Raw genomic sequence first — 113,918 nt, forward strand, 5'->3', positions numbered from 1 at the left:
TTCATTAGGTCCCATTTGTTTATTTTTGGTTTTATTTCCATTACTCTAGGAGGTGGGTCAAAAAAGATCTTGCTGTGATTTATGTCATAGAGTGTTCTTCCTATGTTTTCCTCTAAGAGTTTTACTCTAAGAGAGTAAAGTAAGTGTCCAGTCTTACATTTAGGTCTCTAATCCATTTTGAGCTTATTTTTGTGTATGGTGTTAGGGAGTGTTCTAATTTCATTCTTTTGGATGTAGCTGTCCAGTTTTCCTAGCACCACTTATTGAAGAGACTGTCTTTTCTCCATTGTATATCCTTGCCTCCTTTGTGATAGATTAGTTGACCATAAGTGCATGAGTTTATCTCTGGGTTTTCTATCCTGTTCCATTGATCTATATTTCTGTTTTTGTGCCAGTACCATATTGTCTTGATTACTGTAGATTTGTAGTATAGTCTGAAGTCAGGGAGCCTTATTCCTCCAGCTCCATTTTTCTTTCTTAAGATTGCTTTGGCTATTCGGGGTCTTTTGTGTTTCCATACAAATTGTAAAATTTCTTATTCTAGTTCTGTGAAAAATACCATTGGTAATTTGATACGGAGTGAATTGAATCTGTAGATTGCTTTGGGTAGTATAATCATTTTCACAATATTGACTCTTCCAATCCAGGAGCATGATATATACCTTCATCTGTTTATGTTATCTTTGATTTCCTTCATCAGTGTTTTAGTTTTCTGAGTACAGGTCTTTTGCCTCCTTAGGTAGATTTATTCCTAGGTATTTTATTCTTATTGTTGAGAATGGCAAATGGGATTGTTTCCTTAATTTCTCTTTCTGATCTTTCGTTGTTAGTGTATAGGAATGCAAGAGATTTCTGTGCATTAATTTTGTATCCTGCAACCTTACCAAATTCATTGATTAGTTCTGGTAGTTTTCTGATTTCATTTGTTTCTAGAATCCTAGCATCTTTAAGATTTTCTATGTATAGTATTATGTCATCGGCAAATGGTGACAGTTTTACTTCTTCTTTTCCAATTTGTATTCCTTTTTTTCTTTTTATTCTCTGATTGCTGTGGCTAGGACTTCCAATACTATGTTGAATAACAGTGGCGAGAGTGGACATCCTTGTCTTGTTGTGATCTTAGAGGAAATGCTTTCAGTTTTTCACCATTGAGAATGATGTTTGCTGTGGGTTTGTCATATATGGCTATTATTATGTTGAGGTCGGTTCCCTCTATGTCTATTTTCTGGAGAGTTTTTATCATAAATGGGTGCTGAATTTTGTCAAAAGCTTTTTCTGCACATATTGAGATGATCATATGGTTTTTATTATTCAATTTGTTAATATGGTGTATCACATTGATTGTTTTGCATATACTGAAGAATCCTTGCATCCCTGGGATAAATCCCACTTGATCATAGCGTATGATCCTTTTAATGCATTGTTGGATTCTGGTTGCTAGTATTTTGTTGAGGATTTTTGCGTCTATGTTCATCAGGGATATTGGTCTATAATTTTCTTTTTTTGTGATATCTTTTTCTGGTTTTGCTATCAGGGTGATGGTAGTCTCGTAGAGTGAGTTTGGGAGTGTTCCTCCCTCCACAGTTCTTTGGAAGAGTTTGAGAAGGATAGGTGTTAACCTCTCTCTAAATGTTTGATAGAATTCACCTGTGAAACCATCTGGAACTGGACTTTTGTTTGTTGGAAGGTTTTTAATTACAGTTTCAATTTCATTACCTGCGATTGGTCTGTTTATATTTTCTAATGCTTCCTGGTTCAATCTTGGAAAGTTGTACTTTTCCAAGAATTTGTCCATTTCTTCCAGGTTGTCCAATTTATTGACATACAGTTGCTTATAGTAGTCTCTTATGATCTTTTGTATTTCTGCAGGGTCAATTGTAATCTCTCCTTTTTCATTTCTAATTTTATTGAGTTGAGTCCTCTCCCTTTTTTTCTTGATGAGTCTGGCTAAAGGTTTATCAATTTTGTTTATCTTCTCAAAGAATGAACTTTTAGTTTTATTGATCTTTGCTCTTGTTTTCTTTGTTTCTATTTCATTTATCTCTGCTCTGATCTTTATGATTTCTTTCCTTCTACTAACTTTGGGTTTTCTTTGTTCTTCTTTTTCTAGTTGCTTTAGGCGTAAAGTTTGATTTTTTTTGGAGATTTTTCTTGTTTCTTGATGTGAGCTTGAATTGCTATGAACTTCCCTCTTAGAACTGCTTTTGATGCGTCCCATAGGTTTTGGATCATCATGTTTTCATTGTCATTTGTTTCTAGGTATATTTTTATTTCTTCTTTGATTTCTTCAGTGATCTCTTGGTTATTTAGCAGTGCACTGTTTAGCCTCCATGTATTTGTGTTTTTTACTGTTTTTTTCCTGTAATTGATTTCTAATTTCATAGCTTTGTGGTCAGAAAAGATGCTTGATATGATTTCAGTTTTCTTAAATTTTCCAAGGCTTGATTTGTGACCCAAGATGTGATCTATTCTGGAGAACGTTCTGTGAGCACTTGAGAAGAAAGTGTATTCTTCTGCTTTGCGGTGGAATGTCCTAAAAATACCAATTAAGTCTATCATGTGTCATTTAAAGCCTGTGTTTCCTTATTTATTTTCTCTCTGGATGATCTGTCTATTGGTGTAAGTGGGGTGTTAAAGTCCCCCACTATTATTGTGTTACTGTTAATTTCTCCTTTTATGGCTGTTAGCATTTGCCTTATGTATTGAGGTGCTCCTATGTTGGGTGCATAAATATTTATAATTGTTATGTTTTCTTCTTGGATTGATCCCTTGATCATTATGTAGTGTCCTTCCTTATCTCTTGTAACAGTCTTTATTTTAAAGTCTATTTTATCTGATATGAGTATTGCTGCTCCAGCTTTCTTGTGATTTCCATTTGCATGGAATACCTTTTTCTATCCCCTTACTTTCTGTCTGTATGTGTCCCTAGGTCAGAAGTGGGTCTCTTGTAGACAGCATATATAAGAGTCTTGTTTTGGTATCCATTCAGCCGGTCTGTGTCTTTTGGTTGGAGCATTTAATCGATTTACATTCAAGGTGATGACCGATATGTATGTTCCTATTACCATTTTCTCAATTGATTTGGGTTTGTTTTTGTGGATCTTTTTCTTCTCTTGTGTTTCCCACTTAGGGAAGTTCCTTTAGCATTTGTTGTAAAGGTGGTTTGGTGGTGCTGAATTCTCATAGCTTTCACTTGTCTGTAAATCTTTTGACTTCTCTGTCAAATCTGAATGAGATATTTTCTGGGTAGAATAATCTTGGTTGTACGTTTTTCCCTTTCATCACTTTAAATATGTCCTGCCACTCATTTCTGGCTCACAGAGTTTCTGCTGAAAGATCAGTTGTTAACCTTATGGGGATTCCCTTGTATGTTATTTTTTGCTTTCCCTTGCTGCTTTTAATATTTTTTTCTTTGTATTTAGTTTTTGAAAGTTTGATTAATATGTGTCTCAGTGTGTTTCTCTTTGGGTTTATACTGTATGGGACTCTCTGTGTTTCCTGGACTTGATTGACTATTTACTTTCCCATGTTAAGGAAGTTTTCAACTCTAATCTCCTCAAATATTTTCTCAGACGCTTTCTCTTTCTGTTCTTCTCCTGGACCCCTATAATTCGAATGTTGGTGCAGTTAATGTTGTCCCAGAGGTCTTTGAGACCTCAATTCTTTTCATTCTTTTTTCTTTATTCTGCTCCACGGCAGTTATTTGCATCATTTTATCTTCCAGGTCACTTATCCTTTCTTCTGCCTCAGTTATTCTGCTATTGATTCCTTCTAGAGTATTTTTAATTTCAGTTATTGTGCTGTTCATCACTGTTTGTTTGTTCTTTAGTTCTTCTAGATCCTTGTTAAACGTTTCTTGTATTTTCTCCGTTCTGTTTCTGAGATTTTGGATCATCTTTACTATCATTACTCTGAATTCTTTGTCAGGTAGGCTGCCTATTTTGTCTTCATTTATTTGGTCTTGTAGGTTTTTACCTTGCTCCTTCATTGTAACATATTTTTTTGTTGTTCCTTTTTTTTTTTTTTTTTGATGGGTGGGGCTGTATTTCTGTCTTACTGGTCGTTTGGCCTACCAGTCCACTGGCAGGCAGAGCCAGATCCTGGAATTTCTGGCTGCAGGGCTCTGGGGGTCCTAGGGTTACTGCCTATGCCCTGGTGTGGGGGTCAGGGTCCTGGACCCTCTGGTAGACAGGCCATGTCACAAGGAATGTGTCAGCTCAGGGAGTCTTAAGGCAGCCTGCCTACTGGTGGGTGAGACTGTGTCCCCACCAATTAGTTGCGTGGCCTGAGGCATCACAGTATTGGTGGGTGGGGCAGGTTCCAGTGCTAATAAGCTAGAGAGAGGATTACAAAATGGTGCTTGCCAGCACCAGTGCCCAGGTAGTAGAACAAGTTCCCAAAAATGGCTGCTACTAATGTCTATGTCACCAGGGTTAGCTCCAGTTACCTCTTACCTCTCCAGGAGGCTCCCCAAGATAAGCAGGTGGCTATGAGCTATAAGCTCCTTTCAAATTACTGCTTCTGCCCTGGGTCCTGGAGTGTGTGAGATCCTGTGTGCCCCCTTTAAGAGTGGAGTCTCTGTTTCCCACAGCCCTCTGGCTCTCCCAAAATTAAGCCCTGCCGACCTTCAAAGTCAAACATTCTGGGGGCTCATTGTCCCAGTGCAAGACCCCCAGTCTGGAGAGCCTGATGTGGGGCTCAGAGCACTCACTCCTTGGGAAGAGCTTCTGCAATTGTAATTATGTTCCCATTTATGGGTCTTCCACCCAAGGGTATGGGTCTTGATATATCGAGACTCCACCCCTCCTACCTATCTCCTTGAGATTCCTTCTCTATATCTTTAGTTGTAGAAGATCTTTTCTGCTAGATGCCAATCTTTCTCATCAATAGTTACTCTGTTTTAATTTTGTTGTGCCTATGAGAGGAAGTAGAGCTCAGGCCACAATCTTGGCCCAAGTAAGTCTACACAACAGAATGATAAACACAAATTCAGACAATGGCAATGTAGAGGACCACATGGGTAGGTATAGGTTATTAATAACATTCCAGTTTTGGGGTTGGGTAGCGGTTTATAAGTGTCTAAGTCATTACAAAAAAAAGGAAATGGGGAGGGAGGGGTGGAGGAAAGGAAGGAGAGAGAGGGAAGGAGATACAGAGAGAGGACCGACCTGTGTCCCATGCATCTCTGCTGTTTCTTACAGCCATAAGGAAATGATCACTAATGTCACTTCATCAGGAAAACTTTCAGGTAATCATTAGTGTTGTTCACTCTGATTCAATTCACTTCTTTTTAGAGGCACATGGAAGACTGCACCTCTTATCTGTGAAGTTAAAAAGGGCCATGGGACTTGTTCTAGCCAGGGAATGTAAGCAGAAAAGGTTATTTTCAGGCTGAAGCCTTTACCAGGCAGGGCACAAGTCAACATTGTCCTTTTCCCAGCCTCAGGAAATAACTCAAATATGTAGCCCTGGCTTGTGGCATGTTTATAGCTGGTGAAGAAACTAATCTTGGAGGTTATCAGGATGGACTTCTGTGTTCTGTTGTAGGGGAAATGGTACATGTGTTGCCTGTGGTATCTCAGGAGGTATGTGATGTAACTACTGCACTGGAGCTTTAAGGGAAGACCTCTGGGAAACAACGTGAGCACTGCATGTCAGCTGCCTTGGTTCTATATTACAAATGACAGGATCTCAGGGAGAAAAGGTGGTCTGTTTTGCAAGCAGGAGTAAAAGGAATAACTGATTCTGGGTCTTCAACAGGCAAACAGTATGGAAAAATTTCCTTGAGAAATCATCTTCAATCAGGACACACACACACACAGACACATATGCAGGCACTATATATATATATATATATATATATATATATATATATATATATATATATATATATATATATATATATATATATATATATACACAAAAATACCACTCCCAAAATTTTTGTGTCCATCCACCTCAGTCAAGAGCATGTATTTGCTATGTGGTATCTCATGTGCAATATAGTAACTAGTGACACAGACCCAACCTAGCAGCTGAGGGAGCTGAGAAATATTGTTTCTACATGATATATCAAACTTCTAAAATTTGATTAGTAAAATTTGGGGGAGTAAAACAATACATTTTAAATTACATTTGGATTTAGTAATCTTCCAGATGTTCATTCTTTGGTCATCAACATATGCGTTTATCCTCTGCTGATTACTGTTTCTAACATAGGACTATTGAGAATATGAGGACAAATGTGTATTCAGTGACCTCTACCAGAAAAGTGTGTAACTGCTGGGTAAGACCTCGAGCAGCCTGAAAACCTGGGCCTGGTGGGGAGTTTGTGATTGCAGTACAGGTTTGGCATATGCTGACATTCTGAAATACAGAGCTCTTAAGTTCCAAAATCCCAATATTTGAGGTATAATAAAATATTTTAGTGTTTTTCAAAAATATGAAATCTGAATGTGTATCTTAATATATATCTTGAGGAACACTTTGCATTAAAATTTCAAATTGCATAAAACTACATTCCTCTTAAAAAATGTCACCATATCCATTCCTTGCTTAAAAACCCATCCTGGTTTTACCCCAGTAAGTACACTAACATTTCAATCTTACAGAATATCACAGTGCACAGGAGTACTGAAAGCTTGTTTTGTAGTCACAACATCCTGGTGGCAGACCCTGGTTTTAAGCCTGGTTATAGCCTATTCCTGCAATTTTTTGTTGTTGTTTTTTTAAAAATTTGTAACCCTAGACATCTGAGAACTCATTTCTTGCTTTAATTCATCCAAACCCTTTGAGTAATTCATTTCCTTGATGTTCTCAAAATAGAAAATATTAGCTTAGCAAACATGGGAAATCACCATCTCTCTTAATAATTGCTAAAAGAGGCAAATAAATATTTGAATGCAATGTTATCAGTTACATAATAAAAGCTTGCCTCAGAATTATGAAAATACATAGGAAGAAGTGGTTGATTCTGTCACTGAGAAAGGGAGGTAAATATATTTTCTCAGAGATCTCATTGATCTGGGGTATGAATGATGTCAAAAGTTTTGATCATGAGAGGAGTTTTTACTAAATCAGAGATTCACAAATTGCCCTCTAAAGATTGTGGCAGGTCATGACAATTTCCAGGGGTTGGCATACATCATAAAAAATATAAGAACAAAAATGTGGATTTTCCATGCAATTAGATGTATTCAAGGTAAAGAACTATATTTACTCTGTGATTATGTCCTTTCTATTTTGTTGTTGTTAAAATATCTTTAATGTAAAATGATATTAATAATAGATGTTAATTGAATTTTAAAAACTATATCTTACATTTCTAGCAATTCATTTATTTTTCTTCAAACCTTCTATGTAGACTTATAGTTTCTGGTTGCCTGTACATACTTTTGAGCATATTGTAGAAATAAGTATGATGGTTTTATAATTTGTTTTGATCCAATGAATGGGGTGTAAATCTATGTTGAGACTAATCTTCTCATATATATATGTGGTTTTTTTTTTTTTTCTCTTTCCTTCTCTGTTGAGCAGCAAGGCGGCCTTTTCTACAGCTCCCTGAGGTTGGGAGAAGGGATAGCGATTAGTTCTGATTACTCTTACCTCAGATATTTAGTCAATGTGGAGGGAGTCTCATAACTTTTCCCCACCTTGAAAATCTTGGATTTTTTTTTTTCTTACTGTGCAGTCATTTAGAAAACACAATTTGTCTTGTATCAGTGGCCTCTTGCATCAAGGTAAACCAGATTCTGTCCCTGGCATCAGCTGTTTGAGATGAAGCGGAGACCTTGATATCTTGCATGAAGGGACATTAAGTTTGGTTTTTTTATGTGCTGCCTGAATTGTCATAGAACTCATACTGTATTTGCTTCACTTATTCTTCCTTAGAAACAAGAGCTTTGCAGGCTTAGTGTGGGTTCTGTTGGAGATGCATGTAGGGCTCCAAGTAAATCCTTCAAGTGAAGTGCTGAAGTCCACCCATTTCTGGACCAAAGATTATTTTATATCTTTCTCACAGAAACTGCTCTTGAGGTTTTGTTTTGTTTTGTTTTTAAATATCTGGGAGACTATAGTCTTCAAAGCTTCCTGAAATGTCAAAGCCTGAAATTGTTCCTTTTTTATTAATGTTTTTGATTTTTATATTTAGTAAAATGTGTGCTACAAATATTTGCTCTAAATATTTAAAATATTATATATTTATAGTAAATAATAATAGATGTTAAATTTTTGCTTCTTAATCTTTAATTGGCAAATTTTTAAATTTTGTAACATTATATTTTTCCCATTGAAGTAAATGAACTTTATGACAAGTTCTAAGTCTGTGATTCTCTGCTTAGCCTGAGAAAACCAAAATCCTCGTCTCCATTGGGCAAAGTATGTGGGCAGAGGCAACACTGGGTTTTCCACCTAAAGGACTCAGCAGCAATCCCCAGAAAGTCTGCAAGACAACCACAGGATCCCAACTTCGCAGGAAAATCTCCATTCCAAGCAGCTGGTGGAAGAAGGGAGAGAGTAAGAGAAAGCTCCTCCGCCCCTTGGAAGGAGAATTCAGGGGCTGTTCTTGGTTAGTCATTAAGTCTCCCATCCCTTTCCCTTTGGGGTTTCATGCCTAGAAAAGAGAAAGGGAAATAAAAGTGATCACTAGGACACTTTCTACACCTTGGTTATATTTTTTCAATGCCAATGACCAGAATCTCTTTTCTGTTGTTTTCTTCATAGCCAGGAGAAGGGTCAGTGTCCATGAGTCACTTTCTTAGGAGCAACAATTCCTTCAAGTTAGTGGTTCAGTGGAGTGGAGGTAACAGAGCTGTGCTAAGATGTTCTTGGCAGCAGGGTCTACCCTGCATCAGAGTGGATGCCTCTGAGCTGCAGGGAACCTTCAGCGCACTGTAGACTCCAAAACTGGGGAGATGATTTCTGGGCCTTTGCTGGAGTCTCTTTTTCTTACCCATTTTAAATGGTCTTCCTGCCAGCCCAAAGGAGAACCCAGTTTTGTGAAATTCCCTTACTCCCAGCCTGGATTTCCATGGATAGGACACTCTAAGGACATGAAGATGTGGAGAGAAAATAAGTGGAAAAAGCAAGTGGGCACCAAACCACCCATCGGGAAAGTGCAGAGAAGTGGGGAAAATAACAGTAAATCAATCACAGGGGTGCTGGGACAATGTGAAATCAAAATGGAAAAGAAAATTAAGCAACTCCTACCTCTCAAAAAAGAAAAAATCAGGGCTTCCCTGGTGGTGCAGTGGTTGAGAATCTGCCTGCCAATGCAGGGGACACGGGTTCGTGCCCCGGTCCGGGAAGATCCCACATGCCGCGGAGCAGCTGGGCCCGTGAGCCACAACTACTGAGCCTGCGCATCTGGAGCCTGTGCTCCCCAACAAGAGAGGCCGCGACAGTGAGAGGCCCGCGCACTGCGATGAAGAGTGGCCCCAAGAGGCAAATTTGAGATCTGAGGTTTGTTCCCCTCTCTCTCTCTCCCCTCTCTCTCTCTCCCCTCTCTCTCTCTCCCCTCTCTCTCTCTCCCCTCTCTCTCTCTCTCTCTCTCCCCTCTCTCTCTCCCCTCTCCCCCCCTTCTCTCCCCCCTCCCTCTCTCCCCCCTCTCTCTCTCCCCTCTGTCTCCCCCCTCTCTCTCTCTCCCCTCTCTCTCTCTCTCTCCCCTCTCTCTCTCTCTCTCTCAGCTGGAATAAACCCACTCTTTGCCCCAAACCTTGGCGTCTCAGCGTTTGGCTTGCTGGGCGACGGGTAAGATAAACCTGGTTGGGTAAAGTTTGGCGAGCCAGGCCGGAGGGGAAGTCCAGGTGGACCTTTTGCTTGGGGCTTGTTGGCCCCGTGCCGGTACAGAGAGCGTGTAGGCAGCTCCAAGCAGCTGCCTGGTCCGTTTGTCCCAGGACCGTCCCCGGATTTCCCCTGCCAGGTGCCACCGACGTTTCATTTTGCAGCAGACGGTTTTGGGTTTGGAAGACGTCTTGTGGGTCTGGTCCTTCTCTATAGCGGTTGTTACAGACAGTCCTGAAGTAGCTGGAATATAGCCAGCAAGGGCCCAGGTGGAGCAACAATTCATCTTGAATCTGAATGGAATATGAAGAGAGACGATTGAGATGATGCCTAAGAATAAGGACATGCATTGCTGAACTGTGCCCACTTCTCTGGTGGCTGCGGCTGCGACTACGGCTGCTGGAGCGGAACCTGTGGCGATGGCGTTTCTCCCGGGATTTGGATCGAGTTCTCCTTTTCCGTTCCCGTGACATGGAGCGAGACCTATGTCTGCGATGCTCTCTGGACCTGGATCTACAAAAGATATTTAGATTTTAGCTTTGTTGGCACTACATTTCTCATTTACTAAAGCCTCCTCTTTAAAGAGAAACTATCCCTCAGTAGCCTTACTTAATGCCAATACTATATCAAATCAGCTAAATCTACGCTAAAATGAATTGCTGGTATATTAATAACTACATACTAGAATTTTGAAATAAAAATTAAACATTAAAAAAAAAAAAGAGTGGCCCCCGCTCGCTGCAACTAGAGAAAGCCCTCGCACAGAAACGAAGACCCAACACAGCCAAATAAATAAATAAATAAATAAATAAATAAATAAATAAATAAATAAATAAAAAGACCACTTCTACCTTAAAAATTAAAAAAAAGAAAAAGAAAAAGAAAAAAATCAATTACAGCTCAACTGTAGATTTTTATGTGAAACATAAAACAACAGTGCTTTTAGAATATTACACAGGTAAAGATACCTGTGAAGATACCCCCACAGGTATCTTCATGACCTGGGAATAAGGAAAAATTTATTAAATAAGACACAAAAGGAACAGGAACAGTAAATTGCAATTCATTACAATTAAGAATCTCTGTTTATCAAAAATCCATAAAGTGAAAAGGCAAGGCACAGAATGGGAAAAGAATTTGTGACACACATAATTAATAAAAGGCTGTGTCTAGAGCATATAAAGAATTCCTAAAACTCCCACATGGCATTATCATTGTTATGTGCACTTGAGTCGGTTATCAAAGGAAACAGTTTCAGAAGACTTGGCTATTTTAACTGTGGAGACCATGACAGGTTGTCTCCATGTAACATCTGCCAGTATGCTTTGTTGGCACCTTCGCCCTACTTATTCCAGGACTGAACCATTTTCCTCCTCAAAATATCTCGGTGTTTATAGTTTCGTCATCTAGACCTCACACATTACTAGTTCAATTTATCCCCAAATATTTTATTTTTTATTGTTATTGTATTGATAAATGGGATCTTTTCTTCCATTATGTCTTCTAACTTGTTATTTAAATAAAGGGGAGAGTTATTGGTTTCTGTATATACAGTTTTGTCTCATGGTCCCGCTGTGATGGGTTGTGGTTTGTTCTTAGTGCTGAAGGAGCAGAAATAATGTACAAAGAAGGGAGTATCCCTCCCCTAAAATTCCAAGAGAGTGGAACCAGAAGCCCAACTCTGTTGCAAGCCTAACATATAAAGGAAGACAAAGGCATCCTACAATTAAAAAGCAGCTAAGGCCAGGACAGGATTGCAGAAAAGGAAAGGATAGAATTGCCTATGGTAGGACTTAATGTGCTGCTGAGTGAATTGTTCAGCCATGTGGAGACCAAAATATATAAGGGACCTGTTATGGGTTGAATTGTGTCCCCCCAAAAGATGTTGATGTACCAATCCCCAGTACCTCAGCTTAGGACCTTAATTTGAAATAGGGTCTTTGGAGAAAATCACATTAAGATATGTCATTAGGGTAAGCCCTAATCCAATATGACTGGTGTCCTTATGAAAAAGGAAAATTTGGACACAGAGACAGACACATCACGTGAAGTTGAAGGCAGAATTCTGGTGATGCAGCTACAAGTCAAGGAATGCCAAAGATTGACAGCAAACAACCAAAAGCTAGGGGAGAGGCATGAGACAGATTATCCCTCACAACCTTCAGAAGGAACCAGCCCTTCTGACACCTTGATCTCAGACTTTCAGCCTCCGGAACTATGAAACAATAAATATCTGTTGTTTAAGCCACCCAGTTTGTGGTGTTTTGCTACAGCAGCTCTAACAATCTGATATAGGACCCTAACTAGGGAAAAGAAATTCTAGGACAATGGTTCTCAAAGTGTGGTTCCCAGACCAGCAGCATCAGAGTCACCTAGGAGCTTGATAGAAATGCAAATTCCTGAGTCTTCCTCTATACCTCCTGAATCAGAAACTCCAGGGAGTGTTCTAAGGAGCCTTCTAGATTATTCTGATGCACACTACAGTTTGAGAACCACTGCTCTGAAAAAATTCCACCTTCCTGGACAGTGGAAAGGACTCTGGAAAATGGGAATCTGGAACTGTTGGAATACACGTAACATAAAATTTACCGTCTTAACCATTTTGAGTGTAGTTCAGTGACATTAATTACATTCTTACTGTTGTGCAACCATCACCAGAAGTCTTTTCATCTTGCAACACTGAAACTCTTTACCTGTTAAACAACAACTCTCCATTCTCATCCTTCCCCCCAAGTCCCTGGGAACCACCATTCTACTTTCTGTCTCTATGATTTAAATACCTTTAAGTACCTAAGTGGAATTGTTCAGAATTTGTCTTTTTGTCACTGGCTTACATTACTTAACATAATGTTCTCAAGGTTCATCCATGTTGCAGCATGTCAGAAGTTCCTTCCTTTTAAAGGCCGAGTAATATTCCATTATATGTATATACCACATTTTTGCTTATTCACTTATCAGTCAGTGGACACTTGGTTGTGTCCATGTTTTAGCTATTGTGAAGAATGCTGCTCTGGACAGGGTATACAAGACCCTGCTTTCAATTCTTTGGAGTATATACACAAAAGTGGAATTTCTGAATCATATGGTAATTCTATTTTTAATTTTTTTTTTAAGGTTTGTGGGTTGGCACTCCTGGGACGGCTCCTCGAGGCCATATATTTTTTATTTATTTATTTTTGGCTGTGTTGGGTCTTCGTTTCTGTGCTAGGGCTTTCTCTAGTTGCGGCAAGCGGGGGCCACTCTTCATCGCGGTGCATGGGCCTCTCACTATCGCGGCCTCTCTTGTTGCACAGCACAGGCTCCAGACGCGCAGGCTCAGTAATTGTGGCTCACAGGCCTAGTTGCTCCACAGCATGTGGGATCTTCCCAGACCAGGGCTCGAACCCGTGTCCCCTGCATTAGCAGGCAGATTCTCAACCACTGTGCCACCAGGGAAGCCCCCTATTTTTAATTTTTTGAGGAACTGCCATATTGTGTTCCACAGGGGCCATACCATTTAACATCCTCACCAACAGTACATAAGGGTTCCAATTTTTCCACATCCTTTCCATCACTTGTTATTTTCTGTTTATTATTTTTTTTTATAAAGGCCATCCTAAGGGTGTAAAGTGGTATCTCATTATAGTTTTGATTAGCATTTCCCTAGTGGTTAGTGGTGTAGGACATCTTTTCATGTGCTTGTTGGCTGGTTCTATATCTTCTTTAGAAAAATGTCTACTTAAGTCCTATGCCCATCTTTGAATTGAGTTTCTTGTTGGTTGTTGTTGCTGTTGAGATTTAGGAGTTTTCTGTGTATCCTGGACCTTAATCCTATATCAGATATATGTTTTGCAAATATTTTTTCCATTCTGCTTTTTTACTCTGCTAACTGTGTCTTATCAGGCACAATTTTTTTCAATTTTTCGTGAAATACAATGGGTCTACTTTTTTTGCCTGTGCCTTTGGTGTCATATCCAAGAAATCATTACCAAATTCAACATTGTGAAGATTTTGCCCTATAAATTCCTATACATCTCTCAAGACACAGCTTGGAAGTTACTTTTCCTGCAGTCATCACCCCTGACATCCCAGCAGAGTTAGGTGCTCATGTGGCCCCTCAGTAACATTTCTGTTATACTTCAGATGCTTCAGATTATAATTCTGTGTTGGGGTGGATGTTTGTCCTGCCAGACACTGAGCAAGGCACATGCCATCTGTGTGCTCCCACACCAGCACAGAGTAGCTATTCTCCTCACACTTCTTAAGGTGCATGCCAGCACACGTGCACACCACCTCACACATGCTTTGGACCATGGCTGGACAGAGCCATGGGGGCCAAGCTATCACAAGGAGGAGGAGGAATGCACAGAGACGTGCCCCACACTCATCACTCCCCCATCAGATCCCAGGTCCTCCCTGACAGGGAAACTACCTCATCCTGACCGGGAGAGGGACAAGCTGAAGACTGAGGAGGAAGAAGAGATAGGATCTCAGAGTCACCTGCCAGCAGCTAAGGGCCCTTGTCTCAAACTGTACATTTGGAGAGGGGTGGGTCCCCAGTGAGCATGCTCACTCTTGACAACTCTGACTCCGGGAAGCCCAAGGGCTTCCTCCTCATCCTGCCTCTGCCCATGAGACATCCCACAGAGACTGGAAAAAACAGGAGTCGAATGGTCTCTGGCCCAGAAGAGACATGGGGGCTGCTGCAGGTGAGAGCTGAGTCCACCTGCCCTGGACGTCAATGCTCATGGTGACCGCTGACCAGAGAGACAGCCCATGGTGGGGAGGTGGGTGGCCTGAGTGAGTCCAAGGGATGCCCAAGATTCTTCCAGTAACCCCCCTACACAGTGAGTATCTGTGCAGACACTGGCCAGGGAGAGGGAGGTCGAGTTTTGCTCTGAAAAGCTAAACCATCGGGTTGAGGATGACAACACCTTGTGTTTCTCAAGCAATCTCAGGTCCAAAAGCCTTCCACAGAATGTTTCTGCACACAAGCCTTATCCAACTCAGGCAACTGAGCAGCTTATCCCAAACGCCAAGCATCCAACAATGGTTCTTTTGAAACCCCAGCCCTTGCGGTTCAGTCCTCAAATGTACAGTATGTCTGTACCTGGACAGAGGATCCTATAGCCCTGGCCCCAGAGACTCAGCAAGGAGTAAAAGAAGGTCACATTCCCACATACATATACACACTCACACCATGGTCATACCACACTCACACACACACCTGGCCACACACACACCACACACACACACACACACACACACACACACACACACACTGACAAACGAGTCTAAGCAAGTTCCCCTTGAGCCCCACAAGGACTCACATGTTCCATGTGACGGTCACCTGGTGACTCTCACTCCAGCACACAAGGCTCTGACTTGCTCTCTCATTATTAAATTCCTGAACTGGACAAATCCACAGTGAAGTCCTCTGAAAACAAGAGGCAGAAAACAGTATTAAGGAACGTACTAGAAATAGCCTGTTTAGGTTGCCCCAGAGATTCTCTGTGCCCAATACTCCAGCCAGACTGGTGGAGCCCAGCACCTCTGTGAACAGTCGCTGGTGCATCTGGCCTCAAACTTAGCCAAGAGGGACCTCTTCCCCACCCTGAGATCAAGAGCCGTTCCTCAGAGAGGATCCCTGGTCTGCCAGAGGCTTGAAAGGAGAAACTCACCTATAGAGGAAGATCACCACCAAACACCTCCAAGGGCGCAGTGGCTGTATTGGCAGATTTACTCACTCTGATCTTGTTCACACTTTTCTTGTTCTCCTTTGAAGTCTCAAATTCCCAAACATAAATAATGACTGCTTTGAATTTTATATCAAAGGCTCAGCCTCCATGAAGGATATTACGCTGCCAACTTCAGATTCACTAAAATAAACTAATGGTCACCCATCACAATAGAAATAAAACTGTCTCACTGTTGTGTTGGTTATTCTGCCCCGTGCACATGAATCCAGCCTGGTCCTAACAAGTTACAGAGGGGCTGACAGTGAGGTTGGAGAAGTAAAGAGTCTGGAGCCAAATTTCCTCATTCTGAACCCTGACTCTCCTATGTATACCCTGGGGGACCTTGGGCAAGCTCTTGAACCCACACAGTGCTTCAGTTTCCTAATCTATAAAATGGATCTGGTAATAGCTCTGATGTCACGAGTAGATTCAATGAGACAACACACATAAGCTTTATAGAAGAGAACCAGGCTGTAGTAAGTGAACATAACTGTTACCTAACATAATTGAATGTATCGCCTTTCCTATTACAAGTGCAGAGGAGCGTTAAAGACTCACTCTGGCCAAGGGGTGAGTCATAAGATGCCATTTTCTGGGAATCACCAAAATCACAGACCACAGGTATTGCCAGGCCATTGTCAGTACAACACTATCTTCCGCGTTTCATGGGGAATGTCTACAAGGTACAAGTAAGTCATTGCGTGAGGACAATAGCTTTCACTCTCTCAGAGATGCTGCCATTCTTAGAGGGCAAAGGCGAAACAATGCTTCCTCAGTCACTAAGATTATTTCAAAACGAGTCAAAGATCTTTCGATTTTCCTGATGACAGTGACTCAAGAGATCTGCGTCTCTGACAGCCCAGGCCACCATGCATGCCCTTCCTCGCTCTTGCTCGCTCTCTCTCTCCCTCTGTCCCCCTCCCCGAAACCCACCCCCCCACACCCCCCTGCTGAATCCTCCTCTCCCATAGGTCTCGTCCCTCGCCTGGCTCAGAACTCCTGAGAGAAGCAGGACAGGAGCCATCACAGAATCCTCGTTAGGGGAACATGATGATAGGACAACATGCCCAACCTCAGTCACTTCCTTGTCTCTACACTCGGGAAACCAGCCCCAGCCAGCAGCCCTGTGCACCTGGTAGGATGAAACACTGGAAGAAGCCATTGTTGGTGCGGGACCTCCGCAGGGAGCTGATCCTCCAGTGTTGCAGGGGGGGACTTGTTGGGCACATGCCAGATGTCCAGGTCCCGGGCCTGGAATCATAGTAGCCAGGGTTCAGGAGAGTGACACACACTCAGTCTGACCAGCCCAGGAGGTCCCACCAGCCAATGACCCACACATGCAGCTCTCAGTTGAGCTGAGAGCTCTGGGCTCCAGGGGGCAGGTGCCCAGCAACGCTCATACTCTCCACCCTCTAGCACATGATGAGGCCCCACACACACAAACAGCCTTGGTGGGAGGAAGTCGTGATTCAAGACATGGATTTCTTTCCTTCTTCTTCTCCAGCCCTACCTCCTCATCCCCATCTCCCACCCTCCCTTCCACCTGCTCTGCTCCAGTCACACTCAGCTCCCCACCCTTTCCCAGCTGGGTGGTCAGTGCCACCAACCTTGTAGTCATTGCTAGTGGCTGCCTCTGCAGACCCAAAAGTGTGGTAAATGGTCCAGTTGCCGTCCCCTTCTGGGTAGTCTGCCCTGACGCCCTGCTGACTGGACCAGTGACCACCCGCTGTGCACTTCCTGGACATGTGGTTCTCATGCACACAGGCCAGCAGGGTCCAGTCACCACCCCCAGAGGTCATGGCACAGAACGTCTGGTAGACAACACCATTCTCAGTGTGGAGGAAACACAGGCCATCTGCAGAGGGAACCAGCCCAGAGACACCCTGTCTGAGAGCACAGGGTCCATCTCAGACTCCACAACCAAAATGGTCCTGGGAACTAGAAACATGGCCTAAAGCTCCTCCACTGAATCTTATCACTGAGTGCCCCTACTGGCACTGGAGTCTCCCCGAGTTCAGAAGGCCATGCCCCGTGACTGAGGCAGAGCATAGAATTATCAAAACTTCCAGTGACGTTCCTCAACAATGTAAACATTGAAACCCAGCAATTCCACTCCTAGGTATATACTCAAAGCAACTGAAAACAGAGACTCACATGCTTCTACACCAGTGTTCACTGCAGCATTATTCACAAGAGCCAAAATGAGGTAACAACCCAAGTATCCACGAGCAGATGAATGGATAAACAAAATGTGGTGCATACATACAATGGGTAAGAAGGAATGAGGTTCTGACACATGCTACAACATGGATAAGCCTTGAAAACTTGATGTAAGTAAGCTAAGTGAAACACAAATTGGCAAATACTGCATTATTCCATTTATATGAGGTACCTAAAATAGAAAAGTCATAGAGACATAGAATTTAACAGGGTACCTAAAATAGAAAACTCATAGAGACATAGAATTTAACAGGGGCTGGGGGAGAGGAGGAATATGGAGTTATTGTTGGTGAGTACAGAGTTTCTGTCTGAGGTGATGAAAAAGTTTGGGAAATAGTGGTGATTTTGCACACTAGATGCAAAATAGATGCACAACACTGTGCAGACAATCAATACTACTTAACTGTACACATAAAATGATTAAAATGGTAATTTTTATATTATCTCAATTTTATCACAATTTTTAAAAATCTCCCAGTGGACAGAAATCTAACTGTCCAGATGGGCTTGGTGTCAATGCTTCATCACTTACCACAGGCACCACAGCACCTCTCTTTGATTTCCTTGCAGCTTCTGGGCAGAGATGGACAGAAAAATGACAGGTCCATTTCTCTTTCCATTGCATAACCAAAGTATTGACCACAGAGAATATGCAGAGTTTTATTCTTACTACTGGTTTGACACAAAACCCAGCCTCTCCTTGCTACTAGTCCCAATCCCATTCCGCCACTGGAGCAGAGCCTCACTGCCTGGGATGTAAGGTCCTGAGGTATCCAGCATCCTCTCCATTCAGCCCACCTGACCCAGCGTCCAGCACAGACTTATTGCATCCCTCCCTCCACATGACCTCATGCCTATGCTGGGTCCTGCCCTGGGCACAGGCCTTTCAAAGAAATCAAACATTCCCCCAAGAATTTACCTCAACAGAAAATTATGTTGAGAAGAATAAATAATAAAAGAAAGACAAGCCCAGGAGAGCAAAACAGAGACTCTGAGATGAGACTGGATACTGGAGTGGCCAGTCTGGGGGCAGGGGGTTTGTCTGGGGAAAGGATGCCAGTGGTTACTCAAAGAAGGCCTCCTAGTCCTGGTGACACCTTAGCTTATCTTGAGAGAATAGACCTGACTTTTCATTTGGAAGAAAAGAGAATGCAAAGCAGGAAGTACAGCATGCCCAGAGGCAGGGAAAAAATAATAAAGCATGGTTCACCTGTCGGGAAATGTCAGTAGCTTAATGTGTCTGAAACATGAGGTGTAAGGTAGGAAGTGGTCAGAGCTGGCCAACAGGCCAACAGAGGTGTAGAATGAAGAACCCTGTGTGCTAGTCTAAACTTTGAAGAGTTTGCAGACAATTCAAAAAGTTTGGGAGAACAAAAAATCCCAAGCTTTCAGGTCAGAGGTATTCAATTATAAGAAGCTCAACACTTAGAGCTGAGGACTTGCAATTATACCTAACATATATGAGCCTGTTTCTTCATACCTAAAACGAAGCTAGTAAACAGTGATTTGGTGAAGACCAGGTGAGACAATATTGAAGAACATGCTTTACTTGTTTGAAAAAATGCCTAAATGACAATGAAGAGAAAGACCAATTTTTGTGCCATTGCTAGTCCTGCTGTGGGGAGGAAGACTGGGAAGAGAGCAGTCCTGGGAACAAAACAGACCATTAGGGGCTTCCCTGGTGGCGCAGTGGTTGAGAATCTGCCTGCCAATGTAGGGGACACGGGTTCGAGCCCTGGTCTGGGAAGATCCCACATGCCACAGAGCAGCTAGGCCCGTGAGCCACAACTACTGAGCCTGCGCGTCTGGAGCCTGTGCTCCGCAACAAGAGAGGCCGCGATAGTGAGAGGCCCGCGCACTGCGATGAAGAGTGGCCCCCGCTTGCTGCAACTGGAGAAAGCTCTCGCACAGAAACGAAGATCCAACACAGCCAAGAATGAATAAATAAATAAATAAATAAATGTTAAAAAAACAACAACAGACCATTCGACCCCCTCTGGAAATCCCAAGACCAAGCCCACTGGAGTGAGGAGAGGCTGGGAGGGGACACAGTTCTTACCACAGGCCCCTGAGGGCCACACAGAGGCACAGAGCTGGGACCCAGGACATGCCTCACCCAACACCCGAACTGCTTTCTATAGGCCAGATCCCACCAGATGCCAGAAATCAGCACTCAGCCTACAGGCATCTCAAGTCTGCAGCAGGAAGTGGTCTCTGTGCAGCTCAAAGACATCCCCTCTGCCCCAGAGTCTCCAGGACCCTGAGAACAGCCCAGGCCAGTTCTGTTATTGACATTTAGAGGAGAAGGGGAGGAAGTGCTGCTCCAGGAGACAATCGCCTGCACTGCACCCTCTTGTGGCCACCATGAGAAACAGCAGGAAGCCGGGGTGGATCCTTGTAATCTAAGGAAAAACTAGATGAAGGTTACCTTCCTGACCATCGTTTTCCCCTCAGTCCCAGCTCCCACCCCTGTCCAGTCCTACAAAGACTTGAAGGCTAAGGATCCCTTGTCCTCCACACATCTCTGAGCTGGAATCCGGGCTTCCGCACTCAACAGATCTTGTCTGAGTCTCAGCAGCACAGTGCAGAGTCCCCTATTTCCCTCCACACTGGGGCCAGAAGCCAAGAGCTGACAGCCAGCTGGACCCTAAGAGCTTTCTCTCTAGAAGCTCAACAGACTATAAAAGACACATCTTAAAGATCAACTAGCAGCATAGTGTCCAGATGCAGGGATTTCATGGACCTGTGTTATTTTCAAAAAAAAAAAATACACACATGGGGACAAGACTAATAAGAACTGGTGTTACTTTTGGTTTTTTGCTTGTGTCCTTCCTTCTGGCAAAACATACACAAAAAAATTGTTTTCAATTAAACATCAACCATCATCATCATTTCATAGAAAAAAAGATATTTTAAGAAGAAAATTGGAACTGATCGTCTCAGAATACATATAAATCTTCAGTTGAAATAAATGTAGTTTCACACAGTGACACTACTTTGTCTTTTATTTTCTCATTTTCCCACAAACTGGTGAATATTTACTACAGATGAGCAAATGAAGAGACTACATTTCAGGATAAGTCCGTACAAACCACCTCTGATGCTTCAAGCTTCATCTATCATTTCTGTCCCAATGGCATTCTTCTGTTCTCGGATTCTCCCTTCAGCTATAATAGAATTGATCAGTTCATCCACAGTGATTACCACATACCTAATACATCACTTTATTATATCGCTGATAACATCGCAAGCCTTAGGCTAAGATTGAGCCTTTTGTTGTTGTTGTTGTTAAGCTAACATTTTCTGTCTTTGTAGGTTCAAAGTATTGACTTACACAAAATACTCGGATATATTGATAAAGGAAAATGAAACAGTGCCCAAGAAAAACTCCAAAGAAAACTTATGCTTCTTGGGACTTCCCTGGTGGCACAGTGGTTAAGAATCCACCTGCCAATGCAGGGGACATGGGTTCAAGCTCTGGCCCAGGAAGATCCCACATGCCACGGAGCAGCTAAGCCCGTGCACCACAACTACTGAGCCTATGCTCTAGAGCCCATGAGCCACATCTACTGAGCCCGCATGTCACAACTACTGAGCCTGTGTGCCACAACTACTGAACCCACGTGCCACAACTACTGAAGCCCATGCACCTAGAGCTCATGCTCTGCAACAAGAGAAGCCACCACAATGAGAAGCCCGCACACCACAACAAAGAGTAGCCCCCGCTCACCGCAACTAGAGAAAGCGTGCGTGCAGCAACGAAGACCCAATGCAGCCAAAAATAAATAAATAAATTTATTTTTAAAAAAAAGAAAACTTATGCTTCTTGTAATACATTATTTTATTGATTCTAAGATATAGCTTTTCATATTTTGACATCTTTAATTTCATTGTGCATCTCATCCTTCGTGGGATATAAATTATGGAATGACCTAAAGTTGACGGCACCTAAGCATCTGGGGAAATGGTAGAAGTAAACTTAGGGACAGCACCCCTTCAAACCACCTACATCCAGTCACAATCAATGACTGTGTCCCATTTATTCTACCTCCTACTTCCTCTTAAATCTGTTTCCCACACCACCGCCCTCAAGTCTTACTGCCTCTGACGCTTGATTAGTTCAGGTCTAGATCAGTTACAAGACTTTCATCTGGGACTAATAGAAAACCCACCTCAAAGTGGCTTAAACAAAAAGTAAATACATCACCTTATGAAATAGGAAATTTAGAGGCAGGGCAGTTTCAGGATTGATTGACTCGGCACCAGCTCACTGTCTTCAAGACCCCAGCACTTTCAGCCTCTCTACCCTGGCTCATCCTCTGGCTGAGAGTAAAATGTCTGTCAGTGCTCCAAGCAGCACCTGTGTAATAGTTTTGTAGGTCTACCATAACAAAACACCACAGACTTGTGTGGGAGCAGGGCACTTAAACAACAGTGTATTTTCTCAAATTTCTGGAAGGTAGAGGTCCTAGATCAAATGTTGGCAGGTCTAGGTCCTTGAGAGGCCTCTCTCCTTGGCTTGCAGATTGAGGATGGCCACCTTCTCACTGTGTCCTCAAGGTCTTTCCTCTGTGATGCATCCCTCATGACTCTGTGTCCAAATTGTTTCCTCTTGTAAGGATACCAATAAGAGTGGATTGGACCCAAGCTTAATGGCCTCATTTTAACTTCAAAAACTCTTTAAAGACCCAATCCCCAAATGCACTCACGTTCTGAGGTACTCAGGGTTAGAGTTCTGGTATGAATTTGGGGGAAACACATTTCAACACATCATAATCTAAATTTTTTTAATAATTTTTTAATTGAAGTAGAGTTGATTTACAATGTTGTGCCAATCTCTGCTGTACAGCAAAGTGACTCAATTATACATATATAGACAATTCTTTTTTTATATTCTTTTCCATTATGGTTTATCACAAGATATTAAATATTGTTCCCTGTGTTATATAGTAGGACCTTGTTGTTTATCCATCCTGTATATAATAGTTTACATCTGCTCTTCCCAAACTCCCAGTCCTTCCCTCCCCCATACCCTTCCCCCTTGGCAACCACAAGTCTGTCCTCTATGTCTGTAAGTCTGTTTCTGTTTTGTAGATAGGTTCATTTGTGCCATATTTTAGATTCCATATATAAGTGATACCATATGCTATTAGTCTTTCTCTTTCTGACTTACTTCACTTAGTATGATAATCTCTAGATGCATCCATGTTTCTGCAAATGGCAATATTTCATTCTTTTTTATGACTGAGTAGTATTCCATTGTATATATGTACCACATCTTTTTTATCCATTCATCTGTCGATGGACATTTAAGTTTTTTCCATGTTTTGGATATTGTGAATAGTGCTGCTGTGAACATAGGGATGCGTGTATCCTTTTTAATTATAGTTTTGTCTGGGTATACTCCCAGGAGTGGGATTCTTGGATCATATGGTAATTCTATTTTTAGTTTTCTGAGGAACCTCCCCACTGTTTTCCATAGTGGCTGCACCAACTTACATTCCCACCAACAGTGTAGGAGGACTCCCTTTTCTCCACACCCTCTCCAGCATTTGTTATTTGTAGACTTTTCAATGATGGCCTTTCTGACTGGTATGAGGTGGTACCTCACTGTAGTTTTGATTTGCATTTTTCTAATAATTCGTGATGTTGAGCATTTTTTCATCTGCTTACTGACCATCTGTATGTCTCCTTTGGAGAAATGTCTGTTAAGGTCTTCTGCCCATTCTTCTATTGGACAACCCATAACAATCTATAAGACTAAGAAATATCAAGAGCAAAAAGAGGGATCACTTCCTCTGACTCCTTTTTAGAAGAAATGAAGCTTTTCCCAGAGGCTCCAGCACACTTTTCCTACTGTCTCATTGGGCAGAGATAGGACACATGCCCACTCCAGAATCAGCCTCTGGCCAGAAGGGTGGAATGACTTTGATTGCCTCCAACTAATCATCTGGACATGGAATGATGTTGGTGACCATAGAACAAGGTCCTCCATTCCTGAACTGGCCTCCTGCCCCCTCCTAATCTTCACTGTGTCCAGTGTTGGCCCACTCCAATCCCTTCCCCACACTGCTGCTGCTAGCAAGGGTCCTTATAAACCACAAAGCACTTCCATAATCCCACTGAAAACAGTTATGTCATCAGCTAGACCCCCGGGCTCAAACTGCACACCATGGAGGTTGGATCAGTTATCTACTGTGGTACAACAAGCCACTCCAAACCCAGTGACTTAACACAGCAACAATCATTTCTTTTGCTCATGAGTCTGCAGTTTAAGAACAGCTCAGTGGGGGCTTCCCTGGTGGCGCAGTGGTTGAGAATCTGCCTGCCAATGCAGGGGACACGGGTTCGCGCCCCGGTCTGGGAAGATCCCACATGCTGTGTAGCAACTAAGCCCGTGCACCACAACTACTGAGCCTGCGCGTCTGGAGCCTGTGCTCCGCAACGGGAGAGGCCGTGACAGTGAGAAGCCCGCGCACCGCGATGAAGAGTGGCCCCCGCTCACCGCAACTGGAGAAAGCCCTTGCACAGAAACGAAGACCCAACACAGCCGAAAATAAATAAATAAATTTAAAAAAAAAAAAAAAAAGAACAGCTCAGTGGAGATGGCTTGTTTCTACTGCACATGGTGTCACTGGGACATTTGAATACCTTCTCTCTCCTTCTCTCCTCCCTCAATGATCCTGCCCACCCCCCAGCACCTCGACTTTGCCATCACTCTCCCTACTCTCACTTCTTTTGCGCTTCACGTTCTTTACCTCCTGACCACTTCCTCTCTTTCCCCCCTTCCTCTCTCTGCCCTTACTCGTTCCTGTCCCTCATATGGAATCAGCTGCCGTCAGCCAAGCTCTCTCCCACACTGGACAATCCACCATGGGACCTGTGACAGATTTCTGGTCAGGACTCTGCATCCTCCATGCCTCTTCCAGAATCATTATAAAGAGATAGGCAGAGAGGTCACAAATAACATAGTTTCTAATGTTTTCTTCATCTCTTCCATTTTTTCCTAATCCTTATTTCTGAATTGGCAGCTCCCAACTCAAGTGTCAGCACTTTCATCTTTGCCTCAGGCTTTCACATGTGGAGGATCCAGGCTAAGATAAATAGCACCAGAAATGGTTCTGGAAACAGGCTGTCAGGATGGGCTTTAGAGTCAAATTTCTCATATATCTGAAAGGAAGAGGCACCCATTGCTGCTGGTCAGTGGGATTGCGTGAACACCTGGCACTTGCCCTCTCCACCTTTCTCTTCCCCACTTTGTGCCCGTATGCCCTGTAGATCACTTCCTCTCATCACTGAATTTCCATGTGCACTAGAAGTTAGGAATCAGCAAGAGAAGTTAAGAGGGAAACTGTAGAAACAGCAAGGAATGTTACAGCTTTGGCAGTGAAAAGGAGCTGGGGAAAGTGAGGTAAATGTTAGGAGGTACTGATTGCAGCTAACTGATCTTTCCACTACAGGACAGACTCAACTGGGGAGACAAGGTAGAGTTTGAGTCTGTGTTGTGTGTGGTGACAAGCTGGAAATTGTTGGAAGGTGAAGGAGGGTTGGTAAGAATGTAAAAGAAGAAATAAAAAATTGACTCTGATAGAGTATTGCTTTTTGTGAATTTAGACTCATAACCAATCACCAGTCTTTATCAACATAATTCAAAATGTATTTTAGGCAAAAAAAAAAAAAAAATTGACAGTATGTGTGTGTGTGGAGAGAGAATAGTGTGGGAAATAACCAACCCCCTTCCAACCTCACATCCAGCCCAGCTTCTCCAAGTGACTTGTTTACACTTTACTGTTAAAAAAAAAATTTTTTTTTATTGGAAAAAATTAAAACACATATAGAAAAGGATATAAAACATAAATATACAGTTTCACAAATTACAGAAAAGCAAGTACCTATGAATCTCCATCCTGTTTAAGAAATTAAAGTTTGCCAGTGCTCCAAAAATACTCCTTCCAGATGACAAACGCCTTCTGAGCCATATCCTTGGAGCTGTTTTGCAATTACTAAAACTCTCACCAAGTGGAAGAAGTTAACTATATGCTGACCACAAGCAGGTAGACCCCAGACCATTTGGAACCAGAAGGTTGATGATGTTGATCCCAATGACCTCACCATCAACCCAATCAGAAAAATGTCCACTAGTAGATGCCGCACACTGTAACCCTCTTCCTCGCCCTGTCTTTAAAAACTTTTCCCTGAAAGCCACTGGGAGTTCGGGGGGCTTTTGAACATTAGCTACCCAAACTCCTTGCTGGGCACCTGCAGTAAACACTGCACTTTCCTTCACCACAACCCTGTGTCAGTAGATTGGCTTTACTGCACACAGGCATGTGGACTCAAGTTTGATTTTGTAACACCCTGACATGCGGAGAGAGAAATAAGGCAAGAGGTATCAAAGATGAGTAGAGAAAGAAGGAATAAAAGAGCAGGAAGGAAAATCAGGAATGAGGTAGTAAGGAACAAAGATTTATTAGGGAGGTGAAAAAAAGAGAAGATACTAGAAAAAAGCAAATACAGTTGACACTTGAGCAAAGTGGGTTTGAACTGTGCTGGTCCACTTACACGTGGGTTTTTTTTCAATAGTAAATAACACAGTATTACATAATTCATGGTTCTTTGAATCTGCAGACCACAAACACAGAGGAACCGCAGATATGGTGAAACTATGGGTACAGATGACAAACTATAAGTTATATGTGGATTTTAGACTGTGCAAAGTGTCGGTCTTCACAACCCACACGTTGTTCAGGGATCAACTGTACATTAACAGGAGTTGACCAAGTACCATACAAATCAGGTTTAGCCAAGAACAACCACAAGGCTTTTATTTCACCCTCCAGCCAGGACAGCTGCTGCCCAACCCAGAGCAAGTGCAGTGGCCTCAGCTGTGGCTGCAACTCTCCCCTCAGGAAACACCAGGCCACCTCTTCTCACAGTCTTGCCATGGAGTGTGTGAACAATGTGTATTCCTCTATCATGGGCTCTATCATGGGCTGACCTTGGCAAATCTGCCAGAGATATTTTCAGTGAAGGATTTGGTTTGGGGTTGTCTGGATGTGAAAACAAAATCATGCACTGACACAAAATTCTCAACATCTGGATCATCTAATACGGACACAGGTCAATTTCCTGGGACCTTGGAGACCAAATACATATACTATTTGATCTAGCACAGAACAATGGAACACTGATAACACTCTGGGAGCAGAATTAAATTACAAATGAGGACCAGATTTTTCAAGGTTTGATTATAAGATTTGGTACTACCTTCTCACACTAACATGGTAAAGGAAAATGGTAAAATCAAGTCTTCTTACAAGAGGGAGTGTATAAACCTTGGTTGTGATGTTGACTCGGGTTTTGCTGGACCTGCAATCCATGGTTCAGCTGTCTTTGACTGTGGTGGCTAGCTTGCTGGGTACCAGCCCATGACCTGGGAGAGTGCCAAATCAAAGCTGAAAAGGAATAAATTTTCAGTGCCTTACAGGACTGGGGACTTCCAATTGCATACTATGCCAGTGATTCTGGGGACAGAATTTGGAGGATCAATTTATCAGAAAGGATGTGAAGATCTTGACACTTGGGTGACTCTTGCTTGGATATTAGGTACCAGCTGCACTAATTTGGGCATTGCAGCTAAATATCAGTTGGATCCCACTGCTTCTGTTTCTGCAAAAGTCAACAATTGTAGTTCACTTGGAATGGGCTACATTCAGCCTCTGTGCCTGGTATGAAGCTGACACTGTCTGTACTGGTAAACAGGAAGAACATTACTGCTGGAAGCCATGAACCTGGGCTTTCTCTGGGGTTGGGGGTGAATCCAGCTGTAGAAACTTCTGGGAAGAGATATCAGAAGGTTTGGCCTGAATACATTTCCCCTTTGACAGTAGGCTTCCCTCCCCCTCTCCTGACCCCCAGTGATCAAAACAAAAGACCATCTAAACAAGAACTGTATTTTAAATGTGTAGGCAATTTCATGTTAGCTGGCTTCTAGTTAAATTGGTAATCTGTCTAGTTACCAATGCTGCAGTCATGCAGTCACCTTACATTATTTAAATCTATTTAACTGTTAAATGTACTAACCACCAATAATGAAACTGACCTTTGTGAAAATTGCTTTAAAAAAAATGGTAAAGATGAAATCCTCTATCCAGCTTTTCTCAACCACAGCACTACTGACATTTCAGACCACATCATTCTCCATTTGGGGGAGGAGTCCTGTGCAATGGAAGGTGTTTCACAGCACCCCTCACCTCTATCCAGTAGTACTTCTCCCACCCACACATCACCTCCCAGTCATGAAAATGTCTCCAGATATTCCCAAATGTTCCCTGGGGGTAGGGTCACCAGAAAAATATTTCAGGAGACACATTTATACTAAAAACATTATTCACTGTTTATCTGAAATTAAAATGTAAGTGGGTCTCCTGTGTTTTTATTTGCTAAATCTGGCAGCCCTACCTGAGAAGAGATACCACCCACCTCCCACCCTATTTGAGAACCACTGCCCTAATCCACAGGAGTAATAAAGAAAAAGTATGGTGATGGGAGGTGGGGAATGTTATGATCAGATTTGCATTTTGAGCAAAACTGTAAGAAGATTGATCTGCTCACAGGCCAGGACTGCTGTCATCAGCTTCCTGTTTCCATAGATGAAACACTGAGACCTCACTGGAACCTTTGGCTCCCCTTTTGAATAAGCAACAGAAGATGGGAGCCCAGACCTTGCCATTCACATCCATCCTTGGGGAGCATGATGTTGAGAATCACAATATGAATAATAAATTTGGCCTTCATCCTGTTTCTGGCAAAGAGCTCCTAAAACACTTAACACTACCTAAGGGATCAGAGGGGGAAAAAAGGGGGGTGCCTTCAGTAAAATTAATGAAGTTAGAATCAGACTTGTGATGAGAGGGTTGAAACTCAGTCCCACCTACCCTGACCCTCCTGGAGAGGAGTGGCAGGTTTAACCAATTGCCCTGGGCAATGATTTAATCATTCATGCCTGTGTAATGAACCCTCTATAAAAATCCAAAGGATAAAGCAATTATACTCCAATAAAGATGTTTAAAAAAAAAAAGAATTCAAAGGATAGGGTTTGGAGAGCTTCTGGGTTGGTGAATATGTGGAGACTGGGGGAAAATGCCGTGCTCGGAGTGGGCAAGGAAGCTCTGTGCCCTTCACCCATACTGGCCCCAGGCATCTATTCCATCTGGCTGTTCCTGAGTTATACCCTTTTATAATAAACTGATCATCTAGTAAGTAAAATGTTTATTTGAGTTCTCTGAGCCACTCTAGCAAATTAATTGAACCCAAGGAAGGGTTTATTGGAACCTCCAATCTATAGCCAGTCAGTCAGAAGCACAGGTGACAATCTGGACTTGCAACTGGCATCTGGAGTGGGGGATTCCACGGGCAGACTTGTAGGACTGAGCCCTTCACATGGGGATCTGATATTGTCTCCTGATAGACTGGGTCAAAATTGTGTTGAGTTGTAGGACATCCAGCTAGCCGTCAGTGAATTTCTTGGTGCTGTGAGAACCCTCCCCAACACACACATTGGAATTGCTCTAGAATCATTTTAAGGATACTCTCCCAACTGTCAAAGCAGGAGGAATAAAAGAAATGGACAGCTGTGACCTCGAATTCTTTTTTCCTATGAATCTAAATAATAGTCATCTTGTCTTCCTTAAGACGTTGATGTTGAGGGCTTTATTTCATTAACCAATAACAACAGTATGATAGGAAATTTAACAAGAAAGATTTCCCCCTGCTCTTCAATCTCACTCAGGGTTTCCCTAGAAAGAGGGGCAAACTTGTGTTCTGGGATACCAGAGACTTGAAGTTCCAAACTCAGATCGTCTAAAGTAGAAATCATTAGAATAAGAGGCATTATTTTAAAACATCCCTCCAGGTCTCAGTCAATTTGTAAAAAGAATTCAAAGAAACTTAGGACCACAATGCGATGTAATTTATTCTCTTCCTCTCCTTCTTAACATTCCGTTTTTCCATCTCTGAGTATCAGAGCTTAGGAGCTGGGTTTCACGTCTCATACCACACAGCTCTCAGAGGTAGAACAAGAGCACAACTGCCTCAGTTGTTTCCCGGCTGCAGCTGTAACCACTGTGAGCTCCATATCCATTCCAGTCAAAGGAGGAGAAGTCCCCACACTGCATGGGATTGGCCTCTGGGAAGAATCCTTCTCTGCCGATGCAGTGCTGGGGGGCAGGGGGAAGAGACACAATGAGGGATTGGCTAGGACACCAGTGAGCTCTTAATGGTAGAATCCCCTGGAATCTTTGGTCTTCATCCTACTTGGCCTTGACCACTGCCCCACACAAAACCCTCCCTCCAGTGGACTCTGAAATCATGCTCTTTCCTGAATTCCTTTCTACCTTCCTTCATATTTATTCTCAGGCCCCTCAGCTCACCTCTCTTCCTCAATCGATTCCCCAAATGCTATTCCTCACGGCTCTGTCCACACCTCACTCTCCCGATGATGGCTCATCTCCTCCCATGACTTTAGCTAGTACCAGCATAATCATATATTGTCAAGATACTCCTAAATGTCGGAGGTCAGCCAGATATTTTCTGTGCTTGAAACTCCATATCCAGCCACCACTTGGATGTCTCCACCTAAGTATCTCTAGATCAAAACTCTGCTTGAGCAAAACCAAACGAATTCTCTCTTGCTGCCCTTAAATCTATTCCTCATCTTGTCACCCATCTTAATTGATAGCACCCAGTCACCCAAAACAAAAACCTGAAGTATGTTCAGTCTCCTTCACATGCCATCCCCCATATTCATTTGGTCATCAAGAACAGTTGATTCCACCGTCTATGTATCTGTCCTTTCTCATTCAACTTTATCAAGAACACCCTGGCTCAGGTCCTTATTATTTCACGTCTGCACCTTTACATCTGCCTCATGGCCTCCCTGCCCTTAGTTTCCCTGCTCTTGAATCCATATCCTTCACACTGCTATGTCAAACTTGAGTTTGACACATGTCTGGATTGTCTTCTGAATCACAAACTAGGGGTCCTTCCACGAGGGCACAGATGCCTCATTTTGACTGACAAATGGACAAACTGATAATTCATGGGGGAAGTGAAGATGTTCTTGACTTCAGGGTCACATTTCTCAGACTGACAGGAAGGAAAGCAAGGAAAAGGCCCTACGTGAATGCGCTTATTCTTATAGCTCTGACTCCATCTTCCTCCTGCCCTTCCAGCCACAAAATTTCCCTCAAAGGCAGTCTCCAGTCACCACACCTATGGTGCTCTCTTCTACAAGACTGGAAAAACGACAAAAACATAAAGCTTCTACAAGTTAATAAGAATAGTGGAGAATAGGGAGGGAGGGAGACGCAAGAGGGAAGAGATATGGGAACATATGTATATGTATAACTGATTCACTTTGTTATAAAGCAGAAACTAACACACCATTGTAAAGCAATTATACTCCAATAAAGATGTTAAAAAAAAAAAAAAAAGAATAGTGGAGAATATCTTCATGACCTCAGCATAAGGAAATACTTTTTAAACACAACATAAAAGTACTAATCATACATGAGAATACAGATAAATTGCACTTCAATACAGGAAATTATGTCCAGTGGTCAAAAGGTACAAACTTTCAGTTATAAAATTAGTCCTGTGGATGTAATGTACAGACTGGTGACTATAGTTAATAATACTGTATTGTACATTGAAAAGTTACTAAGAGAGTAGATATTAAAAGTTCTCATCACAAGAAAAAAGAATTTGTAACTATGTGTGGTGGTGGGTGCTGACTAGACTTATTATGGTGATAATTTCACACTATATAAATATAGAGAATCATTATGTTATACACCTGAAACTTATATAATGTTATATGTCGATTAAAAAATAATAGTAACAATTTAAAAATTATGTCCACAAAATACCAGCAAAAAAGTAAAAATGCAAGTCATGGAGAAACACATCAACCTGCTCCATAGGGTGGGTGTGCACACACACACACATACACACACACAAACACGCCAGGCCGTATATCTTCTCAAAAATCACATGCTTGGGACTTCCCTGGTGGCGCAGTGGTTAAGAATCCGCCTGCCAATGCAGGGGACACAGGTTCGAACCCTGGCCCAGGAAGATCCCACATGCCGCGAAGCAACTAAGCCCGTGCGCCACAACTACTGAGCGTGCGCTCTAGAGCCCACGAGCCACAACTGCTGAACCCGTGTGCCACAACTACTGAAGCCCACGCGCCTAGAGCCTGTGCCCCAAAAAAAAGAGAAGCCACCACAATGAGAAGCCCACACACCGCCACAAAGAGTAGCCCCCGCTCGCCGCAACTAGAGAAAGCCCCTGCGTGCAGCAACGAAGCCCCAACGCAGGCAATAAATAAATAAATAAACTCACGTGCTCAGTGTTGCAACCAGTGACTCTCATCCCAGCACACAGGGCATTGGGCTGCTCTATCATTATTAAACACCCTGAACTGGACAAATCCTGCAACAAATTCCCCTGGAAAAGAAGAGGCAGAGGGCTTCCCTGGTGGCGCAGTGGTTGAGAATCTGCCTGCTAATGCAGGGGACACGGGTTCGAGCCCTGGTCTGGGAAGATCCCACATGCCGTGGGGCAACTGGGCCCGTGAGCCACAACTACTGAGCCTGCGCGTCTGGAGCCTCCCCCCCCCGCAACGGGAGGGGTCGCGATAGTGAAAGGCCCGCGCACCGCGATGAAGAGTGGCCCCCGCTTGCCGCAACTAGAGAAAGCCCTCGCACGAAAACGAAGACCCAACACGGCCAAAAATAAACAAATAAATTAAATAAATAAATAAAAGTAGCTATAAAAAAAAAAAAAAAAAAGAAGAGGCAGAGAAGGGCCAAGTATTCAAAGGAAGAACTAGAAACAGCTTCCCTTTCACCAGCACAGGGATTCCCTACACCAACAGGTCAGGTTACAACTCAACACTCCAAGCTATGGGGAGAGAGCCCTGCACCTCTGTGGACAATGGCTGCTACATCCTGACCCTGAACTTGGCTAGAAGAGAACCTCCCTCCATCTGGGGAAAGAGGACCAAGGCATGGGCTCACAAGAGGTCACTTGTCTGCCTAAGGCTCATAGGAGAAATTAGACTCCACTGGAAGATCAGCAAGAAGACCTCCAGAGGTCCAGCAGGAATAAGCAATGATCAGATGTGGCCATCTGTTTATGCTGGCACGCTTCTCATCCAATTACCATGACTTTATTTTCCCTGCCTACCATTACCTGCTCTCACTGAAATAGTAAATGTAAAAAGTAATGGCTCTTGTTTTCCCACCAAAGACTTAAATTCTGTGGCTTTATTATGCTGAAAAAATATCTTCTTTAAAATAATAGCTATCCATCATAACAAAAATAAATTTTTCTCGCCACTTTGTAAGTTGTTCTCACCTGTGAACATTAGCCTAGTTTTTACTATTTTAAGAGCCATACAGGGTATTGGTTAAGAAGCCTGGGTTTATGTCCTATAAATTGGAGAGGATAGTAATTCTAAATTCATAGTTTTCTAATGATGATTAAATGACACAGAACCATGTCAAGTTCCTAGAAAAGAGTTTGGCACATTGTATGCGTTCAACAAATGCTACAATTGTTAATTGTTGTTAGTTACACTTTCCCCAAGAGTGCAGGGAAGGATTGATGACTGGGCTTTGGAAGCAGATACTCACGCTGACCAATTGGTGAGTAATAAGATGCAGTTTTCTCAGCATCAGCAAAGTCATAGACCACAGGAATAGCTGGGCTGTTGTCAGTCTGACAGCTCCCTGATCCGTACTTCACTGGGTATTTCTGCAGGGACCCAAGATGCAGGTTGTGTGAGGACAGTAGAGAAGCTGCCACATTGGGAATTTGGGGATTTAGAGCCTTCAGGTGTCAATATGCAGAAATCAGTCTAAATAATAGTGACTCCTTCCCCCTCCCCCCACCCCATAGCTAGGTTCCTAACTAGCTTCAAGCCCCTTGTCCTTCTCCCTCTCTACCTGCTCTCTCCTCCTCCATAGGCCTCATCCCGTGCTCAGCTCAGATTCCTGAGAGAGGTAGCACATGAGTTCACCTGACCCACAGGTGGAAGAAACAGCCAAGCGCAAGCACCTGTTAGTGATACGGAACCCAGAGCAGACTTACTCCTCACCCCAAACACTTGGCTCTCTGTCCACCAAAAGGAGTGTGAACAGCCAGCAGCCCCATATACCTGGTAGAGTTCAAACAGATTGTGTCCCAGATTCGGGAAGAAGCTAATGTTGGTGTGGTACCTCCGCAGGGAGCTGTTCCTCCAGTGCTGCAGGGGGGACTTGTTGGGCACATGCCACGTGCCCATGTCCTGGGCCTGGATGTCATAGTAACCAGGGTTCTGCAGAGCAACACGGACACTGAGCCTGAACAGCCCAGGAGGTCCCACTAACCAAAGACCCACACATGCCGTTCTCAGTTGAGCTGAGAGCTCTGGGCTCCAGGGGGCAGGTGCCCAGCAGTGCTCAGACACCTGCCACCTCCAGCAGACGATAAGGCCCCACCACCCAAAAAGACCCGGTGGGAGAAAAGTCGTGATTCAAGGCATGGACTTTTTTCCTTCTTCTTCTCCAGCCCTACCTCCTCATCCCCATCTCCCATCCTCCCTTCCACATGCTCTGCTCCAGTCACACTCAGCTCCTCACCCTTTCCCAGCTGGGTGGTCAGTGCCACCAACCCTGTATCACTGGTGGCCGCCTCTGCAGACCCAAACGTGTTGGCCCAGTTGCCATCCCCCTCTGGGCAGTCTGCCCTGCTGCCCTGCTGACTCGACCAGCGATCACCTACCGTGCATTTCCCAGGCATGTGGTTCTCGTGCACACAGGCCACTAGGGTCCAGCTGCCATCTCCAGAGGTCATGTCACAGAAGGTCTGGTAGATGACGCCATTCTCAGTGTGGAGGAAATACAGGCCATCTGCGGAGGGAACCAGCCTAGAGAGCCCGTGTCTGCGAGCACAGGGTCCACCTCAGGCTCCAAAACCAGAAACACCTTGGAAAGTCAGAAATGTATCCTAGAGGCTCCCACACATATCCATTTGTTAGAGTACAATTCTCTATGGGTCATCTATGAACAGGGACACTGACAGCCTTTGTTCCACGCTACATATTCAAAGACTTTGTAGCACTAACATCCTTAGAAGACAGAGATATTAACTCTCAATGGATTGTGCTTCCTTCTGGCCTGGAGAGGCCAGAAATCAGCACCCAACCACATCTCAAGTTTACATCAGGATGTAGCCTCTGGAACTAAGAGTAAAGGGCAGGCATGGTCTCAGCCCTTTATATAAGATTCAGATTCTCTAAGCACAGAGTTCCTCCTCATACTCAGCCCCAAAGAGAATAAACTAGCTTATCTGAAATGGTTTGTACTTGCTTGACAAACCCAATTTACGAGCTGCTTGGCAAACAAACTAAATCTGCAAATGTTTCCTGGCCCTCTTCACATCACCCTGTGGGGATGGGACTCAGGGAACCAGCACAAGAAAATGCTGATACTCTGGCTACTGCTATGAATGTGAATAATAAATTTCTTTGTCTCACTGTCAGGAGTTTCATATTTTCTGCCAGCATCTATGAAACTGTGGCAGGTTAACTCTTTAGCTTACAAGAAGGGGAAAATCTTAGACTCATCACCGCTCTGGCCACCACCTTAAGAGTCACCAGGAACACTGCATTCTCTCTGTGTTCAGAAGATCATGTCTGCTGTGCCTGGGTGAGAGTGAAAAACCTCAAAATTCTCACTGGAAATCTCCTTGGCTGTAGCTGGAGTCAGAGCAGACAGGAGTGATGGGTACACTCCTCTTGCTGTCCATGACTGGGGTCCCTTTAGCTTAAAAGTGACTAAAATGAGAGGATGCTGGGTTGGTTTATAACACACCACTTGCTTCACCACAACTTTCTTTGATTTCCTTGATGCTTCTAGGCAGGAAACACAGGAAAGAAGCACAGGTTTTGCTCTCCCAAAATGTCTCAGGAGAATGGGTCGCTGCTAGAGGATGCGAAGATAATTCTCATTAATAGTCTGGTACTGCTGACAGCAGCCTTCCTGGCCATCAGATCCCAGCCCCTGCCCACTTCACCAGTTCATCACTGCGCTATGCGGCCCCAGAGGTCAGGATCCTCTCTGCTAAGACTAGCTGACCCACTATCTAGTACAGGCTTAACACTTGCATTCTTCTGCTCAATTGATTAAAAATGAAAACTATCATTACACCTGCTGTGAGGATGGAATTGTGAGGATGGGGACTAAAGAAGGATATTCCCTGGACACAGCTCTGACCACCCAGCTCCCTCTGGGAATCCCCGGGCCAAGGCCATAGCAGTAGGAGTAGTTAGAAGGGAGCACAGTCTTTATCATGGTTCCCTGAGCCTCCTAAGCCACACAGAGGCACAGAGTGCGGCCCCAAGTCATGCCTTAGCTTCAGACCAGACCCCAGAGAGGCCAGCAGTCAGCACCCAGGCCACATCTCAAGTCGGCTGCGAAGTGTGGCTTCTCTGCATCTTCATAACTCCGCTCTGGCCCAGGACTTCAGCATCCAGCCCAGCTCTACTCTTTCAGCTCTACTGCACACCTCAGGTGAGCTGAAGAAACTGCGGCTCCTGAGTGACTTACCTGCACTCGGCCCTCTGGTGGCCAAAGAGAGGAACAGCAGGAGGCAGAATCTGGTCCCTGGCCCCTAAGGGGAAAGGAGATGCACAAGGTCATTGGCTTGTCCATCTTTTCCTTCCATCCTTGCTCTTTGAACTTTCTGAGTAAGGAAACCTCAAATGGAAAGTGATGGGCTTATGAGCATTCTGGAACCTCCTGGAATAGCCCCCACCGCTATCCAATGCTACAAATCCTTAAGGGGCCACAGGCTCCTTTCTCTGAAACTCCGCATCTCTGAGACCAAGACCGGACCTGAGCTGGCATCATGGCTCCCCACACACTTGGATCTTGTCTCAGACTCAGAAACACCTTCCTTACAGCACGGAGAGCTCCCTCCTTCCTTCCTCACAGATGCCAGGAGCTGAGAGTTCCCAGCCGAGTGGAGACTCAGAGCTACCGCCTCTGCAGAGAGCCCTGAGGTGGGTGAAGTGCTAAGCCTTTATAGGGAGAGCAAACCATGAGGGCCCCGCCGAGCCCTGCTCACTTCAGGCTGCAGGTCCCTCCCTCGGGAGTCCTTCCCTTGAAGGTCCCTGGGGCCTTGAACCCTGGCAATGAGAAGGAATGTGTGACTGGCTGGAGGGGCAGGTAGCAGTGCTCTTGGTCACACTGGTGACACTCACCATCTGAGGAGGGGGAACCCTGCTGGGTCAGAGCACATACAGTGTTACATTCTGTAACAGACTTTCAGGATGGATGGGACCTTACAATTCTTCCCTGCAACCTCTCCTGCTCCCACCTCAGTCAGAAGCTCCAGTGCCTCACACACCTCTGTCAAGACGGCATCCTTCAAGTCTCTCCTGAAACCTCCGTGAAGCCTTGCCTGACACGCCCACCCACAGGCAAAGCTGTTGGATTTCTCCCCTGTCTTCCTACTGGACTTTGTCCAAACCCAGAGTGTGACATGTTTCGCGCTGTCATGTCATCTTTTAATTACTTTTTGGTTAGAAATAATTGAAAATTTACAGAACATTGCAAAAATTAAAATAACACAAAAACACACATATACCTTTTACCTAGATTCACCTATTGTTAGTATTTTACCCCATTTGCTTTATCATGTATGCTCTCTCTCTCTATGCGTACACAAACACACTTTTTTCTGAACAAGTTGAGGTAAGTTACATACGTGAAGGCCCTTTCCCCTAGAAAAGTGTGTATTTGCCTAATAGGGATATCCTCATATATAACCACATGCAGTTATCAACTTCATATCATTAACTGTTTTTAATGTAACTTGTACTGTCCTAGGGTCCACCAGCCCAGGAGTTCTACTGAGCTGGAATTCACGGTACTGAATCTCTCTGGCTTTCATTCCTTCCCATTATTAGGAGAGTTCCTGCCCACACTGGAGCCCATAATCCCCAGGTGATGGTCTACTCATGCTTACAAACAAGATTTCTCCATTCCACACACACCCCCAGCCCAATTCCTTTCAGCACTGTCCACTGGCCACGCTCTGGCTGACCACTGAGCTTACGACTCCTCATCCCCATCCCCTCTGCTGTTCGGCCGGCTCTCTGGGACCAGATGCTGATGTTCAGGGCACTGCTTCCTCTCACTCCTGGGCCTCCAGCACCCAGGAGCCATTCAACATGCTCAGTGTTGAAGAAAGCAAATGCCTTACACATGTATAAACCACTACCCAACCCCAGAACTGGAATATTATTAATAACTTACACTTACCCATGTGCTTCTATATATCACCCTGTCTGTATTTGCGTTGCAGGGAAGGAGAGAGGGAGGGAGAGATGCAGAGAGGACTGACCTGTCTCCCGTGCATCTCTGCTCTTTGGTACAACCATACGGAAATGACCACTAATATCACTTCATCAGGGAATTTCTCAGGTAATCATTAGGGTTGTTCACTGTGATTAATTCTCTTCTTTTTTGAGGCACGTGGAAGACTGCACCTCTTCTCTGTGAAGTTAGACAAGCCATGGGAATTGTTCTAGCCAAGAAATGTAAGCAGAAGGGGTCACTTTCAGGCTGAAGGCTTTACCAGGCAGGGCACAAGTCAACATCGTCCTTTTTCCAGCCTCAAGAAATAAATCAAATATGTAGCCCTGGCTTGGTGGTATGTTTATAGCTGATGAAGAAACTAATCTTGGAGGTTATCAGGATGGAGTTCTGTGTTCTGTTGTAGGGAAAATGTTACATGTGTTGCCTGTGGTATCTCAGGAGGTATGTGATGTAACTACTGCACTGGAGCTTTAAGGGAAGACCTCTGGGAAACAACGTGAGCACTGCATGTCAGCTGCCTTGGTTCTATATTACAAAGGACAGGACCTCAGGGAGAAAAGGTGGTCTGTTTTGCAAGCAGGAATGAAAGGAATAACTGATTCTGGGTCTTCAACAGGAAAATGGTAGGGAAAATTTTCCTTGAGAAATCATCTTCAGTCAGGACACACACACACACACGCACACGCACAAGCACTCTATATATATATATATATATATATATATATATATATATATATATATCACTCCCAAAATCTTTCTCTCCATCATCTCAGTCAACAGCAAGTATTTACTACTCATATGCATTATAGTAACCAATGACACAGACCCAAGCTAGCAGCTGAGGGAGCCGAGAAATATTGTTCCTACACAATATATCAAACTTCTAAAATTTGACTAGTAAAATTTGGGGAAATAAAGCAATACATTTAAAATTACATTTGGATTGAAAATTCTTTCCGATGTTCATTCTTTGCGCATCAGCACATGGCTTTATCATCTGTTGAATACAGCTTCTAACGTGGGACTATTGAGACTGTGTGGCCAAATGTGTATTCAGTGACCTCTACCAGAAAGGTGTGTAATTGCTGGATGAGACTGAGCAGCCCTAAAACCTGGGCCTGGTTGGGGGGGTGGGGAGTTTGTGATTGCAGTACAGGTTTGGCATGTGCTGACATTCTGAAATACAGAGCCCTTACGTTCCAAAATCCCAATATTTGTGGTATAATAACATATATTAGTGTTTTTCAAAAATATGAAATCTGAATTTGTGTATCTTAATATACATCTTGAGGAACACTTTGCATTAAAATTTCAAATTGAATAAAACTACACTCCTTTAAAAAAATATCACCACATCCATTCCTCACTCAAAAATCCATCCTGGTTTTACCCCAATAAGTACTAGCATTGCAATCTTACAGAATATCAAAGTGTACAGGAGTACTGAAAGATTGTTTTGTAGTCACAACATCCTGGTAGCAGAACCAGGTTTTAGACCTGGTTATGATCTATTCTTGCAATTTTTAAAAATTCTTACTCCTTGGCATCAGAGAACTCTTTACTTATGTTAATTCATCCGGACCTATTGAGTAATTCATTTCCTTGACATCCTCGAAATAGAAAATATTAGCTTAGCAAACGTAGGAAACCACCAACTTTTTCCTAAGAACTGCTATAAAAGATAAATAAATATTTGAAGTGCAACAATATTAGTTATATAGTAAAAGCTTGCCTCAAAATTATGAAAATACATAGGAGGAAGTAGTTGATTCTATCACTGGGAAAGGGGATTTTTTTTAATTTATTTATTTTATTTATTTATTGTTTTGGGCTGCATTGGGTCTTTGTTGCTGCGCATGGGCTTTTCTCTGATTGTGGAGAGCGGGGGCTACTCTTCGTTGCGGTGCACGGGCTTCTCATTGCGGTGGCTTCTCTTGTTGTGGAGCGTGGGCTCTAGGCACGTGGGCTTCAGTAGTTGTGGCATGTGGGCTCAGTAGTTGTGGCTCGCAGGCTCTAGAGCACAGGCTCAGTAGTTGTGGCACACGGGCTTAGTTGCTCCATGGCATGTGGGATCTTCCCAGACCAGGGCTCGAACACGTGTCCCCTGCATTGGCAGGTGGATTCTTAACCACTGTGTCACCAGGGAAGCCCCTGGGAAAGGGATTTAAATGTTTTTTCTCAAAGAAATCATTGGCTCTGGGATATGAATAATGTCAAAGGTTTTGATCATGAGAAAGGTTTGTACTGAATCAAAGAGTCACAAATTGCTGTCTGAAGATGTGGCAGGTCATGACACTTCCAGTGGTTGGCATACAACATACAAAATATAAGAACAAAATTGTGGGACTTCCCTGGTGGTCCAGTGGTAAAGAATCCGCCTTCCAATTCAGAGGACGTGGGTTCGATCCCTGGCCGGGAAAGTAAAATCCCACATGCCACAGGGCAACTATGCCCACTCTCCACAACTACTGCACTCACACACCTCAACTAGAGAGCCTGTGTGCCGCAAACTACAGAGCCCACGCACTCTGGAGCCCTCACGCCACAACTAGAGAAGAGAAAACCCGCATGCCACAATTAGAGAGAAGCATGCCCACCGCAACGAAAAGCCCACGCATCGCAACAAGAGATCCCGCATGCCTCAACTAAGACCTGACACAGCCAGAAAGTAAATAAATAAATAAATATTTTAAAATAATACAACTATTTTTTTAAAAAGAACAAAATTGTGCGTTTTCCATGGAAATAAATATATTCAAGCTAAAGAACTATATTTACTCTGCGATTATGGCCTTTCTATTTTGTTGTTGTTAGAATACCTTTCATTTAAGATGATACTGATAACATGTTCTATTTTTGCTTCTTAATCTTCAATTGGCAATTTTTTTAATTTTGTAACTTTATATTGTTTCCCGTGGAAGTAAATGAACTTCATGATAAATAGTCTATGATTCTGTGCTGAGCCTAGGCTGGCCCTGAGAAAACCAAAGTTCTTGTCTACATTGAGCAAAATATGTAGGCAGTGGCATCACTGGGCTTTCCTCCTAAAGGACTCAGCAGCAATCCCCAGGGAGTTTACAAAACAAGCACAGGATCCCAACTTAGCAGGGAAGTCCTCATTCCAAGAAGCTCATCGAGGGAGGGAGACAGTAAGCAAAAGTTCCTCCACCCCTTGGAAGGAGAACTCAGGGGCTGTTCTGGTCTGATGATTAAGTCTCCCACCCCTTTCCCTTAGGGGTTGCATGGCTATTATAGAACTATCTCTCCTTTCAATCATGTCCATCTTTGCTTTATATATTTTAATGCTCTATTATTAGTTGCATAAATGTTAATAATTGCTATGTCTTCTTGCTGTATTGAAACTTTACTAATATATAATGTCCTTTGTCTCTTGCAACTTTTTAAAATTTAAAGTCTATTTTGTCTGATATTAGTGTACCAACCCTGCCCTCTTTTTGTTAATATTTGCATGGAATATCTTTTCCCCCCTTTCACTTTTATTTACTTTCAACACATTTGTGTCTTCAGATCTAAAGTGAGTTTCTTGGAGACAGTATAAACTTGGATCATGATTTTTTAATCCATTCTGCCAATCTCTATCTTTTGATTGGAGAATTTAATCCATTTACATTTCAAGTAATTACTGATAAGGAGGGACTTACTTCTGTCATTTTGCTTTGTTTTCTATATGTCTTATAGATCTTCATTTCTCATCTCCTGCATTACTGTCTTCTTTTAAGTTTAGTTTATAAATTTTTTTGTAGTGAAACGTTCAAATTCTTTTCTCATTTCCTTCTGTGTATATCCTATGGCTATTTTATTTGTGCTTAACATGGAGATTACATGTAACATACTGAAGTTATAACATCATATTTGAATTTATACCAGCTTAACTTCAATATCATATAAAAACTCTATTCCTTTATAGCTCTCCACCCTTCAGTTGTTGTTGTCACAAAATTACATCTAACATTGTGTGTCCAAAAATATAAACTAATAATGTTTTTAATGCATTAGTCTCTTAAATTATGTAGAAAAAAAGTGTACTCATAGTGTTTGAATTATTTGCTTACATGGATGTCTCTCCCTGCCATTCCCCTGACTTTGCCCTCTTTCCCACTGCACTCTACAACTCAATGAACATGTCTTTGTTTTCTTTGCATCTGTTTCAGAGTTTACCACAATGCATGGCACAGTGATTCTTCAGCAGCAGAAAGGCCCAAAAATGTCTTTTTAATGAGTGACTGAAATTGAATTGAAGTAGACTTTTCAAAACTCTCAAGAACACAATAAAATAACAGCTAGTATGTATCAAGCAGTTACCATAAGCCGGGCACTCTTATAAGGGGTGTAATGTTATTCCATTTAATTTTTAAAAAACGATATTGAAGACTTTACCATTATTATCTGTATTTTATTATTATCTGTGTCATCTGTATTCAGTTAAAAGAAACTGAGACTCAGATATATGAATAACTTTCTGGGGACCAGGTGAATTTAGTGCACCAAGATTTAGACTAAAGACATCTATAAACATTTTTGAAGTTATCTATATTGTCTGCCTGATAACTTTGTATCAATTTTTATTTCTACCAGTAGAGATTTAAAGGGTCCATTTCTTTCTTTTTCTTTTTTTTTGTTGAGGTGTAATTGACATACAATATTATATTAGTATGTCAACATATTGATTCAGCATTTATGTATATTGCAAAATGTTCACCACAATAAGTCTAGTTACCATGTTAGCTTACAAAGTTAATACAACATTATTGACTATATAACCCATGCAGTACATTACAACCCCATGACTTGCTTTTTTTATAACTGGAAATTTGTACTTAATCTTCTTCACCTACTTTGCTCCCCCAAGCCCCCTCCCCTCTGGCAACCACTAATCTGTCCTAAAAGAGTCCGTTTCTTGAACCCCTAGCCAAGGATTATATTTGGCTGCAAATAATAGAAAAACTTATAGCAGCTTAAATAGTTCAGGGGGTTATTGATCACAAAACAAAATTTCCAGGGGTAGGCAATGGAGGACTGATATGAGACACAACTGTCTCAAGAGGGTACTTCACTTCTTTGATGTTCCTGCTTCACCATCCTTTGTATATATATTTTTTTTTCAGCCTCATGATCACAGAATGGTTACTGTCTCTCCAAGTTTTTGCACAGCAAAGGAAACCATAAACAAGACGAAAAGACAACACTCAGAATGGGAGAAAATATTTGCAAACGAATCAACGGACAAAGGATTAATCTCCAAAATATATAAACAGCTCATGCAGCTCAATATTAAAAAAACAAACAACCCAATCCAAAAATGAGCAGAAGACCTAAATAGACATTTCTCCAAAGAAGACATATAGATGGCCAAGAAGCACATGAAAAGCTCCTCCACATCACTAATTATTTGAGAAATGCAAATCAAAACTACAATGAGGTATCACCTCACACCAGTTAGAATGGGCATCATCAGAAAATCTACAAACAACAAATGCTGGAGAGGGTGTGGAGAAAAGGGAACCCTCTTGCACTGTTGGTGGGAATGTAAATTGATACAGCCACTACGGAGAACAGTATGGAGGTTCCTTAAAAAACTAAAAAGAGAATTACCATATGATGCAGCAATCCCACTACTGGGCATATACCCAGAGAAAACCATAATTCAAAAAGACACATGCACCCCAATGTTCATTGCAGCTCTATTTACAATAACCAGGTCATGGAAGCAACCTAAATGCCCATCAACAGACGAATGGATAAAGAAGTTGTGGTACATAAATACAATGGAATATTACTCTGCCATAAAAAGGAATGAAATTGGGTCATTTGTTGAGACATGAATGGATCTAGAGACTGTCATACAGAGTGAAGTAAGTCAGAAAGAGAAAAACAAATATCGTATATTAACGCATATATATGGAACCTAGAAAAATGGTACAGATGAACTGGTTTGCAGGGCAGAAATTGAGACACAGATGTAGAGAACAAACGTATGGACCCCAAGGGTGGAAAGCGGGGGTTGGGGGGAGTGGTGGTGGTGGTGTGATGAATTGGGATATTGGGATTGACATGTATACACTGATGTGTATAAAATGGATGACTAATGAGAACCTGCTGTATAAAAAAATAAAATACAATTCAAAAATTAAAATAAAATAAAAAATAAATGAATGTGTAAGTCAAATGAATGTGTAAGACATTCCAGTCAGGATGTCCCCAAGTCCAAGTCTTCCAACCTTCATTGGAGACTCTTCCCTCTAAAACTGAAAAAAAAAAAAAAAAAAAAAAATCCATCGGCTCAGTTTCCTGCCTTACATACTATGGAAAAACCCAGCACCCTCTCTGAGATTTCAGGGGATTCCCAGGGGCTCCTTATGGTCACCTCTGGCTCTGACTTCCTGTTCTAGCTGAATTCTCTCACATCTCTCCTCCCACGCTGTTTTCTTCTCTCCACTGCATGTAGGACCAAGTATGGAGCCCCCTCTTTCATCTGCAAAACATCACCAATCCAAGACAGTTGTGTAGATTGCTACCGAAGGTTTTGGATAACAGAGGAATTACCTCACAGCCCAAAAAATAAATAAAAATGGGAATTAGGCATCTCTGCTCTCATGTTTCTCAGCATCCCTGCAACAAGGAACTTCCTACTGGCTGAATTTCCCCCTCAGAAGAGTGACCCCGCCTCTGGCTCCCAGACCTATAACAGCCTCTCCCTAGCCTCCCACATCAATCAATTGCCAACTTCCCAATGTTGTCTTATATGGGGAAGCCTAACTCTTCTTTGTTGCACCATCTCCTGTCTAGGCTAGGTTTTCACAGCAAAACTTGCCTATTTAGATGTTTTTCCTAACCCAAGACTTTGCATCTCTCCTTCTAGGCCGTGCTCTGTATAAGAGCATTTACTATCTTCTATGAGCTAGGTATCCTAATAGATGCCAGGATATAAAGATGAATAAAATATGGTTTCTAGGGAATTCCCTGGCGGTCCAGTGGTTAGGACGCTGCACTTTCACTGCCAAGGGCCCAGATTCAATCCCTGGTTGGGGAACTAAGATCCCACAAGCCGTGTGGCTCAGCCAAAAAATATATATATATATATATGGTTTCTATGTTAAAGAAGCTCGGTTGTCTGTTCTTAATCTCAACATTTAGTTCCCATGATCCAGCTGTCTGCCTACATTAAAATGAAGTACATTTCCATCCTCTGCTTCAACATGTTGTGCTGTTAATAGCAGTCAGGAATCTTTCAATTCCAAGTGATAGAAATCTACCTCAAAAACCACCATAAGCAAAAAACGTAGAATTTATCAGCTATGTGACTAGGAGATCCAGAGGTGGAGTCAGGGGCATGATGGGGTAAGTACAGGCTCAGGTGAGGTCCTCAGGCTACTCTCTTCATCTTCTTCTTGCTTCTTTTACTCATTCTTTACTTCTGCAGACAGGCTGTCTCCTTTGGTAGGGAAAATGGATCTGTGGACTCCTCACCCTGTGCAGACGGGCACTGCCACGGAGACTAGCGTGGTGCCTTCTAAAGCATCCTGAGCAGGAGCCCCACTTGTCTGGGACTAAGAACAGTACTAACCATCCACTCAAGCTGAGTTGGAAGACTTGGTTCAAATCCTGCTGATTCTGCCTTTTAAATATCACTTAAAAGTCTTAAACTGGGACTTCCCTGGTGGTCCAGTGGTTAAGACTCTGCACTCCCAGTGCAGGGGGCCCAGGTTTGATCCCTGGTCAGGGAATTAGGTCCCACATGCCGCAACTAAGAGTTCACATGTTGCAACTAAAGATAGATCCCACGTGCTGCAACTAAAACCCGACGCAGCCAAATAAAGAAATAATTTTTTTTTTAAAAAGTCTTAAACCTTGCCTGTCTCCATTCCCTGCTATCACCGCCCTTCTTTTCCTTCACAGGTTTGGATTCCAAAGACCATCTTGTACCTCAAACTCCTTTTCAGTGTCTACCACCAGAGAAGCCAACATGAAACACCAGCCCCTGTTTTAAAATGTAGCTTTTATTACTACTTAGGTATGGCAAGGCCAATAAATGAGGACACAACTGTCATTGAAGAGACAGTTATACTCTAGGTTAAGTATAACTTAATGGTGGGATGAACTGGGAGATTGGGATTGATATATATACACTAATATGTATAAAATAGATAACTAATAAGAACCTGCTGTATAAAAAAATAAAGTAAAATTCAAGAAAAAATAAAGGGTTTTGATGGAGATTCATTAGCTAACTGGATCTTTCCAAAGTAAGAATACTAAAACTATAAATTACTGAACACACGCTTCCCTTCACGGAGAAAGTAAAGCTGTATGTAGGAATCTCAGTTTTCTGAAAAAAAAAAAAAAAAAAAAAAACTTCGCAACCAGTATTTCGCAGACGTACAGAATGCTAACGTGAAAGTTCACAACCGTGAAATGGAGCACGATCCTGCAGGGCCTTGTTGGCCGAAACGCTTCTCCGTCTCCCGAGTTTCATGTCCGGAGTTCCTTGTTCGGCAACCACGTCCTTCTCCTTCAGACTGTGAGTAACCAGTAACGCTGTGTGCCGATTTCAGCTCTCTCCCATGGCAGAGAGCTGTATCATTTCCATACGGCTCCATCAGGAGTCCCTCCTTCAGGAAAAAAAGAAAGGATTGAAAAGTTTTCGGGCTATAAAACTCATAAAATGAGAAGCGGGAAAAGAAACGAAGTTCTACAGAATGAGAGTCACTGAACACATATCTAGAAAAAGACGAAAACATTCCCGCCTTACGCTCCGTCGATAGCAGCAGCGCTTCTACTCAATGGACAAGTAGTTTTAAGGTAACTACTCCTACCAGCCTTTCTCTTTACTCCACAGTTTACAGAAAAACAAGACAAACCATTGTCAAAGCCCTGTGGAAAAAAAGCCGATTAGTAGACAACACCACAAGTGCTAATCTTGACACAATGAATCACCCCCCCAAGAGCTAATCTTGACACCATGAATTATCTCCCGTAGAGAAACCACACTGTCTTAAACAAACCTACAAAAAGAAGCAGATGCGCAGGGCGAAGAAAAACAGCCCGCCACTGTAACCCCTAATTTTAAAAACTCATTTAACGTGTTACTTTTCGACACAAAACTTACCAAATGCTAAATTAATACAAACAATTCCTATTCTTGATTTTAATGAAAACGCCGAGATGCACCACCAGTTGATCGACTCTGGCCGTTGCGGTTCTTCCTTCATCCCTATTCAAGTATGGTGAGCATCCTAATCCACACTCTTTGTCTAATTCCTTTTGCGTCGTCGACAGTGCTATCATGGACTCCTGTGCAGGCTTTCTGCTCTCTACTTTGTGAGGAGAAATTCTATGTACTTGATTGTTCCGTTATTCCCGCGCCGAACAGCCATTTCCAATCTGCATGCTCCGCCTTCTGTCCCCCGAGGAGGCGCGGCTACCGCGAGCGGGCTCCACCCTCCGGACCGCCTCCTCGCTCCCGGAGCCCAGGCCAGACCGGGAGCCCGACTCCTGGCCTCCTGGCCGGTGCACTTCATGCTGCAGACCGGGGACAGGGGCGGCAGCCGGAGAATGCGAAGGGAGCGGTGACACGGCAGCAGCTCTCACGGTTCGAGCCCCGGAAATCAAGAACTTGCTTTTGCCCACCGCTCTTCCCCCCGCACGCACTGCACATTCAACAACCGTTCAATGAGTAGGCGTGCCTCCTACACGCTTAGCCAGTGCCCGACACAAGCCATGATTACGGAGGCTCTTCAACCACCACCACACCCCCTCACCCCTCCTTGCTCGGGGCCGCTCTGTTCGCGTCGGTGTTCGCCCGCCCGTCTTCTGCCCGACAGTTCGGGTCCCGGGGGGGTGTCGTCCTGAGAAGGGATGTCCTGGGTGACAGTCGTTGGAATGCAACACTGCGCGTCGCAAATCAATACTTTAGCATCTCCGTTTTCTCAGCGTGATTCACTCCCGCGGAATTTGCTCAAATCGACGTGCACGGACTGAAGGGCCTGTGAATGGCGCCCAGCCCCCGTGCACGGCGCTCTGCGGAGGCCGGTCGGGTGCCCTTGTGCCCTCACGGTGGTGCAGGGCCGTCGCGGTGCCAGCCACCCTCACTGCAACGGAGTCTGGAATCTCGGGAGATCAGGGACGGTGACCGGAAGAGCAGGGCAGGCGTTCTCCGGCAGCACCTCTTTCCGCAGCCTCGCCAACAACCCCACGTGGCATCAAACTTGGGAATGCTTTTTTGGTGCGGGGTGGTGAAAGGGGGAGGGGGTCGATCTCATAGGTGAAAATGGTACCTCAGCGTAGTGTGGATTTGCTGCTTTCTAATCTTGGGTAAATAAGGTTGAGCGTCCTCTCCTGTTTCAGAGTCGCCTTTATTTTCTCTCTGTGAACAAACTCCTTGTTGGGGGTCTTCGGCCCTTTTCTTCCTGGGTTCTCGGTTGGGCTTTATCCTAAGGGCCTGCATCTGCAATTTACACATTCAGGGGACTGGCCCTTTGTCTATAATGGAAGCGGTGAACATTTTCTCCTGTTGGATATCTGGCTTTGGCTTTGCTTGAGGTGATGATTCCATTGCCTAAAGGTTTCATGGAAAGTTCTTTTTATATTATCATACTTATCAATTTAAAAAAATATCTTTCAGATTTTGAGTCAAAAGGACTTATAAAATAATTTCCTAAATTAAAAAAAAAAAAAAGGACTTCCCTGGTGGTGCAGTGGTTGAGAATCTGCCTGCCTATGCAAGGGACACAGGTTCGAGCCCTGGTCCGGGAAGATCCCACATGCCGCGGAGCAACTAAGCCAGTGCACCACAACTACTGAGCCTGTGCTCTAGAGCCCGCGAGCCACAACTACTGAGCCCACGTGCCACAACTACTGAAGCCCACGCGCCTAGAGCCCGTGCTCCGCAACAAGAGAAGCCACCGCGTGAGAAGCCCGCGCACCGCAACGAAGAGTAGCCCCCGCTCGCCACAACTAGAGAAAGCCCGAACACAGCAACGAAGACCCAACGCAGCTAAAAATAAATAAATAAATTTATTTTTTTTTTTAAATGTACTAGGGATGTAATGGACAACATGATAAATATAATTAACACTGCTGTATGTTATGAAAGTTGTTAAGAGGGTAAATCCTAAGTTCTCAGCACAAGAAAAAAAAATTTTTATTCTTTTTTTCTATTTAATTTTGTACCTGTATTAGATGACAGATGTTCACTAAAATCATTGTGATAATCACTTCAGGATGTATGTGAATCAAATCATTGTGCTGTACACCTTAAACTTATACAGTGCTGTATGTCAACTATATCTCAAAAAAACTGGAAGAAAAAAAAGAGATAGTTATACTCACAGTTCCCAAGGGAGGGGCGGGGGATGCCATACCACAGGGGTGGGGGGAAAACTTACACAAGAGCCTTTATTGTGGTTTTCACAGGAAGGAAGAGGCAAGGCAGGATAAGCAGGTTTAGGATTGGCTAGTTTGAATAATTTCAGCGGGCTCTGGGGCACAGGGGCTGTCCCTAGTTGTCTGGTACCTGACCCTGGGTGATTAGGGCAGGTGGATAGTGGCCCAGAGTGAAAGAGCATAACAGACAGGTGACTGAGGGTATGGGCTCTGGATTGGTTCGTTTGCACATGGCAGGAATGCTCACAAGCAAGTTGCTTGCTACCCCTAGGAATTAGCTAACCCGGAGAGGGGTAGTCCCTGCAGGATAAGTAAGGCCCCAAGAAGTCAAAGTATCTGAAAATTAAAGGAATGGGCTCTTCTGCCGCCATTTTAAATCTAGCTCCTTAAAATGCTCCACCATCGTTGCTGCCTGGACTCAGACTGAGCACCAGGACCCCCACTGTGGAGAACATGAACAATATGACAACACAGGGGCTTCCCTGGTGGTGCAGTGGTTAAGAATCCACCTGCCAATGCAGGGGACACGGGTTCGATCCCTGGTCTGGGAAGATCCCACATGCCGCAGAGCAACTAAGCCCGTGAGCCACAACTACTGAACCTGTGCTCCACAACTACTGAAGCCTGTGTAGCTAAAGCCCGTGCTCCACAACAAGAGACGCCACCACAATGAGAAGCCCATGCACCTCAACAAAGACTAGCCCTCCTCTCCACAACTAGAGAAAGCCTGTGCACAGCAATGAAGACCCAACGCAACCAAAAATAAATCCAAAAATATTTTTTAAAAAAAGAGTTCTGACCCAGTTCTAGCGGGGGAGGCGGGATTTTGCCCACACTGCCAAGCAATTCTTCGACACTAGCTGGTGTCCTACAATTCAACACAATTCTGATGCTATCTACCGGGAGGTTAAGGACTCAGTCTCACAAGACCGCCCCCTCCGCCCCCCTTCAGACACCAGTTGCAAGTCCAGATTGTCACCTGTGCTTCTGACCTACTGGCTATAGATGAGAGGTTCCAATGACCCACTCCTTGGAGTCAATTAATTTGCTAGAGCAGCTCACAGAACTCAGAGAAACATTTTACTTACTAGATTACCTGTTTATTATGAAAGGATATAAGTCAGGAACAGCCAGATAGAAGAAATATATAGGGCAAGTACGGGGAAAGGGCACGGAGCTTCTATGCCCTCTCTGAGCACACCACTCTCCGCGAATCTCCACTTGTTCACCAACCCAGAATCTCGGAACCCTCTCCTTTTGGATTTTTATGGAGGCTTCATTACATAGTCTTGATTGACTAAATCGTTGGCCATTGGTTGGTTCATCCTCCAACTCTTCTCCCCTCCCTAAGGGTCAAGGGAGGTGGGACTGAAAGTTCCAACCCTCTAATCACAGGGTTGGTTCTTCTGCCAACCAGCCCCTATCCCTAGGTGGCGTCCAAATTTCACCTCATTCACATAACAAAAGACATCTTTATTGTCCTCATCATTTAGGAAATTCCAAGGGTTTTAGAACTCTGTGCCAGAAATGGAGATGAACACCAAATATATATTTTTTTTATTACAAGTCACAATATCACAGACATATACCCTGCTCTCATCAGCAAATTATTCTTCAAATCTTTTTTTCCCCAACTCACTCTTCAGATTAAAAACTTCTTGACAGGGCTTCCCTGGTGGCGCAGTGGTTGAGAATCTGCCTGCCAATGAGGGGGACACGGGTTTGAGCCCTGGTCTGGGAAGATCCCACATGCCACGGAGCAACTAGGCCCATGAGCCACAACTACTGAGCCTGCGCGTCTGGAGCCTGTGCTCCGCAACAAGAGAGGCCGCGATGGTGAGAGGCCCGCGCACCGCGATGAAGAGGGGCCCCCACTTGCCGCAACTAGAGAAAGCCCTCGCACAGAAACGAAGACCCAACACAGCCATAAATAAATAAATAAATAAATAAATAAATAAATAAATAAACCCAAAAGTTTAAACAAAAAAAAACAAAAAAAACTTCTTGACAGCTCCCCTTTGCCTATAGTTTTTTTGTTTTTTGGTTTTTGCAGGTAAGTGTAAACTGAAGCCACAAGGACCTTCAATTACCTTGCTGCAACTCCCTCTTTTCGCCATGACCCTACAACAGGTCCCAGGGGGCATCCAAGGTCAATCCAGGTACACCAGCCACTAAGGGTGGGAGGTCCCAGAGTCAAGCTATATCAGGCAAGTTTACCCAGAGAAGTCAGAAGCAACAGCACAAAAGCAGGTTCAGTGGGTGAGGCAGGCAGCCGGAAGTCAGAGCTGCAGCAGCAGCATCAGTATTGGGTTTAGGGGTGAGGTAAGGACATAAGCCATATGTTTTAATCAGGATGGACTCCGTTATATTTCCCTAACAAACAGCTTCCAAACTCAGTGGCTTAGCACAACAGAGGTTTATTGCGTGCTAATGCAGTCACCTGCAGGTCCGGGTGATTGCAAAATATTTGTCATCCATGGAGCAGTTCACAGTAATTTCAACATGAGGCCTTCTTGGTTACAGAACAGATGATACATCTGGAGCATCTTGCAGGCTTTTCTTTGCTTTAGCCTGGAAATGAAATGCGTCACGTTTGCTGACAGCCCATTGTCCACAACTAGTCAAATAGCCCCACCTAATTTTAAAAACACTGGTAAATGTGGGTGTGGTAGACAGAATCCAAAGCCTCCCATCAGAGGTGCAGCCTATTTCCCCTCTCTCCAAATCTGACAATGTCACCTCCTTGACGGATAGAATGTAGCAGAAATCATGTAGGTGTAGCCTAGCCCTTAAGAAGTGGCACCTTCTGTTTTTGCTCTCTTGGAACTCAGCCTCCATGGATAAGGAAGTCCAAGCTATCCTGTTGGAGAAAGAGGGGTCATGGAGTGTGAGACACAACTTGGAGAGAGAGGCATGGAGGAGAACCAAGGAGCCCCTGCCAAGTTCCCAGCTGAATGCAGCCCCATAAGTGACCTGGCTGACAATGTCCATTGCTCAGTCAACATACAAAATCCAGAGAAATAACCCAAAAGTCCATCAACTGATAAGTGGATAAATAAAATATGGCAAATCCATAAAATAGAATATTTTTTGGTGATAAAAAGGAATTAAGTATTGATACATGCTGCAAAATGGATGAATCATTTATATGAAATATTCAGAATAGACAAATCAATAGAGAGAGAAAGTAAATTAGTGGTTACCTAGGGCCAACAGGGTTGGGGGAAATGGGGTGTGATTGCAATGGGTATGGAGTTTCTTTGGGGGTGATGAAAATGTTCTAAACTTGATTGTGCTGATGGTTATACAACTCCGTGAATATACTAAAAACCATTCAACTGTACACCTTAAGTGGGCGAATTGTATGGTATGTGAATTCTATTCCAATAAAGCTGTTTTTAAAAATCAAGGTAATTGATATACCCTCAGAACTCTTAACAAAAATTATCCAAAACTTGCAAATAAGGCGAAAGGATGACTGCATGTGGCTTCAAGGTCACACACAAGCATGGTCCAAGAGGCTCCCCCAAGGATTATCTCATTCTTTCCTTCCGGGCTGTCCAATACTGTAACCACAAGTCACAGGTGTCTACTGAGCACCTAAAATGTGGCTAGCACAACCAAATGTTTAATTTTATTTAACTTTAATTAATTTAAAATTTTAAACTTCAGTTATTGGGAAACTTTTAAATATATATGTATATATATATATACATATATATTAATGTAAGTCTTTGTCTTTATTTGCATCTTGGGTGGGTTTTTTGGGGGATGTTTGTTTGTTTGTTTGTTTTGGCCATGCCACACGGCTTGCAGAATCTTAGTTCCCCGACCAGGGATCAAATCCAGGCCCTCGGCAGTCCTAACCACTGGACTGCCAGAGAATTCACAGTATATTTTTAATTATGTTTGGAACAACTTTTTCACTATAAATTTTATGAAATCAAAATGCAACATCAACAATTCTGATGAATATATAGTATACAAATTGAGCTGAGCTGTATGTGAGTGTTAAATACACACTGGATTTTGAAGACTAAGCAAGAAAAGAAATTTTTTACATTGACTACATATTGAAATGATAATATTTTGGCTACACACACACACATATATTCAAGTTAATTTCACTTTTTTTTTTTTTTACTTTTTATATAGGGTTAAAAGAAAATTTTAAATTACAAATGCAGCTTGCATTATGCTTCTATTGGACAGTGCTGCTCTAAGGTACAAACCTTTCATTTACTAGTTGCAATTAATTAGGGCCTAAACTCTGAAGTTACACGTTAACTTGTCAATTTTTGCCTCTTAAAAACACAAATGATTGAAGACTACCCCCAAAGTTTTATTGCCCAGCTTATTTCTAACTTAGTTGATTTATTCCAGAATGCCCTTCCTGACTACTATATAAATCTCTATTCCACAAATGCTCTTTGTTTTTTGTTTTTGTTTTTGTTTTAATTTTATTTATTTATTTAATTTTGCCTGCATTGGGTCTTTGCTGCTGCACGAGCTTTCTCTAGTTGTGGCAAGCGGGGGCTACTCTTCATTGCGGTGCTCGGGCTTCTCATTGCGGTGGCTTCTCTTGTTGTGGAGCATGGGCTTTAGGCGTGCGGGCTTCAGTAGTTGTGGCTCACGAGCTCTAGAGCACAGGCTCAGTAGTCGTAGTGCACGGGCTTAGTTGCTCTGAAGCATGTGGGATCTTCCCGGACCAGGGCTCAAACCCGTGTCCCCTGCATTGGCAGGCGGATTCTTAACCACTGCACCACCCAGGAAGTCCCTACATTTATTTTCATACTGTTAGAGGTATATCTTCAGGGTAAATTCCTAGACATGGGATTGAAACCGAGTCCCCCTAAAACTGAGTTCTCCTGCTCAGTTTATGATTAACCTCTCTATCCAAAACTTTATTCACTTTCTTGTCCCGCCCCTGTTCCCCTCAGGATTGAGAAGTATCAAAGAAAGGAGGAGATTGAAAAATGAGCAGGACCCTGCAGGGAATTCCCAGGTACAAAAAGTCCTCCTTGTCCCCTGTTTCTTGTTTGTAGAAAAAGGATTTAGTCCCTTAGGCTTTCTCTGAGTTCCAAAGAGCAGACTCAAACAGTTACTTATTAGGGAAGTGAGGGAATGCAGAAAAAAAGGAAAAGCAGTCAAGCAAGAAAAGTAATGATAGCTTAACAATATTTCAGCCACAACACAGTGTTCTATTTCCTCCTCAAGGGACGTAGATAACAATCTGACGCATGTCTTTGAGTTGTTCTGCAGAAACTAAGACACTCCCCACCCACACACCCAGGTATAGGATGGTGACTACATGCTGACCACAGCACATAGACCCCGGACTGGTTGGAACCAGAAGGTTGGTGATCAAGATTCCTGAAACATCAGGAATTCCCTGGCAGGCCAGGAGTTAGGACTCTGCGCTTCCACTGCAGGGGGCACAGGTTCGATTCCCTGGTCAGGTAACTAGGATCCTGCAAGCCACATAGAGTGGAAAAAAAAAAAAAGACTTCTGAAACATCACCCTGTTGCCTCACCACCAACCAGTCAGGAGAAACTCCATGAGCTGCAATCCTCACCCCAAATGTTGCCTTTAAAAACCCTTCCCTGAAAGACATCGGGAGTTCGGGTCTTTTGAGCACCGGCTGCCCAGTCTCCTTGCTTGGTGCCCTGCAATAAATGCTGTACTTTGCTTCACCACAACCTGATATCAGTAGATTGGCTTTGCTGCATGGCAGGTGAGTGGACCTGAGTTTGGTCTGGTAACATAATGACCAGGTCAAATTTTAAATGTATATGTACTTTTGTTATAATATTGACAAATTGCCCTACCTTTTGGTTTGTGTGTGTGTCTGTGTGTTTTTAAAGATTTATTTATTTATTTGGCTGTGTCGGCTCAGTAGTTGCGGTGCGTGGGTGCCCCGAGGCATGTGGGATCTTAGTTCCCTGATCAGGGATCGAACTGTGTCCCCTGTATTGGAAGGTGGATTCTTAACCACTGGACCACCAGGGACGTCCCACCCTCCCTTTTGTATTCACACCAACAACATACGAGTGTTTGTTTCCCCCACAGCCTTGACGATCAAGTGTATTATCAAGTGAAGGGGAGCAGAAAATGCCACCCCAAAATGTGCCTTTTTGGTATTGAGGAGGAAGAAATTTTCCTCTACCCAACTAGGTTTTTCTGGCTGGTTTAAGAAATAAATTGACATGAGACAGATTAACAGGAGCAAATCAAACAAAATTTAATTAATAACATGTGTACAGGGCAGAGACCCAGGAAAACTGAGTAACTCACCAAAATGGCCAAAGCCCTCACCTTAAATACCATCCTCAGCTAAAGTCAAAAGAGAACGTTTAGGATGGGGGCAGTCGGTTATGGGAAGCTACCAGGAACAGCACAGTAAGCAAGGGTGATTGTGATGCAGATTTAAGTCACTGCCTTCTCCATTGCTAAGAGTTTCCAGAGATTTGGTCCTCTTCCTGTTCCAGGTACAGAGAAGATACACCCTTACAAATGGAGATTTCCCTCACAAATGTAAATGTTTCTTACAAAAGGGCAACTCCTACTTGGTTTTCAGAGCGCTTCCCATGTCTGCTGTTCCTCAGAAAATAACCAGCTTCAAACAATAAATATGCCAATGAGACATATTTTAAAGCGGCAAATTCTGCTCCCCTACATTGACATAAGGATTATCTTGAGTTGCTTACTTTTTTTTTTTTTTTTTTTTTTTTTTTTTTAAATTTGGGCTTTTTTTTTTTTTTTTTTAGCTACTTTATTTATTTATTTATTTATTTTTGGCTGTGTTGGGTCTTCGGTTCGTGCGAGGGCTTTCTGTAGTTAACGGCAAGTGGGGGCCACTCTTCATCGCGGTGCGGGGACCGCTCTTCATCGCGGTGCGCGGGCCTTTCACTATCGCGGCCCCTCCCGTTGCGGGGCACAGGCTCCAGACGCGCAGGCTCAGTAGTTGTGGCTCACGGGCCCAGCTGCTCCGTGGCATGTGGGATCTTCCCAGACCAGGGCTCGAAGCCGTGTCCCCTGCATTAGCAGGCAGATTCTCAACCACTGCGCCACCAGGGAAGCCCGAGTTGCTTACTTTTTAAAAACAGCAGACACAGGAAAAGCTCTGAAAACCAAGTAGAAGTCACCCTTTGTAAGAGAAATTTACATGTTGAAGGGAAATCTCCATCTGTAAGGGTGTCTCCCTTTCTGTACCTGGAAGAAGAGCATGACCAAGTCTCTAGAAACCTCTTATCAATGGAGAAAGCACAGACTTAAATCTGCATAGCAAACCTTACCCTTTTTACTGTGTTTTGCCTGAAAACCTCCCATAACTAGCTCTGCGTCCCCAACGCTCCAACATTTTGTGCCTTTAGCTAGAGACAGTATTTAAGGTGAGAGCTTCAGCCATTTTGGTGAGTTTTCCTGGAAACATGTGTACTGGAGGTATATATGTTATTAAACTTCTGTTTTTTCTCCTGTTAATCTTTTTAATGTTGGAGGGAGGGGGGTTCTTCAACCAAGTACTTGGAAGGGTAGAGGTAAAGTATTCTTTCCTCCCCTATACAAGCTTTTTAAATTTTCCCGGGGCTTCCCTAGTGACGCCGTGGTTAAGAATCCGCCTGCCAGTGCACGGGACACCAGTTCAAGCCCTGGTCCGGGAAGATCCCACATGGTGCAGAGCAACTAAGCCTGTGCGCCACAACTACTGAGACTGTACTTTAGAGCCCGCGTGCCACAATTACTGAAGCCCGTGCGCCTAGAGCCCATGCTCCACAACAATAGAAGCCACCACAGTGAGAAGCCCACGCACCACAACGAAGATCCAACGCAGCCAATAATAAATAAATAAAATAAAATAATAATAATAAATTTTGCCAATCTGATAAGTGAAGTTAACTATTTGTAATTCCTCATACTTAACTCTATGTCCAGGAAATTATGCCTGTAACATAGCATCACGTTTGGAAGAATAGCCATGCCAGAAGGGTCTAGCTCCACCTGGTGGTAGCATATCTAGTTGCAGGAAAAGTACTGTACCTTTACTTCAGGGATATTTGTGCCTTTGCACATTTGCTTACCTCTTAAATCTCCTGCCCCTTCTTCCCTAATGAAAAAAACCTGTATTCTAACCCCTTTCCTATTGGCTACAGCATGTGCCATATGCCAAACTTTGTGAGTTAAATGGCCACTAAAATAATCCACACCCACACAGTTTGCTGTTTACATTAACCTGACTTCACTATGTGAAGGTCTGCATTAACAAGACCTTACTAACCCAGGAAACTCTTGCCCAGGAACTAGACATCCCGACAAAGTGTCCTTAGCGTAAAATGACTCATCAAACAAGAGTAGCTAGGAAACCCTTCCCTAGAAAATATTTCCCACCAATCCTAAATTATTTTGCCACAGAGTATGCCTAATCTCAATCAGCAACCCCTGCCTCCCCCCACAATGAAATACCCCCTGTAAACCAGACTCCAGAATTCCCATCAATACCCTGCCTTTGCACCCCCATTCTGAGACTCTACTAAGACTTTATCAATGACGTTCCCTCTGTTACTCCAATAAGCAAGAAACTCGGTTTTGCCTTACCAACAGATTATTTTGTGGTATTTTGGGGGAGCCAGCTTTCAACTTAAGAGAGAAGTACCTTTATCACCAAGTTCCAGACAGGGGAAAGGTAAGGGATTGGCCTTTGTCATACCAGACATTGGGCTTGACCCTCTTACCAACCTCATTTCACAAGTACACCTGTAGTTTAGTCCTTTTGTCCATTAGACTCTTTAAAATATTAGAGGGTGCCTTGGTCCATTTAGGCTGCTATAACAAAATATCATAGACTGGGTAGCTTATGAACAACAGTAATTTATTCCTCACAGTTCTAAAGGCTGGAAGTCTGAGATTGTTACTGAGTCCAAGCTCACTCTGCTCACCTCACAACAGGCCAATAAATCAGGAGACGAGGTGTTGAGGCAAGGAATAGTGACTTTATTCGGAAAGCCAGCAGACTGAGAAGATAGCGGACTAGTGTCCCTAGAGAACCATCTTATCGGGGTCTGAATGTCAGTTTCTTTTATAGAGCAGAGAGGGAGAGGAGGTGAGGAAGTAAAGAAAAAGGCCATTAGTTTTGCCTGGCTTGGCCAGCATATGGGAGGGGATGTGTTAGTTTCTTCTTTTCTGCAGCCATTCACAGGTGGGGAGGGTTCCCTGAGGCAGGCCACTATGTATGATTATAATAACAAAAGCAACGAAAAGCAAAGGTTAAAGTCAAAGAAACAGATCCAACATGGAGTCAGATTTTGCTCTTCCCTGTTACAAGATCAGGGTGCCATTGTGGTTGAACGAGGGCTCTCTTCCTCATTGCAGACTTTTCCTTGTATCCTGCATGGTGGAAGGGGCCAGGGAGCGCTGTGGAGCCTGTTTTATAAGAGCACGAATCCCATTCTTGAAGGCTCCACCCTCATGACTTAAGCATCTGCTAAAGGTCCCACCTCCTAATACCATCACCTTTGAGGGTTAGGCTTTCAGCATATGAATTTGGGTGGAACACAAACCTTCAGACCATAGCAGAGGGCAACTTTAGACCACCTGGACCTTAGGCTCTTTTCTGATGTTGGAGGCTAGAGGTTGTCAGCACCTGCTTCCCCCACTAGCCAGCTTCTTTCCCCCCAACCTATTTTCCTTTTATTTCTTCTTTTCTTTTTTTCCTTCTCTCTTCTACATGCCCAAGACCTAAAGGTGACACTATAAGGCCCTATCTCAGGACTAAACAAGTTTTCAGTGAATAGGAAATTTGACCTGCATCCGTAAAAAATGCTTTCTTGAAACAGACTTCAGATCCAGCCCTGGATTCTGCAGGCACCACAGGGAGCCACAGGCAAGAGCCCCAAGTTGTGCCCTCCTGGTATCACTCACATTGAATTCTATGAGAGTGGCACCTCTGGCCTGCAATGCCTCCTAACATGACATCTCTTACCTGTGAATTTTCCAAAAAGCCTCTGGAGTTGTGTACTGAGTGACAGTGCTGGGGTGGTTTAGCGAAGCTTTCCAATAGCTCTTTCCCATATAGATAATTATGTGTCTGTAACCTTGGTAGAAGCAGAATAGGGAGTCTTTAGAATTTGGGCTCTGGAGCCTGTCTGTCTGGGTTGGCATTTTGGCTCGACTACTTACTCCTATATGACCTTGGGCAAGGCACTAACTTCTTCCTGCCTCAATTCCTCACCTGAAAATGGGGATGATAACAGTACCTTTCTTTTAGGTGTGAGGATTAAATGAGTTAGTACATTGAAAGCATTAGAACAATGCCTGGCACTAATGAGACTTCCAGGCCAACTATTATCATGTAAAGCACTACACAAATACAGCTTCAGCTCCTGCCCTCCAACCAGATTGCTGCTCCCTAGGGAACAGCTTCAGCTACATCAGCTCTTCTGTGGTTCCTAAATGTGTAGCCCCATGAGGGAAAATATAAGCCTGTTTTTCACCTAAATCTGCTTATCTAGAGCTCTAAAGAATGCTCATGTTTCTCACATCTTTTTAAATCTGTGATGGTTTTACCCAACAATGACATCTCTTTTCAGCCTGGACATCTTTAAGGATTTCGACCTGTGTCTTGTGGAGTACTCCCCTCCAAAAATAGACATTGAAGAGTAGCAGAATATGCCACCCCAAAATATGCCACTTTGGCATATTGATTATTTCGAGCTGAAGGGAATGAGAAGTGGATACAAGAAAAGCCCTCTGCCCTTCCCCTAGTTGCCTAAAAGCAGAACAGAAATTTGTAAAGGTGCCCGCCTACCTTCTCTACCAGGAAGGACAGAAGTTAATCACCAGAGACAACTCTAGACCTTTAGCCCAGAGATGGCACCAGAAGAAATCCACATAACAAACCTAACACTTATCTCGCATTAGTTTTTCCCATATACTTACTTTCCTACAGTTTGCCAGCCTAGAAAGTCCTTTTCCTTTTGTCTCATCACTTCTTTAAAAATTTATTATTCTTTTGTTATGATGCTGTATATGCCCAAGTTCTAACCACTCCTTTGAGTTACTCATCTGAGTTCTCCCCGTGTATGCATGACACACATTAATAAAGTCTGTTTCTTTGTCTCTTGTTAATCTGTCTTGTCAGTCTAATGACGGGGCCCCAACTGGAGAACCTAGGAGGGTAGTGGGAAAAAGATATGTTTTCCTTCCCCTACAGCATAGACTTCAGGTGTTCTGAGTGCAAACAGAATTGGAAGTCACAAGCCTTTTAGGAATGTTGCCAAAACATTGGTGGAAAAGGGTGAGAGGGAGGGGGCTGAGGCTTTAGGCGTTGTCCTTGCTCCTCCTTTATCCCTCTGGCCACACTGCCCTTGCCAGGCTCCTTTCACAGCAGGATAAAGGGACCTCATTCTCAGCACTCAGCCTTTCCTGTATGGGTTGATGTCTCCCTGAGGAAGGTTTCAATGTGCTCCTTATTGGCCACCTCAACACCTTAAACCGTGAGCTGGTCTCAGAGGTAGGAAGAGCAGCTCTGAAAATCCAAGAGCCCAGCCCACTTGGAAGGACTTAGCACACCAGAGGGAGTGAATGAGGCCACTTCATTCTCTTCTCGGCCCCGTACCCTGTTCCACTGTCTCCATTGTCTATACACCAAGAAAAAAATGCACGTTGAAAAATTCAGGGCCTTGGGCTTCCCTGATGGCGCAGTGGTTGAGAATCTGCCTGCCGATGCAGGGGACACGTGTTCGAGCCCTGGTCTGGGAAGATCCCACATGCCGCAGAGCAACTGGGCCCGTGAGCCACAACTACTGAGCCTGCGTGTCTGGAGCCTGTGCTCCGCAACAAGAGAGGCCGCGATAGTGAGAGGCCCACGCACCGCGATGAAGAGTGGCCCCCGCTTGCCGCAACTAGAGAAAGCCCTCGCACAGAAACGAAGAGCCAACACAGCCAAAAATTAATTAATTAATTAATTAATTAATTAAAAAAAAAAATTCAGGGCCTGGGGTCCTCTGTCCCCCAGCTCCATTCAACTTATTTTCATTTGGCTTCCACACAAGAAACAAGAGGTAATAATGCTGGTGACAGCCAACATAGCAGCTCCTCAGTTATCTTGACTTATTTAGATCTGGGGACATGATACTCATTCATTCACCATTTATCGATTGGCATGATGTGCCAGACACTGGGCACGTACCATGACAAGCTCCCTGCCCTCAAGGAAGTTGGTGACATCAAACAAGGAGCTATAAATAATAATTTATTACTGAAAATGACTGTATTACTATTTCCACATAGTTTAAGAATCAACTAGAAACAGAAACTGAATTTAAGTGTTGTTCTAAAATAGTGGGGATGAGTCTCCCTGCTAGTTAAATACCCTCCTCCCACATCACTTCTCATTGACATACTGGTTTTCCATTCACTCCTTTCTCTCCTGCAGGCTCCAATGATTTAGCTCTTATTCTTGTCCAGCTGCTCCCACTCACTCTGTTGTCCGAGTTTCTTTCTCCCCAGGGACGTTACAGACCTGGGCCAAAGAAATCTTAAAGTCTGCATTCAAAACCGAGTGAGGAGGGACTTCCCTGGTGACGCAGTGGTTAAGAATCCGCCTGCCAGTGCAGGGGACACAGGTTCGAGCCCCGGTCCGGGAAGATCCCACATGCCGCGGAGCAACTAAGCCCGTGCGCCACAACTACTGAGCCTGCGAGCCACAACTACTGAAGCCTGCGCGCCTAGAGCCCGTGCTCTGCAACAAGAGAAGCCACCGCAATGAGAGGCCCACGCACTGCAATGAAGAGTAGCCCCAGCTCGCTGCAACTAGACAAAGCCCGTGCAGCAACGAAGACCCAATATGGCCAAAAATAAGTAAATAAATAAATTTTTTTTTTTTTAAAAAAGGGGGTTAGTTGCCTTCTTTTAACTTTAACTATGAATAAAATACCAACGGCTCTATCAGTATGTAAAAAAGTGGTCTCGGGCTTCCCTGGTGGCGCAGCAGTTGAGAATCTGCCTGCTAATGCAGGGGACACGGGTTCGAGCCCTGGTCTGGGAAGATCCCACATGCCACGGAGCAACTAGGCCCGTGAGCCACAACTACTGAGCCTGCGCATCTGGAGCCTGTGCTCCGCAACAAGAGAGGCCGCGAGAGTGAGAGGCCTGCGCACCGCGATGAAGAGTGGCCCCCGCTTGCCGCAACTAGAGAAAGCCCTCGCACAGAAACGAAGACCCAACACAGCCAAAAATAAATAAATAAATAAATAAATTTTTTTAAAAAAAGAAAAACTCATAGCTAACATCTTAAAAAAAAAAAAGTGGTCTCGAATTTATGTGGAAGGGAAAGTAGACTATGGTGAATACATGGATTAAAATAATGTGAGGTGACAAGCAACAACGGTTATAACTGATAACATATTTCTGAGTAACCAGACAAAAGAGAAGGCATAGAGTGGATGATTCTTCTCTGGCCATTGTTTGGTACGGACTCATTTCCAAATGGTGTACAGTCTTTACAGTTTCTAAGGACAAGAATTAAAATATTCTTTTATATAAATATATATATACACACACACACACCAATTGCCAGTCCATCACCTGTTTTTGTGCAGGCTGGGACCTAAGAATGGCTTTTACATTTTTAAACAATTGAAAAAGATCTGTTACCCATGTGACAACATGTGAAAATCGTGAAATTCACATTTCAGTGTCGACAAATGAAGTTTTAGTTGAACACAGCCACACTCATTCATTGTCTATGGATGCTTCCTTGCTACAACTGCAAAGTTGTGTAGAGACTGTGTGGCTCACAAAGCCTAAAAAGTTATCCTCTAGAGGAAACTTTGAGCTGCTGGGCAGATACCATGAGCCAAGCTCACCCTCCCTATTTGAAAAAAAAATTTGTGGGGAATTCCCTGGTGGTCCAGTGGTTAGGGCTCTGTGCTTCCACTGTAGGGGGCAGGGGTTCGATCCCTGGTAGGGGAACTAAGATCCTGCAAGCTGCACTGCACGGCCAAAAAAAAAGAAAAAAATTTATAGAAAAGAAGTTGTCATTGAAATTAAACTGTGGCAGACATGTCCGAGGAATACTGTGGAGATCTGATCCCTTTATGAGTCCTGTGGTAGATGAATGTGTGGAGATGGTAACTAGCGGGCAACAGAAAGATACCAGAATGGTGGTAATACGAATAGTATCATCATGTTAGAAGACTTCCAGCGTTTATAACCAACGGCTGTGTTCACCACAGGAATCAACTGCTTCTACACATCCCCCATCCAGAGTAACTGTTTTCCTGTGTATATTTTCTTATCAAACTTTATTTTTAAAAACACCTTTGAGTTGAGGTCTATCCTGACGGGGCTTTTTCTGTAAACCTACACCATTGGAAACGCCTCATAGAGTAATGGTGTGGTTTCCTTTACTCATAGAACTACCTGTTAGATCTGTGGGAAAGAACTACAAGACAGAGCTGCCAAGTAAACTATGAAAAACCTAACAAACTTTTTTAATCTTAGATATTGGCATATCCCAATGATCTGTACTGTTCTAGGGTGTGATGGCTTAGGAGTGAATATGATTTGAACCTAATACATTTTTAGAGGATGTCAAATTCAGAACCAGGCAGATCCATCTCCTGACTCTAAACATGGTCCTAAAGTAAATCGCTTGAGGAAATTGGATCCCACAGATTACAGGTGGGGAATTTTGAAGTGTGTCCATATTCCACGGGAGATCAAAGAAGACTAACGAAAAGAACTGTGGGCTGACTCACATGACAACTTCTTTTTGAAAGGGCTATTTTATCGTGAAGATTATGAGTTTGGAGGAACTAAGGTGATTGGCAGTGGAAAGAATCAGAACATGTGAAACTCCTTAAAAATTTGACAAATAACTTTGTTTATGTTACACATAATTTTTTTTAAAACCTTTTGAAAAATAAATAAAAAATAAAAACACCTTCGTAGAGGACTTCCCTGGTGGCACAGTGGTTAAGAATCCGCCTGCCAATGCAGGAGACACGGGTTCAAGCCCTGGTCCCGGAAGATCCCAAATGCCCTGGAGCAACAAAGCCCGTGTGCCACAACTACTGAGCCTGTGCGCCACAACTCCTGAAGCCCGCGTGCCTAGAGCCCATGCTCCGCAACAAGAGAAGGCACTGCAATGAGAAGCCTGCGCACCGCAACAAAGAGTAGCCCCCACTCGCCACAACTAGAGAAAGCCCACGCGCAGCCACGAAGACCCAAGGCAGCCAAAAACAAAAAACAAAAAAAAAACCACCTTTGTAAGTCAAAAAAAAAATTACCTAGCCATTTATTGAAAGTTTGTCAACTCCTGGCCTAGAATATCCAGTCTGAAAGCAATTATGGACAGCTCTTATAATGTGAGGTACTGTAAATGCTTTACAGATCTTGTCTCATTTAATTCTAAAAATTTCAGGGCTTCCCTGGTGGCGCAGTGGGCTTCCCTGGTGGCGCAGTGGTTGAGAATCTGCCTGCTAATGCAGGGGACACGGGTTCGAACCCTGGTCTGGGAAGATCCCACATGCCGCGGAGCAACTAGGCCCGTGAGCCACAATTACTGAGCCTGCGCGTCTGGAGCCTGTGCTCCGCAACAAGAGAGGCCGCAATAATGAGAGGCCCCGCGCACCGCGATGAAGAGTGGCCCCCACTTGCCACAACTAGAGAAAGCCCTCGCACAGAAACGAAGACCCAACACAGCCATAAATAAATAAAATAAATAAAATAGTGTTTAAAAAAAAAAAAAAAAAAGACCTTCATTTATTTAAAAAAAAAAAAAAAAATTTCATAGGGTGGGTATTATCACCAATTTTTTAGATGACAAAACTGAGACCCAGAGAGAAAAATTTGCCAGCGTCACAGAAGGTGGAATCAAACAAGGTCTGCCTGACTCCAAAACTGCTATTCTTTCTTCCATACAGCACTTCCTCCTTAAAGCTCTGAAGGGCACATTCTGAATTATAACCAGTCTTCTTAGACATCATCCATTGGTCCTAATTTTCTGCCTTGGGACCATCCATCCAGTAATCTTCAAATATCTAATTTTGTCTTGCCTGAGTCTTTGATTCTCTGGGCTTGACATTGATTCTTTTATTAAGCTTCCAGATGGCATAGTTTTAAGTCCCTTAAAATTTTAAGTCCCTTTAAGTCCCTTAAAAGTTTTAAGTCACCATCCAGATCACTTTCTATGAATATATTAGTTTGTCTATAATCATCTTAAAGTTTGACATCTAAAACAGAACTTGATACAGGAGTTTAGTACCATCAGCGAAGAGTATCCCTCTGGTTCTAGACGTTCTACATCTTTCCAAATTTATACATGAAGAATTGGTTTTGGGAGCCCAAAGTCAGAATCTTAACACTTATTACCACTGAACTTCACCTTGTTAAATGGAGTTTATCATTCCTGCCTACTGAGATCTTTTTGACTTCTCATTTTGCAAGCTGATGAAGTTGTTATTCTATCTCCTTGCCATCCACAAATATGATATGCATGCCTTGTTTTTCATTTAGGTCACTGGCAAAAATGCAGTGATGTTATCCTTCATTCCAGAAGGTGGCACTCATAGGCCCTCCATTCTACCAAGAGCTTCATAATTGCTTGTCTCACTGTCCTGTAGATACTGTTGGGGTAGTCACAGCTCAGAGAAAACCCCAGGTGGACATCATTACTTTCAATGTCCTCTCTCCTAATTCCCACATACCTACCTCTACAGGGGAAGTTAACTTCTATCTCCAGCTCCTCCTCCTGCAGGGTCACTGTGAGCAGGACATATGCTATCCAGCCTCTGCCCAGCTGTCTTGAATCCCAGATCTACTACTTGCCTAGTACTGGTTGTGTGAACATGGGCAGGTTCCTGAGCATTTCTGTGCCTCTTTTCCCCATCTGTGAAATGGGGATAGTAGTAATACCCAGTCAGGAAGTTAGTGGATGATAGTAATTATCCAACAAGTTACTGGGCAATTCCCTGGTGGTCCAGTGGTTAGGACTCAGGGTTTTCACTGCCATGGGCCCAGGGTTCAATCTCTGGTTGGGGAACTAAGATCCCACAAGCTGTGCAGCGCGGCCAAAAAGAAAAAAAAAAAATTACTTCCCTCAAAAAAGTTCCATTTTGTATTAGATTTTTACAGCTAGTACCAAAGAAGCGATAATAAATTGGAAGAGCTACAAAATTAGAGATTTTTTTTCTTAAAGTGCAAGTTGTATTTTTTCTTCATTTATCTCCTTTACTAAACTGTCCCCATGCCCCCATAGAACATACTGTCCTGTCATTCAGAAATGAACCAACCCCATTTCCCACTTTCCCCTCCCCTGGCCTTGATCTGCAGATCCTGTTGAGACAGGGACAACAAATACATCCTTAATGTTCAATCATTTTATCCCTAATCAGGGTGGGTTCACGTCTAAAACACTAATCTCTGTGGATTACCCTGTTCCTCAACCCCCAAGTCTCCTTTTAATGTAGAAAATGTCCATTTGAAGCATTCCCATTCACGTACAGGCCAATGGTAAGTTAAACTGAAATCTAACTACCAGACTATTTAGAAGGATATCCCTAATCTCTTTCTTAAAAAGACTACAGGTAAGATTTTTGAATGTTCAAGTCACTTTGGGGGTCCCAATTCTTTTAAGCTAAAACTTCAGGACTTAAACAAACTCAATGTGAAAAATAAACATTTATTACCAAAATTAGTTGTAACATTCTAAAATGAAAGCAGACGAGGTGTTTTCCAACTCAAAGGGACTGTTGTAAACTGAAGCGGTGAAGTCCAAGGCTGGTAAATAACTGACTCACACTCCTCACAAGTCGTGACCTAGGGAGTGAGGAGCCATTTGCTTCAGACTTAACAGGAGCAATGATTCACCTCTGCTTCCCTGTGGCCTTTTCTCCACATCCCTCCCACCCTGTCCCCCCAACAATGATACAAAACTGAAACATACTTCAAAAATCTCATTCTTACTGAACCGTTTCACAATCTCTACTTTTATTGCCTAATTAGATTTTATTTCCATCTGGAAAGCTTATTTCTTATTGGTGCGTGACGATACGATTTGGTTTTTGTTTTTCCTTCTGGATCCTTGATGAAAAGAAAACTCAGTTCTGTGATGGATTGTCAGATAAGGGAACAGAATATGGCAAAGTGGTGTTCAGTATCCTCCACAGAAATTAGCAAAATCCACCCTAGAAGACCCCTTATTTGCCCTCTTGCTAGTTAATAAATAGACTGGGGCTGCTGGGGTAGAGGGAGAAAACAGATTTAAGGGCAAAGAAGGGTCAAGATGGGACAAGGAAAGCAGTGGCAGGGAGGACTACCCTGCTCACCCCTGCTCTCACTTACACCTACCCCCTAAATAAAGTAGTAGCACTACTTTAAACTACTACTAAAGAAGTGATTCTGAAAATGATTTGAGAAATCCTGCCTCAGGCTCTGGAGCAGCTTTTCCTGTAGCCTCAGGGAAGTATATTAGTGTATCTGGCTGCCAGAGGTGGCAGGGTGGGAGCTTCTCCTCTCACTGGGTGGATCAGACCAAGTAGAACCCAGAGTACACCATCACTTCACCCGGGGTGCCCTTCTCCTGCCACAAGAGGACTCTGGAAATGAGGGTCCAATGTCTGCCTTGAAGGCAGGAACCAGGAAGGGGTAGGACAGTGAGCTAGGGACCAGCCCAGGTCGCTAGGAAGCAGGGCTTTGGGGATTTTCTTGTTTGTACTAAGAAGGAGCCTAGGTATTTCATTTCTCCCATTCCCACAGTACAATCTCACCAAAGAGCTAAGAAGCCCTCCAACACACACTCAATTTCAGTATAGAACTGAGACCACACACACACACGCACACACACACGTGCTCAGCAGAGCTGACTACTACACAAATTCCCACAACCCTGCAGACACATCTTAAAAGTGTGGGTCCAGTTGTTCCAGCCAAGGGAAGGGTGATGGCTTGAGCTACCAGCTCCAGCTTTCTTTTCTGTAGATCAGTCGTTTAAAAACTCTTCTGCTCCGTGTGCCCTGAAAGCTTACTATGCTCTCCACAACAAAAGCTCTTGTTTTCTCTACAGATATAGCTGCTGTCAGTCTGCTTGTGTTCAGAAAGAGGACGGTGCAGGAGGATCCCAGTGGCACTTCTGGCGGGGAGACAGAAGAAAGTGGGCTGCAGAGGCGGAAGAGACTTGACGTCGTCACCAAACAACCATTTCAGCTGCTCCAGTCTCCAGTCCCCACTCTAGAACAGCTGGTACCGGTCCTCAGGACGGCGAGAAAGAGCCAAGGAACCAAGCTCCAGATCCCTCCCTATTGGAGGACCACTACATGCAGGGGGCAGTGAGTACCCACCACCCTCGCAGTCTACTTGGAAGGGAACTCAGCAGGCATCAGTAAGGACTTCTGCCTGATCCCTCATAGGGATGGGGAAAAAGAGCGTTAAACAAGTCCCAGGCCACTCAGCAGTGGTGGGAAAGGAAGGGAGGCAGGAAGAAAGAAGGTGCACATGGCAGACATTATTAAAAAAAACACATCCTAACTAAGATAAAAGTGAGGGCCCCTTTGGGGGCTAGAAGACAAATAAGGCATCCCGTGAAACTACAGACATCAGGGGCCAGAGTCTGGTAGCACCTGTGTAAGGCAAGCACAGAGGACGGGAGATGAGCTGGACCTGGGTCACACCAAGAATGATGAGGTCTGTCTGAATTCCCCCTGCAGAAATAAAACATTCAAGTCAACTCTCTACAGTCTTCTTTAGCTGATAATCCCCTGAATACATATAAACACAGTCTGGAAACCCCTCACTCCAGCCGGGAGGCCCTCCCCATCCCAGGGCAGGCATACTCACATCTCTTCGAGCAGTGGGCTGGCTGTAAATCACTTTCTTACTCGAGGTCCTACGGACAAGTCAGAAGATGGAGACACTCAGTCCCCTAGTCCCTCTCCTTAACCTCTGCTTGTTAACTTTAGAGGCCGGGACTGAGAACTTAATGGAAGCACAGAGTTCTCGGTAGGGAGGTTTGGGTGCAGGGAGAAAGGACAAGCACAGGACCATAGTGGACAGGGCTAGAAATCCAGATGTTTTTTCCCTACCAGGCTAGTTGCCTTCCCCTCCAACCCCTTCCCCCGGGCACATCTCAGCTTCAAACCATATACATCCATGTACTCAACCTTAGAGAGCTCTAGGACAGCAGCTCACTCACCCTTTCTTTGCTCCTGAAAGACAAGAAATGGGACCATGAGTGTCAGCAGTGTAGAAGACAGCATGGCGCAGGAAAATGGGGGACCTAGCGTGTGGCCCTGAGATACGGGGGACCGGTGCTCCCTGGGAGGTCCCCAACACACACGGGGCTCAGTATCAGGTCAGTACTCAGGTGGCACCCAAGAACCAGGCCCTGAAATGGGGATGATACAAAGGAGAGCCTTTGAGGGCAAATACTTACTGTCAAAGTAGCCTCGGTTATAGGCGAACCAGATGCCAAAAATCAAGACTCCAAGGAGAATGAGTGTTACAAGGACAGCTGCCACGATGCCCCCTACATTCAGCTCCGCTATGGGACACAAATGAGAGGTCAGGCACCTGAAAGCTCGTTCATGGTATTGACAACATTGCCAAAGCCAGGATGGAAAGCAGACCCCAAACCCCACCCTGGGGTCTGAGCTCAAGCCCCAGCCACGCCCTCACTCACCAGCATCCATGTGCACAGTGTCTGACTTCATGGGTGACCCATACCCATTCTGCGCCTCACAAGTATAGTCTCCAGCATCAGAGGCCGACATGGGGTCAAAGATCTGGAGGGCAGAAGACGAATTGGCTTCCTGCTTGAAGAAGCCAAGTACCTGTCTTTTCTGTCTCCTGACCCTAACGTCAAGGTTACCTTCTTGCTTGCTCTTCTTCCCCACTTTCGGGGGTTCTATAACCCTGCGCCCCCCTCATACACATCTTTTACCCTGACCCCGTCCGTACCAGCTCCCCTGTCTTATGGTTCAGGCTATAGGAAGAGTTGCTGAAGGCACGGTTGTTCTTGGGTTCCGTAGGCATCAGTAACCCATTCTTGAACCAAAAGTATTCAGAAGGTGGGGAACCGTCTTTCTCTGAGCAGGTCAGCACTGCTCGGGTCCCGATGGTAGCAGAGGAGGGGACATTGATTGTAGGCTTGGATGGAGGCACTGGGGAGGGAGAGAAGGTACTTGTCACAAGAGCAGGAGGGCTGCCTGAAGGCCAAGTAACATGACACTCCCATCCATCAGCTCTGGCCTTCCTCCCTTACTATGCCCTTAGTTTCCCCCTAACCAGGGGCTCGTTCTTCTCTGACAGCACCAGGACTCTGAACACCCCTCTCCCCAGCCCCACCTCCACGAGCATTTTCACCATCAGCGAGCTCCAAAGCTTAGCAGAGCCTGCTAAGGGTTTAGGGAAGCAACTGATTGCAAGCCCACACAGAAGGCCTGTGGCACGTACCAAGCACAATGAGCTGGACGGTGACCTCCCCATAGGTGTTGCCGCCTTCGTCAGAGACCATACAAGTGTACGTCCCCGTGTCTTTCCGGGTCACAGAATGGAAGGTGATGCCACTGTCCGAAAAAGTAACTCGGTCCTCATAGGAAGCTACCAGGACAGAGGAAACAGGGGCAGAGTGAGCTGGAAAGCTAAGAGAAGCTGGTGACGGTGGCACCCAAGGCCCAGGGGGCTCTCTTCTTCCCCCAGGAAAGGCGCCGGGAAGGCCCTGGGGACTTCAGCCCCAGGGTGTGCCCCCTACAACCTAGGCAGTCAGCAAGGAGGTGGAGTGACTCACCTGTGATCTTGTTCCTATAGCAAACGAGGCTGGTGATGTCGCCATGGGCAAACTTCCACTCCACACGGGGAGAGGAGAAGCCCGAGTAGGAGCAGGACAACTTGGCAGCTGCAGACAGGATCAAAGTGAGTGGGAGGAAGAAACAGCAGTAAATGGAGAAGATGGGGAAATGGCCCCAAACCACAGTCTGGGCTGGATGTTCCCCAGGGGTCTGCACCTGCTCACCTCCCTTCCCTCCAACTCCCGCCACTCTCCACAGCCCCACCCAACTCACGTTTATTCTCAGCAACTTTGACTACTGGTTCAGAAGTTTGCACTGCACCCCTGCCCAATGCCAGTGAGCCTGAGAAGAAGAAGAGAGGCGGGTCCATCAGGAGTGGACAGAGAAATGCTGTGGAGAGGGGAGAGCAGTCCCAGCTGATGGGGCATCTAGGGCTGGGTCTCTCCATGATGAGATTCCAAGGTCAAGCGATTCAAGAGATTCACGTTCCTCTCGGATCTCACACTTTCTCACCAATATTCTAAATATCTTTTAAAAATGCTTTTTGTTACAGTTGCAGGCTAATACTTGTTTTATCAGTGGAAATAAAATATTTCCTGCTAATGTAATTTCTTTATTTAAAAAAATTTTTCCCTCTGTGACTCCTAATAATCTAATTAGATTCCTCCTAGTCCAAGAGCAGCTTTCTAAATGACATTTCATGGTTCAGAGAAAGCTTCTCAGCAAATAATTGCAGTCACTTGTCAGACAATCCTGGCAGGAAGCCAGCAAAGCTGGAGGCAAGGGAGGGAAGGAAAGGGAGGAGTAATAATAGGATAATAATAATACATTTGTAGGGCCTTTTGTGCTTTTCAAAGTGTTTTCACATACAATTATATCATTTGATCCTTGAAACAAGCATGACAGATCAGCAGGACAAATATTATCATCCCAGTGTTACATGAGGAACTGAAGTAAAGAAATGTGTCTAAGATCACACAGCTGGTTCTGGACCAGAAGTGGGCTCAGATCATCTCATTAGAATCTCCTTCTGCCCAATGGAGAAGAGAAGGAAAATGTGGTGTGTGGTGAAGGTGGAGAGAGGAGGTGAGGAGAGGCAAGGCTAATTAAGTAACATGGTGGGAGAAAGGCAGCAGGGCTCACAGGAGGGGCCCACACATCCCAAAATAAGCACCAGTGCCAGAGGATTCTAGGATGGTGTGATATAGTTACCAACCTGCACTTACACAATTACTCTCATTCATGTTTTCAAAGCTCAAACTCATGAAGGATGCTTTACTTATAGCTTTAAGTCAAAGTCCTGTCTTCTTTAGATAAATGCAAGCATATCTGTTCAATGCAAGTATACTTTTTCTTTATTAAATTATCCAAGTAACTGAATATGGTCTCTTGACCCTGAACCTCCCTTTTCTTATCTGAAACATGACGGGTTTGAACTAGATGTTCTCTGAAATCCTTTAGGTTCATTTTCTTTTTCTTGTTTCTTTCTTTTTTTTTTTTTTTTAAAGCTGAAAGATTAAGTGTGGGGCTTCCCTGGTGGCGCAGTGGTTAAGAATCCACCTGCCAATGCAGAGGACACGGGTTCGAGCCCTGGTCCGGGAAGATCCCACATGCCGTGCAGCAACTAAGCCCACGAGCCACAACTACTGAGCCTGCATTCTACAGCCTGCGTGCCACAACTACTGAAGCCCGCGTGCCTACAGCCTGTGCTCTGCAAGAAGAGAAGCCACCGCAATGAGAAGCCTGCACACCGCAACAAAGACCAGCCCTGGCTCGGCACAACTAGAGAAAAGCCCGCAGGCAGCAGTGAAGACCCAATGCAGCCATACATACATACATACATACTTACTTACATACATAAATAAATAAATAGAAAAAATAAAAGATTAAGTGGCTGATCCAAGTTTTCATAGCTAGGAAATGGCAGAGCTGAGATTAGCATACAGGTCTCTCCTATACCTCTTTTTTCCCCTTATTATACCATACTTTTATACACCATGCTGCTTTTCAGAAAAGCCACTAGTTTAATGGAGGCAAACTATGTACTAAAATATGATTCTCTTAAAAGTCAGATCCATTTTATCTAGAAATTATTTCTAATCATGTTACTTTGTATCTGTATATTTGGCATTATATTTCAAAGTCAAATCTATAATCAGATGTAATAACAGATACAGAAATTGACCCAAATAGTCTTTACTAAATTGAAAACTGAGGACATGGAAGTCTCTGACTCAGCCCTCATCAAGAACGCTGACAGTGAAATGCTTTGATTTTTTGCCCAAGTCAACTTTCTCTGCTTTGATGATGGGAACTTTGTTTTTTTAAGATTCTCGAATTTTACAATTTGCTACCTGTGATGTACACCAAGATGTGCAAACCAGATCTCTCTTCAGGAATGAAGGACTTGTTGTCTCAGCTGCTGGAACTGCTGCCAGAAGAAGGCCTACAGCCATCAGCCCTCTCTGAGGATACCCAGAACACTGCCTTGCCCAGGGCCATGCCTCCTACCAGGCAGCAACAGGGTCAGGGCACCAGCATCCAATGCCTGATCAATGAGAGGGGGGATAGTTCTCTGGTGACCTAGTGGTTAGGATTCTGGGCTTTCAGTGCCATGGCCAAGGTTCAATACCTGGCCGGGGAACTGAGATCGAGCAAGTCCCGTGGCCAAAAAAAAAAAGGAACCAGCAAGAATTGACTTTTGGAGACTTCCCTTGGTGGTTCACTGGTTAAGACTCCACGCTTGCTTCCACTGCTGGGGGCTCGGGTTCGATCCCTGGTTGGGGAACTAAGATCCAACGTGCCACGTGGGACAAAAAAAAAGAGGGGGAGGACACATATAAAGTCCCAGCTCTATCGCCCCAACTCCCCAACTTGGGACAACACTGAAGGGCTATTTCTGCTTCAAAGGTCCCTGTGCAGTAAGCTGAGGCCTTGTTGGGACTACAATGCAACTCAGCTTTTCCCTCTGCCCAGTCCTGCTTCCATAGGTGTGGATCCCAAGAACACTCCCTAATAAATGTCTTGGTACAATAATTGACATCTCAGAGTCAGTTTCCCAAGAACCCAACCTATGACACCACCCAAATGAGGAACAGCTTGTAATTAAACTAAAAACTAGCCTTTGAAATAAAGGGTTGCCCAAAAGAAAATAAATAAATTAATCACAGCATATGAATTTGATGATTGCTTCTGCCTCACTTCTAACTTTAGCTGAAGTTCTTTTTTGAGTCCTCTCAGATTATCAGATCTAAAACATGTGCAGGAATGACACCACCACATATATACACAAACATATTGGGCAACTGGCATCTTCCCCTTCTCATTAATTCTGACTGCTATTACCTAGTCCAGGCTTCTCTCCTCTTGCTTAAAATACAGGGCCCATCACCTCAGGGCCTTCCCACCTTCCTCTGATGCAGGACTGTTGATGTCTGCCTGTGGCCTGACTGCAATATTCAAACCTCTACTGTGACTGCATCTCACACCATGAGTCAAGTCCAGCCTCCCCACCATGTCCATCCTTCCTAGTGACCCCAGGACACCTCAGACATCCTGATCCACCTTCCCCTTCCTGTTCCTGAACAAGCCTCTGGATCCAGACTGACTGCATTCAAATCCCAGCTCTGTTACTTATGATCTGTGTGACCCGGGCAAGCCACTTAGTCACTTTGAACCTCAGTTTGCCCACTTGTAAAATGGGGATAATAAGAGTTTCTATGTCAAAGGGCTGTTGTTGAGAGTTAAACAAGCTAATACAAATAAAGTGCTTACAACAGTGTCTGACCAACAGGAAGCACCAAATAAGTATTATGTCTTATTATTATCATCATCTGCCCATAGGTCCTTCTGTACATACTTCTTTTTCTGACTTCAAAGTTTTCTTCAGTAAGACATATAAATAAATATAAATACTGCCGGAAAAATGCTTACATTCCAGCCCACTAAACCACCTCTCCTCTATCACTGTAATTGTCTTGGAAAGACTAACTCTTTTCTAGAGCTTCCCTGGTGGTGCAGTGGTTAAAAAGCCACCTGCCAATGCAGAGGACATGGGTTCGAGCTCTGGGCCGGGAAGATCCCACATGCCACGGAGAAACTAAGCCTGTGTGCCACAACTACTGAGCCTGCGCTCTAGAGCCCATGCTCCGCAACAAGAGAAGCCACCTGCGCACCGCAAGGAAGAGTAGACCCCTCTCACCACAACTAAAGAAAGCCCGAGTGCAGCAACGAAGACCCAATGCAGCCAAAATAAATAAATAAATAACTTATAAAAATTAAAAAAAAAAAAAAAGACTAACTCTTTTCTGGAACCATCATGTATAGAGCAGCAGAGCTGAGGGTTTTCTCTCACAACACCCACAATTTCCCCATCCATTCTCCCTATCTATTTTATATGTTCCCTTGCCTCATCACGACCTCCCTTTTGCACTTAACCTTGGACCTATACTTGGCATACTGTACATACAAATGTCCTACTAGTTAACATGGTAAACCAAAACAGAAGGAAATTTCACCTTTTCCATTGTGATGCTTAATTTACTCCACGTTCACAACAAGAAAAACTACAAAGTCAAAGGCATCAATAGATTTTTTGGAAGGTGCGTGGTGAGAGGCCTCGTGGAGCATGGAGGTGCTGCTATCGCTTCCAGTGGGGCTGGCATGACCACTGCGGGCTTGGCAAATGAAGCTCCCGAAATTCCAGACAACGTGGGAGACTGGCTTCGGGGAGTCTACCGCTTTGCCACCGCTTTGCCACCGATAGAAATGACTTCTGGAGGAACTTTTTTTCTTCTTTTTTTAATTAATTAATATATTTATTTTATTTTTGGCTGTGTTGGGTTTTCGCTGCTGCACATGGGCTTTCTCTAGTTGTGGTGAGTGCTGGCTTCTCACTGCGGTGGCTTCTCTTGTTGTGGAGCACGGGCTCTAGGTGCGCAGGCTTCAGTAGTTGTGGCATGTGGGCTCAGTAGTTGTGGCTCGCGGGCTCTAGAGCACAGGCTCAGTAGCTGTGGCACACGGGCTTAGTTGCTCCACAGCAGGTGGGATCTTCCCAGACCAGGGATTGAACCTGTGTCCCGTGCATTGGTAGGTGGATTCTTAACCACTGTGCCACCAGGGAAGCCTCTTCCAGAGGAACTTGATCCTTAATTTGGGACTCTTTGCTGCCGGAGTTTGGCTGGCCAGGAATTTGAGTGACATTGACTTAATGGCACCTCAGCCTGGGGTGTAGCCGTAAAGATACATGGAACCCCTGTGCTGTACTCGAACCTTCCAAAAACAGAGCCTCCAATCTGTGACCATCACAAGACTTGCCCTGATGGCAGCTGGAGTTTGATTCAGATGGGCACCTTTCTTTCCCTGCTTGATTTCCTTTTCTTTGCTGAGTCCACTCAGAATACCCTTCTCTGGTCAGCAGGCAGGCTTCAGCTAAAGTGTTGTCCTCTGTTCTCTAAAGCTCTGTACATAGTTCCAAAGTTTCTGCAGGGGATGATCTTTGCTCTTGTCCTGAGGAAAAATCTAATGGTATTTCAACAAATAAAGACTGTACACAAAGACAAAAAAAAAAAGATTTTTTGGCCCTTTCATGTACAGAAAACCTTCACTCAATCTTGTACCCCTCTCTAGTGACAATCCTTTCCTCCCTTTCTCTCTAAACTTCTTAAAGAAGTAGTCTACACACACTGTTTCCAGCCCAACATACACATTCACTGCTCAACCTACTGCAATACGTCTTTGGCTCTCACTTTGAAATTAAAATTGATTTTACTAAGGTCACCAATCGTATTCCTCAATTCTAAGATACCCTGATTATAAGATATAACATCAATTTAATAATAGCTTCTTGGGGGAACATCATATTAAATATGTACATGGGCTGTAAGTCACATCCCAATTTCCAAAACATTAAAGTAGTCTTATAATTAAAGATATCCAGTATTTGTTTTTTCAGTTACCTTCTGTGGCCTTTGTGAGACGTTTGACCCTGCTAACCACTCGCCTCCTCAAGCCACTCCACCCCCTTGGTTTCTGTGTTCAGCCCTTCTGGTCCTCCCCCCACCTCAGTGTTATCTTATTCGCCTTCTTGAACTTTGCTTCCTCTGTCCATCCCTTAATATTAGTAATCCCCAGCATTCCATCCCGTGCCCTTTCTCCTCTCCATATTCTCTCCAGGAAATCTCAAATACACAACATTCCTCTACACCAATGTATGGCCAGCTCCAGATACTACCTCTTACCTGAGCTGCAGACTCCTATTGCTGTGCCTCCTGACACTTCTACTTGGACTTCACACTCCCCCTCCTGCAATCTCACGCTGCTCATCATTTCCCACTACCTCTCGCTTCCCCTCCTCTCTCCAGGTTGGTGGTATCACCATTTACTTGGTTACTCACTCTAGAACGTTTTAAGCCATCACCATCTTTCCTTCACTCTAGTCAAACACCAAGCATTACAATGTCACCTCCCAAATCTCCCTCAAATTTGGCCCCTCCTCTCCAGACCCACTGCCACTTTTTAGTACCATTGTCACCTGAAGAATTGCATTTGGTCTCTCAATAGGTTTCTCTGCCTTGTTTAATTTTGACCCACTCACATCCATCCTCCATCTCACTGCTAGAGAAAGAGTTGACATTTATTGAGCACTTACTATATTATATGCCAGGCACTACTATAAGCACATTACATGGATTTAATTCCTACAACAACCTTAGAAGTTGGGTGATACTGTTATTATCACCTCTGTTTTCTACATGGGGAAACTGAGGCCCAGAGCAGTTACGTGGTGGTATAGCTTCAAATCAAGGCAGTCCAATTCCAGAGACTGGGCTACACTATACAGCCTTCTAAAAAGTGCAAATCTAACACTTGCTTCAAGCTTCCAATGATTCCACATTACTTGTAAGATAAAATCCAAATTCTTCAGCCAGGCAAGAGTTCTAGCACCAGCCGACCTGGTGATAAGCTTATCATCTTCATCACACTCCCTATTCTTGCAATTTACGCTCCAGCAATACAAAACTACTTACAATTCCCAGCAAAGACGTACAGTTTCACAACCTCTGCCTTTGCTTATGCTATTCCTGCTATACGGAACACCCTGTCCCCTCTTTCTCCACCTGGCCAGCAGGTATTCAAACACATTACTTTCTGGGAAATGACTTACCCCACCCCCAATCCTCACCACAGCCAAGTTAAGGTCTCTTTCCTAGGCTTCCACTACCCCATGCAAAGCACTGTCAAAGCACTTCCCACATTATAATGACATCATCTATGCGCCTATATCTCTCCCCTATCAGGCAGTAAACTACCAAAGGAGCAGGGATAATGTGTTAATCTATCATTCTGAGTTCTCAGCACTTAGCATAATGCCTGGTACAAACTGACATTGAACAACACAGAGCCTTAACAAATTAGGTCAGAGCAGACCATTCACTATAACATCTACTTGTTAAGGTTTATCTACAAAGATAAGCCCATTTTTCAAATTGGCAGATGGGGCACACCCAAATAAAGAAAAAATAAACTTGGGACTTCCCTGGTGGTCCAGTGGGTAAGACTCCACACTCCCAGGGCAGGGGGCCTGGGTTCGATCCCTGGTTGGGGAACAAGATCTCGCATGCATGCCGCAGCTGAGAGTCTGCATGCTGCAACTAAGAAGTCTGCACGCCACAACCAAGAAGTGCGCACGTCACAACTAAGACTCAGCACGACCAAAATAAATAAATAAATATTTTTAAAAAGAAGAAGAAAAAACAAACTTGATTCAAACCCAATCTTTAAAAAATTTTAATACTAGCAACAGTGTGTTTTTTTTTAAAAAAAATATTTAGTTCTCAGAAGAAAAAAAAGAGCGTTCTATTAATCATTTTTTAAATTTACCTTCACAATTTAAGAATTAAGTGTTTTTAATTTGCTTCATAGTTATGAAACAGAATTAAAGTTCTCTGCACATGAGTGGTTTCCACCTGCCATTTTGCAAAAGGGCCTCATTTCTGCACCTGGGCTGCAGTGTGTCTGTAGGTGTCTGCATGCACAACAGTAGAGGCTGGTTTCCCATATCCAGTAGAAGTGTGCAGAGCCAAAAGTGGAAGAAGTGCCAGGAAGTTTTCTAATGCAAGGTCTAAAATGGGCGGAGGGGGGGAATGGGGAAAAGATGTGAATCCATTTACAACACCCCCATTTCTTTTATGATCACAAGAGCAACCCAAGACTCCAAGTAGACCCAAGTCATCTGAGGAGACACCTGGCTAGATCACTGCTCTGTCTGCAGAATCTTCAAAATGGTTCATGGTTTTTATGGATTGAATTGTATTCCCTCAAAATTCATATATGAAAGCCCTAACCCCCAGTACTTCAGAAAGTGACTGCATTTGGAGACAAGCCCTTTAACGATGTAATTAAGTTGCAGTGAGGACCTTAGGACATGTCCTAATCCAATTTGATTGGTGTCCTTCTACAAAGAGACACCAAGCATGCTCATGCATAGAGCGGATGACCATGTGAAGAGGCAGCAAAAGGGCTGCCATTGTAAGCCAAGGAGAGGCTTCAGAGGAAACCATCCCTCCAGCACCATGATCTTGGACTTCTGGGCTCCAGAACTGTGAGAAAATAAATTAGTGTTGTTCAAGCCACCCAGTCTTTGGTATTTTGTCATGGCATCCCAAGCAGACCAACCCAAAGGTTTAAATTGGGCATCAGCTGTGGACATTCTGGTTGAATCCCCAGTCATTACAGCCTTGACTCAAGTATGCACAGTGAAAGAATCAACATTCTGCACAGCAAAGGAAATCACCAACAAAATGAAAAGGTAACCTAGAGAATAGGAGAAAATATTTGCAACTCACTTATCTGACAAAGGGTTAATATCCAAAATGTGTAAAGAACTCATACAATTCAATAGCAAAAAAACCTAAACAATCTGTTCTAAAAATTGTCAGAGGATTTGCATAGACATTTTCCCAAAGAAGACATACAGATGGCCAATAGGTACATGAAAAGACGCTCAACATCATTAATTATCAGGGAAACGCAAATCAAAACCACAATGAGATATCACCTCACACCTGTTAGAATGGCTATTATCAAAAAGACAAGAAATAGGGAATTCCCTGGTGGTCCAGTGGTTAGAGCTCCGTGCTTCCACCTCAGGGGGCACGGCTTCGATCCCTGGTCAGAGAACTAAGATCCCATGATGCATAGCACAGCCAAAAAAAAAAAAAAAAAAGACAAGAAATAACAATTATTGGTGAGGATGTGGAGAAAAGGGAACCCTCATGCAAAGCTCATGTTGGTGGGAATGTAAATGGGTACAACCACTGTAGAAAACAGTATGGAGGTTCCTTACAAAGTTAAATATAGAACTATCATATGATCCAGCAATTCCACTTATGGGTAGTATTTATCCAAAGAAAATGAAAACATTAACTCAAAATGCTATATGCAGCCCCATGTTCACTGCAGTATTACTTACAATAGTCAAGATAGGGAAATATCTTGAGTGTCCATCAATGGATGAATGCATAAAGAAAATGTGGTAATATATATATATATATATATATATATATATATATATATATACACGATGGAATATCATTCAGCCATAAAGAAGAATGAAATCTTGCCATTTGTGACAAAAGGGATGGACCTTAAGGGCATTATGCTAAGTGAATTAAGTCAAACAGAGAAAGTCCAATACAACAGGATCTCACTTATATGTGGGATCAAAAACAAACAAACAAAAAACCCCAAGCTTATAGATACAGAAAACAGATTGCGTGATTGCCAGAGGTGAGGAGTGGGGAGTTGGGAGGCAAAATGGGTGAAGAGGATCAAAAGGTACTAACTTCCAGTTATAAAATAAATAAGTCTTGGAGATGTAATGGGCAGCATGGTGACTATAGTGAATAATACTGTATTGCATATTTAAAAGTTGCTAAGAGAGTAGACCTTAAAAGTTCTCATCACAAGGAAAAAAATTCTATAATCATGTATGGTGATAGATGTACATTTACTGTGGTGATCATTCTTCAATAACTATAAATATTATATTATTATGTTGTACACCTGAAACTAAAATAATGTTGTATGCAAAATATACCTCAATAAAATAATTTTTTAAAAAATCAACAGAATTCTTGAAGACTTCTGCAAGGTTTGTCCTATACTTTTAATTAATTATATCCAAAATCTAGACACATGTTACTGAGCATGACCAAATGAATAAAATAATAGCATGAATAAAATAATAGCAGCTAACATTTCTTGCATACTAGGTACCAGATACTCTTCTGAGCCCTTTACAGGTTTAATTCATTTAATCCTTGTAATAATGCTATGAAATAAATATTATTATTGCTCCCATCTTACATGTGAGTTAATCGGGGCACAGAACTGAAGTAATTTGCTCAAGTTCACAAAGCTAGTAGCAGGCAGAGCTAGGATTTTAACCCAGGTAATCTGGCTCCACGGTATGATACATTACACAACTATGTAAAACAAATAAAAATAACCATATTGCCATCCCAAAGGTCAAGGGAAATCAATTTGTTCAGGCATAGAAATATGTCCAAAATGTAAAAACAATATGTAGAACATGACCCTATTTTTACAAATAATAAAAATAACCCGAGTATACACATAAAGGAATCTCTAAGAATAGACTCCAAACACTTGACAGGGCATATTATCTGAGAGATGAGAATACAGGCAGCTTTTCTCTTCTATGTCCTATATTTGTGTAATAAACAAGTATGTATTAAGTGTTTTAATTTAAAGAAAAAAGAGTGGGAAGCGGAATAAAAAGGGAAAAAAATAATAAAGATCACAAGAAGCAAAGAAAAATAAAACAAAGCAAGAAAGGAGAGGCAAAAACAAAGGCAAACAGAAAGGAAGGATGATAAAGAATAACAGGAAATACCCAAATACTGACACACCAGGAAGCAGAGAATGATTAAATAAGACTTCAAAGGTGAAAGGAAGTAACAGATGAGTAAGAAATAGATTATTACACTATCAAGATTCTGTATGTGAGTCTGATAAATTTCAAGGAGAGAAAAAGAGCAGGAAGAAATGAGAGCACATGCATTGTCTCATTAAAAACCCTGTGAGGAGGAAAAAAAAAAGAAAAAAAAAAACCCCTGGGAGACAAGTACTATTGTTATCATCCCATTTTATAGATGAGAACATTGAGGCTTAGCACAGTTGCCCCAAATCACACAGCTGCAAACAACAAGGTGGGAATCTTAACCCAAGTCTGCCTAACTCTGAGTCTCCAAAACTACTGCACTACACAGCATCTTCAGCAGAGCAGCAAGGAAACACCATTCATACTTCAAGATCCTGTTCCAGTGTCCCTTGATCCATCATGCCTTCCCCCAATTAAAATTAATCTCTCTCCAACTTCTAGGAATATAGCCTAAGAAAATAAAATAATTAAAGGTAAGCTTAAAGATGTATGTTCAAGGACAATTTAATGTATTTCGTACAGCAATGAAAAAATAAAAAACCCTAAATGCTCAACAAAAGGTGAACAGTTAATTACAGGATAGCCATACAGTAGAATACTATAGAAGGGATTTTGTTTAAAGTGTATTTTGCTCAAAAAAAAAAAAAAAATACAGTCAGGACATGCTACCACCATACCAGGGACCATAGATGTTCCTATCCTCTCTGTCATAGAACGCAGTCACTACCTCATTTAAAACTAGTACGGGCTTCCCTGATGGTGCAGTGGTTGAGAATCCGTCTGCCAACGCAGGGGACACGGGTTCGAGCCCTGGTCTGGGAGGATCCCACATGCCGCAGAGCAGCTGGGCCCGTGAGCCACAATTACTGAGCCTGCGCGTCTGGAGCCTGTGCTCCGCAACAAGAGAGGCCGCCATAGTGAGAGGCCCGCGCACCGCGATGAAGAGTGGCCCCCGCTTGCCGCAACTGGAGAAAGCCCTCGCACAGAAACGAAGACCCAACACAGCCATAAATAAATACATATTAAAAAAAAAAAAATCACAACCCTAAGAGGTACAGAAAATATTTTTTAAAAAAAACAAAAACAAACTAGTACTCTGGGGCTTCCCTGGTGGCGCAGTGCTTAAGAATCTGCCTGCCAATGCAGGGGACACGGGTTCGAGTCCTGGTCCGGGAAGATCCCACATGCCACGGAGCAACTACGCCCGTGCGCCACAACTACTGAGCCTGTGCTCTAGAGCTTGCGAGCCACAACTACTGAACCCACATACTGCAATTACTAAAGCCCGTGTACCTAGAGCCCGTGCTCTGCAACAAGAGAAGCCACCGCAATAAGAAGCCCACGCATCGCAAGGAAGAGTAGCCCCCGCTGTCCACAACCAGAGAAAAGCCAGCGCACAGCAACGAAGACCCAACGCAGCCAAAAATAAAATAAATAAATTTATTTTAAAAATAAATAAAAAAATAAAAAAAAAACTAGTATTCTGTCATTAACTAATAATCTAAATGAGAAGGGATCTATAACACAGTTTTGTTTTTTCCCACTGTAATTCCTACATAATCTGACAAACCGGCCACAGCTCAAAGTAGCATTAGTACACAGTTTGGTTTAAACATTGATATCTATGGATTTCTGTTGAGCTGGTGTGACCCTAATCAATTTCTGCCCACAGAGCCAAGACTTAAGGAAAAGTCAGTGACACCAAACGGCCATTTTATTTTTTCTGATATATTTTGCACAGGTCATCTATACCACACATTTATTCATAGTGGAAAGACTAGAATAAAACCAGCAATCAGTGTTTATCTCTAGATAATAGGATGACATGTGATTTTACTTTCTCTATATCCCTCTGTTTTCCCATTATTCCACATTGAACATCTACTATTTCTTAATAAAAAATTTATCATTTTATGGGCTTCCCTGGTGGCGCAGTGGTTGAGAGTCTGCCTGCTAATGCAGGGGATACGGGTTCGAGCCCTGGTCTGGGAGGATCCCACATGCCGCGGAGCGGCTGGGCCCGTGAGCCACAATTACTGAGCCTGCGTGTCTGGAGCCTGTGCTCCGCAACAAGAGAGGCCGCGATAGTGAGAGGCCCGCGCACAGCGATGAAGAGTGGCCCCCCCTTGCCACAACTAGTGAAAGCCCTCGCACAGAAACGAAGACCCAACATAGCCATAAATTAAAAATAAATAAATAAATAAAAATTAAAAAAAAAAAAGTTAAAAAAAAAAAAAATTTATCATTTTAAAACGTAACTCTTTCCTTCTGTGCTCCCCAATCATTTCGTGCTTCGATGACAGCCCCTGACGCACGGTGCTCTGTATTCTACTTAGTCAATATATGTCTGTAGTTCCTTGGGAACAGAGAAACCAAATTATGTTTGTATCCTCCCCCGTTCCTAGCACTGTGCTTTGCCGCTCTGAAGTAATGCTGTGACGAGAAGGTGGTCACAGAGGGTGGAGGCATCCAGACATCTGACAGAACCCACCAACAACCCTCCCTTGTACACGCAGGTCAAACCCACAACAGAAAAGCTACTTCCTTCTGCTGCTTTACTAAGAAATCTTTGTTTTCTCTATGCATCCTGTTAATTATTAGAATTTTCCTTAAGTTGTTTTCATGCAATGAGTTTGTTTTGATCCATTGAAAAACAAACAAACAAAGGAAGGAAAAGGAGGGAAGCCAGCCAGCCAGCCAAGCCAGTCTCTGGTTTTCTCTAAGAATTCATCCCAACTTCCCCTCTATGCAGATGAGCCTCACAGTACCCTCCCACTGTAAGGGAGCTGGAGCCTCGGAACAGGGAAGATGAGCCAAAGCCTTGGAAAGCCCCCAGCTACAGTGTGTTCACAGTTTACCTAACGTGGGCTAACTGTTACAATACCTGACTCCCCTAAGAGCTTCTTGATAGCAGATGTTATTCATTTTTTATCCCTAATCTCTAGCACAGTGCTTATAGCATAGTAAACACCAATGTTTATTGGATTAACAAATGAATTTGACACTGCAATACAATTAGAACCTGGACCCAGGGCTTCCACCCCCAGTTTGCTCTTTCCTTCCCACCGCTCACCCTGTAGAGACTGAAGTCACTCCTGGGGTTTGGGGTGGGACAGATAAGGAATGAGTGGGCAAGAGGAAGGCTCTGTGAGCCCAACAACAGGCTGGGCTAAGTCAACAGCCAGGCTTGGCTGTACTTTCAGTGACGTGGTTCAACTGGCAAGGCCCTCTGAGGATGGTGGGAAGTGGTGATGGCAGTGGAGGACAGGAGAGCTTTCACGCCATTGCTCCCTCCTGCCCTCTCTCAGCAGAATTTCCAGTTCTACCTGCTCAGCTCTCCTCCCCCACCCATCTCCCCATTACAAGGGAAGGCTCTGCCTGCCTGCCCGGGGCTCACTCCAGGGGGCCTGGCATCAAACTTCCTGCCAACCAGCTGCTTCCTCCTGTCCTACTCATTGTAAAACAAATGACACCAGGCGGACTTTAGACAGAAGCTCTGCTTATCAGGGAGTCCCAGGCAGATGAACTCTTGAGTTTTCAATGCCTGGAAAACCCCAGTATGTATCCACTCACATTACATCTCACAACCCCCTGACAACACTGAAACCTCTTCCACAATTACGTTTGACAAGTGGCCATCCAGGTCTTCCCTGAACCTCTAGAGGAAGCAGGTCTGAGTTTAGAGATTCCCCAAGGTCTTTCCTCAATGCTAACAGATGTGAAAAACAAGCCCCATCATTTCCTAATCTCTCACATGACATGTATATAGCTTTTAAATCTGTCTTTGAGCGGGAGTGTCAGCCACTTCTGAGTCCACAGAACAGATGCCCCTTGACCCAGAGGACTTGGGGAGGAGGGCGGGGGAGGGGGTGGAATATTCTAATGGCCAAGGCCACACCACCAATATGAAAAGATCTCCAGGGTATATTAAATGAAATAAACAAGATACAGGATGGAATACAATGAATATAGTGTGCCTCTTTTTGTGTAAGAAAAGGGAAAAGAAAGAAATATATATTTATATATACTGATATTTGTATAACAAAACACTGGAAAGATGTATAGGAAACTAGGGGAGACACGCAGTGAACAGGAACAGGGTGGGAGTGATAACCCCACTCTTTTATATCATTTTGATTCTCGAACCACACTAATGTATTAACCTCTTCTAAATAAATAAACTTTGTTTTTTTTTAATTACAGCAGCTCCACCCCAAGCCAAAACTAGGTTGGAGACTCCAGGCAAGCCCAGATCACAAAGAAACTGAAGAGAAACATCATAAAGTGAAAGTTCTGGAGCCAGGAGGGAAAGACTAAGACACTGGAATTCCACTACCACTCACTTCCTAGTTCCAACTTGCTGTGTCACTAGTTTCTAGGTTCTGGTTTCGAGGGAACAATTCTTTCCTGGGAGTAATTTCAACCCCCCAGTAGAGGGAGGGGAAAGGAGGAGTGACTCACCAATCTACAGTTTGAGGTAAATCTAACCCTGAACAGCAAAGCTAGAAAGGCAGAAACATCAATACGAAAGAAACACCGGGACTCACAGACTGACTCAGACACAGGGCAGCAGTTCCCCCCTCCTGGAATGTTTCAGTGGGGACACTACATGAAGGAAGAGGTGTGTGTGCAAACACCAGGCTTCCAACCTAGGTTTCCTCTTTCTCCTCTGCAGTTACATCAAAAGTCATCCTATGCACACACCACCCTGCTAAGCAGAAATGCCTCTTCCTGCCTGGGAGATAGCTGGAAACTTTTCTAAGCACAGGCTCTCTACGGGGAGGGAGACTAGTACTCTCTGTCATCAGTTTTACTTTTCCCAGGCCCAGTTCTCCCAGTGTTTAGTCTCCAACCCTGTCTCAGTAGGCTCAGGCCTTCCTCTCCACTAGGTTCCCCAGGCTGGGGTTGGGCCTTTGCTTGATCCTTTCTTCTTCCTCCCTGATGGCAGAGCCCACATGAGGAGCAGCCCTGGAGGGAGGAGGGAGAACATGCAGGTGTCCTATATATGCTTCCAGTATCCCAAGGGCAGAGGACAGACTAGATGCCCAAGAAAGCCCCTACTTTTTCACTCTCGCCTTTTGGAATCTAGCAGGGTCTCTCCCTGCTTCCTTTGACCTGCTCTACTATGGGCAGCATCCTTTCATCCTCACAAAATCCAAAGGGGATAAAAGCTGCCCAATAATAATCATTTCATATACATGTAATGTAGCTATTATCCCAGTTGATCCTCAGGACAAGGTTAGGACAAGTATTATTACTCCCGTTTTACAGATGAAAAGACTGAGTTACTAGCCTAAGATCACAAATAAGGTAGAAAGCCAAGCTAGAACCCAGGGGGGATGGCCTGGCTGCTATCTCCACCCTCATTGTACTAACCAAATTGCTCCCCCCAGGTGTAGCCCTATTTACATGTGACAAGGTCAGTTCCTCCATCTCCTGGACATGTTACTTTCTAGGATCCACTGTCCTATCAAGCTAATACAACATCATCTCAAGCTCCCTCTAAACCACTGTTTCTTGAGTCCCTGAACAGACTAGAGGACACTCCCAAGCTCAGAAGTGTGATATCACAACTCTTTCAGTGTCAGTATGTGATTATTATAGAAAATGAGGGGGAGAGAAAAGAAAAAGGAAAGGGGAGAAGGATGCAGCTCTAGGAAGCTTATAAGCCTGACAAATACTGTCACAAATAGTTACTGACTCAGAAACTTCTAGGTTGGGGGTGGGGAGTACTGGTACAGCACAAGTGTTGGCAAAGTGTTTAGTATTGAGTACCACACAGAACCAAAAAATGACCCTGGGTGTCACTAGCAGTTCTAAGATACAGACAGAAGTAAATGGGGAAGAAGGGGAGGAAAAGAATGGAAACTGAAGAAAAAGGGGAAATGGAGGAGTAGAATGAAAGGGAGAAGTGAGAGAAGAAAGAATCTAGTGGGAAAGAAAAATTGAAAAAGGTAGGTAAGATAGTGGACTCTGGAGCAGTATCCCAAACTGATGTTTTGATATCCTGGTTCCTGTGCCACAGGGTGCCTGAGACGCTGGAGCCAGGAGTGGGAAAAGGAGAAGTCAGTCAGGAGACTTTTGTTCCAGTCCCAGGTCCCTTTGTCAATCTGGAAAAGTCATTTCCCCTCTTTGTACCTGTTTCCTTATCTGTACAATAGGGAGAGGATTCGACTTGTCACTGGTCCAGTCCACCCCAAATGTTAATGTTTTTGTGATAAGGGACAAAGAAGTAGTCAATTCATCTGTCTTAAGACACCCTTCAAACTAAGCAAAGTGAATTACCTTATAACCGCTAATATTGATCATAATTGTTCATTTCTTTTATTTCCTAAAACATGGATGTTGAGAGGGAAATGGAGAATCTTACAGATCCCCTACTGACACAACTATCCACAGAAGCACACACACAGACACTCAAGAATCAGACAGATAAGTGCACAGATGCTGACACAGGTAGACTAAGGCACAAACCACACACTCGGCCGGGCACAAGCATATCTATAGACGGAGGCCTGCCCCAACAAGTGAGCCTCATTGTTCCACAGGAAAGGGAGTTTACAAAGGAAACAAAAACTCTCAAACAAGGCCAGGGGGGAGGGCAGAGTTCTGGCTCTGAGAAGGAACTAGCCAACCAAAAAACAGGACCTCCCCCTGCGAATAGTCACTCAGTCAACAACATTTATTAAGGACTCTGGAAGTAGTTATTCCAGAAAGGAACTTTGAATGCTGTGCTCTTGAGAAATTTTAGGTTTCAATTTTATTTCCTTTTTTTTTTCCCCAGATTTTGCACCTAGACACTTTTCCCAGAGCAACAATACCAACCCAAAGATACGGGGAAAGCTAAAAAAAACCCTTCAGCAACAGCCAGGGAAAGAAACTTCCGCCCCACCCCACCTCCATTAGATTTTCTCTGAGGACCCTTAAGTAGCAGAGCATCCAGGGGCCAAGGGAGTCAGGGTATGAGAGGCTTCCGACTTCTCTCGGGTTGTTCTCGGATGTTGGATGCGCGTTGGAGGGGCAGGATGGCCCCCTTCCCAGGTGTGTGATCCCGGCTGGGCAGGGCCCTCGCGCCCACCGGCCCTCACCAGTAAGTAGGTGAGGATGAAGGAAAGGGGAATCAACCTCTCCCCGTTATTTTTGGTGAACGTGCGGAAAGGCAGCTCCCTCCCGGTGGATGTAAGAGGAGGGGTCATTATTCACCAGTGTGGGGGAGGGGAGCCAGCCACTCACCAGGGTAAGAGGGACGGGAAAGAAGAGGGACGAGCCAGGGGTGGAAAGAGGACTAGGAGGGTGAGGCGGACTGGTTTCTGAACCCCTCCCCTCTGGCGGCAAGAGGTGTGGGGAGCGCCTCCCTCCAACCTCTGACCAGACCCACAGATTCCTCCAAAAACTCCGGGAACTTACACAGGATCATCGACGTGAAGAGAAGCAACTGTTTCCGCCCGGCTTTCGCCTTCGTCCCCAGCATGATCAAGATCCCAACAGACAGTAGTCACCGGAGCCCGGGAACAGACACAGCTTCGCCCAACAGGAGCGCGGGGACTAAACTCCAGCCGCCAGGTTGAGCCCAGCCCAGCCCTTCCCTTCATGCCCGATTGGTCGGCGCCCCGCCTCTGCACATTCCGATTGGTGGAAGGAGCCGCCGCTCCACTGAGTGATTCACCGTCGCCAGGTGCAACTCCGCCCACTACTCCCCACGGCTGACTGGCGCCTTTCCAAGACCAAGCCGCCTCTGATTGGGCCAGGAGACTGTCGCGTAAGGAGACCCCAGACCTCACCTTCTGCAGGTGAGGACAGGCGGCGTTCCTGAAGTAGGGACTTTCTGACTGGCTAGGTTTTGAGTTGGAGCTGGAAGATTAGAGGAATACCTTAAAGGAGGTGGTAGGGAAGGTAGTCATACTGTGGGACTGGAGAGAGACAAGCCTGAGTTTTTTTGTTTGTTCGAATGTAATGGTATTGTTTGTTTGTTCGAATGTAAATTGCTGGGTGCTGCAGAAACCTTGGTCCCCTCCTTTGGCAAGTAAAAACCACATGTATTAATATGCGAGGGCTGGGGGAGAAGACCAGGAGACAAGTGGGGAATGATATGTTGACACTACCCCCCAAACTGTGTTCCTTTGTCCACTCCATTCGCAGCATTCAAGGCTGCGCTGAGAGGAGAAAAGGAAAAGGAGCGCTCAACTCAACAGTGGGAAAAGCAGAATCACGTTACCAAACAAACCCAGATAATACAAACTGACCTACAGACGCTCTATAAACATCACTGAGTAACTGTGGATATGTCCTTTACATTTGTTTAATCAGTCAGCAGAGCTCTGCATTTCAGAATTCTCTTCTCACTGTGACTAACAGTTGGGTGCTGACTAAACTCTCTTTCTATAGGCTATGTTGATACTCAAGCTTTCTGTTAATATTTATACTGTTACATCATTTTTAATTGAAACTCGTGCTCAACACCTTTACTATTTGTAGTTTCCATTTTATAATGATTTTATTTTGTGATCTTAGTATATCCAGGTTGCCTGTGGAAAAACTTCCTGAGCCTTATCTCATTGCAAGTAAGAAGTCCACACTTGTATCCAAAACAGTGGTATTCTCTGACCTTTTGCTTCTTTCACCTTTGTTCTCATTCCTTTGGGCCAAAAGTCTACTTCTGGTTTCACCCAACTTAAAGCAATGTTTATCAAGCACCTATTGGGTACTGTGGGGGAATACAAATAAATATAAACCGCAATCTCTGACTTCAAATGGCTTACAATCTACTTCCAAGACTAATACAGGAAAACAGGACAATATGTAACCAAAAGTTAAACTTTGTATTACTAAATTGAAACAAATATTTGGGTGCCTGCCACTTGGAAAGCTCTGTTCTTTACCCTCAAGGGAATTTAAAGTCTTGGAGAGAGAGACATATACATGAAATTAAGTCAGAGAGTAAAGAGGAGCAGAGAGAAAAGCTTAGAGAGTCACTCTGGGCTGTGACTGTCAGAGAAAATTTTATGATGGGGGAACTTGAGCAGGGGTTTAAAGGAACTCTGAGATCAGTCTTAGAAGGGTAGAAGGGTCATCTTAGAGGTCATTTAAGTCATCCTCTCACCCTTCACAGAAAGGCCAATACAACCACCAAGAGTTTAAACATCCTCTGGTTAAACTCTTTGAATAATTCTCTCTCTCTTGCTTTTTTTTTTTTTTTTTTGGCCGTGTCGCACGCTTGCGGGATCTCAGTACCCTGATCAGGGATTGAACCCGGGGCACAGCAGTGAAAGTGCTAAAGCCTAACCACTAGACCACCAGGAAACTCCCTTTTTTTACAACCCTTAATTGTTAAAATATTCTTTCAACAAAACTGGAATATGTCTCCTGCTTCCAAACACTGCTCTCTGGAGTTACACAAAATGTATCATTATTCTTTACCAATGACAGCCCTTCCTTTAAGTATTTTAATATTCTTATTATGAGACTCCTTTCCTTCTCCAAGCTAAACTATCCTTCAAATAGTCTTCATATTGCTACCCGAAAACCGGGTTCGCCTCTTGGTGGGTGTCGAGCCAACAGACACAACCAAGCCAAAGATCGGGAGAAGGAAGAATTTATTATTACTAGCAGCAAGTAGGGAGAACACCGGGGATCTTTCCCAAAGCAGCATCTCCCTGAACAGCAAAACTGGGGAACTTTTAAGCTAAGGGTACACGCACATTCATAAAGGGGCTTGAGCAGAGAACTCAGCATAGAATTGGGGCAAAGGTCAACAGAGTCCAAGCTTTAGTTGATTGAAGTCAGGAGGGTCAACGTCATCATTCCATCCTCCACCTGGTTGGGGGCCTTAGTTCTTACAGAACTCAAGGATATATTATTATGTATATCCCTTGAGGAGGAACTAGGACTCCGCTTTATCACTGCACTATTGTTTGACGGCCTTTTCTCTGTTCTTGCATTCCTTTGTTCCCTTAATATCATTAATTACTGAGACCTGTTCAAGGGGCAAGCATTGCGGCCAGGCTTAGGTCACAAAATAGCTTAGGCCAAAATGGCTTCTCTTACGTCAAGAAAGCCATTCCTGGTCTCTTTCTCCTGGGACCCCCTAACTTATCTGCTTACAAAATAGCACAGATTTACATGCCACCCCCCAATTCCTCTCACTCCTCTGGATAACCCCTTGTTTATTACTGTACCAAGAACTGAACCAGGCACTGGAGAAACTATCTCTATGGGATGGACAGGTCTCAGTTCAAACCCAGTTCCCCAATCTAGCTACCTTGGCCAGCTCACATCTGTCTGAAACTTTCTCCATCCAGAAGGTAGTTATGATGATGGTAATATGACTTACCTTATGGCAAAATAAGAATTAAATAATATAATTGATGTACTATGCTTAGCACAGGGCCTGGTACATTTTAAGTACTGAAATGGTAGCTATTTTCATCACTCTTATTTACAGTCTAAGAATGCATTTGCAACCCACACACTTATGGTCAATTAATCTATGACAAAGGAGGCAAGAATACACAGTGGAGAAAAGACAATCTCTTCAATAAGTGGTGTTGGGAAAACTGGACAGCTACACGTAAAAGAATGAGATTAGAACATTTCCTCACACCATACTCAAAAATAAACTCAAGGGCTTCCCTGGTGGAACAGTGGTTAATAATCCACCTGCCAATGCAGGGGACACAGGTTCGAGCTGGTCCGGAAAGATCCCACATGCTGTGGAGCAACTAAGTCTGTGCGCCACAACTATTCAGCCTGCGCTCTAGAGCCCATGAGCCACAACTACTGAGCCTGCGTGCCTAGAGCCTAAGCTCTGCAACAAGAGAAGCCACCTCAATGAGAAACCCACGCACCGCAACAAAGAGTAGCCCATGCTAGCCACAACTAAAGAAAGCCAGTGCGCAACAACGAAGACCCAATGCAGCCAAAAATAAAATAAAATTAATTAATTAAAAAAAAAAACTCAAAATGGATTAAAGACCTAGAAGAGAACATAGGCAGAACACTCTTTGACATAAATCGTAGCAATATTTTTTTGGATCTGTCTCCTAAGGCAAAAGAAATAAAAGTAAAAATAAACAAATGGGACCTAACTAAACTTAAAAGCTTTTGCACAGCAAAGGAAACCATCAACAAAAGGAAAAGACAATCTGCTGAATGGGAGAAAATACTATTTGCAGATGATATGATCAATAAAGTGTTAATATCCAAAATATATAAACGGCTCATACAACTTAATATCCAAAAAAAACCCCAATTTTAAAACAGCCCAGATAGACAGTTTTCCAAAGAAGACATACAAATGGCTAACAGGCCCATGAGAAGATGCTCAACATCACTAGTTATTAGAGAAATGCAAATCAAAAGCACAATGAGATATCACCTCACACCTGTCAGAATGGCTATTATCAAAACATCTACAAATAACAAATGTTGGCAAGGATGTGCAGAAAAGGGAACTCTTGTACACTGTTGGTGGTAATGTAAATTGGTGCAGCCAGTATGAAAGTTCCTCAAAAAACTAAAAATAGAACTATCATACGATCCAGCAATTCCACTCCTGGGTGTATAGCCGAAGAAAACAAAAATGCTAATTTGAAAATATACATGATGCATCCCAATATTCATAGCAGCATTATTTACAATAGCCAAGATATGTAAGCAACCTAAGTGTCCACCAGCAGGTGAATGGATAAAGAGGATGTGATTGATACACACACACACACAATGGAATACAACTCATTCATGAAAAAGAATGAAATTCTGCCATTTGCAACAACTTGGATGGACATGGAGAGTATTATGCTTAGTGAAATAACTCAGACAGAGAAAGACAAATACTGTATGTTATCATTATATGTGGAATCCAAAAAATAAAACAAACAGATGTATATAACAAAACAGACTCACAGATAGAAAACAAACTAGTGGATACTAGTGGGGAGAGGGAAGGAGGACAAGATAGGGGTATGGGATTAAGAGATACAAACTATTTTGTATAAAATAGACAAGCAATGAAGATATATTGTACAGCACCGGGAAATATAGCCTTTATCTTGTAATAACTTTAAATGGAGTATAATCTATAAAAATATTGAATCACTATGCTGTACATCTAAAACTAATATAATATTATCAATCAACTATATTTCAATTTTTTAAAATGCATTTGTAAATATGATTATTAATATTATAGAATTATTAACTAATAACATTAATATTATAACTACTAAGTTATTTATAGTCAATTTGCAGCAAACTAAAACCCATAAGCCTTTTATTTTCACTTGGACTACTATTAAATCAGGTCTCTCACATACTATATTTATACTATTGTGTTTTTTTTTTTTTTGTCAAACAAAGCTAAATATTTATTTGCATGCTGCATTATTTCCAAAACGAGACGTAAGGCAGTCTACGATAAAAGACTTACAGAACAGGAGTGAAAACAGAAATGGAGCACAGAAAAGAGAACCGCAACTGCCAAATACAACAGCTGATACAATTCACAAAAATCAATACTAAGTTTGCCTTCAAGCTATCTACTAGCTAAAGAAATAGGGTGTCCATAGAAGAAAACATTTCCTTGAAATATACTCTTAAAAGAAGATCTATTTTAAATATTTTTAGTTGATCCATTTATGCCTTAGGTCCTTATTCAAAGGACGTGGAACAAAGTTTTGCAATAGAAATTTTGAAATGTATGTAAGATGTCCTCAAGCAGGTCGTCCCTGTATCAACACTCAATAAAAGCCAAGCACAGTCAATACGTGATAACTGTTATTTTTTTGATAATTGTTAGCCCAGTGAAGGCACTGGTGGTGGCAGCAATGGTGATGGTGATGGTGGTGGTCGTGGTGGTGTGTGTTTTTGCGTGTCTTGGGGTTGGATGGTTGGAAGGAGAGATATTAGTAAGCTACCTAATGAGACCCAGATATAAAACTTTCAGGGGATTTCACCTGCTGTGGTATAAAGTTTAGTCAATATGGAAAGAAACAACGAAGCAGCATCTCCACATATCGCCTCCATGCCTCCCTGGAGTCTCACAAAGTCCAAAGCTTTAGAAGACACCTGAAGAATAAGCAATTCAATATCCAGCCTTCCAAGAAGAGCCTGAAATACTGACGGTTGGGATTACTGGCTTAAGGAGATTCATGGGCTTTGAGTCCCAAATAATGGCGACAGAGTTGACGTTCTTTTATGCAAGTGAAAAATAGAAAGAGATGTCTGTTTGGAAGGGCTGCAGAAAGCTACTCACTTCTTGGTGTGATGTGTTTTCTCCAGAAGAACACTCCCACCCAAATGAAGTCTTAGCATTTCCTCTTGACATAAGCCTTAGCTATAAGTGCAGACTCCAGTGAATTGTATAAAGTTAAATCAAGAAATAAGATTAAAAACATAGGGTCCAGTAGTCTAGATGGTACAAAGGACTAAACCAGATACACACCGAGTTCTCAACAGGGACATCTCAGGCCTGAGCTGCTCCATCCATGAAACACTACACGTGAGGACAAAAGAAAATGAACGGAACAGCCAAACGTCTGGACACCAATGGAATAGAATAAATGTATGCCTCTCCATCAGAATGTCACTCAACAGTCTTCACATTTGTCTCCAATAAATGAGGAAGGTTGTGGAATTATGCAAAGGTCTTAAGCTTTCAATAAAACTTCTTGACAAATGTAAAATATTAATTCAATCATGCTGTGTAAAGAGGTCACTGTGAATTATTTCAATCAAGCAATATAGCTTCTGAATGGTAAGCAAACCCACGGGAACATTTAGGATGAAATCAGTAAACATTTTGTGGGGTGACAAAACTGTTCTAACAGTAGATTATGGTGATGGTGTAGAAGTCTCCTTCCTGATGTGGGAAAACAAGATGTCTTCAGCACAGGAGTCGACTGAGCTCTTTGGGATCAAATACCAATTTCACATCGTTGACAATGGTTGGCAAGTATTTCAGCGCTGCACTCAGTCCTCCTCTGCCCTCCATGAGTCCCCACAAGCTGGAACTGCTATACTATTGTTTTTAACCAAAGTACATTTTGCATTTATACCCACTCAATTTCATATTTTTTGTTTTGAAAATGAATTAATATACAGAAAAGTATACATGTAATAATGTTAATGATTAAAGTAAACACAAATAACATGTATTCCAGTTATTTCCATATAAAACATTTATGTATATGTTAATATTTACAAAGCATGAAAGTAATTTTGGGGCATGCAAATAATTTGATATTCACCAGGTTCCTTTTCCCATAAAGTTGATTAAATAAATAATAAATTTTAAAGTTTCATTATCATTGACATTTGTTTTCTGTAGTCTTTTTTGAAAGCCAGATTTTGTAAACTTCAGACTGGTGAGTTTGTCTGCAAAGTAGAAAATTCTGGAAGGGACTATTAAATATAAATCTTGATTTTGTCATCCAGTATATTAGCAGTTGCACCTGAATCTGTGTTATGTGCAAATTTCATACACATGCTATCTATGACCCAATTCAATAAGTTAATAAAAATATTGAAGAAGGACAAAGTTGAAAACAGAATCCTTAAGTGACCTCTTTCCAAGCTGGCATAGTACGCTAATAGCAGTCTAGGTATTGATATTTCCAGAGGTTCCTGTTGAGAGATGATGTGCTTCTGTCATTTGTTGGTCATATGGATACCTTACATTTTTTTTTTTAATTTTTATTTACTTATTTATTATTTATTTATGGCTGTGTTGGGTCTTCGTTTCTGTGCGAGGGCTTTCTCTACTTGCGGCAAGTGGGGGCCACTCTTCATCGCGGTGCGCGGGCCTCTCACTATCGTGGCCTCTCTTGTTGCGGAGCTCGGGCTCTAGGAGCGCAGGCTCAGCAGTTGTAGCTCACGGGCCCAGCCGCTCCGCGGCATGTGGGATCTTCCCAGACCAGGGCTCGAACCCGTGTCCCCTGCATTGGCAGGCAGATTCTCAACCACTGCGCCACCAGGGAAGCCTTACATTTTATAATCAATCTTGTTAGTCATTTTGCTTTACTCTCTAGGAAGACCAAGCCCAAATTTGCAATGCAAGTCCAAAAATTGACATGCATTCCTCATTTCACCTGACTTTATCCTGACTTCACCTGACTATGCTATTCAATCTTCCTTAGGGCTTCCCTGGTGGCACAGTGGTTGAGAATCTGCCTGCCAATGCAGGGGACACGGGTTCGAGCCCTGGTCTGGGAAGATCCCACATGCCACGGAGCAACTAGGCCCGTGAGCCACAACTACTGAGCCTGTGCGTCTGGAGCTTCTGCTCCGCAACAAGAGAGGCCGCGACAGTGAGAGGCCTGCGCACCGCGATGAAGAGTGGCCCCCGCTCGCCGCAACTAGAAAAAGCCCTCGCACAGAAATGAAGACCCAACACAGCCAAAAATAAAAATTAATTAATTAATTAATTAAAAAAAATCTTCCCTTAGCCCTGACATTTTTTTTCTTTTATCCTTTTTGGAATGTAGAGTTTTCTGTACATACAAACATACTGTAGTGATGCTGTGATGTGCTACCCAGACTCCCTTTCAGAAATGAAGAACAATTTCCCCAGCTGTTGGCCTCTTTGGGAATTGCCTCCACCAAAGAGAGGCATCTAGGCCAAAGACACGCCCCCTCCCCTTCCCAGGGGAGGGGATTAGATATGTACAGGGATTAGACATATATCTAATGTCTAATCCCTGTAAATTGTTCATGGGTCACCTTGAAAGAAGTGTCAGTGGAATAGTGGAGTAAGCAATAAAACCTATATGGAGTAGGCTGAGGAGAGAATGTAAATCGAGGAAATATAGACTATGGCTACAGGCACCTCAAGAGAGACTTTGCTGAGAAGGGCAGCAGAGAAAAGGAGCAGCAGCTGGAAGGGTGCTGGATGAAGGTAGAGCAGGTATTTTGTTTACATGGAAATGATTGTTGGCTAATGGCAATGACCCAGTAGAAAGGAAAAAATTAATGCTGTATGAAACAAGAGGGGTTAGTTGCGGTACCAAGTTCTTGAGGAGAGAGGAGATGAGATCCAGAGCCCAAGTTAAGGGTCAAAAGGGAGCAGAGACAACCATCCACCATGACAAGAGGGAAGTATATGGTACAGTTGGTACATTTGTTGGTGGGAAGATGATAAAAATTTGGCCTGCCTTCTGTTCTCTGGAGCGTGAGGTGAAGTCATTAGCTAAAAGTACAGAGGAAAAAGGAAAGTTTAGGAGATTGAAGAGTGGGGAGAAGCAGAGACAGAAACTGAACATACTAGGGAAGTGTATTAGGCCTGGTGAGCAGTATCAAGTGCCTACTAGATATTTTGGACATAAATTTAAAGAGAGACCAGTCAAGCTGGTATGAATTTTACTCCAGCTGTTTGACTGCAGGAAAAGTGTAAGTGGTTAGTTGGGTGGGACCACAGTTGGGATTTTCCTAAGAAGTGAATGGAGAAAGCAGCAGGGATGCTAAAGAGTTCAAGGGAGTGGCATTTTACTAATTCTCTCTGTGTCTTTCCAGAGTTTCTTTCTGCTAATATAAGCAATTATAAACACGTATTCATAGTATCTTTTTTTTTTTACACTACATTTTTTTTTTCACTTGAAACATGTCTTGGAGATCCTTCGCAAATATACTGTTTCCTCATTCTTTTTTACAGCTACATAATATTCTATTGTATGCTTATAATGTTATTTATTTAGCCAGTTTTAACTTATAGATACCTGGATTGCTTCCAGTATTTTGCTAATATAAATAAGGTAATGAGGGCCTTCCCTGGTGGTCCAGTGGCTAAGACTCTGTGCTTCCACTGCAGGGGGCACAGGTTTGATCCCTGGTCGGGGAACTAAGATCCCTGCGTGCTGTGGCCAAAAAAAAAATAAATAAATAAATAAAATAAGGTGATGAATAAACACATACATATATCATTTCACACAGGTGCAAGGTTATTTGCTCGATAAATCTCCAGAAGTGTGAATGCTGGGTTCAAGGATATATGCGGTTATTATTTTTATTGATATTGACAAATTGCCCTCCATGGAGGTTGTACCAATTTATATTTACATAACCTATTAGCATATCTATTTTCCCACAGTCTTGCTAAAAGTGTTTTATCAAACATCTAAATTTTTGCTAAAATGATAAATGCAAATTGAAACTTCAGTTTAGTTTTAATTTGTATCTCTTATGAGTAAGCTGAGCATCCCTGTAGGTTTAAGAGTCATGTGTATTCTATGAACTGTCTCTTCATTTGTTTTGCTCACTTTCTTATTGGGATAGTTGTCTTTTCCTTATCCATTTGTAAGGGCTCTTTATATATTCCAGGAATTAGCCCTTTGCGTATGCTATGAGTTGAATTTTTCCCCTGGTTTGCTGTTTGTCTTTTTTTGTTTTTGTTTTCTTTGTTTTTGGCCCCGCAGCATGTGGGACCTTAGTTCCCCGACCAGGGATTGAACCCACGCCCCCTGCATGGAATCTTAACCATTGGACCGCCAGGGAAGTCCCCTGCTGTTTGTCTTTTGACTTGACTTGTGTGATGTTTGTTTGTTTTTGCCACACAGAGGCTTGCTTGTTTTGTATTTTCTCAGTCTTTTCTTTCATGGCTTCTAAATTTTGACTTAAAGTTAGAGCTATCTCCCCCACTTTTAGATAGTAAAATAATTCTTCTTGATAGTTTCCATTTTTACTTTAAATCTTTGAAATTTATCTTGGTATATAGTGTGGGGTTTGGAACTCATCTATCTAATTGCTAACTATTATATATTTTAATAGTTGGTAGGGCTTGCTCACCCTTACTGGTGTTCTTTTTCTAGATTTTGTGGCTATTCTTAATTTCAACTAAACTGATATATTTATGGAACTGAGTCTTCCTATCCAAGAACCTTTTAAGTCTTTTCTTTTGTGCAAGTCTTCTTTTAAGGTCTTTTCATCATGTTTTAACATTTTCTTCATATTGGTTTTGAATTTTCTTGATAAGTTTAGTCCCAGTTATGCAAAGGAATGATGATAATGATGAGCCATGCATGGAATCAACTAGATTAGGAGGAAAATAAAATCATGAGGAAAATAATAGTGAAATTTGGGTAAGGTCAATTAATTGGAAGACTTGATAGGTTGAGGAATATGATTAGGATTGGGAAAACTAGTGGAATAAATGAGCTGGAAGGACTTCCCACTGGGAAATGCTATCAAGTCTGGGTTCTGAAGACTCTCAACTCTGTTGACTCATATTCTCCTTAGAGTCTCTGGCTATGAGCTTAACTGATATTTTCTTTTAATTAAAAAAATCCGCTTTTCTTGTGTCTAATTGTGCTTAGTGTTTTCTTCTTTGGTTAATATGAATTCCAGGAGACATGGTCTATTATTAACATGTAAACACTAACCTAAATGAAGCTGGTGTAGTTGTAATAACAGCAAACAAAATAGACTTTAAGGTAGGAAGCATCACCAGAAATAAAGAAGGACATAATAAGAAAAGGATCCATTCCGGAGGAAGCATAGCAATTCTAAATCTGTAACATATAATAACATAGTCTCCAAATATATAAGTAAAAATGTCAGAAAAAAAGGCAGAAAAGACAAGTTCAAATCATGATGAAAGATTTAAACATACCTCTATAAGTAGCTAATAGAATAAGTAGACAAAAAAAAATCAGTAGAGCTATAGATGTGAACAAAATAATTAATAAACTGGCCCAAACTGACATATATAGAACACTACACTCCAAAACTACAGAATATACCCTCTTTTCAAGTGTTCATGGAACATATACAAAAATTGACCATACACTTGGCTATAAAGCAAGTCTCAACGTGATTTAAATGATTCAAATCACAGTGTATGTTTTCTGACCACAGCAGTGGTTAAATGAGTGTGTAAAAAATCATCAAGCTGAACACTTATATTGTCTGACTCTTCTATTAAATATATTTTCTTTTAAAAAAAACAAAACACTTTTTGGGACTTCCCTGGTGGTCCAGCGGTTAAGAATCCGCCTTCCAATGCAGGGGACACGGGTTGGATCCCTCGTAGCGGAACTAAGTTCCCACATTCCACAGGGCAACTAAGCCTGCATGCCGCAACTACTGAGCCCGGCGCTCTCGCGGGCCTGTGCACCACAACTAGAGAGAAGCCCGTGCACTGCAACAAAGAGCCCGCATGCCACCACGAAAGAGCCCGCACGCTGCAACGAAGACCTGACGCGGCCAAATAAATAAACAAAACAAACCCCTTGTAAGTTAACATAAATAATATTTTTTAAAAAACACGTTTCCACTGCCAGTCATAAGTTCCCTTCCATCAAGTTTCAATGATATCTATGCTGTTTTATTTATCTTCTTGTGTTTACTCATATATACATCTCTAAATCCACACGTTTTAAATGACAGGCACTTTACATATGTTATCCCAGTAAACTTTCACAACCATCCAAAGAGATAGTCTTTTAACCCCCATTTTATAGATAAGGAAAATGAGAAGCGGAATAGTTAAAAAGTAACTTGCAGTGACCACTAAGTAGTGCTGAGTCAGAACTGGAACTCAGAACTCTGATTCATAGCCTTTGCTCTTTACATGATAACATGCCATGATACCATTCGTGAGCGTTATTCCCAACTTTCACCCCTTGCATTTTCCCCGCTGGGAATTATTAAACACCGCAATAAAAATTCAACATCTATTGAGTACCTCCTTTATTCCAGGTTCTGGTTTCATTCTTGGCCATACAAAAATAAACTAAACAGTCCCTCCCCTTAAAGAGTTCAGTCTAAAGGGGAAGAACCACGTAATTTATAATACAGTGTGTTAAGTGCTACATAGAGGTGTGTACCTTATCCACCATTCTCCTGTTTCTTCTGTCCTTCATGGATCAGTTATATAATCTTATCTGGTTATTTTTCTCCCTTTTCCTTCAGTTTACAAGCCCTCTAGATGAAGACAGCAAGCATCCTGCCAAATACATTCTTCTAATTTTTGTGAAATTTAGTGTGGCACAAAAGAGGCTGGAAGCTTCCCAAACAGGGTAAATGTTGAGTAAAGGCCAGGGTCAGAAAGGAGTAGGGTCTACTTTGGCCACTAAAGAAACTAGCCTGATGGGAGCTGGCACTGAAAGATATGTTTGAAAAGGCAGGGTGATGTCAGATGCAGACTAGAGACTGCTCGAAATGCCAGACCAAGGCATGTGCTTGAGCCACTAGGCAACAAGGACCTACTGTAAATTATTAACTCTGACTGATAAGATTAAAATGTTATTTTAAGATTGCTCAGGCAGCGATGTTTCAGAAAGACTGAAATTAGAAGATTCTGAAAGTGGCGAGGCCAGTGATGCTCAACAAACACCTATTGAGAACTCAGATCCCAGGCACTGGAGGTAAGGAAATGAAAGCCAGTTCCTGCCTTTGAGGAGTTCACTATCAACTAAGAGAGATAAACAACCAAAACGTAATGTAGTAGATATGATGACACAGTCAACACAAACCTAGGGTAGATAAAATATGGTGAAAGAGGGGCTTCCCTGGTGGCGCAGTGGTTGAGAATCTGCCTGCCAATGCAGGGGACACGGGTTCGAGCCCTGGTCTGGGAAGATCCCACATGCCGCGGAGCAACTGGGCCCGTGAGCCACAACTACTGAGCCTGCGCGTCTGGAGCCTGTGCTCCGCAACAAGAGAGGCGGCGATAGTGAGAGGCCTGCGCAATGCGATGAAGAGTGGCCCCCGCTCGCCGCCACTAGAGAAAGCCCTCGCACGGAAACGAAGACCCAACACAGCCAAAAATAAATAAATAAATTTATATTAAAAAAAAAATATGGTGAAAGAGAGGAGTCTGATGTAGCATGGAAAGAGAAGGCAGGGGAAAGACATGGAGCTGGTAAGCTCTAGCTCTTCAGCCTCACCTGCTGAAATAGTTAGCTATGAGGAAAGAGAAAGAGAACGTTAAAGGGCAAGGTAATGGGTTGGCACAGCCTATCAAGATTATGAACCATATAGTTAATGAGAGAGAAAGAGGAATGTTCTCTTAACAATGATCAAGCCAGAGGGCGTGGTCATGCAGTGGGCCAGCTCAGTTTACTTCCAGGATCCTCTCTAACCCTCATCAGCTAAACTGAAGAAAGCAAGTAGTGTAGGTTGGCAGCCAGGAAGGAAGCTAGAAAACTAGTTTAGGTGCTAGAAGATAGAAAATGGTTACCTAGAAAGAGATTAGGGATGGAATTGACTGGAAAAGCACCCTAGAGAAATTTGGGGGATTTCGGTGTTCTGTATCTTGCTTAGGATGCTTGTTACAAGTAAGCATACGATTGTCAAACCTCAATGAACAGAACACTTAAGAACAGTGCATTTTAGGGAATTCCCTGGCGGTCCAGTGGTTGGGACTCTATGCTTCCACTACAGGGGACATGGGTTCAATCCCTGGTCAGGGAACTAATATCCCACATAACGTGTGACCAAAAAAAAAAAAAAAAAAAGAACAGTGCATTTTATTGTAGGTAAATTATGCCTCAATAAAAAAAGAAATCAAATTACAAAACTTGAGGAGGGAAAAGAGAAAACTAGAACAGTTAAGACTCAAAGAGGGAAATTAGATCCCATGAAAAATTTCCCAACCAGTCTGAGAACCAAAGGAATTTGGGTATTTGGGGAAAGAGTAACTGATACCTATTATTTGCCAGACCCTAGACTAGACTCTTTCACATATTTCAACTTTATCTCCGACCCAACAATATCCATCTAAGCTTGGTATTTTAACAGTATTATGACTCTTTCAGGGAGAGAGTGAAATAGGTCTGTGAAAGGAGGTGGAGAGCTCAGATGAATGGAAGATTTTGTACAGTGTGCAGTGTAGACTGTGAGATAAAAGATGTATGAGGGCTGGGTTCAGTCCCCCGAAAGGCAGAAGGGGAAGAGGAAAAGGTGAGAGCAAGGCAGGGAATACAGGAAATGTCTGAAGGAATTTCTCCAGAAACTTGAAAAATCAGAAAATTGGGTCCATCTCTGGCTCAACCTTTTCTTCCACAAAAAAAGGAATAAAATTTTTGTAAATCAAACTTAAGAAGTCAAAACTCTGCCATTAAAATATCTAGAAGGTCTGGAACCATATGCATTAAACCAGGGGTCCCCAACCCCCAGGCCACGGACCAATACCGGTCCGTGGCCTGTTAGGAACCGGGCCACACTGCAGGAGGTGAGCGGCAGGCGAGCAAGTGCGTGAAGATCATCTGTATTTACAGCTTCTCCCCATCACTCGCATTACCGCCTGGGCGCCGCCTCCTGTCAGCATTATGGTGAGTTGTAGAATTATTTCATTATATATTACAATGTAATAATAATAGAAACAAAGTGCACAATAAACGTAATGTGTTTGAATCATCCCAAAACCATCACACCCCCACCCCTGGTCCGTGGAAAAACTGTCTTCCACGAAACCAGTCCCTAGTGCCAAAAAGGTTGGGAACCGCTGCTTTAAACCATGAACCATGCTAGAGGGAAGTTATATACCTACTGTATAGTGTTGCATTTTATCTCAGTGAACATGTGCTTTTTCTTTTTTCTTTTTTTACCAGTTAAATTTTGTTAAATCCACTGTGGGATCCGAGAACAGTGTTGCTAAAAACTGGGACCTCTTTCTGCGGGCACAGGAGGAACTCCTCATACCTGTAATCTCTGTTTGACACAAGTGTAGGATTAAGAGTGGCATCCATTTCTTCACGCGACCTCCTGGGAGAGCCCTTTCATTTCCTCAACCCAGTGACAAAGTCTGAGGGAAGTGAGGTTGGGGCTGGAGACCTTAAGATCTAGAGCAAGCGTAGGCAAACTTTTTCTATAAAGGACTAGATAGTAAAAATGTTAGGCTTCGAAGAACATACAGTCTCTGTTACATCTATTCTGCCATTTTAGCACAGAAGTAGCCATACACAATATGTAAACAAATGGTCATGGCAGCAAGACCAAGTGGGGCCATAGTTTGCTGATCTCTGGTCTAGAGCAGTGGTTCTGGCTCCTGACTGCACATCAGAATCATTTGAGGGGCTTGTAAAACCACTAATGCCCAGGTCCCACTGCCGAGACTCCAAATCTGAGATGGGGCCCAAGACTTTTTTTTTTTTTTTTTTTTTTTTAAAACTACCAGGTGGGGACTTCCCTGGTGGCGCAGTGGTTAAGAACCCACCTGCCAATGCAGGGGACACCGGTTCGAGCCCTGGTCCGGGAAGATCCCACATGCCACGGAGCAACTAAGCCAATGTGCCACAACTACTGGGCCCACGCGCCTAGATCCCGTGCTCTGCAACAAGAGAAGCCACTGCAGTAAGAAGCCCACGCACCACAACGAAGAGTAGCCCCCGCTCGTGGCAACTAGAGAAAAGCCCGCGTGCAGCAGCCAAGACCCAATGCGGCCAATAAATAAATAAACAAACTACCAGGTGATTCTGAATTATAGTCTCTCAGCAAACGGCTGGGTGTTTTCATTTTTGTTTTGGTTTTGGTGTGTGAGGGTGGAGAAGCAGATGAATGCTGGAAGAAGAAGAACCTAGGGCTGAAATGAAGTCTAGATTAAGATTAGAACTGTTTTCAGTCCACCTGACAAATTAAGTGCTTCCAATACTTTAATTAACTGCTCTTTATTTGTTGCTTTTGGTGCACAGCACTATAAGAAGTTGCCCAACCCAGCAAGTCAGCCCCTTCATCACTCTTAGTGAAGGAGGCCATGGGCGGGTGGAGGGAGCATTCAATAAGCCTCCTGCTACCTAATCTTCTTTCTGGAACCATTCACTATAGGCCCCTTTGTAGTTCCGAGCCCTGTGGAGAAAAAAGAGGGGTGAGGGAAGGACAAGCCCAGGAGGCAGTCCCCAGTCACGCCCCAGCTAGCGATTCACACCATCCCCATACCCTTTGTATCCAAGGCCCAAGGCCAACTGTGTGGCCTGAAAGCCCCGCTTGCCCCTCTGACAGAAGAAAATGAGGTTCTCATCTTCCAGCTTTGGTTTCTCGGTGGAGTACAAAGCCTTGAAAGCAGCTGGCTCCATCTGCAGGGCAGTTTCCAACTCTGACACTGGGAGGAAGAGTAGAGAGGACAGAATGGAAAGCCGGCAGTTTGGCAATCTCAGGCTCTGAGGCTGGGCCTGGAAGGACTGGTCCTGTGGTCGAACAATCTCCAGGGGGCCCCAAAACAACACACGGTGACCACCACCCCCCAACCTCAAGGACAAGATACAGCCTACCTGCACAGGAAGTCAGCCACACAACCTTTGAATGGAAGCCACTTCCCTAGTTTGTGAGAAGGAGCAGGCAAACTCAGGCATTCAGCATTGGGGAGATCGAGCGTGTACAGAAGCTGGCCTGCCACTTCCTTGTCTCCCGTTATCCCCTCAAACTGGAAGGGCCAGTTCCGCTGCCAGGATCCGCCTCCAATCAACCCTTCTTAAGGGAAGTTTGGGGGGCTACCGGAATACAGGAGCCCCGTAACCAGTGCCTTCCCCACACCATCCTAAGTGAGGTCCCATTGGCTGAGACTCTCCTGGACGGCCTCTACTCCACCACCAGGGCTTCTCCTCTCAATCCCATACCGGGGATGTTGAGCGCCCCAGGGATGGTCCCAGCTGCCGCCTCCTCCCGAGATCTCACGTCGATGAGCTGGGCCCGGCCGGAGGCTAGGAGCGAACGGAGTTCGGGGAGCAAGACCGTGGGCTCTGAGGAAGGGGGCACGAGAGGCTTGAGGGGAGCAGGTCTGCAAGGCCCGGCTGCCGCAGCACCCCCTCACCTGGCCGCGCCCCAACCCGGCGGGGGTTGCGCGAGGACCCCCTCTGCCACGCCCCTTTGCGCCTCCCTCCGTGTGCACCTCCACCGGGGGGCTCCACGCGCGGCCCACACGAGATCCCAGGTCTCCCCTGCAGGTACCTCTAGCCATGATGCGCGCCGCAAATGCGAGTTTCAGGAATGCGGCCCCGGCCAGCCCCCTGGGCGCCCGCAGCATCTCCCGCGCCCTCCCGGAGCCGGAACCGGAAGCGAAGGCACCGCCTCTCGCATAGCCCCCTGTGGCCCCGGTTCCCGGTGGCCCTAACACACGCCCGCTAGAGAAATCTTCGCGATTGCCGGGCGTGGGCGGGCAACGACACACCGGTCTGACGTGTGTCCAACAGGTAGCAGGACTCAGAGTCCAGGAGCAGCTCCCCACCCTAACCTTGGCCCAACCCTTACTGGTCAAAGCACAATGTGCCCCCTCCCTCCCGCCCTGGGGCCCGCAAAAGGAGAAAAAACGGAGACAATTGTGGCTCTGAATATTTTATCTTAAAAAAAAAAAAAAAAGGAAAGAAAGAAAAGGGGCGGGGGAAAAAACCATCCCCACAAGGGGGTAAGGCCCCCAGTGGGCCCTGCCTGTTGTTCTCCCTGGCTCCAGAGACTTCTGCGTAGGCCTCAGCTGCTTGCCTGCCAGTCTCCTCTTCCTGGGGCAGCAGCCACTGCTAAGCATCCTATCCCCACTTCTTGCTGAAGCCTGTTCCCCAGAGTCCTCAGGTGCACATCTGAGCTCCAGGGAAAGGGAGAACCAGTGGAAGCGCCAGTGTCCTGGGGCAAGCCAGAGCTTTGCTTGTCAGCAGACCCTCTGCTGGCACTCTAAGCAAGCACAGGGCAAGCCCCCCAGTTCAGTGTGTCCAGTGTCCAGCATGGAGACAGCACATGCATTGTGCAAGAGGAGCACAAGGGCCCAGGGGCTGCACGGTGGGGTTGGGCGAGGATGTCAGTACGCATCCACGTGTGTGTTTCACACCACTGCAGGCTGCTGTATCACAGGGCCTCAGTTCAAAGACACGCCTTCTGAACTCCCCCCAGTCCCACGCCAGAAGTGGGCAGTGAAGGAAAGGGCACGGGGTTAGCCTGTTGCTCCTGGGCCATCTGCAGTTCTCTGAAAGGGGCTGTAGGGCCCAAAGCCTCTGAATCCCCAGAATTAGTTGCTATCACTCTTGATGACGACCTCTACTCCGTGGTGCCTCAACTGAGCTCGTAGCAGCAGATTCTTGTTTTTAAGATCTTCCACCTACCATGGGAAGGAGGCAGTAAGGGAAATAGGTATAAAAGTTGGCACAGCCAAGTCCCTGAACTTACTGGGACCCCCACCAGTGAGGAGGAAAAGATAAAGCCCTCTCTGTGGAAAACAAAATAGGGAGGCCCAAGCTGGGTTAGTGGTTAAGGAGGCTGAGGACAGCTATACTGAGGGTAGGGGGGGTCTGACCTGCTGTCGAAGCACATCATTGTCCAACTGCAGCTGGTCAAGCCCCTGCAGTTCTTCAGACAACCTGTGGTTACTCTGCCGAAGTTCCTGGATATAATCACAGGCTTTGGATAGAATTCCACCTTTACTCTGTAAGAAAAAGCCAACAAAATGAGGACTAGGATATAGGCTTCCTGGCTTGCTTTCCAAAAGCATGTTTACACTTTGGACCTCATTTTCCCTTAAGGATGGTGAAATAACATCTCCCAGGGATTCAGGAACCTCAGAGAGAGATAGGAAAAGACTACTGCCATGTGTGCCCACTCTCTACCATTTCTGGAAACAATACCAGGAGACAGAATTCAGGCATCTTGCCCACTACCAGGGTCTTTCCATGACCTGGCCAGACTTGGTGCTCTCCATGGAGCAGTCTGGGATGATCTTGGACAGCTGTACAATCCAGTTGTTAATCTTGTCTCGGCGGCGGCGCTCCACTGTGGGGCAAAGTAGAGGACAAGGTGACTCAGGGAGAAGTCACCAAAGGCCCCAGGGTAAAATTACCTAACCTCTCCCCTCAACATCACTGCTATCCCCAATCCCACCAGACAGCTCCAAGCTTCAGACGCAGATCATACCTACCTTCATTATGCTGAGCCCTGCGTTTCTCATCCCGAGTTGTCCGGGGAGCTTCTGACTTCCTAACAACAGAGCCCAGAGCGGCCAGAGTGAGGGAGGGTCAAAAAATGAGATTGGAGTTTGGGGTGAGGAATTACACCAAATCTGGAAGGAATCAAGACCATTTCTGGTAACTGAAAAGAAACAGGGTTACTCACGGGGAATAAGGGTGGGTCCTGGGGGCAATAGAGCGCTGGCTTCCTCCTTGCAACACTTCTTGTGGTGACATCATCACAAAGAACTGACCTATGAAGATGCACGGTAGGTTCTGTCAGGACATAGGCCTAGGAACCTCACCAAGCTCTAAGGCCAAGGCCCTGGGACCCTCCTCTAAAAAGGACATACTGCCTCCTGCTGGAAGGGCAGCCCCAGACTCACTGCCTGCCCAGGTCTTTGTGATCATTAAGGGATCATGAGTAAAGGCCCACTGCCCACCAGCCATGTCCCACAGCCTATCCTAGCCCCTCCAGCCAGCATCCTCACATAATATCTCACCAGTGCCAGGAGGGGTCGCCTGCCCCAGTAGTGCCTCTGAGCCCTGGGTGGTAACAACAGCCGCCGTACTCCCCGATGTGGTACCCCCTGCCCCATCTCCCACTGCAGTGCTGGGGAAGTAAGTATAGTGCGTCTCAGCAGCTGTCCCCTCTGTGTCAACTGCATCATCACTCGTGAACGCACCCTGGATCACAGCCTGGGAAGGGGAGCAAGAGAACGGAGACAAGTGACAGTTAAATACTTCCCATGAACTACTCTGCAGCTTCTATCCCTTGGGAGGAGGGAGGGAGAAACATCCAGAAAGGGAGAGTCCAGTGCTTTGGGTCAAGGCAGCCCTAGATGCTTCCCTATCCCTAGCGACACCTATCCTATTGGTTCCCTTCTTCATCTTACTACTCAGAGCTCTAGTCCCCTCTGCAGCCCACACCCCTGTACCTGGGTCATGGATTGAGTGGCAGGGTAGCCACTGATGGCACCAGTCCCCTCAGTCTGGCCATCCAGCTGCCCCTCAGACACCTGGATCACCCTGTACATCACCTAGAGGCGGGGAGGAAAGGGGAAGGAGGGGGAAGAGGGAACAAGAGAGTAAGTGCTAGGGATTCCAGGGTCCCTCATAAAGCTTCTCTCGGATAGGGCCCCCAAACAAGAATCCTTCAGAGACATATATTTAGCCATTCCCCCTCCTTTCCCCATATAGAGCTTTCAGCGTAGCCCCTACCCCACACCAATCTCTACTCCAAACCTCATACTCCATCCCCCATCCCCTTCCCCCCAAATAGTCCACATCTTCACCTCATCCTCCAAACCAGGTTCTACCCATGACAGGTTCAATTACCTCCCTCAATCCCAACCCCAGGTAACACCTGCAGCCACCTGGCCCCCTCCCTTACCTGGCCCCCATTTTCAGTTCGGAAGACGTACTTGACGTTGGGGTCAGGGAAAGTGGCAGCTGACTGGATGCTGGCGATAGCCACACTGGTTGGGTCCTCCCCAGTTGCCACTGCGCCTGAATTAGGAAAAGGACAAGTCTGTGAGTTACTGCTTTTCTCCCTCTGTTGCACTTGCATGTCATTTAAAAGAAGCTTGCACAGGTGATAGGCCCATGGGGTAGGGGAAGAGGCCACGATGGGCTCTTGGTCTCAGCTCAGTTCCGTTTCTCCCACTCACCTTCCTGAATCTGCACTGTCCCCTCTTCCGTTTCAGCTGTTTTCTGCTGCCTGTTTGTGAAGGGACAAGAGGAAGAATAAGGGAAAGTGAATTAAAAGCTCACTGGCCCAGTAACATATGGCTCCCAAACTCATTGGCATTCCCAACAGGTGCTAGGTTAGGTTAGAATAACAAGAGCTAGTATTTACTTAGCACTGAGCTAAGCACTTAACAGGCAATATCTTACTTAATACTAAGAACAGCACTATGAGTAGGAAGTACTACTTGCATTTTATAAACTGGAAACCAGATCACATTAGCAGGGTGATGTAGCTGGGACCTAAATCTAGGTCTGCCTGACTCCAGAGCCAGTGCTCTTAACCATTTTGCATTCTCCCAGGCCTCCCATCTCCCATCCCAGACCCTACCTCTTCTTCACTCACCCCTTCATCTCTCTGTGAGGGGGCACATCCGAGGAATTGGTCCTTCTTTGGAAGTCTTCGTATCTCCTGCCTCACAGGCCTGAGTGCTAAGTCCTGGTAGGAATCAGGGAGTCTAGTGAGTCCAGGAAACTGAAAGCTCCCCTGTTTCTAGAACCTAGGCTCCCTGAAGACACATCCAGGAACATACACCAATCATCTGCAGGCGACAATAGGCTTTCTCCATTCTGATACTGAGGGCTGGCTACAGTGATTGGAAAAGCAACTCTACAAATGGTGCTCCGCGTCTCTCCAATTATCACTCCATCTCCTGATGGAGAGGGAATAATTATACTGCAAGACTGAGAAACAACATATTTCTGGATGGATTATTATTAAAGCTATTACGATCTGCCATGACATGGGGATTAGGAAGGGCCATGTTTAGACCACAGCTATCAAAAAACACAGGGCCGTGGATGCTGACGCTTCTTTCAGCCTCTCAGGCACATACTGTACCTGTCCTCAAATCTAGGAAAGGGAAACCTGAAACCCATTGGAAAAACCTCCGGAACCATAGAGACCAGACTTGGCCCTCGGGCCCCTTTCTACTGACAGGGCTCTTGTTTTGGGGAGTCCAGCTTTATGTCATTCATTAAAGACCCTAAAGCCCAAGTGTATCATCTTCAGGCTCCTACTATTTTATTCACCAAGCCTTCCTGTAGCCTTTTAGCAACACAGTTGCTAAAATGTTGCCATGACAACTCCAAATCAACTGAGCCTCAGCAAAAAGGGGCGAAACTCCAGGTTCGGGGTTCGGAAAGAGAAGAGACAATGGGGGAGGAATCCATCTACGAGGTGCCTGCCTTAAGACCGTTGACACCCGGGGCGGGGGGCGCGGACTGGGGAGGCGGGCAGGAAAAACAAAGGGCTGAGCAGACAGATGCCTCCAGAAAGAAACAGCTATATAGTACAAAGCGATAAAATAATCCCGACAAGAAAGGGGTAAGACTTTTGTAAATCCTCTACCCATAAGGTCCCCCAGACCTTTATCTTCAGCGAATGAGCCATGGAAAGCTTGTATCCAAAGCGTTAACCAAAAAAAAAAAAGGAACTGAAAGTGAAACTGTCCGGAGGAAGTAGCGCTGCAAGAAGATCCCAGCCCCTAAGGGAGAAGTAGCACCAGTGTTTCGAGACCACCTTACCTCTCCATCCTCAAGCCTGCGGAGGAAGTGCCCCTCTGAGGCTTGCAGCGCTGACAGCAGAAGGAGGCAATGAAACAGAGGCCAGGGCACAGGAGGCGTCTCTATGGCCCACAGCTGTCAGACAGGGGCAACCTCTGAGGACACCCAGTAACGGGATCAGGCTACTTATTCAAATCTTATGTGGACATCGGGAAGCATTTCCTGAGCATTAGGGGTATGCGACACGGAAAGCGGGCTAGCATGTTGTGGCGTGCACGCTCAGGGAACGAGGGCCCTGCAAGAGCCCTAAGTCTCGACACAAAGGGAAAAAGAATCAAGTTCGCAAAGAAGTCAGGCGCCTAGACCTTGCCTGAGAATGCGGCGTCTCCCTGCAGGCCCACCAACCAGTAGGCGCTCAGCAGCTGAGCGCCGGCCAGGCGCGAGACCAGGAGCCCGCGCGGTGACCCGGCCAGCCCGGCCGGGCTCACCCCCAGCCTCTGCTGCTCCGCAGAGGTAGGAAAGGACACCGGGGGCTCAGCGGGCCCCGCAGTGTCCGGCCCAACGGCTCGCGGATAGCAGCGCGGGAGGGCGGGGACGTGTGCGCCCGGGGGCGGGGAGTGAGTTCGGCCCACAAAAGGGGGAGATAACGAACCAGGCACGGCCCCCTCCCTCAAAACAAAGGCTTCCGCCCCAGACGTTCCTGAACCTAAAAAACGGAAACAAAATCGAGGCTGCTCTGCCTCGCCGGCGCACCCAGTCTCCAGACTCCCGCCGTGTCCTGCACTCACCGGCCAAGGCAGCTTCAGCCGCCGATCTCCCCCCAACCGTGTTCTCCCTCTCCGGACTGGGGTATCTCCAAAGACAGCTGATCATGCGCACTCCCGGCCCGCGCCCATGTTGGTGAGGGGCGGAAGTGTCTCTCTGGACCCGCCCAGGCTACTCAGCCTCTGAGTCGCCCCACTTCCGTTCGCTCCATCTTGATGAGGGCTTGGATGGGGCGTGTTGTGGGTGTTGCTGGGTCAGCGAAGAAGCAATGCTGAGGGATTTCGGGAGAATGGCCTTGAAGTCCTAGTCGCTTTCGTCCTAGTCCAAGAACGGGAGAAGGACGACTAACTTGGTGCTACCATTTTTCTGATGGACAGTGCCTTTTTAGTTCCAGGAGAAGGGAGTGAGAGAGGCCAGCTTAGATGAAGAGAGGGACATCGGATGGAGGCGCCATCTTTAACAAAGGACATCTTTTTTAAGTTTTCTGTTGGAGATTAGGACATATCTGGGCATACATAGAATTTGTATTAGCGTTAGCGGTCACCCAAAGACCCCCAAGGCTTATGGTTTTTGTGAGGCTCAGAGTTTCTGTGAGAGGTATCTTGATTCCCATTCTTTTCAGTCAAGACCTACCCTTAATGGATTCGGAGTAGTGTGGTGTAATAGGAAGAGTTCACACTCTGGAGCCAGACAAACTCGGGTCTCAGACCTAACCTCTGCCACTTCTTAGTTCTGAGACTTTTGGCAACGTTTG

The 113,918-nt window shown here is 44.0% G+C and overlaps 5 protein-coding genes, 1 non-coding gene and 2 pseudogenes across 9 annotated transcripts; 3 read left to right on the plus strand and 5 right to left on the minus strand.

Moving 5' to 3' along the window:
• Positions 1-14,192: 14,192 nt before the first annotated feature.
• On the minus strand, positions 14,193-18,342 carry LOC118904886 (annotated as a pseudogene).
• An 8,334-nt stretch (positions 18,343-26,676) lies between these two features.
• Positions 26,677-27,638, plus strand: LOC118904933 (annotated as a pseudogene).
• Positions 27,639-29,764: 2,126 nt separating this feature from the next.
• On the minus strand, positions 29,765-38,248 carry ITLN2 (intelectin 2). Its single transcript, XM_036866295.1, is given in 9 exon segments — positions 29,765-29,935; positions 32,124-32,171; positions 32,173-32,228; positions 33,419-33,539; positions 33,943-34,101; positions 34,434-34,675; positions 35,639-35,749; positions 36,374-36,437; positions 38,175-38,248. Coding segments are annotated over 9 exon segments (969 nt in total). The 5' UTR covers positions 38,190-38,248; the 3' UTR covers positions 29,765-29,782.
• A 24,756-nt stretch (positions 38,249-63,004) lies between these two features.
• On the plus strand, positions 63,005-63,742 carry LOC118880379 (small nuclear ribonucleoprotein G-like). Its single transcript, XM_036824061.1, has 2 exons — positions 63,005-63,426; positions 63,562-63,742. Exons 1-2 carry the CDS (start codon positions 63,401-63,403, stop codon positions 63,740-63,742), a joined length of 207 nt encoding a protein of 68 aa, XP_036679956.1. The 5' UTR covers positions 63,005-63,400.
• A 133-nt stretch (positions 63,743-63,875) lies between these two features.
• On the plus strand, positions 63,876-64,006 carry LOC118887354. Its single transcript, XR_005017984.1, has one exon. It is a non-coding gene; the product is annotated as a small nucleolar RNA SNORA18 (small nucleolar RNA).
• A 3,207-nt stretch (positions 64,007-67,213) lies between these two features.
• Positions 67,214-89,919, minus strand: F11R (F11 receptor). Its single transcript, XM_036863542.1, has 10 exons — positions 89,709-89,919; positions 71,609-71,677; positions 71,335-71,442; positions 71,001-71,147; positions 70,506-70,708; positions 70,228-70,330; positions 69,982-70,089; positions 69,742-69,754; positions 69,387-69,435; positions 67,214-69,250 (listed from the first exon to the last, which is right to left on the minus strand). Exons 1-10 carry the CDS (start codon positions 89,770-89,772, stop codon positions 69,215-69,217), a joined length of 900 nt encoding a protein of 299 aa, XP_036719437.1. The 5' UTR covers positions 89,773-89,919; the 3' UTR covers positions 67,214-69,214.
• A 15,960-nt stretch (positions 89,920-105,879) lies between these two features.
• Positions 105,880-107,303, minus strand: TSTD1 (thiosulfate sulfurtransferase like domain containing 1). Its single transcript, XM_036824437.1, has 4 exons — positions 107,172-107,303; positions 106,841-106,963; positions 106,164-106,326; positions 105,880-106,073 (listed from the first exon to the last, which is right to left on the minus strand). Exons 1-4 carry the CDS (start codon positions 107,245-107,247, stop codon positions 106,022-106,024), a joined length of 414 nt encoding a protein of 137 aa, XP_036680332.1. The 5' UTR covers positions 107,248-107,303; the 3' UTR covers positions 105,880-106,021.
• Positions 107,304-107,539: 236 nt separating this feature from the next.
• USF1 (upstream transcription factor 1) lies at positions 107,540-113,314 on the minus strand. 4 transcript variants are annotated; one of them, XM_036832642.1, is made up of 11 exons: positions 113,188-113,311; positions 111,240-111,332; positions 110,818-110,867; positions 110,541-110,656; positions 110,086-110,187; positions 109,651-109,846; positions 109,314-109,401; positions 109,120-109,178; positions 108,880-108,974; positions 108,502-108,630; positions 107,540-108,306 (listed from the first exon to the last, which is right to left on the minus strand). In XM_036832642.1, exons 2-11 carry the CDS (start codon positions 111,245-111,247, stop codon positions 108,217-108,219), a joined length of 933 nt encoding a protein of 310 aa, XP_036688537.1. In that variant the 5' UTR covers positions 111,248-111,332; positions 113,188-113,311; the 3' UTR covers positions 107,540-108,216. The 4 variants fall into 4 exon arrangements, with proteins under 4 accessions (XP_036688537.1, XP_036688556.1, XP_036688546.1 ...); XM_036832661.1 differs by having other exon boundaries at positions 107,542-108,306; positions 110,572-110,656; positions 113,188-113,314; XM_036832651.1 differs by lacking the exon at positions 113,188-113,311 and adding an exon at positions 112,421-113,160 and having other exon boundaries at positions 107,857-108,306.
• Between the last annotated feature and the right edge of the window lie 604 nt (positions 113,315-113,918).

Source organism: Balaenoptera musculus, chromosome 1, assembly GCF_009873245.2.
Source record: "Balaenoptera musculus isolate JJ_BM4_2016_0621 chromosome 1, mBalMus1.pri.v3, whole genome shotgun sequence".
Classification (NCBI taxonomy): Eukaryota; Metazoa; Chordata; class Mammalia; order Artiodactyla; family Balaenopteridae; genus Balaenoptera; species Balaenoptera musculus.

Coding starts and splice junctions, on each gene's coding strand:
- F11R (XM_036863542.1), bottom strand. CDS start 89,772: ATGCTGGGGACGAAGGCGAAAGCCGGGCGGAAACAGTTGCTTCTCTTC. Junction 71,443..71,608: donor CAAAGTTGCTGAGAATAAAC/GTGAGTTGGGTG, acceptor TCCTGTCTGCAG/CTGCCAAGTTGTCCTGCTCC. Junction 70,331..70,505: donor ACCATAAGACAGGGGAGCTG/GTACGGACGGGG, acceptor TCTGCCCTCCAG/ATCTTTGACCCCATGTCGGC.
- USF1 (XM_036832642.1), bottom strand. Junction 109,847..110,085: donor CCACTCAATCCATGACCCAG/GTACAGGGGTGT, acceptor TCCCCTTCCCAG/GCTGTGATCCAGGGTGCGTT. Junction 109,402..109,650: donor GGCGACCCCTCCTGGCACTG/GTGAGATATTAT, acceptor GCATCTTCATAG/GTCAGTTCTTTGTGATGATG.
- TSTD1 (XM_036824437.1), bottom strand. CDS start 107,247: ATGCTGCGGGCGCCCAGGGGGCTGGCCGGGGCCGCATTCCTGAAACTC. Junction 106,964..107,171: donor GGCGCGCATCATGGCTAGAG/GTACCTGCAGGG, acceptor CCCCTTCCTCAG/AGCCCACGGTCTTGCTCCCC. Junction 106,327..106,840: donor TGGGGCGCTCAACATCCCCG/GTATGGGATTGA, acceptor TCTTCCTCCCAG/TGTCAGAGTTGGAAACTGCC.
- LOC118880379 (XM_036824061.1), top strand. CDS start 63,401: ATGAGCCAAGCTCACCCTCCCTATTT. Junction 63,427..63,561: donor CAAGCTCACCCTCCCTATTT/GAAAAAAAAATT, acceptor CCAAAAAAAAAG/AAAAAAATTTATAGAAAAGA.